This window comes from Protopterus annectens, chromosome 14.part0 (assembly GCF_019279795.1).
Source record: "Protopterus annectens isolate FY-2018-M chromosome 14.part0, PAN1.0, whole genome shotgun sequence".
Taxonomy (NCBI): Eukaryota; Metazoa; Chordata; order Ceratodontiformes; family Protopteridae; genus Protopterus; species Protopterus annectens.
The window spans coordinates 251,592,758-251,736,936 of record NC_056748.1 but is presented as its reverse complement, the minus strand read 5'-3'; the positions used below and the strand labels follow the sequence as shown (position 1 = coordinate 251,736,936).

Sequence of the window (144,179 nt, the reverse complement as noted above, 5' to 3'; positions counted from 1 at the left end):
TTCTCACTTCTAATTCAGTAATATCTAGTCTGTCAATTGTTATAAAGAAATGAGTTTAATCACCATTTGTCTTATTAATCCCACTGTTCTCATTGCTTATTACATTTCAAGCATACAATTCTTACCCAACTTTCTACTTCCACAGCTTGGCCCATATTGTCAACTTCAGTCTGTCTCCTCTTTTTTTTCTTACATAGGTTCACAGGTGGTTACCTGGTTTGTATTTTCTACAACAGTTACTTTTTTCCTACCGGGTGACCTTTGGCTGATTTGGGTATTTTTTCTGGGAGGTTAGTAAGTAAGTAGTGGGATAGCTGCCCTTGAGGGCCACTTTAACCCTAGCCAGTATCAAATTTGATTAGAGATTGACCTTACCCATTCCATGGTTGCTAATTATATATTATCCAAAATGAGAATAACTGGGATCACACTACAGATAAATTGAGGGGATACATGCATGGGATAAAGCATTTAGGAGCTGCATCCAGTGGTGTAGCTAGAGATTCTGCTTCCTGGGGCTGTCTTTGAGTTTGCCACCCCTTCCCCTCACAAAACCATCGTCAAATGGGGCCCCCCACACACATAGCCCTCCCCCTCCCCACAGCCATTCCAGTGTCCCATTACTAGGCTGTTTCTCCCCAATTACCATATACACTATAATGTGCATTCTGCTTTATGCTTTACTTCTACAATGATTATTAAATTTCTTTTAAAACTTTTATTTTAAATTTTACAGCACAAACACTGATAGACATCTGCTAAATAAAGCAATGCAGTGTTACAATGAAAACAGACTTAGCATTAAAACTTCTCTGGCCTTGAAACTCACATTCATTGAAACAGCATTGAAACCCACATTCAAAGAAAATGCATCTGGCCAGTGGATGATAAGGTTTACCTTTGGGCTTTTTCAAATCATAGACCCCTTGCACACTATTTAGGACCATGCTAACATACATGTGTTTCTTGATTCACCTTCCTGATTGCATTAAATTATATTCCTTGTATAATACAGCACACTTGTTAGAGCATGTTTTAAATGTATTGTTTTGAACAATTTTCCAGTAAGCAATGAAACAAAATGTATAAACCAGTAATGACAAAACTGACCATTTCAGAACATTTCCATCATAAAAGTCTACTCAAACTTCTGTTAACAATGCAAACAGACTTGGCATAAGCAGCACTAAACTTCTCTTCCCCTGAAGCTCTCAGCTCCTTGTAAAATCCACTCGACACTCAACTATATCTCTCTCAAGTTTGCAGCACAAGAAATCTGGAAAAAGACAAAGTTTACTGGGGGGGGGGGGCAAAGGCCCAAAACCAGGGACACATTTTAAACATTGCTTGTTTAATCTTAGAAAGTTGCTAGAATAAAATATTTTGTGTTACCATGCGTATCCTGAAAGACAGTAAAACTGAAACACAAATGGCTATAATTATTTAGTGAATTCAGCTCTCACTGATTTGCCAGAGAACCACACATTTTTAAAAGGAGCAGACCAAAAGTATGAGCCTAGCATCAACCCCTTGACTCAAAAGTGGTAGTATGGGTAAAGAGGTCTGGCTGTTGTTTCTTGTACCCAAGGTACAGGGTTTGAGCCTGAGTAACACTAACCATCAGGTATACCTAAGTGGGGAATTTTACACACACACACACACACACACACACACACACACACAGACACACACACACACACACACACACACACACACACACACACACACACACACACACACACACACACACACACACACACACACACACACACACACACACACACACACACACCCTTTTGAATTGCAGCAGCAAGTACACTCCCCCTTGGATGACAGCAGCTACACACACCCCTTTGAATGTCAGCATAAGTCTGACAGCAAAATGCTGTACTGTAAAATCACACACACAAGTGAACAGCAGCTACCTTACATGAGACAAGAATAATTCCAGCAGCCCAGTTGAACAGCAACAATATGAAGCAGACTTACTTGAAGCAGGAATAATTCCAGCAGCAGAATGTTGCACTGTGTTACTGTGAAATTTGAAATTGTGCGGGCAGATAGGAAGGACAGGATGTCTATGTGACAACTCACACACGTGCACAAAAGTATGTACTGTAAGATCACACACGCAACTGAACACTAGAAATAAGAATAATTCCAGCAGCAATAGGAAGCAGCCTTACTTGAAGCAGGAATAATTCTGGCAGCAAAATGCTGTACTGTGTTACTTTGAAATTTGAAATTGCATGGGCAGAGAGAAAGGACAGGACGTCTGTGAGACAATGCATGCACACGCACAGATGTGATGCTATGATGCCCTTAAAAACTTTTTTTATTTAAACTATTAAAGTAGATGTTGACAGTCCCAAAAGTGTTGCCTGGGATAGACCCCCCCCCCAGCTATGTCACTGGCTGCATCTGTCCATTAGTAGTATGGGAGCAGTCCTGGGGAACATTTTCTGTCTCTTTCATAAGTCTAAGTTACTTTTGAATATGGACAGGGATGAACTTTGCTTTATGTGGATGGGGAGTCTGTTCCACAGCAGCGGTATCCTCTACAAACATATACAGTACTGTTCTTCAATCCTTCCATAGGTTCATAGGTTCATAGATTAGTACTAAGCTAACTGCACTTGCAAGCCATTTTAAGCCTAGCCAATTGTCCCTTGTGAGACTCAAACCCTGCACCTTGTGTTTGTAAGGCAAACACCTTAACCATTAGGCCATCCTCCCAAACCCTGTCAGTTTTGATTTCTTCCTTTTCACCTGGCCCTTGTCTCTTTTTTGTACCTTCTCTGTTGGAAAAGTGATATATTTTTTTCTGTTGCCTGAATATTTTATGATTGAACAATGTAGTCATTCCCTGTAATCTGTGTGTTACATATTCCTTTTACATTATAGACAGTAATAAATATATTTTTTGTCCTTATTATTTATTGTGAATTTCCTACTTTCATTTTTATTTTCTTCTACATTCTCAGATTGCTGAATACTTATAGGTTCATTGGAGGTTACTAGTCTACCAGCCCAGGAGCCCTTCCAAGCCTAGCCATATTTACCCAGAGTTGTCCCAATTGTCAGTAGTTAGGAGAGCAAAGTTTGCAGAGGTATGAGTATATTGACTGCCTCTGTCCATGAAGGACATGGGCACCACCCCAGGACTGACTTTATGATCACCCATCCATTGATCTAGGTTGCATTTGAAGAGGGTCAGGGAGGGGGCTCTGCTTCAAGTGAATGGGAAGCTTGTTCTAGAGAAGAGGTCATTTCTGGGAGATGTTTCTATCTTTCCAGCATAATTTGTTCATGTCAGATGCTAGGTTAAGATCCCTATAGTGAGTGACCCCAGTGTAGTTTGATTTTTATTGTTTATTTTATTTATTTATTTAACATTTGTTTACCAGGAAAGTCTGACTTGGAACGAAGACAGTTTTCAAAGGAAGCCTGGGAAGAAACGCTCCAGATGCATGTCTTTGTAACGTGGGAGGAAACTGGAGCACCCAGAGGAACTCCACACAAATGCAGGAAGGACATGCAGACTCCCCACAGAAGGCACCCCAGCCAAGAATCGAACCAGAGAACCTCTTGCTGTGAGGTGACAATGCAACCACTGTGCCACTGTGCCGTCCATCATCCAATTTACAAATGTGTAGCATTTCCATCAGAGCCAAGTCAGAGACTGCCCTATAAGCCAAGCACAGGTCACCCCAAAGCAGCCTTTAAGAGAGAAGATACAGTGACAGGGCTTTCAGTCTTTCCACATAGGACTTGTTTTGTGTTCTTTGTATTTTCTTGGAGAGAAACTTCTGTGGTCTCTCCAGCTGTTGTATGTGTCTGGTGAGATGCATGCAAAAAGGAACATTGTACTCAATTATGCAATTATATAATGGAATTATAACATCCTTAGATCTACATGTGATGCCTTTACTTATGAGGTGTGCCACATAGAAGAAATTCCATAACACTGTGGGTATGTGGTGGTCAAAGTTCAGATTGCTAGCAACCTGAGTACCCATATCACCTACCATTGGGTCTACACTTAGGGAAGTGCTGTCTATAATGTAATCAGCAGATATATAAGCTTTCCCAAAGGGGATAATAATGCATTTTTTTTCATTTAGCTTTAAACCATGACTTTGGCATCAGTCATTTGTCTGCATTAACCCTTTCTGCAGTATACTGGCATCACTGGGGTTCCCAATTCGCAACCATTAGCGATCTTGGTCAACCATAGGTTGCACACATTTGTCTGGACTTCTGAGAAATAGACTCTGAACAGTAAAGGGCCTATCACAGAACCCTGTGGTTTTCCACTGGTGACTGGTCTTTTTCTAGAGGTGAAGTCACCTACTCTGACAGCGTGTGTCCTGTTGATGAGGCAATTGGCTACCCATCTGGTTACATAGGGGTTAATTCCCAATTGCTAGAGTTTTTGTATAATACTTGAGTGGGAGATTGTATCAAATGCCTTGGCATCCCAGTTGATGGTAGGATAATTATAAATACCCATGACCAAGGTGTTGGGCTGTATGGTAAGTGATTCTAGTAGGTCCAGGTATGCAGTATGCTTTTCCTGGTTCATGATGGGAAATCTATCACTAGCTATGATGTGGTAGGAGATTTTGCTGTGGTTTATTGGACATGGAGTATCTTGAGACAGTCACACTGTTTGACCAGTCTTGAGGTGTACTTATCCTTAATGAAAATGAATGCACCTCCTCGTTTGGTTCTTTCATGCACAATTTGTGGCCTGAATGTGTGGAAGGCATTGTAGCCCTGTATGGCTGAGGTGTTTTCTATGCCTTTGAACCATATCTTGGTGACTGCACAGATGTCAGGATCTTCCAAGGTGAGGTGTGTTTTCAGGGAGTGCAGCTTCTTGTTTAGACTGTTAGCATTTAGCAATAGTACCTTGACTTTATCCAGAGAGGATTTTTTATGTTGGGAGGTTGGATATTTTGATGCTACCTAAAAAAGGTACTATAGGGTCCAAAGGCCTAGAGGAGACATTTGCAGACTATCTCTGGCAAAGCAGCATGGCCTGCAGACCATGTTTTCCCAGGCCAACAGATATCAAATCCCTTTGGACTGACACCAGAAGCTAAGCCATTTGTTACAGTCAATCATTTTTTGTTTGCATTGTGGCATTATCCATAGAGAAGGTAGAATGCTGCTTAAGGCTAGACTTGTACCAGCTTGTGACATACAATCTGAGACCTCAGTCATGTTTATCTTCATATAGTCCAGAGAGGTACATCTCAAGTCATTCACCTTGACATGGACTATGGTCATGTCAATTACGTGTGGTTTAGTGACTTGACTGCTTGAGTGACATAATGGATCCTGTCACCTGACAGGCATCTAACAGTAATCCACTCCTTATCCAGCCTGGTGACGGGAACATCTGGGTGTCTCACTATGGAGTCTCCTATGTCAAGTACATTTGGTTTTATGGTGTTACACTTTATGTGCTTATTTGTTAAGACATTGATGTGTGTGTGTTATTATGTGTTGTTTATTTGCATTGTTGTGTGTGTCCTTATGTTGTGTGGGAAGTAATGTGTGTGTGTGTGTGTGTGTGTGTGTGTGTGTGTGTGTGTGTGTGTGTGTGTGTGTGTGTGTGTGTGTGTGTGTCTGTGTGTGTGTGTGTGTGTGTGTGTGTGTGTTGACAACCTGTTTGGCATTCTATTTGTGTGTATGTGAGAGTCTTGCCTCCAATTTCATAGTATAAGTACATCTCTCACAAAAAGTGTTTCTTTCAGGAGTAAGTGGTTTTCAGTATATGTGAGAGAATTGCTACACTGCCTCAGGATGCCCATGTCCACCAGGATGGCCACAGAGATGTTAGGAAACTGCCCATCCATGATCCTTACTGTGGATTTAGTCAGGGAATAGAATGCTTAAATTAGACTGGACTGTGCTTGTGGTACAGAGAATGTAAGTGGAACAATACTTTGTGTAGTCAAAAGCAACCACACAAAGCAGTACTGCTCAATGCGTAACTTATTTGTACCTACAGCAGCAAGAGGCTGGGTATAGTGTTAGTGACAGTTATTCTAGGGCAATTTCAGTTTCAAGGCATTTGTGTCTAAGGAGGGTACTGCTAACCATCACTGAGCGCAGAGTAGCTTAGTGCAAATGTGGGGCTTAAGTACAAGCAAAGCAGAACAAGTTTTAAGCTAACTACCAATCAGAAAAGCACATAGTAAGCCTTCAACCAGCAATCCCTGACTCATATAGGTCAGATCAACACACTTCTGTTGCAAAAGTGAAGAAAAAACCCTCTTGATGTAGAATGATTGGTTTGGTGCCCAAGTGTAAAAAGACAACACACACTAGATACAACAGCCCAGGAACTATCAGATACAATATATTACAGTGTAATTAATTACTTAAACAGCATTAGAGAGTACATTTCTTTAAAGTGCAGCAAACAAAAAGACAGAAAATAACTTACCAAACTGCTAAAATACAGTTGCAATTAATAACAGAAGTGAAACAATACTTGTTTTTGTCTTTTTTGAGTAATGGATTTCTCCAAGTGAAAGCAGATTCTCAGCACTCTTGAATGAAGTTGCCAAATGATGAGCAGTTCTGAGTAATTATACCAAAGCCCATACAAACGTGAGGCTTAAATATGAGCAAAAAGGAACAAGTTTTAAGCTAACTACCAATCAGGAAAACACACAATATGCCTGATGTGATGATAGGAGGTACTGTCAGCCATGCCAGGAAAGGTGGGCAATGGATGTGTAACATATGCCAGCACTGCTAGCTGGAATTTAGTAAAGAGTTATATGTTATTTAAATATCAAACTGATTTGTACATAATGCTTGTGTTTAAAATGTATTTGTAAAGTTGCTTGTGTTAAAATGAATCAACAGTGTGCCTTGCTGGGAAGAAAAGAAATGTATATGTATTATTGTAACTGAATTAAATGTCTGTCTTTAGACAGAGGATACTAGAAGGGAAGAGGTTAATCTTAAACTTCAGAAATAATAAGAAAATTAAACTACTGGGCCTAGGCCATAAATATGTTATCTCACAGTTCTGAATGAAGCCAAAGATGTAATGTTGCTAAGAAGTATGGTTTATTAACTCTTGTAGGAAGAAGGGAAGTATTTTATGGTTTTATGACTTCCATGAGATCTGAGCAAAGCTCCATCTGTGTTTGGTAACACATAGGTTCTAAATCCTGACAGCTTCTAGCAATGGGGGTTGCATGGTAACCAGAAGTCAGATGACCAGATGTACTGTATGTGATGTCATTCTATACAGAAATATTGTTTTAATATTAGAGGAGACTGAAGACTCAGGAGCAGTCTGTTCTTAGAAACCAACTAGAAAGACCCTCACCCACTTCATCTTGCCTCACGGAAGTAAGCAACTTAACTAGGGAACAGTAATTCTTTTAGATTAGTCAGAAAATGTAGTGAGATTGGAAGTACTGTTTTTCTGTAACTGTGTGAATCTGTTCAGCTGTGTTATTTTCAATATTTCCTGTGGCTGAAACTCTGGTGTTTACTGTAAGTATATATTTAGTATTTTCATGTTCTTTTATTATTTATTATTAAATATATTGAAATTGCTCATTGAGGCTGGTCCTTTTAGAAAAATATTTAAATTTTGAGAGTATTTGCATATATTTATTTGGTGATAACTCTGGCCACTCCTGAAAGCCTTTCTGCTGGTCAAACTACCATTTGTATTAATATTGATTTCACTCAGTATAATTGGGTACCCTTTTAAGAGCCTTAGGTAGCGGGCTTTGTAGTGCCTGGTGACAGTGATAACTACCTTATAGTCTGGGCAGAAGGGGGTATAGCTAGTAAATCTGTACCAGCCTTTCTCAGGTATGTTTGTGTGAAAATTAAATCTCAAACAAAGTGTGTGTCAGCTACTTGGGCAGGGACACAAAACACTGGTTTCACAGAGAGAGTGGTGGAGGAATTGGCTCAGGCACTTAGCTGAGGACTTAAGGAGTCACCAGGCTGACTGTGTTCCTGTGTACTCTTAAGGGGAATTGTGCTTGATGCAGAGAGGTCTGCATCTGGAAATACTGAGTGTATCCATTTGTATTCAAAGTGAACATCCCTCTCCAGTGTCAGTGATGAAGATTGAGGCTCCTTAACTATTGGCCCAGAGTGGGGACATCATACCTTCTACCAGCAATCTCTGACTCAGATAGGTCAGATTAGCACAGTTCTGCCACAAGAGTTGTCACTGTTCATGTTTAATAGGTGCTGAGTGACTTTTACTGACAATAGGCACTTCTTTTTCTAAATTTGTTCTAGTTGCACTTTGCTTAATATTATTTATCTCATCAGCCCAGTCAATAGATGTAGCAGCAGTTTTCCAAGTTGTGCCAGCAGCACAAATGCAATCATCAGTATGTCTAGATTTACTACTAATAATGGTAAGCAATTAATCCAACTTTTGACATGATGAACACAGGTCATCAGTGTAATCTTGTGTTCCCTTTAAATAAACATAGCATTTAGTACATTGTAGAAGATACTTGTGCTTTATCAAATTAATGGCATACTCATTTAAGGATTCCATTTTCAGCTACAAATGAACAAAGAATTCTAAAAGAAAATAAAAAAATAAGCAAAATCAGTAAGTATAGAATTCAAATAAATTTTAACTCAACTTCTTTGAGAAAATCACATAAACAATATTCAACTAAATATTAAGTACACTGAGCTAACTTTATACAAAGTAATTGATAAAGTTGCCACTCTGATCTACTGTACCCATTGTGCCAGTCACACAAATCCTGGATTTCCTTCTGACATGCAGTAGTTCTGCTTACTATTGCTTGCAATCGCACCTTGTTATAACAGCAAAGATAAGAGGGAAAAAATAAAATATGAATCAAAATGTATCTCCTATTACTATGTAGTTGGACAATAAACCACAAACCAACACAGAATTGTTTCTAGCAACAGAGAGTAAAAATCAAAGATAGAACAACGACATATATATGAAAATAAATATTCTTATTTATAAGCTAAATTGAAGAAGGGCTAATGTACTCCAAACTGAAAAATTGCAACCTAAAACCACCAGACTGATGCCAGAATAATTCAGCACAAGTACTTAAGCACTTTTTTTTTTTTACTCTTAGAACCTCGTCAGAAAAAAATGTAAAAGTTTAGGTCTAGTTTATTTAGCTATTTGTTGTACTTGCCAATATTTTTACATTGGCAAGACTGTAAGAACACTTAGTTGTATTGGTGAACATATTAGAGCTATTAAAAACAAGGATACAAACAATGCTCTTGCTAGACATAGTTTGAATTGTTCTTTATTTCAAAAGTTTTATTTTTTTGTAATTCAGAAAGTTGATTCAAGTTTATTTGTTGATCAATTGAGTAATTATCTTGAGTTGTTAGAGCTCAAGTGGCACTTTTTTACATGCTGATGTTAGTCCAGGGTTACATGAAACCATTTCAGTATTGCATTTAAGATTTTTTATTTAGATATGTTATTTCAAGTTTGTAGTATATTATACAAGTTTTACACTTGGTTTTAACAGTTGATTGGACATTTTAGGGTTAAACAGATTGTAATTATGTGAATTTGCTTTGATTGGTTGACTAATTAATGATGTCATTTTTTAATAAGTTTAAAAAAGTTATATATAATTTTTTCTGATTAAGTTCTAAGAGTAAAAAAATGAAAGTGCTTAAGTACTTGTTGTGTTGAATTATTTTGGCTTCAGTCTGGTGGTTTTGGGTTGCAGTTTTTAAGTTTTATTTATAAGCTACCCTTGTCTTTCTACAAACAGTGAAAACAAATGTAAAATTAAAATATAAATCAAAATAAATCTTCTCTTACCTAACAGTTGCATAATCAGTCACAAACCAAGACTGGATTGTTCCAGATATGCCCTATAGCTTAAAGGATGTGCAATAAATATACCTGGCACATTGTTTATCTATTTGAAGTTTATCGACAGCCTTGGTTTGAGATCATCAACTTTATGTTAACCCTAATGATAGTCCCCTAAACCGACTTTATTTCTACTATTCACTGAAAGTAAATGGAAAAGTTCACATTTGCATGTGCAAAACATAGGCAAAGCACAACTACAACAAAAGACCTTAAAACCTAAATCTACAGTTATTTTTAAAGAAAAAAAGGTAAAAGAAAAAAATATCATCAAATAGATATCAGAACCTAGAACAGGTACAACAAAGAACTAAAACTGCATATTTTTCAGAAAATAGTAATAAACTGCAAATCAAATCTTTGTTGTATGTGTATATGTTATGTTTTGTAAATCCTGGAGAGTCTTCATCTGGCAAATGGTGCCCCATAATTTTCCCACTTCTAAAGGTTTCACAAGGTTTTTATTCACATACACATTTTCAAAACCTGCATTATTAATATCAAGATCATGGGCATCATTGGTGACATAGAAGGAAAAAGCCCTGACTACAGCCCTGGCTACCAGAGTTCAATATTGGTGGTGTAAAAGGAGAAAGTCCTGACTACAGCCCATATCACCAGTGTTCAAGTAGCATTTCATGCACTGGATGGTACTGACAAGGAAGGATTCTCCTTGCGGAAGGAAGAAGGTCCTTCCTGGGGGTGAAAGAAAAGTACAGCAGATATGATCAATGGAGGGAGCAACCATGCACAAAAAAAGCTTAATGGCTGTAATCTTTCAATTCAAGCTATTGCTTGGTGGTAGCCTTCAATAGCAAGTGTACAGGACAATGCATATACCAGAGGAACAGTGTAGTGTGTTCCTAAAGTGGGTCTACTTTAATTAATCGAAAGCTGATTCCAGCGAATGAAAAACCATCGACACATAAGTATCGAAGTGCTTAACTGTTGAACAACGTAAAGGTCAAAATACCTTCAATCGAATTGTTTTAGTTGGCCCATGTAAAGTTCTAAATTACTGATCACGTAATGCGAACCATTTGTAGCACTGGCGGGTAAATGTAAACCGTATTTGTAAAGTAATACTGCACATCCCTACAAATTAAAACTAATTAAATCAAATGAAGACCTACATTACTAATCTGTACCATATGTGTAACATTTTAAAATGATAGTTACCATACGTAATGTCTACATAGCACATCCTGTTGGACTACTGATGGCTGACAAAATGTTCATGTGTCCTGGTGTGCTAGGTAAAGCGTACCAAACTGTACGAGCACAGCAAAATAGAGAAATGTTAATAGTTGATGGTTATCTGTATAACCTAGAAAAACAATTGAAAACCAGAAAGTATTGGTGTTGTCACCTAAAACATATGGTAAAATGTAAGGGTAGAGCGATAAGCACAACAAGTAGTGCAGAGGAGATGCTATTAAAATCTACACCCCACGACCATGCTTCTGACCCTGCAGACGTGGAAAGGTATCAGTCATGTCAAAAATTAAGGGAGTTAGGTACCCTGTGTAGGAGTACACCAGCTTTGGTAGTAAACGATGTAGTCGCTACTACATCCCTTCAAAGTACTGTGGCTTTACCTACCCATAGATCTATGTTACAAATGGTAAATAGAGTTACAAAGCTACAGCTACATAAGAAAAGGAAGGAAAGTATACCACTAAGTATGGTTTCTATAGATGAATATCCACTAAAACAATCTAGTTTTATACAGGAGAGGAAAGTAGATATACATAGTAATTTACATGTATTGGTTTTCACTACAGAACAGAACTTAACAGACTTGTGCAAGGCAAACATTTGGTTTATGGATGGTGTTTTCCTTACAAAAGGTAGATTTTGTAGACAGTTATATAGTGTTCATGCACTGCTGTCACAGGGTAGTAATCAGAAATGTGTACCTCTGCTATACTGTCTAATGACTAAAACATCGTTCAGAGCATACAACTACATGTGGGAGTGTCTGTTCTCTTTATAGATAAATCACATTTAAAGCCATCAGTAAAGTATATGCTATGTGATTTTGAACAAGCTGCTATTAAGAGTATTGCGTACAATTTTGCAGATGTTTCCAGTAAAGGGAGCCTATTTTATTTCGCCCAAAATATCTGGTGTAAAGTGCAATCTGTTGGTTTGGCACAGCTATATGGTAACTCTGTTCAGTTTCAACAGTCAATGAAAAAGCTTGTAGCGTTAGCCTTTCTGAAAGAATGTGATGTCATTGCAGCATTTCGTGGGTTATCTAAAGAGTTCTCTACCGAGGGCAAGCCATTGTTAGATTACTTTTCAGATGTGTATTTGTTTGGTCATGCGTGACAACAGGTAACTAGGACAATGGCACCTACTCAATTTCCACCTATTTACCCTGTATCGTTCTGGAATATATCTTCACTGAACAAGAAGTCTTTGCCACACACTCAAAACTATGTAGAGGGCTGGCAAAGGAGGATTAGAATCCTCCTTGGGAGACTTATCTGTGATATCCCTACCGTACTTGAAGTGTTAGTCAGGGAGCAAAACAGGGTAGATGAGTTGCGTTTGCAACTACTAACAGTTTGTCCACCCTCACCTAAAATAAGAGACACAGGAAGATTATGATGTACAGCAGTTCCTGACAGCAGTAGCTATGCTACTAAAAGTGTAGGATTTCCAATTATATGGGATACTGCTTAAAGACAGTATTTTCAGTTCGAGTTCCTATCTTATGCGTTTTATGTTGCGTTACATGTCACATTTAAACTGCAATACTTTCTCTATGAACGTATTAATAGTGTACTTTCCTACATGTTTTGTTTTAGTGCACATAGAATACAATTAGTGACAATAATGTCTATATGTAACATAGGAAGTTTTCATGAGTTGAAGTATGCTGAGCAGACAGCTATTTATAATTTAACTTCAGCAGTGCAATAATGATTATGTGTAACACAGTACTATTTAAGGATCTATAGTATGCTCAAGAAAGAGCTATTTTTTCTTTACTTTACGCTCAGGAGTGAGCCATTTCTGCTTTACGTTTGGCACACTAGGAACGATTTGTGGGCCAACTATTGCTTTTCAATGTTTTTGTTTTTGATGGAGCTACATTTCGGTTATTACAGCTTTCGATGCTTATGTGTCGATGGTTTTTCATTTGCTGGAATCAGCTTTCGATTAATTAAAGTAGACCCACCTAAAGTAACATGGGTAGCTCTTCCCCCACTCAGGGGGTGAGGTTATGACTGCATAAAGATGTACTGAGTAGTCAGGATGCTGGTGAGGGTGCAAGTAGCCCTCATGGCTGCTTGTATGATGACATCACCACCTGGCACTCTTCCAGTATGGTACTTGGATACAGTTCCTTTTACAGTGGAGCAAATGGTTTGCCTGATTGTGAATGGCTTGATGGTTGTAAGGTAGGGATAAAAATGTCTTAGGAATAAAAAAAATCAGGGCTGTAAGGATCCAGAATGAATCCTAGAAAGGAATAGGTATATGGCATGAAACAATCTGGAATGAGAAATTGGTCCATCATAAGATAAATGCAAATTTACTGCATAGACGACCTGGGGTAATTTGAATATTGCCAGTTCACCTAATAAAACATTTGTAATGTCAGGGGAAACCAAGCCCCAGTGTAAAACCTATGTGAGCTCAAAGTAGATATACAGTTTTCACACATTAGGCAAGAAGACATGAAACAAAGCAAAGGACTCCAAGAATGAAGTTCTATCACGTAGTAACACTAGCTGTTTTATCCCTGTATCATTTGTTTGCAGATGACATTGTGATCTGTAGTGAGAGTAGGGAACAGGTGGAGGAGATCCCGGAGAGGTGGAGATATGCTCTAGAGAGAAGAGGAATGAAGGTCAGCAGGACTAAGACAGAATATATGTGTGAGAATGAGAGGGAGGATAGAGGAATGGTGAGGATGCAAGGAGTAGAGGTGGTGAAGGTGGATGAGTTTAAATACTTGGGATCAACAGTTCAGAGTAATGGTGAGTGTGGAAGAGAGGTGAAGAAGAGAGTACAAGCAGGATGGAGTGGGTGGAGAAGAGTGTCAGATGTGATTTGTGACAGACGAGTACCAGTAAGAGTGAAAGGGGAAGGTCTACAAGAGGGTAGTGAGACCAGCTATGTTATATGGGTTGGAGACAGTGGCATTGACAAAAAGAGTCAGAGCTTGACTTGGCAGAGTTGAAGATGTTAGGATTTGCACTGGGTGTGACGAGGATGGACAAGATTAGGAATAAGTATATTAGAGGGTCAGCCCAGGTTGGAAGGTTTGGAGACAAAGCCAGAGAGGCAAGATTATGTTGGTTTGGACATGTGCTGAGGAGGGATGCAGTGTATATTGGGAAAAAGATGCTAGGCATGAAGCTGCCAGGTAACAGGAAAAGAGGAAAGCCTAAGATAAGGTTTATGGATGTGGTAAGAGAGGACATGCAGGTGGTTAGTATGACAGAGCAAGCTGCAGAGGACAGGAAGAAATGGAAACAGTTGATGCGCTGTGGCGACCCCTAATGGGAGCAGCCAAAAGAAGAAGAAGAAGGTCATTTGTTTATTTTTTCTAACTACCTAGCCATCTGTCTATCTATCTGACCATCTACCATCTAGCTATTTATCTACCTATATTTGTTTGCATGCATGTATGTCTGTCCTCCTGTCTGTCTATCTATCTACAGATTAATTGGTGGGCTGGGTAAAATCGGGTTTCAGTCATGACTTGGACCATAGGTCCAAGTGAACATTTATCTATTTTTCACAGCTAATTATAATAGGTTATAACTACAGCATAAAACCAGCAAAGTAAAACAGGCATGGTAATGAAATTATATAGCTAGTCCTGGATAAATAAGCATAATATATAACTTTAGTAGCTTTAATTGTAACACTTACATATTGATATCATATTTGCAAATGCTCCTGGGTTTTGAAGACCAACATTTGCAGCTTTCTAATTAAAATCACAAATATACACAAACATAAATAAACACACACAAAGGCACCTTCTTTTATTGTACTACATTTGTAATGTTTTATGCTATTTAAAAAGAGGCTTTAAGGTAGTTTACTGCTTTTAATGAAATATTTTGTCATGGTGTCTTTATGATCTAGTGACTCCAGTGGGGACTAGTGGGTCATGGGATGAGGAAAAGTTTTAAAGTTGATGCATGCAGTTTTGATTTAGATCTGAAGATATCTGGCAGTGTTTAAACAAAAGTGCTCATAATAAAATTGGGGTCTGCATAAGCCGAGTTTTCTGCTCTGCGTTGTTTTTTTGTTATCAACAGTTTTTCATTGGTTTGTTTGTTCAATTTTTTCAGTACATTGTAAAGAATGCCAAATAATATTTTAATAAAGGTGCAGACAAACCTTGTTAAAACATCCTTTTACCTTCCCTTTACTTTGTACCAGATTTGCAGTTCTGCAACGGTCTTACTAAGATCTAAATATTATATTGGTGGTATTCTGTTGTTAATTCAGATTTTTATGTTAGAAACCACCTTCATAGCATTTTTAATCTGTCTGGTCAAGAAGTGTGGATGCCAGTGAAGGCAGTTACTTCAGAGGATCCATGACTGAATTGTATGTTTTGTAATCTCCATTCCCTTGCTTGGACTGACTCATATTTAAAACATAAGCAATGAAAAGCATTTATGTCAATAATACTTGACGGATGCTGACTGTACGTTGATAATTATTTGTACATGGCAGCAAGGTCAAATACTATTAATGTGTTTCCATTCGCAGTGGTACCATCATATTAGTCTGACACTTTGATGCTGAGGTTTAAAACTATGGTTGATAACCCTATGATATACAGCAGTTCTTGGTTTGATTCCCACATCCTGCATTTGCTTAACATGTGACTTTCAGAAAGTCACTTAATCAGACAGTTCTCCCAGGCAGAGTATGAAATGGTAGTCAGTAAAAACAAACTGAAATATTTACCTATGGAGAAATTATATAGATTTATTAGCATAACCACCTGTTATACATATATTTATTCAAAAGGCACTGGAAGTTTGTCTTACCTAAATCAAATAGAATATTTATTTAGCTCTCTATACAAACTCTGGACTAGAGTATACCAATCACATTACTTTTTTTTTCTGATAAAATACAGTGTATTAAAGAAACTTTTTATTTATCTTGCTTTTATAAATGTCTAAATATTTTCTTTACATGAGCATGTTCTTCATGATTATGAATAATATATATAATTTTATAAAAATTCATTATGGATGGAACCTAATATCTGTCAATTATTTGTTTGCAAACATGCTCTCCATACTTGTTTTTCTTTTACGTGGTTAATTTTCCAAGATACACTTTAAGTCCTTTTATTTTTTGATCATGTTTTTTATTTCTGGGTGGATACTGCTTGATGCACCATAGCAATCTACAGCAGTATCCTAAATACAGTATAATTAGAAGAACTGTGGTAATTATTTTTTTTTATCTGGAAAAGGCTTCAATTGAAAAAGCTTTTTATTCATTGAGTTTCACCTGCCTCTTTCCTCTTTAAATTACTTCACTGCCTAGGTCAAAATCACTTGAGGTTAACACTGGGTGTCTGACAAGGCCTCAGACTCTGAGATCATCAAACTAATTAAAGAGAAACACATACATAAATTCTAGTGAATTATTTTACATTTAAAAGCAACCATTCATCATCTTTAAAGTTTTACCTGGCTCAGTGGATTTGATTAATGTAGAGGACAATGACTGTCTTGTAAAGGCAACCTACAATCACTTGGTTCAGGTTCAGCAATCTAGGTGAGAGGAATTCAAGTTTAAATCTAGTCACTCAATTCTACCTGAAAGTCCAGTGCACATTTCTGATTTTATCAGGCTGCTTGTGGTATGGCAAAAGAAAAACATTTTGATCAGAAAGAACTCAGGTAACGTTAGATGTTTGTCTCTGCTAAACACCATATAACAGAACATTACTTGTTAATACACACGCATGCACACACAAACACACCTGCAAATGTTCATCAATAACAATAAAGCATTAACACCAGTGAAGTAATTGTAAACTGCATATCAAGAACTTGAAAGGGGTTAATACCTTTTATAATTTAACTTCCTGTCATTGGATCCAATGCATATAATCACAGTGGCCCTGTTTTCTTAAAGGGATAATTCAAACCAAAATGACTTTCCAAACTAAAAATAAAAATAAAATAAAAAATAAAAAAAGAAGTAATTTGCAACACAACAATTTACATACTAATAAGTAATAATTTGTTACTTATTTTTTTTTTACAAAAGTATAATTATCATATACAAAAAAGGAAAGTAAGAAATGAAATTCACAGTAAATTAATTTTTCACATTTAGTGGTTCCAGGGTCTACATGTATTTTGCGTGTATGTGTGTGTGTGTGTGTGTGTGTGTGTGTGTGTGTGTGTGTGTGTGTGTGTGCGCGCATGTATATGTAAATATGTGTGTGTTTCTGTCTGTCTATGTATTTACATGTCAGTGCCTGCATCTGCATTTGTGTCTGCATATTTCCATTCAGAATTTTGAAGATCCTATAAGAATGTGAAGTGTACTAATTTGTTCTGTGAGAGAGCAGCTGATGCATAGAACATACTACTAAATTGCATTAAAGCAAGTACCAATTTAGATATTTTTTAAGAACAGCCTGGACACATATTTTGGATACAGCTGTTTTGATATATTGCCAGGCTAAAAGAACATTAATGCCCATGCTTGAAATATTTGACTGTATGCATGCATGTATATAATTTCCATCAGAGAAACTGAAAACCTATGTCAGAAAATAAGCCAGGGTTATCATTAGCACTGTCATGGGAAGAAAGCCTTTTAAGCAGATTTCTTTCCCAGTGTTACTGAGAAAGTTCTTGTTTTGGTATGTAGTCAGCTTTAGCAGAGCCCAGAATTACTTTGTTGAAAGAGTGGTGTGTAATTGGGAGACACAAAATGGATGGGTGTGTTATAGTATCACATGCTGACGCTATCCTTCTTAGGTGCAGTGTTGAAAAATAGGAAAAAAAAGAAGCAAAGCAATGCCCTCATAAAGCCACATCCCTCTGCCAGTATATAGATCTATGGCTGGGTCCAATAGCCTGAAACACTGACACGGATATCTTGTGGTTATGATGTGGGTGATCCCTGCTTAGCCTTCCATGTCGTGAGTCATATAGTAATAGTACTCTTTGAATTCTTTCGCCTAAATAGAGCACATTCCCTCTCTAGAGACTTAAGCCTCTACTACCCCATCCGTGCCACTAAATGGTGCAGTAGGTACCTAAGTGAACATATTCCCTATTTTTAGAGTAGACTGCTCTTACATATTAAGCAGAGTACTTCCTTAGCAACCTTTAAAACCAGTCTGGATGAGTGGATGGCTCATCCAAAACCATCACCTGGAATATCTGGTAAAAATGTAATTAATAAGATACGTTGTTAGTCTTTCATTAGAATGTTTTGATGTGGATGAGCTTCTCAGTGGTCTCATTGGCTATAATCTTAGTAAGAACTAAAAAAAAACTATGACCCTATGAACCCAGTATGAGAAGTCCTCTCCTTGGGGGAGGGGTTGAAATCCACAGTGAGTAGCAAGTGGAGATCAAATTACTTTTCTCAGGCCTACAGAATTATTATGAGTGACTACAACCATGGAAGAGAAGCTGTAAGTAAACACTAGTATTGGCACTACTATTCTAAGGGAACAAAGGATAGTGAATTACACAAACACACAAAACAGGGACAGAGATAGATAGATAGATAGATAGATAGATAGATAGATAGATAGATAGATAGATAGATAGATAGATAGATAGATAGATAACACAAAGGGAGAGACCAGTAGTTGATCCAGCATTGGAAAGTATGATCAGGAGTCATAATGGTATGTTAGATAACCAGAAAACTATAACGTTGGAAGGAGGGCAACCAAACCATTAGACATATAGAGATTTATAATAAAACTGGTATGGAAACATGGCTACATGACTACCACTGTACAGTAACAGTTGAGATGGTTGTCATCTGTGGCAAGAATCAGCTGATAGTCTTCGTGGGATGAAATTGTAACATGTGCCAGTTGTCACAGTTCATTGCACTTTGGCAAAGGCTGTATGAGATATATGCATGAAGACAACCTCATGTTTTTATCTTATCTTAATTGTTAAACTTATTGGGACACTGTCTCAGTAGTACTGATCTGGGTTCATGTACATGACATGATTTTTATTTAATTACTGGACATGCAGAAGCTACAAAGTAAAACACAAAGCAATCTTTTCCAAACCCTACCACTTCCTGCAAGGCATTCCCAAAGACTGTTTAGTAAGCAACATGCTATATTCATTATACGTTCACCCAAATGTATCCTACTCTGATGACCTCCATCTTCTTCAATATGCATATGATTCAGATGGCTTGTCCCTAGCCTATGCTTCTTCCAAAGCTAGGACTCCAGGCAGAATTTCTGAAGCTATAGACTTGGTTGCAAGTCTAAGCTTTGTAATTAAATGCATCTAATACCAGAAGCAACATCTTCTGAGGTTAAGTAACAAAAAAATGTCAATATCTCCCAAAGAACTTCTTGTTGAAACTGCAACTGATTTTTTATCAGCCTTTTAAGTGTGATCACAGAACATCAAACTTAACTGTGATCAGCAGTTGGACTTACATATATACTGAAAAAAGTGTGTTTGCATTGGGGAGCGTACCACTATGCTGTCACCCCCTCCCCACTCTCCCTCTTCTTATATATACCAACCCCAAGACTGCTGCTTTTTGGACAAATGAGAAATTCCCAGAAAACCATAATCTTGATCTTTTGATGAAAAACCTAGTTTTTCACACATTAGTGATTGCACATAAGTGCCAGTCACTAGTGTGTTATAAACAAGACTGAAACCCCTCTGTAACTATTTATTGCTTTGCTGAATGGCTTCTTAATTAGGCAAGCCCATTCTGTGAAACATCTCATGTTTTGTGCAAATGTTTCACTACCCATGAATGAATATGTAGCGATATCAGTAAAATGAAATGCAGTCAAACTACTGGGTGCTTGTAAATAATAAAACCTTCTTGCTTCAACCCCGCAAAGTAAACTGGCTTCTACATTAGTACTGAGAAGCTCCTCCAGGCCTTTCCATTTATAACAATAAAAACACTCAACATCTACAGAAAAAGTAGTTTCCAAAAAATGACAAGGGCTGTGATAACAAAGAAGAGCACATTCAGGCAGCACTTGTAGGAACTACTAGATAAATCAGGACAGCGTGAGTTGCTACTAATAATGGGGGACTTGAATGCACATATCAGGACAGTCAGAACAGGATATGAGGGCTGCCTGGGTCCACATGGGTGGGGCAACAAGAATAAAGAAATAGGCCATTCTAGATTTCTGTCCAGCAACACATGATTCAGCAGGAGAGAGAGAGTCACAAGATCACATACAAGAGTGGCCACAATGCAACTCAGGTAGACTTCCTCTTAGTAAAAAAAGGGCATTAGTCTTGAATCAGTGATTACAAAGTCATCCCCAGTGGAGCAGTTGGCCCACATCATAAACCACTTGTTGCCAGAATCATCTGCAAGCAGTGATCAGAGAGAAGACTGTAAGGTCAACAGAGACCAGACTGAAAACCTGGAAGTTGACTGGAGAGAAAGCACAAAATTGCAAGGCATTACTCATGACTCTAGCATCTCAGGAGGAAGAAGAAGAGGAAACAGCTGGAGGTGAAGAAGAATGGCAACACCTCAAAACAGCATGTGCAACGGCTACAGAACACATATAGGGAAGAGCCAAGTATGGGAATAGGTTACGTAAGAAAAGATGGTGGTAGAATGCAGAAGTCCAGGAAGTCATCAAAAGAAAGGAGGAGTGCAGGAAAAGTGGGAAACAGAAAAGACAGACCAGGCTAAGAAGGGATACTGGTTTGCTAATAAAGAGGCTAAAATAGCAGTTGCATAGCAAAGAACAAATCATCAGAGATGCCGTGCCAGCTTCTGGAAAGTCACTCAGGAAATGGTATAAAGAAACTATACCAGGTTACAGGGCAAAGACAGAAAGCTTAAAAAAGAGTCATCAGACACCTGTCATAAAGGATGCAAGAAACAACCTGCTCGCTAGTGTACAGGACATCAAAGGCAAATGGAAGGAATACTTATAAAAGGCACTGAATGAAGAAAACCCACAGAAACTGTACTTGCGCAGGCACAGCTTATGATGAAAAAAGAAGAGGAACCCATCATAGAAGATGTAAGAACAAAACTAATGAAAATGAAGTCAGGGAAAGCAGCAGGCTCAGATGAGGTCACAGCAGACACGATCAAGATGCTGGGTAAGTTGGAGAGAAATGGCTCTAGAGAGAACTGATAAAAATGTGTATTCCACAAGACTGGAGAATAATGATTCTAGTGTCAGCGTGTACAAGAACAAAGGAGACATTCACAAATATGGGGGTATAGAGGTATCAAACTCCTGTTGACTGCATGAAATTGCTGGGAAGAGTGATTGATAAATGAATATGCAGAATAGTTGAATGTAAGATGGCAGATGAGCAGTTTAGCTTCAGGTCAGGATACAGCACAACTGACCCAATTTTTGCAGTGAAAGGGATAGTTGAGAAAAAGTTAGAGAAAAGGAAAGAGTCCAACTGGGCATTCCTAGACTAGGAGTAAGCATATGAAAAAAATCCAAAGTAAGATGATTTGGGCAGTCTTGAGATAGTTTGAAGTCCCAGAAACATTGATAGAATTAGTTCAGGCTATGTACAAAGACTCAGTGACACAAGTAGGAATAGTGTTTGGACTCACAGAGAGGTTCCCAATGGGAATGGATGTGCATCAGGATTCAGCTCTGAATCCACTGTTGTTCATACTATTTATGGACTACATCAGCAAACGGGTCAGAGGGGATAGATCAACAATGTTGCTGTATGCAGGCAATATCGCATTACAGGCAGACTCTGAACAAGAACATCATCAAATGATAATGCAAACCTAAAGGCACACACATTGGAACCAAGTACAGATAAGACAGATGTAATGGCTGCAAATGGGGGAAATCTGAGAGATGATGATACTGCAACCCCCATGTAGAAAAATGGGAAAAAACGGACTGATGATGAAACACATCACCTGAATTCACCCACCTTCTAGTATCCTAAATGCTGAACAGCCTAGCCAAAGCACAAGATGCTGAGAAGCACAGTGCTGATCAGTTTCAACAGGAAGTCACTGCTTGTGTGATGTCTGTATGTGCCAGAAGTCATTCCCTCTTTTTTCATCCTTTGAGTTGAGGTGATTGTGGAGTTGATATCTAGAAATTTAGGGCTAAGTGAGCTTAAACCCCACAGCAGGAGGTGCAGAGAAGTTTGCCTCCTCAAAAAGCACTTGTAGTTAATCTCTTTACCCATCTATATTTTGGGCACTACTTTTCAGCATTTATAACGCTTGGGGTTTTGCCATTCAATGTTTCATAGTGGATTTATACCTAACATCCATCTTTCATTATTTTAATACTGGAGCATTTTTTGATCAATTGTATATTAAGGTCTACAATGTTATGAAAAAAAATCATACAATTAATTCACTTTTGTCCACACTAGTTCAACTAACAACTTTGATTATGGAAAAAAATGTTGTTAAGTATTGTGGGAGACCTTACATTCTGAACTTAAATGCACTAACTTTTACTTGGTACAGCCCCAGAAAAATGGAGAATTATTGGTTTAGCAAATAAACCAAGTCCACTCATTTCCCTAGTACTCTGGCCTCTGCCAAAGAATGTCCATTTGTAGAACTGCTTACTGAATATATTTAGTTTTGCAAGTTATTGGCATAATGGATGAACATTTGCACACCATTTCACCTACTGACTGCAGGCTATTTTTTACTGTAGTCATCTGTAACTTTAGTACAAAAATAAACTTTCTGATCAAAATTTTGATTATGTGGTCACTATTTAGGCTGTATAAGCAAACTGAATATGGTGCTTAAGTGCATAATGAGGTTATTTTACTTGGCGCTGTGTTAACGTTTACTGTAATGTCCACTCCCAATGCATTGTCTTCATTTACCCTTCACTGGACATGACGTTGTATACGGTACTTATTATTCAGCAGTATGTTCTGCTGTGCACCTGCTTCAGCCTGTTTTAGACCAATTCATGTTGCATAAATCAATAGATGAGCTTGTTGCCTGTGACTTACTATTGGTCACTATGTGTTGCTCTTATATGCAGTGTTATTACATGACTTATTGTCTGTTATATATTTTGCCTATTAACAGTAAATATTAACACTATATGCAAGATACAGACTATTATGATGGGTGGGGTTCAGAGAAATTATCATCATAATGATATTGATGCTTTAGTTGCTGTACTCTAGTAGGGATACATTGATAAAAAGGGACAGAGACGTCCATGAGCCACATGAATAAAAAGCACAGTAGCATCTCATTAGCACATCTTTGAAAGTGCTACGTCATTGCTTCTAATCTTAATTTCTGTGCTTTAGGACTACTGTAAACTCTAAGACGTCAGTCATTCTAGAAATGCTGTCTATGAAGTCAGATATCAGATTAAGGGGCCCTTTCCAGATAAAACACATGTCATCTTGGTACCTAGTATACCAAGTGAAGTGTTGTTGATACATTTCATTATTAAACAGCAAATGACGTTCCCAAAATGCCATTACACTGTTTGCAAAACTTCACCCACAGGGTGAACCCATAGCTATCCCGGTATTTTGAAGAAAAAAATGGTTCTTAAACACAATTGGTGTGGAATGACTGTATATAGATCTTTCACATCTACTACTTAGGAAGACATACTCCAAGTTGTATTCAATTTTGTTTATGTTCTCCAAAAAATTCCAGGAATCTTTACAGATCTGGGGTTCATCCTGTATCAAAGGTTTAAGAATCCCATCAACATATTTCTTCCATCCACTATTGGCCTAAGTGGGGATCTATATGGTAGGAATTTTAGGGCTGGCATGGACAAAAATGAAAGATGTTACAATCAATACTACCTTCCAGAAAGAGGTCATCTAATTTTCTTATAGGCTGCATGGACCTCATTCAAGCTAGATTTCAAATAGGTGTCAGACTGTAAATGTTTCAACATCTTGCTTTCATATAGATATTCATTATTTGCGACTTGGAAGAGCAAGAACTGTTTTGGCAGATCAGAACATCTGCACAAATTCCCCCAGGTTTGAATGATTTTGCTTCAATTAAGTGTATTCTTAAGTTAAAAGCTCTACTTAGATGAATGTTTAGTTGGGGAGCCCCTGTGATGTTAAATCTTACCTATATAGTTAGACTTTGTTTTAAAGAGGTAGTGTTAGAAATGCAAGAATTTAAATTCATTTTCAAATTATTAACTTTATGTGTATTTATAAACACATTTATTATTACTTACTTTATTTATAAAGTTGAAGGATGGTTATTTAATTGTGATAAGTTTTTAAATAGGTAATTATCAGTCATAAAAATAAAAAATTGATTCGGTTTTTAATGTATGCTTGGTATTTTAACCTTTGAATGGTAATTATGGTGGGGTTTATATTGGTTTTAATTGAGTTGACATTTTGATTGGGTAATTAGTTTCTAATTTGATGCTTGTTAGAGTGAATATATATGGAGTGTTGTGTTTAATGCATTTTGTCTGATGAAGGCTAAGCATTGTCTTGGCATTTAGCTGGCATAAATATAAATTAATAGTCCGTTATTTTATTACAGTCAGATTCCGCTGTCTTTCTTGTTGTTTTTGAAGTTTTAAGTTTTGTGTATTTTGGTAATTCATACAAATGTATTTACACATATTCATACCATCTTTTATAATCATACTAAATTTTCATCTATATTAGACCTCACTCCTTTTTCCATAATCACCATCTGATTTTACATTTACCATTTCTTCATTTATTCATTCATTCTATATAACCCATAATAACAGAAAATAACTTTTTTTCTACTCTTTCTACATATTCTTTACTTCTATTCTTATAATACCCATTAATTGTATTCATGTTTATTTTATCCACTTCTTTTATATCCTGGAAAAAATCTTCTTCACACAGTTTCCCCAAAACTTTTTTTCACATTTCAAAAACACATGTTGTGTAGTTTCTTCTTCTTCTCGACAATGTAAACATATTCTATCCCTTTTCTTATTATATGGCATATTTCCTTTTACTAGCAATTTATCTATTACCAGTCTCCACAAAAATCTTGACATTCTACTTTCTGATTACACCATTTGCTTCTAATTTTTATAGCTTTAATTTTTTCATCTGTTAGATTTTGCCATGGTTTTACAGAGAAATGTTTTGGCATTGCATCCATATACAATACTTTTACTTTTCTATCTCATCATTTTTTTTTGTTTTCCAGAAAAATATTTTTTTTCTTGCTAACATTTTATTTCTTCATTTGAACCTGTTTTTCTCATTTACTCTTTTTTAACCATATCCCCAAATTTATCATGCTTATAGTTCTACAATTCTACTCCTAATCTCTCATTTTTTTTCTTTATACAAATTTAATGAAGCAGCATATTCTACTGGGTTAATTGCTCCCAAACCTCATTCCTCTTTATTCAAATACAAAACTCCTCTTCTTATTGGGTTTAATCTAGAACCCCATATAAATGAAAAAAATATCTGCAATAATTCCATTACAAATACTTTTGGCAACATAAATTCACTTGATAAGTATGATATTTTTCCTGTCAGTACTGAATTTATCAAATACGCCTTTTTTCTAAATGATAATTTATATGTTCTCTAAAAAAGACAGGTTTGTTTTATTTTGTCTATTGTTTTTCCCATTGATTTCTACTTACATCCTTATACCTAACACAGGCATTTCATTCATTGTAAAACATATATCCCCATCTTTGCTACATCACCTAAACCTTTACTATTCTCCTGATTTCAAGCCTTCTCTATCACCTCCCCATCCATGTGAAGAAACCCAGTTCAAGTGCAACTTGGACAATTGAATGGGAAACTGGAAATGAATTCCTGGTTTGGCACCTATCTCTCTAATGGGCACAGGTAACCGCTTCCACATATCAAGGGTATCAGAACTTGTCAGAGATTTGGAGCGCATGGCTTGGCTAAAAAGGCCCTTGTGGTTGTTAGCCTAGTAAACACCTATGAACCTGTAGACACTCATTTGTGCAAAGTATTATTTCTTTCATCCAGATTTTGTATTTGCAATTATTAGAATGTCATCATCATGGATATGTTAACAGAACTGGAATTCATAATCCTTCAGGTGTTATATACCCTGCCTCCTTCATTTTCTGATTTATTTCACATGCTATCACATTCATAACTAATACAAAGAGTATACATCTTATTGGATATTGCTCTTACACCATTCTTCATATTTACCTCTTGGCTTAACCAGCTGTTTGCAAGTATTTTTACTTTATTATTACTATACACTGATATACATGATTTCCTAACTTTATCACTTATATCATACCCACTCATTATTACACATAAGATTTCATGTCCAGTTACATCAGATGTCTTATTAATGTCTCCTATCATGATTTTTATTTATTTTCATAATATAATATCATCTACAATTTCTCTAGCTAACTTTAACAATTCTTGATAACCCTTCCCCTTTACACTATACATATTATCTTCTATAATATTTTCCATTTTAGTTTCAAATTTCTTTTGTATTATTTTCATAACTATCTTATAATCATTATTATTCAATACTACCAGTCTTCAGTTTTTAATTGTCTTCTATCTTGCTTCTTCCATATGAATTTAAGTATTCTATACATAATTTTTCATGTAACCATTCATTCACAATCTTTTAAAAATATTTTTTTGCCAGTCCCTTAAATTTTTATATGTTTCATAGCCTATTCAGTCTGATCCTGCAGTTGAATTTATATTTACTTGTCCTAATGTTTTATCTTGCTCATTTAAATAAATGTTCTTTTTCAGTACTTTATTCTCTTTTTTTGTTAATGTTTTTACTTTAAACAGCAAAAAATGAAAATGAACTCTGCAAATTCCATATACTTTAAAACTTTAATCACAAGGTTAAAATACAACACAAAGCTTTCAGATCAATAGAGCCTTCCTCAGTTCTAAAACAACACAATTATAACATCCATTAAATAGTCATAGGATCATATGAGGTTGGTAGGCTAATGTCCCTAGGGCCCTTACAAGCCTAGCCAAGAGTTTATCCCCAAAAAGAAACCTAAGTCAACACTTATCACCCCTGTCAGTGAGGGACACAGATGAAATCCCTGGGATGAATTTGTGGTTTCCCATCCACTCATCAAGGTTGCGCTTAAAGAGGGTCAGCGAGGTGCTCTGTTTGACATGTATGGGAAGTTTATTCCAGAAATGGGGCAGCCTCTGGGAGACAAACCTACCTCTCCCCCAGGTTTTGTTAATGTCACTTATTAGGTTCAGGCCTTTTGAGCAGGTAGTGTGTGAGGAGTTAGAATTAAAAATATGGTGCATCTCTAGTAGGGCAGGGTCTAAGATCGCCTTATAGGCGAGACACAGATCACCCCTGAGCAATCTGTATAATACTGAGGAGAGTGATAGTGATTTGAGCCTGTCTGCATAGGACAGGCATCGGAGGCCAGGGATTCTCTTTGAGAGGTAATTCAGTGGCTTTTCCAGTTGGTGCAGATGTTTGGAGAGGTACATCCCAAATGGGGCATTATACTCAATTATTGGTCTAATGAGGGAGGAATATAGAGAGGTAATAACCTCCTTTTTTCTGAATGCAATCCCATTACTTATGAGATGAACAAAGTAAGAGGCTTTTCTGACCCACAGCCACCACATGATTGTCATATGTGAGGTTGTTTTCAACCTGATTGCCAAGGTTTTTCACCACAGGCTGTGTGCTTAAGGGGTTGCCGTTGATGTGGTAATCAGTAGGGGTTGTGTTATTGCCGAATTATATGATGACACATTTTTTTTTGCATTTAGCTTGAGGCCATGACTTTGGAACCAGACATTAGACCCTCTTGCAGTATGTTAAACTTATTTGGGGAGTCAATGACAGCACCCAACTTACAGTCATTGGCAAACTTGGTCAGCCACAGGCCATTTGTCTTTGCCTGCACTTCCAAGAAATAAATGTCAAACAGTAGGCATCCCAGGACAGATCCCTGGGGAATTCCACTAGTGACAGGTCTGCTATCAGAGATGGAGGTGCCTATTTTGACTTTGAGGGTCCTGTCAATGAGCCAGTTGTCCACCCACCTGATGGGATAGGGATTTACAACAAGTTGTGTTAGCTTTTCCATGATGTCTGAGTGGGGGATTGTGTCAAAGTCCTTGGCCAAGTCAAGGTAAGCTGTATGTACTGACTTTCCCTCATCCAGGGCCTTGGTGACAGTCTCAAAGAAGTCAACCAGGTTCAATAGGCAAGATCTACATTTGACAAATCCGAACTGGGTAGGATCAAGTGCTTGGAGATTGCCTATGTCCTTGTTTATGAGATACATAATAATATGCTCCATGGCTTTACAGATCAGACTTGTGAAGCTAATGGGGTGATAGTTTCCAGGGTCAGTATTGGTACCACCTTCATGCAAGGAGATGACAAGGGTGGTTCTCCACTCTGCTGAAATGAAGCCAGTACTTAGGCTGTGGTTGAATAGGGTGCTCAATAACAAAGCCAGTTCTTGGTGGAGATGGTGCAGAATACATCCTGGGATACTCTCAGGTCCTATGGAAGCTGTGTTTTTTGCCTTGGATAGGGCCTGTAACACTTGATCTATGGAGATGTCAGGTGTGGGACAAGTATTGGAGATGTCAAAAGCACCTTTGGGGTGACTACATCAACAGGATCAGTGTAAGTGATACTGTTAAGTACTAATTTGGAACAAACCTGGGCTTTGCCATGCAGGTTCCTGACATAACTGAAGAAGATTTTATGGTTTCCATTTGTTATAGAGGTTAGTTTCGATTCATAATTGGCCTTGGAGGTTTTCACTAATGATCTAATTTGCTTGTTGAGGCTAAGGAGGGATTTTTTCCAATTTGGAATTTGTTCCCTTCTACCCTTGGACAACAGTTTCTTCCTTTTGTTGTAAAACCTGTTGATAGAGGATGTCCACCAAACAAGTTTTGTGTATCCTTGAGGAGCAGGTTTTAGTTCTATTGGGTTTGGCTGAGTCTGTGCAGTAGAGCAGGTGCTTGTAACTGCATAGGCATACTGTTCAGCATAGTTGTCTGCATCCTCTGGGGAAGCGGTGGTGTGAAGCTACAGATACCCTCCCTTAGAGGTTGTAGTCAGCTTTTGACAATTTGTTTAGCTTGGTTTCAGCTGTGGGGGGTTGGGTGGGATAGAAACTACAAATGAGACAGTCCGATGATCTAGTCTAACCAGGGAAGGACATACTCTGGGAGTGGTGCAGCAGTCACCCGTGTTGGTAAGAACCAAGTCCAGAATGCTATGTCCCCTTGTTGGGAATGATACTAGCTGGTCTAGTGCATTAAAATTGATGAAGTCGAGGAATTGTTGAGACAGTGCATTAGTGCATTAATAGTTCACCCAGTCTATGATGGGGTAGTTGAAGTCACCAAGGATTAGGGTGTTAGGGAGTGCCTTGATGGAGTCTAGTAGATCCAGGTAAGAGGAGTGGGTGTCCTGAGTCATGGAAGGAGTCTATAGCTAGCTATAACTTGGATGGGTATCTTGACAACTGTTAGTTGTACCTGTATTAGTTTCAGTGAGTCATGCTGGCACACCAGTCTGGGGGTGTGCCTGTCCTTGATGAAGGTAGAGACTCCACCACCCTTAGTCTTCCTGACCTCATTTTGGGGTTGGACTGTGTGGAATGAGGTATAGCATGGAAAGGCAGGGTTGCTTTCCGCAGTCCTGAACCAAATTTCCTTGACTGCACAGACATCAACATCTTCCAGTGTAAGGAGGGCTTCCAGTGAGTACATTTTCAGGTTTAGGCTTCTAGCATTAAGAAGCATGACTTTCAATTTGCTTTTTGACAAATCTTTTATGTTGGAAGGTTTGTCTTTGGGACATTGGCTAAAAAAAGGCACAATGCGGGGAGGCCAAGAGCCTTGGCTAGGATCTGGAAACCCAGTGATGACATGTGAAGGCCCTCTCTGGCAAAGCATCGAGGCCTGTTGACCATGTCATCCCAAGCAGACAGATACTGGATCCCCTTGGAATGACACCAGAATCTAAGCCAATTGTTAAAGTCAATTATTATCATGCCAGTCACATAATTTAATGGCCCACCTATCAGATACAAATGGATAAATCAAATGAATAAAACAATTAGTTCTTAAAGAAGAAGCTTCACTTTAGACACATCTGTCTGTGCCTTCAAATAGGCTTCAGACTCATACTAGTATTAATACCTGGAGTTCTGTCAGGATGGAGCATAATGATCCATTTATATTTACATCTCTCAAGCTTATTATCTACATCACTCCATCTAGGATTATTAATAAAAACTTGCATAACTCTAAAAACAAAATTGTATTCATTGCCAAATTCTATTAAATGTGTAGCTAAAGCATTAATTTCAGTCAACCTATGCAGTTCAGACTTATGCTCTGTAATACGCTCTATTAACTTTCTTTGTGACTTACTCACATAAAAGGCAGTATATTATTTACACACTGTGAGATAAATAATATTACAAGTATTGCATGTAGTGGAACACTTGAATACAAAGTTTTTTTTCCAGTTAAAGGATGTTTAAAACTATTATCACTACAAATATTGTCACAGCAGCTACAATTAAAACATGGGTATGTACCATACTTTTTAAAAAGTCTACATACTTTTTGTTTGACATCCTTATAACACAAATGATTCTTTAGATTAGAGAAATTTTTGTACATAAAACTCAGTCTATCACCAATAAACAGTCATAACTCAGGAAGAGCCTTCAATATGCCCCAATTATTCGAGATAATACCCTTAACATCTTTCTTCTGAATATTGTAGGTTATCAAATATTCTATTTTATTCTGTTTATAATTTCTTATGGCCTGATTAGTGCCCTCATTTGCTCTCAAAAAATAAGGTTTGTTGATATTATTCCTACCCTCTAAAACTTCAACCTTAATATTATCTAATAATGCAGCACTATATTGTCTATCAGTAAATTCTTGTATCATTTTATTAATTTGAATAGAGCAAACCCTATCATCTGTATTTAATTTGCTTACATGCTGAAGCTGACCCTTAACAATACTTTTAAAAACATGTTGAGCATGCATACTATTATTATGAAGGTAGCAATTAACCTGTACTTCCAACTTATGCATACTCATATGACCAGTACTTTCATCAAGATTAATAAGAACATCTAAAAAATAAATTTCAGATTGAGAGTATTGCATTTTAAAAAACAGAAAGTCAGTAGATGCATTAATATTCTCAAGAAAATCATTCAGTTCAGAAATAGTCTCTCCCCATAACAAAAATATGTCATCCACAAACCTTTTGAAGAAGAAAACTCTACTTTCAGCAAACTCATTATAAATAAACTCTTCCTCCCATTTGCTTAGCACCAAGTTTGCATATGTATTAGTGATGGGAGTACTCACCACAACTCCTGCTGCCTGATAATGTAACTGTTGATTAAAAAACAAAAAAAAAATATTTTACAATACTAATTCCAGTAGTTCAGAAAAAAGTCTCAATTTCCCTGCTAGAAAGGGTGCTCCGTTTCCTTAGTAAATCACAGATTGCTTCTACACCATACTGGTTAGGGATCACCGTAAAGAGTGATGATATATCCAAAGTAAATAAAATTACATTTTCCAAGTTCTTACCCATACACCACTCAGACAAAGATTTCAAAAAGTGACCTGTGTCTCTGATATAACTCTTCACATGTATAAAATATCTGCTTATATCTTCTTGTAGATATACAAAGATTGGTTCTGTTAACCATCCCCTACCTGAGACAATAGGTCTCATCAGGGGTGGGTTACATGTTTATGCACTTTTAGGAGCCCATATAACAATGAAATAACAGGGCAAGGAACTGTAAGCAAATTAAATAACTGTAGAGATATTTCATTCATAATTTGGAGGTCATATATAGACATATTGATGTTACTAATCCATTTAACATCAACAGAAGTAATTCTCTTAAATATTGATTGATCAGATAACTCATTCATTTGCAATACATAATCCTCTTTGTTCATTATAACAATTGAACCTCCCTTATCTGCTTGTTTTATAACTATGTTTTCATCCCTTTGTAATTTTATTAAAGCTTCATATTCATTTTTAGTCAAATCATAACATCTGGATTTAGCATTATGCTCATAGAGTTCATATAACTACTGCTCTCAAATTTCATAAAAAGCTGTCAGCACCAGATTACTAATAGGGATGAAAGTGCTACTTCTTTTACATGCTTGCTCATTCATACATCCCTGTTTTTTCACTACCTTTTTGCTTTAAACATTTCTTGTAAATATTGTGCTACCCTATTTTTAATCTTTTCATGAGTCCTCTCTATTCCTCTTTTTTACATTTTTATTTCTCTCATTACACTACCATCTTTTTTTACTAATCTGCTTACGTAACTCAATATTTCTTCTCTTTTTCCTTGTAAAAAATATCTTTGCTTTTATAGCAATTGTATTTTTTCTTGATTTCTTTCGTACAATTAATTTTTGTTGTCAAAGTACTTTCCATCATTATGTTCTAAATCTTTCAATGCATAATTATATGTTCTTTTATGTTTTTTCTCTACTTTTCTCACATCATATTACCACTGTAAGAAAACATTTTTTTATATTTTTCCTTAAATATCATCCACCATTCAGACCAATTTTGATACCAATTTTTATAAAATATTCTCATAGTAATATGATCTTTCCATAGCTGTATTACTAATCTCTTTCCTTCTTCATTCCATGCTTTCTCATTTATTATTTTTATTCCTTTGCCTATTTTTATATATTCCTTGTTTTCCTTTTTCTCTAGCCATATTGCAAGATGATCACAAAATCCTGTTTCAACTACCTCCCCTTTTCCGACAACTAAATCTTCTGATACTATAAAATAATCTCTTTCAGGTCTTTACATACCCCTTTTGTAAGTTCATGAGTTTTTGTCCCAAGGTTTTCACACATTACATTTCCTTTCTTTTTATGCTTGCCTCTTTAATCATAATTGAAGTCTCCTGTTATTATATTATTCATAAATAATATATAAAATATATAATATATAAAAATAACAAAACAGGACAAATTCCAATACTACCAGTCTGCCCTAGACTCCTCTCAACACAGCCCCAAACAATTCTGGTCCTCCATAAACTCCATCCTCCACCCAGGTAAAGTCAGTACCCCTCCTCCTAACATCCCTCACTCCTCCGAAAATATTGCTAACTTATTCAACACACACTTCACATAAACCATACTATCACTAGCTAAACAATACAACCCGCTCCCCTCCAACCCACACCTTCAACTAGTAATCTCCCCACTGCCTTCTCTTTTTCTCCTGTACCTACCTCCAACATAAAAAAACTCTTAACTAAACTTAAGCCCACCAAATTAGCAGCAGACAACCTCCCAAGTGAATACCTACAAATCGCAGCTGATGCTCTGGCCTACCCAGTATTCATCTTGATTAACCGATCTCTGTCAGAAAATTACGTTCCCATACTGTGGAAAGTATCACATATAATCCCCCTCAACAAAGGCGGCCCCTCCACAGAGCTAACCAAATTACCACCCCATAGCTATTCTCTCTCCTCTCTCCAAAATACTAGAGAGATGCATACACTCTCAGGTCTCAGGCTACCTCCTTACTAACAACCTCCTTTCCAATACTCAGCATGGTTTCTGACCAAACCTTAGCACCACCACTGTCTTACTCTCCTTTACTAACACTATCCTTCAGCATAAAAACAATGGTTATCCCTCCTCTGCTACTTTCCTAGACCTATCTAAAGCATTTGACATGGTCCCACACAAACAACTCATCTCTGTCCTCAATAACCTATCCTTCTCTCAATCAGTCACCAATTGGTTTCAGAGTTACCTGTCTGACCGCCAACAATCTGTTGTATGGCAGAATGACATATCTCTCCAACTACCTGTCTCCATAGGGGTTCCCCAAGGATCCATCCTTGGACCCCTACTCTTCTCTGTTTTCACCAATAATCTAGCCTCTGCCAGCAAACATGGCACACTCATACAATATGCAGATGACTCAACCATCATCTGCTCAGCCCAGTCCCTACCCAAACTGCAAAAAGTCACACAGGAAGCCTTTTCCACTGTTGAAACTTGGTTATCCGATGCCCAATTAATACACAACCCAAACAAAACTAAACTACTCATCTTCTAACCCACCAAACATACTCAAAACAACTCTCACTTTAACATCACAGCAAAAGACAACACCACTATATACCCAACTGAACACACCAAATTGCTAAGAGTGGAAATGGACAATAAACTAAAATTTGACATTCACATATCCATGACCATAAAAAAAGTCCACAAAAAACTAGGAACGCTATAAAGAAATAAGCAACTTCTTACCAAAGCAGCAAAGATTTCAATAGCAAATTCCCACCTTATCTCTACCCTACTTTATGCCTCTCCAATATATACCAACCTAAGGCAATGTGATCTAAACAAGCTAGAGACCTGCTACAACAAAATCGCCAAATTTGCCACAGGGGCATCCTACCATAGTCACTACTTTCTCTCACTTGCTGAACTGGGCTGGCTTGAACCCTCTCACCTCCTCCAATGGTATCAACTCTCACTCACCCACAAACTAGTAAACCATCCACTAAATGTCCCATCCCTCCAGAATCTACTCCAACCCTATCACACCACCAGACCACTAAGATCCAGCAACAAAAATCACTTGCAGATCACTAAAGCCAATAACTCTGCTGGTGAAGCACTATTCTCTTGCATCATAGCCAAATTATGGACCTCCCTCCCACCCACAATTACCTCCGTACCATCATACACCCACTTCAAAACTTTACTAAAAGCGCACCTAAAAACATGCTGGCTATGCCCTTGCAACTCCCACTCTAATATTACCCACCCCATCCGACCACTACCTTTCTTTCCACCCCACTAACTACCTTGATTATAGCAAGCTCAGATGCTCATAAGCCTAATACTTATTATACAGCAGGAACTTCTTATTCTAACATTTGTTAATGTCTGTTATGTATTTCGCAGATAAAGATTCTAGTTGTCTACTGATGTACTATGTTCTTTATCTGTAAATATGTTTGTAATTAATTGCTATGTTAATCAGATTGTTAATCGCTATGTAATCCAATGTAACTACTGTCTGTTTATTTTAACTGTGGAGCTTTTCTCCCCGGGCATCCGCTGAAAATGGACCTACGTCCAGTCGGACACTCCTGGTCAACAAATGTAAATACATAAATAAATAAATTTCTCACTACATAGTCTAAAATCAGATGAAATAAGCTTTTCCTTTCTTTACAATTAGTATAAACATATAATGTTATAATTCTATGTACTTGTTCTTTCTATTTTAAATCTATAATGGTTTATCTTCCCATTTTTGCTAAAATTACATCTGATAGCTTTACTGTATTTCTACAGATCATGGCTATTCCAGAACATCTCTCATTTCTAGTATTTTAGATTATCTTTCTTCCCTGAAGTTTCTCTGTTTGTAATCTTTCTTCATTTGTTAAAAATCTTGTGTCTTCTAATATAATTATATCCTCATCACATGTATTGCACCATTCCAAAATCATTATTCTTCTTAACTGTATTCTCAGTGCTATTCACATTTATAGAAAGCACTCTAAAATATTAATTTTCCATTAGATTCCTAGTTTCATACGTTCATGGCTAATTAGTAGCATAGCTGTCTTAATATGTCATTCTAAGTCTAGACAAATTTCCTCCCAAGGATGAGAATCAAACATTGTATCTTGTGTCTTTGGATCAAACACCTTAACCATTATAGTAACTCCCAGTCATAGGTTCATAGGTTCATACTAGGCTATCTGCCCTAGGGCATTTATAAGCCTAGCCAGAGTGTGTTTGGCTTTCACCACCCATTTTAAATTAATTTTGCTATGCCCTTTTTCGAGGTTAGTATACTGTGCCTCTGTCTAACAGTGGCACAGAAGTGATACCCGGGGTAAACCTACGATCTCCCATCCACTCATCAAGATTCCTCTTGAAGAGAGTCAATGAGGGACTCTGCCTAACCTGGACTGGGATTTTATTCCAGAGTGAAGGGAGCCTCTGGGTTATGAATCTGTCCCTCCAGCATGTCCTATTTATTTCAGTGCTGAGGTTCAAGTCTCTCGAGCACGTAGCTCGATGGGATTTAGATTTTCTGAGGTGCAGCATGTCCATTAATTCCGGATTGGACATGGCTTTATACGTCAGGCACAGATCGCCTCTGAGCAGGCGGTATGCCACTGAGTAGAGCTGGAGTTTCTTTAACCGGGCAGCATATGGCAATCTGTTTGAGCCCTTTGATCCTCTTGGTGAGGTACTTTTGGAGTCTTTCCAGTTGCTGCAGGTGTCTGGTAAGGTACATCCCAAAAGGGGCATTGTACTCAATTATGGGCCTGATGAGGGATGAGTAAAGAGGCACGATGGTCTCCCCTGATCTAGATGTGAATCCCTTCATGATTAGGTGGGCTATATAAAATGTTTTTCTAACCACTTTGGCCACGTGGTTGTCAAATGAGAGATTGCTATCAACTTGGGTCCCCAGGTCCCTAATTACTTCTTCTGTACTTAATGGATTACCACCTATGTGGTAATTTGTGGGCATTTTGTTTTTGCCAAAGGGGATGACTATACACTTTTTGGTGTTTAGCTTGAGGCCATGGCTCTGGCACCAGTTGTCTGTTTCTATGAGACCCTTTTGGAGGATGCTTGTGTCGGCTGGAGAGTCGATTATGGTGCCCAGTTTGCAGTCATCTGAGAACTTGGTCAGCCACAGTCCTTCCATGTTGGCCTGTACCTCCGAGAGATATATACCGAACAAGAGAGGTCCCAGGACTGAGCCTTGTGGGACGCCACTTGTAACTGGTTTGGAGTCTGACATGGCTCCAGCAATTCTAACCATGTGGGTTCTGTCCTTGAGCCAGTTTGCAACCCATCTAGTGACATAGGGGTTTATATTTAAGCTGGTGAGCTTATCTATAATGCCCAAGTGGGGTATTGTATCGAAGGATTTTGCGAGGTCCAGGTAGGCTGTGTGGACCACCTTCCCCTCGTCAATGGCCTTGGTGACTGTTTCAAAGAAATCAACCAGGTTTAAGAGGCAGGATCTGCCCTTAACAAAGCCGAACTGGGTAGGATCCAGTGCCTGTAGGTCCCCAATATCTTTATTTATGAGGTCCATGATGATCCTTTCCATAGCTTTGCAGAACAAGCTAGTCAGGCTTATGGGGCGATAATTTCCAGGATCCGTTGAGGCACCACCTTTGTGGAGAGGGACCACTGTTGCTTTACGCCACTCTTTGGGTACATATCCTGTAGTAAGGCTGAGACTGAACAGTAGTTTTATGTTTGAGCTTAGCTCTTCTTGGAATTCATGTAGGACGCAGCCCAGGACACCGTCTGGTCCCATTAATGCTGTGTTTTTTGCTTTGGAGAGGGCAGCTCTTACCTGAGCATCTGAGATGTCAGGAGGGCAGCACTCTGCTGGGATAGATATTTGCCCTTTTGGTGGGGGGGGGGAGTTTGCGCTGAACCTGTCAGCTAGGATGTTGGCAATGTCTGTGGGTTCTGTGTATTTTTTGTCATTTTGGACTAATTCTGAGCATATCTGGGAATTCCCACCCAGGTTCCTAACATAACTAAAGAAAGCCTTGTGATTATCTTTAGTGTCCTGTGCAATTTTTCTCTTGAAGCTGGCCTTAGATGATTTTATGAGTGCCCGTAGTTTTTTGCTAATACTGATCAGAGATGCCTTCCCTTTTTGGGATTTTGCTCTATCATGTAGTAGCTTCCTCCTTCTATTGTATAGTTTGTTTATGGCTGGGGTCCACCAGACAGGACGTCTGCCTTTGGAGGATTGGGTCCTGGTTTTATTTGGGATTGCATGATCCATGCATTCCTGAAGGTGTTCATAGAATGCGTTTATAAAGGATTCTGCGGTCTGGGCCGTATTTTTCACAGGCCTGGGGGCTTTGAAGGATTCCACATCGGTTTTGAGGAGTGTGAAATTTGCTTTAGAGAAGTTTTTCACTGTGGTTTTAGGGCAGGGGGTGGAGTCGGGATGTGAATATCCAGTGAGATTAGTTTATGGTCTGATCTTACCAGTGAGTCATTAGCTGTATATACTATTTTTCATCCACTTCCTTTCTTTTTTCTTTTACACTTATCCTTCTAAATTTTCTTTTTCTGTCTTTTACTCTTTTGCCAATAAAATTCTTTTTTTCTTTTACTTCATCCCAATTTGTCTATTTAATCACTTAGTTCAGAATATTCTTCTATGTCCTTATTTTTTTTCCTCATTTTATTTTCCTTCTATTTCTACTACTTCTAAAACTATTCTTATTTCATTTTCTTCTTTTTCTTTTTTTTTTTCCATACTCTTCATTTTTACAATCCATCCATAAATGTCTAATTTTGTTACATTTATAACATTTCAGTTCACAGTTTTCACATCAGGTCCAATTTCCCAACACATATAGAATTTTTTTTGTCACAGTCACTTCTGAAATGTCCTTCTTTTCTACAAAAAAGCATGTTTTGGGTTGTCACCATTGTTTTATGGATACCCTTGTTCCCCTCTACATTAATTATGCTGGGTATATTTAGATGTACATACATATGTGTATGTATATACATGTATAATTTTTCTCTTTCTATTTTTAACACAATGTTACAGTCACAGCCACCAGTCTATAATCCCCATTTATCATACACTTTTGCAATGCTGAGTGCTTCTTTACATAAAGTTTTCAAATGTCCTTTTAATGTCTCTTGCTACCTCTGTTCAAAATTGTACATGAATTTTCTTTTTTGTTTCGATTTAATCACATAAAGATTCCATAGGTTATAGTATTTTTTTTTAATACTCTCCAAGAAAATTTTCCATTCAAAAAACCAGTCTCAAATATAATGTCACAAAATGTCTCTTTGTTAATAAGAATACATGCTCTTATCTCATGTGGTTTTACACCCGAAGGAGCTATTAAATTGTCCCACACCTGTCCATTTCTTTGTCTTCTTTACTTTGAATCCTTACAACATACTTCAGTTTTTCATTTTCTTCTGCCCTATTTTCTCCTACTCCCCTTCTGCCTGCTTTTACTTTCTTTGCATCTGTTTTCTTTTTCATCTCACCACTATTCTTCAGGATTGGCTCTGCATCATCCTTTTCTGTTTTCTCCATAGTGCCCCCCTAGGAAACACATCCTTCATTTTCTGGTTCACTTGTCCATCACCATTTCTTTGAGTAAATCATCCTACAACCCTAAAAACTGGAGGGTTGTAATTATGCATCCATCTTTTGCTGACTCTTCTCCATCAAACAGAATTCTATGAAACATCTCCTCAGAATCCTGCATGCATTCTCCAGTCTCAATATTTGCATTCTCTTCCATTTTTCTCACTTCTCAGTCATCTCCTCTCTCCATCTGCCTCTCTGTTTCTCTAGGCTGCCTCTGTGCCTGGAATGGAAGCCGGAAGTGCTCTTTCGAAATGGGTCTCACTCACAACAATGACAAGTAGGGGAAGCTTCCTGATGCTACAGCCAAATTTTGTCTGCTACTGTAAATACTACTTCAGATTTCAACTGAAATATGGTACTAGTCTAGTGTGACTAACCTGGTCATGAATATGTTACATTCAAGAAGTCCAGCGAGAGAGACAAAACTCCATAAGAAAGAAATCTGTGTCAAGTAAATGCTTTCTTTATTAACAGAAAACATGTGCTTAGTTTCAAGCTATTCTTTAATTCTGTCCTGAATACTGACTCAGAAGATGGAGATTATATTGATGATAATTTTATGAATGTCTCAGAGCTGTATTTCCTCCTCATTCTGTGAAGGTCCCCTTACTGCAGTCCCTCTACAGACTATTAATCTTTTTTCTTCTTTCTTAATACTGCTCACACCACTCTAATATCTCAGTACACATTACTAATCAGAAGGAAATGAGTCTGCAAGCCTTATATCACAGCTGTACCTGAGTTAAGTGCTCCAACTCAATATGGTAAGAATGTCTCTTGTCATCTGCTTGATCTTAGTACCTGAATAGCCACCATTAATCACATGCCAGCTTTTGCATGAGATATCTTTGGCAACGATTTGCACTTTATTGTTTGCTTGCACTTTGAATTGTCTCCTTTCTTAGCTAAAACTTTTTATCAGTAAAGGGAACTGTTGAAATGCAGGAAACTTGTAGCACTGATGAATTATTCTTCTGTATGCACTTCCACCATATCTCATAATCTTATCTCGTGTAATCATGAAGACCTAGCATTATTTGGTGGTGTTATTCTATAGACGCTGTGCCATTCTTCTTTATTGATTTGGTTTGCGGTGTTTCATCTGACATAACTGTTCATAGATTCTTAGGTTAATACTAGACAAGCAGTTACTTTGACCATTAACAGCCAAGTGAAATAATCCCATTAAATTGCTATGTAACTCAGTAACAGTTCTCCCTTTTTCTAGACTATACAGGATGACCCAACTCCCTACCCAATTATTGAGATTAACTTTGAAACAGCTGTAGTACTGTTTTGTCTGATGTGTAAGGGTAGGTTGTTTTACAAACATGGAATATGTTTCGTTAAGTACCGTTCCCACCAATGATGTTATTTATTTGGCAATGTAGGTTGAGATCCTTGGCACAGATGCTTCATGAGCCATTAGCTCTGCAGAGGTGAAGGGGTTGACTAGAACAGGAGTCTTTCATGCTTTGAAAAGCAAGAAAATGTCACCATGAATGAAGTTAAAGACTGAGTACAAGGAGGGGATGGACAGTCTATCTGGGTAACTAAGAGACTTGAGAATGGTAATCTTTTAGTTAAGAATTGCTGAGGACTCTTATATTGAAAAATAGGCTTAGAAAGGTGTATCATACTTACTGATAGACATTATGAGACGTGAGAACAGGGGAATTAAGACCTCTTCAGACTTATGGTAGACATCTTTGGAAATGAACTTAGCCAGATAGAAGGGTCTCTGAACTTTTGTGAAGATGTGATGGTTAAATGAAGGTGAGTTGTCAGCACAGATGCTCATGTCCCTCATAGTACTATCAGTTTGGAAGGATGTATCATTTATCTGATGGAAAGTGGGAACATTTTGTTTCCCAAATAGAACCGCACTATGTTTCTTAGCATTTAGCTTATAATAACTGTCTATCAGAAGGTGAGCTGACAGTTGTATCCAGTTTACAGTTATTAGCAAACTTAGATAGCCACAAACCTGCAACAATAGATTGGATACCAAATAAACAGATGCCACAAAAGGGGGCCCAATACTGTGCCACTATTAATAACATTTTTATGTTCAGAGGAAGCTTCTACAGTTTTCAGTAAATGGGTTCTGTCAGCCAACCAATTAGCTTTCCAGTGGAGAATGTGGGGAATTAGTTTAGCATGCTTATAATACTTCCATGGGGGATTTACACCAATGGCTTTGACAAGAAGAGACTGTGTGAGAACATACTGACCATTATCCAGAGATTTATTTTCCTTTCTGAAGAAGTCTTCAAGGTAGAAATACAATAAAAAAATCAGTGAATTGCAGCCAGGAATAAAAAAAATAGAAATAAAATTAAATTCTGGCTTAGCACAGCAGACCATTCTGAGACACTGAAACAAATGAAAAAATAAGTAAAATGTTAAATCTCTAGTAAAGCACTTTCATCTTGGAGACACTTCATTAGAGCTGAAGAAACAGCCTTTAACCACCATTAAATAAGCCATATATACATGATATCAACAAGTTTTTTTTTAAGAAAAGACATGGAAACTTACTACAATATTATATGAATATACAAACCATAACATAATTTCATTTAGATTTAATTGACCTTGTCTTAGAAACGCTTTTGATATTAGTTAAATCTTTAAGACCAGGATTTTTGCCTGCATTTAACCTGGTCTGTCAATTTACTTCAAAAATAAACTGATAGCATGCTGTTTATACTTGCTTGTGACCTCTTGCATAGCATAGTTAATTTAGCATTTTGAGTTTTGGAGGTAAGAATTATGATCTAAGGTAAATTAGAAGTTTAATAAGAAAAAAGTAGGTTCTTGGAAATAAACAAGGTTTTAAGGTTCAGATCATCATTTGCATATTGCACAAATCAGTAAAGTTCTAGAACATTTAAGGAGCTCTCAGGAAATAGCTTGTACTACCATTTCAACATGTAAGGTTCAGCTCACATAAAGATGTTATAAATGCAATACATTTACTTTTGGCAATGTGCTGTTTTTGCATTTGAGACTTCTCAGCACAGATTACATAGCAAACAGAATTAAAATGATTGACAGTTTAATGTTTATTTCACCAGGTACAGCATAATTTATACATCTTAACAACTACTTTTTGTTACAATGGCTGGTAGTACAGCACAGACTTATCCACACCTGCAACCATTTGTATCATTCTCATTTCATCATCCTTCAAATAAATTGTGCACAACTGTTAAAAACTTTGTCTGTGTCACTGGGATTTTAAGCTGACATCTGCAGGTGGCCTATACACGTTTTAGTGTTTATGCTGCCATGAAAACATTCATTATTTAAACTTTAGCTGTCTTTCATTATAACACTATACTGATTCATAGATTGCAAAGTTATAGATCTTTCAGGGCCAGCGACCCTTATGATCATTCGCACCATATCAGAACCCTCAATCAGGTCACACTTCCTTTCTATGGATGTTGACGTGTTTATTTCCAACATTGGTGAGAGTATTCAAACATAAATGTGTCAGGAATATGTGTGTGGATAGTGGATCAGAGCTTCTTAGTAATCTCCATTGTTTACATCTCAGTATTATCCTCAGATTAATTTTATTTGATATTTTTTGCATACTCTGTTCCATGAATTAGCAACAGGAAGCTACGGTATTCATCTTTAGTATTAATTGGTGGGTAAGAAACTGACTGGAATATGAAATTTTCAAAACTGTGTTTTATTTCATGCAGTCAATCCTGGAGTAAGTTTGTAGATACCTATCAAGTTATCTGTGTTATCTTTAAAGGTAGATATTGATTTGCCCTGTTTAAAACACAGGGAATATTTATTTTAGAGTTTAGTGAGGCATTGGGTTATAAACCAGTCCCTCCATCATGCTGTACTAATGTGTTGATGAAGATTTCAGTACCTGATTCTAGTATTGCAGGTGATATTGGAAGTGGATGCCCAGGAGATCCAGGACAATCAGGTCTTTTATGCCGTGGTAAGTGACACAGGGATCCCTCAATAAAAGCTTTTAATATTCTAAATAAGGAGAGAGAGTTTTCAGCTTCTCTTGGTAATTCAGGAACTTTAAGCCTGTGATCTTTTTGGTTCAGAACCCTTGGAACCTTTCTAACTGCTTGATATGTTTAGGGAGATACATCCCAAATGTTGTATTGTACTCGATAATTGGCTTGGCCAGTGCTGAGGATAAGGACATGGTTACCTCCTTAGAACTTGATGATATTCCTTTGGCATTTAAGTGGGATAAATAAGAAGATTTCTGGACACCCACTGTCACATGACGGTTAAAAGAAAGGGAGCTATCAACCCAAGTACCCAAGAACCTGGCCAAACTTTTGCTTTATAGTGGTGTGCTGTTTATACAGTATGATGATGGAGGGTTTGTCTACCAAAAGTGAGGATACTACACTTTTATCACTTAGTTTGAGTCTATTTTTAGCACATCAAGAGTTTACTATGAAGAATTCTTTCTGGAGGGTTTGGGTGTCACAGGGTGACTTAACAAAAACCACCAGCTTTCAGACATCTGCAAACTTTGTTAGCCAAAGGTCTTAGCTCTCTGCTTTGTGATCTGGAAAGTAAATACCAAAATGGAGAGGTCCCAGGATTGAACCCTGAGAGACACAGCTGGTTATGTTCATACTTTCTGATGTAACTCGCATTATGTGGGTTCGGTCTTTCAACCAATTTACTATTCATGTTACCCCATATTGGTTGGTTTTTAAAGCATTTGGGTTTTATAAGATACCTATCATGTGGAATGAAATCAAAGGCCTTGCCCAGGTCAACATATACTACTTGCATTGCATAGCCACAATGTACAACTTCTTGGTTTGTAGATTTTAAAATCAGCAATAATTATAAGTTGTTTCCGAGTGAATCATTTTACAGTATAAATAATAAAGAAAATTTGGACTATGTCTCAAAAACTTCTATGCATTTTAACTTGTGCTGGTTTCCAACATCAGTGAAAGTAATCAAACACAACCATTTCAGGAATGTGTGTGTGTGGATAGTGGATCAGAGCTTCTTAGAAAACTCCTTTGATTACACCTCTGTATTATCTCCAGATTCATTTTATTTGCTAATTTATGCATACCCTGATCCACAAATTAGCAATAGGAAGCTAAGCTATGGATCTTTAATATTAATCAGTGAGTAAGGAACTGACTGGAATATGTAATATTCAAAACTTTTATTTCATACTTCAAGAAGCATGTTTCTGCATTAACAGAATATGATTCACTCTCCCTTAGTGTTAGCAAGAAAGATTAATAAATAAAGGGAAGACATACTTTAATTTTTAGGTGCCAGGATTAGTGGCAGCAGAAATTATTTTCACTATTATAAGCATAATTATCATGTCAGAAAGTTAGCAGAATGAACCATAGACGAAGCCAGAACAGATGTTCAAAGGAAAATGCATATTGCAAGCAAGTGCTACATCTGTTAGCAATACTTTGATGCAGCCTCTGAGACAAAGTATGACATTTTGGAAGACACTCTGAAGCAGTACTGCAATTTCATACACACACAGACACATAAATCTAAAAGAATAGAAATATGTTATAAAGAATACTTATTTGTTGAACCCAGTATTCATCACCTGTGGTAAACCAAATTTTTGTGCCTTATCAAAACAGTACTGACACAGATGGTCCAAAGTGAAAATAATAGAGTCATGCCAGAGCTTACTGCTGGTGTATAGACATGGTTGTACACAGTAAAAGCCTAAGTAACATATGTTATCAACCTATACACATTACACCTTCATATACCGTCCGCCATTTGTATGTGTACTCTGAATTTGTTTTATGAGCCATCACTGAGCTGACATACTAATGCCCAGTAGTTTACGTAGAGCATGTCCTGCTAATACAGGTAACAGGTTTGTAAGTAATAAACATATTTTAATATTAGATAAAACATTGATCCACAGTACCCATCCAGCATTATCAGAAAGTGGTGTTTTTCATACTTGAAGATGACAAAGTTTAATTGATCAACCAAACAGCAATGACTGGAAAGCAAAGGCAAATGTGTACCTACCATCGGTTTGCTTTAATATCAAATAATTTGGCTTCTATTTTTCAAGTTATTCTCCAAACTGCATTTTGGGTTACAGGCACTCATCTATGTAATTATCTAAATATTATTTCTAAAAGAGTATTTATATTCCTGTTAACTAACATCAATAAAATTATAAATTTTAACCAGTGTCCATCACTAAAATCTACACCATGTCTTCTTTCCTGTCCATAACTCTATGCAAAAGTTGCTTAAATACTAGCACTTTTTGGTTAAAAAAGATCTTCCACTTCTTGGCTACAGAAGGTAGAATACAAATCAATAAAAAGAGTCCTGCCTGAGCAACTTAAACATGGTTTGCCCATGATAGCAAATGCCTCAAAGAAAAGCTTAATATCCCTCCAAAGTAAGCCAATAACACCTACAGATTTATCACTCTTTCCCTACAAAACAATCATTGCAAGGTCCTAACTAAAGCAAAATGACTTCCAATAAGCTAAATATGTAGGCTATTAGTAGCCTCACTGAAATATATGTTATATATTTGCAAACCTTAACTTTTTGCAAGAAGACCAAGTAAAAAGAATTACAGGTATATTCTAAAATTCCAGTCTCTCTCTGCCCAGTCTTCGCTTGCCCCAAGAAATAAGCTTCACAGCACAGATCACAAACTTTCCTCTATGGCTCCATATATATGGAAATCCATACCAGTAATACTTCAAACCCTACTTCCAATGATTCCATAATCAGCTCAGAAATGTTCCTTTGCAAAGAGCTATCAGTAAATGCTTCAAAAATAATAAAGCTACTTAAATTGCAGATTCTGTTTTGCGCTATAGTACTTTCTCCCTAAAAGCCTTCTCATGACACACTATGCAGTGTATTTACTGTATAAACTACTTAATTATGTCATCCTTTATACTTCATTCCACTTTAGTTCATCTCCTACTTTAGTCCTATATAATCTTACTAATCCTGTGACCCTGTTTCCTTTCTTTTCTGTAGTCTTTGTCTTCTTCCTCCAGTCAAAATATATGTAATCTTAATAGATCATCAGATGGTTTAATTTCCATGGGTTCTAAACCCAATAAGATAATATGCAGTCAAACATAGAAGAAAAGTCTCAATTGTTTATGTAAACAGTATATGAATTCTTGCATACAGATTGACAGAAAATACAAACACTATACTGCTTAATGTATCATGGTTTCAAATATGTAGTTGTGACACTTAGAATCAACATTGATATATTTGTTTTTGTATCGTCTTTTCAAGGACTGAGTCTGAAAACTATATGTCTTGATAACAAATGAAAATAAAATAAAATAAAAAAGCAAGCAAACAAACAAAACATTCCTCAGGTCCTTCACTACTTACTAGAGTCCATCAACAGGCATTTTCCCTCTGTTGGCCCAATCACATGTAATAGCACCTCCCACTGAATCTGCAACCTGGCAGCCCCTTTTTATTTTTTAAAAAAAGGACAAAATGAACTACATGTAATGACTAATGAGGATCACTTAAATTAATTTCTTCCTCCGCTTTGCTTTTGGTCCTTCTTTGCTTTGCTCATGTACAAACTCTATATGTCTCTTTGAGAACAATTTAGTATCTTGTCTGTCAGTCTACCAGTAATCTCTCAATGCGAACCTCAGTATGAATGATAACATTTTCTAAAACACCTCATCTGTTTTTATAGGTTCATAGGTAGGTACTAAGCTATCTCCCTGAGGGCATATATAAGCCTAGCCAGAGTGTGTCAGCTTTCGCTGCCCCATTGATTAATTAACTGAGCCTCTGTCAAGAAGAGCCAATGAAGTGATCCCAGGGGTGTATTTTCTGTTACCCATCCACTTGTCAAGGTTTCTCTTGAAGAGTGTTAGTGAGGGGCTCTGCCTAATGTAGTTAGGAATTTTGTTCCAAAGCATGGGGGAGTCTCTGTGACAGGAATCTATCCCTCCAGCATGTTCTATTTATTGTTGTGGCAAGGTTTAGCTCACTAGAGGGCGTGGCTCGCAGTGACTTGGATTTCTTTAGGTGGAGCATGTCCATCAATTCTGAGTTGGACATGGCTTTGGAAGTAAGGCAGAGATCACCTCTGAGTAAGCGATATGCCACTGAGTACAGCTGGAGTTTTTCCAGTCGGGCTGCATAGGACATATGTTTGAGATCAGTAATCCACTTGGTGGGATACTTTTGTGGTCTTTCCAGCTGTTGGAAGTGTCTTGTGAGGTACATCCCAAACGGGGCATTGTACTCTATGATGGGTCTGATGAGTGACGAGTAGAGGGGCACTATAACCTCTTTATTTCTAGATGCGAACCCTTTAGTAATTAGATGGGCTACATAGAAGGATTTCCTAACTACTTTGGCAATATGAATGTCAAAGGAGAGATTACTATCTACTTGGGTCCCCAGATCTCTTATTACCTCTTCTGTATTAAGGGGGCTGCCACCTATGTGGTAATTCATGGGTGTTTTGATTTTCCCAAATGGGATGACTATGCATTTTTTGGCATTTAGCTTGAGACCATGACTTTGACACCAGGTGTCCTTCTCAGTAAGGACCTTTTGGAGAATGTCCGTGTCAGACGTCCATTTTTATTAAATTATGACTTGTGACATAGGCACATTTATGTTTATACAAAAGTGATCAAACCGCATTAAATTAACATTAACAAACATTATACTTCACATATATTGCTATATATCATATAAACTCAGCAGCATTACATAAATTATTCAAATTCTGCCCCCCTTTTTAACATGAAACATCTTTATTACACCATCCCTTATGACATAAGCAGTCATACATTTATATAAATGAAAACAAACCACAGTGACACAATCCTAGTCACAAGCATTTTATATCACAAACCATACTGACACACTCCCAGTCACAAACATTATACATCACTTATAATCTATCCAATCATTTTCAGTCAAACATTACATAGCTCATTTAAGTTCTTCCTTCTTTTAAACCATGCATTCTTCTTCATTCTACACTTGAATGATTTCTAGTGTCTGCTTTCACATTATCACAGTGTGAGATTATTTGCAACATAAAGTTTTCCTAATGTTCTGTAATATTACTTACAAAATGTGTTCTAAGATATATAGTACTTCTGGAAGGGTGACACTTTACTCTTGCTTTATGTGAAAAGCCTAGTATGCTGATTGTATACATCTCTGTATTAAGTTGCTTACTGACTTGTTACTATATGGTTTCTCTTACTAGGTTGTTATCTGTTTTAACATTCTGCAGAATTACTTTTTTGTCTTATTTATATTTTTGTGGTATGTGCTGTTAGCACATTTGTTTGTATTAACCTAAGTTCTACATAAAAAGGGCCTATGTGGTCCAAGCAGCTCATCTTCTCAAAAGCAACGGAAGAAAATAAATACACATAATTATCATATGAAATTCTGATTTGCCTCTGTATTAGTGATTTATTCAACATGGATTTGAAAAGATTCCTTCCTGAAAGTAACAGATGTTCATGCTGTGGAGTAAGACACATGGGGAACATTTCTGACAGCCAGATATGAAAAATGAATGCTGAAATATACAAATGTAAGATCATTGGGGCCACCTGGCTATTACACTCATCTGCCACTACCAATTTATACGTTTATTTATTTTCTGCATCTATCTTGCATAGCTTTTTTTTAATGCTGATAAATTTTATTTCTGTTATAACTTTTATGGTTTCATTTCATCTAAAATAGATATAATACTCATCTTTCTCGACTGACATGTTGCTATCAGATTTTGAACTTTTCTCATTTTCAATAAATATTTTCAGATATAAACATATTACTGGTTAACCCTAACTTTGTTCACTCACTTGTTAAACATTCATTTATTTTAAAGTGCAAAGGTGTTTAGAGACATTTATAGTTGAGCCACTTTGAAAAAAATAAACTAAAAGAACATTAATTTATTATTTTGGATGTAACCTACTCAGTATAGTATACTAGGTAAAAATTATGGGCAATTCATTTTCTGGAACCAGAGAACACGTAATATTGTAAATGGCATTGATATGATCCTAATCGCAGTACCAGAACTTTTCTTAATTTGTTCCTTTTTAAAGAAATTCAAAATATTTTATTATTTTTGTTTATTTTTTTCATAAGTAGTTTGGCCATGCTTAGAACTTGCCTATTTTCAGTTGAAACACAAGGGGGATACACCTTAAGAAACAATGTTGTAGGATAGCATAAACATGTCACCAAGTGCTGTATTAGCGGAGGTCAAATATTAGTGTAAATGTCAAATATTAGTGCAATAATTACTTTGTGAATGAGCAAGTTTACACAAACAGAGACAGCAGAAAGAAAAAGAAAAAATCATTAAATGCTTACATTGCATACAAGGAATAGCCATTCTGTGAAAACAATTAAGAACTTTTGTGTAATAAAAAATAAAGCAGGAAATTAGTAGTTAGCAAGTATGGATGATAGTGAATGTAGAGTATTTCTTGTTTTGCTGTGTTTGCCACTGATGTAAAGTGAGGAATAATGAGGCCCAGAGAGGATCTTAAGAGTTTGTATATGATTAGAGTGAATTAATATCACATCTGTTACATTGGGTTGAGGTTTATGGGTGCTCCTTAAAATGTAAGTCTGACTGTTCTTATCTGATATATGAAAATGATTCCACTTAGTTAAGTATAGTCTCTATTTGCCCTACTGTCTTCTTTGTTGGGTTACTGTGACTGAATAGGGTTAGCTATGTTTTCTAATTTAAGATTAAGCATGTGGTTGAAGGCAGTTAAACAGTTTATTGGGTGATATTTGTATACCTGATTGTAATCTGTTTCCTGCACTGTGGACTAGGGTTGTATTACATGTATATGGATGGATGACTGTGATTCCATTTGTATGACAATGCATATAAGAAAATAACAAAATAGTAGGGGATGTAAACATGAAGCCTCTGGGCATTCTCATACTGGTTGCAAAATTGTATGATAGTTTACTTTAGCAACATACTGTTTGACTTCTATTTTTGATATATAAGTTGAATCAAATAATCACTTTGATGCTTCAGCCCAGAAATTATTGCCTTTCTAGGAGTAATTGCTTGTTTATTACATCAAAATCTAGTGAGAAGTCTAAAAGTAAAATGGCTGTGGGGTGGTCTATATTACAGATTGTTGTTATATGGTGTAATTGGTTTAATAGCATTTCTTGTATGATGTGCCCTTCCCTTAAGCTATATTGCATATGTTAGATATATTAAATTATGCACTTTCAAGAACATTGTCAGCAGTTGTTAGCATATAATATGTTGCATAATTTCCAATAGTGGGCTTAATATATTAACTGGGTTGTAATTTTTATGTTCGCTGGCATCACCATCTTTGAAAAGAAGTATACAGTAAGTTTGTATTTTTCCACAATGATGCAAGATAACCTATTTACCTGCTAATGTTTATTATTGAGAAAGGATACTCACTTTAGGTGCTATTTTTAATTAAGCTGGGTTTAGCCTGTCAGTGAATGCAGGGACTTTTTTGTTGTTTTGATAGTAGCTTTTTTGACCTTTAATGTATTAGTTGGCTGAAGCTGGAAGCTTGGGTGTTTTATTGCTGTCTTGGTACTGTAGAACTTGATTACTGTCTCAAAAGTATTTTGCAAAAAATATCTGCTATTTGCTTGTATTTAGTTGCATCAGTTGCTGTTGCACTGATAGCCTTTTAAAAGAAGATGTATGGACTTTTAGAAGGCTCCAGGATTTTATAGGTTATTTTCTTGTAGCTTGTAGTATTATGATTACTTACCCATAAATGTGAGCCCTGGATTTATAAGAAAAAACCCAGAAAAACTAAAGAACTGCAAAAATCAGCAATCGCTGTTCTCCTTTAAAGTTATTTTTCAGGGGAAGTTCCCCTGTACCTCTCCGTACCCTTCCACTAGTGGGGGAGACTCTATCCCCCAACTCTTCTACTTCTTCTAGTAGTTGTATAGACTCATTTACAGATTACTATACCTCTGTAAAAAGAGAATACTCTTTGAGAGACAACAGTTGTGGACCAAGTATATGTTAATTCCAACTTTCACACATTCTTTCTCCTTGTTCTAAGACTTGCACATTCAAAAATCAGAATTTAAAACTGCTACCATAGAAACAATATCTAAGGAATTAGCTCAGTAATGTATGCTAATGGTTTAAGTATCTTACACTGCAAAAAATCTAAGGGAAGCATATAAGGTACAGTTATGTGACTTAAATTACAAATGAAATCATAAGAAAATATATTCTAGAAGGTAATGCAGCTAAAACTGACTTTCAGTGCAAGTACATTTTTGTGGAAATCTTGTACTGTTTAAAGACACACACACACACATTAAAATGGTACGGATATGGTAATTTTAGACTTTGCACACAAAAAAAAAAAAAAAAAACAGAACAGATGATCTGAACCGGTTTATATTAGAACCCTAATCAGCGAAAGCTGAAAATATCAAAGCAACAGAAAACCAAATTTTTTCCTAGGGAAAGAATATGGTTGTCCATTTCTGTTGCTTCAGTATTTTCAGAGCTGTGGTGGAAAGTTACGGGTCGGGTTCAGGTAAGTGTGCGATTGAATGCAGTTACGTATGTGTGCGATTTTGTGGATGTGAGGGTTAGGGTGGGTTAGGTGAGTTAGGGTTAGGGCGTGGGTCAGGTAAGTGTGCGATTGTGTGGACGTGAGGGTTAGGGCGCGGGTGAGGTGAGTGTGTGATAGTGACGGACCTTAGGGTTAGGGTTAAGGCAAGTGGATAGTTAGTGGTGTGTGTATAGTTTAGTGTAGGGTTAGGTATAAGATTTTAGGTGTATGTGTGTGGATTGCTGTTTGTTTGGTGTGCTTGTAATGTGTGTATGTGTTTTGGAACAGCAATTTTTTTCGCTGAATAGGGTTCGATATTAGAACATTTGAAATTTTGAAACTTCGATGTTCTAATATAGACCCGATCTGAACGTACCAGATTTTTCCTGGGATATCAGTGACTAAAGTATCCAAGCATTCAAAAATGTCCCCTGCGCGTAAGGAGCTGCCCGGCTTTACGTAAAACAGCAACAAGGAAATAAGCCAGCAGCAAGTAGACTGTAATGAAACAAAAAGTAGTTTAATAAAAACTACTAAAACAGCATAGTAGCATCCTAACACAAACCGGTTTCGGCCTGGGTTTTGAACCTAGCCTTCTTCAGTGTACAGCAAGGAGGCTTGTAAAAATTGCTGAATTTAAACCAGTAAAGCCATCCTGATTGGTTAAACAATAAACATGTGCTGATAAATAATCAGCAAAAATTAATACATACAAATAATACATTCAAATACATTTAGGACCAAAAATACAAAGAATAACTATATATATATATATATATATATATATATATATATATATATATATATGTATATATATTTTTTGTTATATATATTTTTTATATATATATTTTTTTTGCCCCCATATATGCTGATCTTTTTATGGCGTACATTGAACAAATTATGATCTATGACGACACTCATAATTTGTTTTTGCCTGAAATTGACATCTGGCGAAGATATTTGGATGATTGCTGGATGGTGTGGAAATCGGATGTTTCATATCTCCAGGAATTCATGGAATATCTGAATGATAATAAATGGGGAATACAATTTACAATTACCTATGACCAAAAATCCATTACATTTTTGGATGTTTTGGTAACCAGAAACAATGATAACACTTTAACAACTGAAACTTATAGAAAATTCCCTCAGTATAATACCATTCTCCACGCATCCAGCTTTCATCCAAAACACATCGCAAAGAACATTCCCAAATCACAATTCATCAGAATAAGGCGTAACTGTTCTGACAACAATACTTTTGTCAATCATGCTCAGGATTTGCACAATAGATTTATGGACAGGGGCTATAATTCAGGATATGTGACTATGGCTCAGAATTATGCCTCTGGTCTACACAGATCTAATCTGTTGACATATAAAAAGAAGCCCATCAAGTCAAATACATTACGTTTTATTACCACATTTGGTAGAAATACTAACAACTTCATTAAGACTATCAGGGACAACTGGAACATACTGGAAGCTGATGTTAGAATTAAAACCATTATTCCTAACAAATGTTTATTCTCTTTTCGAAAAGGCAAGAATTTGGCAGGTCATTTCAACCATTACAAACACCATTTTGAATCTACTTTACCCCAGGTGTATCAAACTACTATTTTGGGGGACAAGTTGATTGGTTCCTTTCCATGTGGCCATTGTGTCAATTGTAAGCACATGTTGAAAATCAAAGAGTTCACTAGTAGGAACACCAACACAGTTTTTGATATTACATTTTTTGCCAATTGTAATACGGACTGGGCCATTTATTTGGCATGTTGTACCTGCCACTCATTCTATGTTGGGCAAACATCTCGACCAGTCAGATTACGTGTCTCGGAACACCTTAGTGACATCAGATGCAAAAAAACATCCAATGCACTATATAAACATACTCTTACACATGGCACTGCACAATTTCATTTTACTATCATTGATAAAATTATTGGTGATAGAACCAATAAGAGCGGCTGGCATAAAAAACTTGATTTAAAAGAAAAGAAATGGATAACTAAATTGGGTGCATTATTTAATCCAGGGTTAAATGAATGTTTATAAATAAACATCTTTATATAGGATATATCCTTGTTGTATATTTGAAGTTTAAAAAAATATATATAAAAAATATATATAACAAAAAAATATATATACATATATATATATATATATATATATATATATATATATATATATATATATATATATATAGTTATTCTTTGTATTTTTGGTCCTAAATGTATTTGAATGTATTATTTGTATGTATTAATTTTTGCTGATTATTTATCAGCACATGTTTATTGTTTAACCAATCAGGATGGCTTTACTGGTTTAAATTCAGCAATTTTTACAAGCCTCCTTGCTGTACACTGAAGAAGGCTAGGTTCAAAACCCAGGCCGAAACCGGTTTGTGTTAGGATGCTACTATGCTGTTTTAGTAGTTTTTATTAAACTACTTTTTGTTTCATTACAGTCTACTTGCTGCTGGCTTATTTCCTTGTTAAAGTATCCAAGCCTCAGTGAAATTTATAACATTTTCTATATATAACAAGCTAAGTCATTCTCTTTCCTAGCACACAACAGGACAAATTACATGCAATAGTTCCTGCTTGGAAAAAGTAAAAATCTGTTGATATAAATCTTTGCACATACCACTTAATAATGACCGCTCATTAACATGCAATGTTTGGGTTAACTCATATCAGGGAAAATAAATACAAGTTTGATTAACAACAATTCTGTATGATATAAAGCTCAAAAACTAGGATGTCCTAGTACCAAAATACAAAAGTATAATAATATTGAAAACTGAATATGAGACAACCCCACATTCAGTCAGCAAATAAAGGCTCCACAAGTGGTCTCATGGTATCTTTTGATACACCTGCTCACTGCCACTCGCTTGAAAAGGAAAGTGCTCTAACTTCCACTAGCTCAATTTTACTTAACTATTTAGCCCTGCAAGCACCCAAACCTATTTTATTGTGTAGCACTACCAGAGCCCTATTTCCAACCTTAAAACTCTTAAGCAATTCCTAAACCGATTCCAGGATCCCTAGTCCACTCTTCCTCCAACCTGAACCTAAAATCCTCAAATGCTACCTGACCTAAAACTCTAACCATTCTCAATAAACCTAAATTCCTGATCATTCCCTAATCCTAAATACCCTGATTGCTCCTAAACCCTAAACTCCCTTCCCACTCCATAAACCTAAAACACCACTCCTGCACCATAAGCCTAAAGGTCCCTTCTGGCTCCCTAACCCTAAAACTCTCTTCCTGCCCCCTAAACTTGAAACTGTCTACCTACTCCCTAACTCTAAAATTGCCCTCCTGCTCCATAATCCTAAAATCCCTTCACCCCCTCCCTCCCTCGCTCCTACCTTACTCGAACTTGAAAAAAGTGTTCAGGAAAGGTGGGACAGCTCCTTGCCTGAAGTCATATTTGAGTTTCACGGTGAGCAGCCTTTAAAAGCTACAAGATGCTCGAGTCCCTGGCATCGAGACAGTGGTCTTTATGTGCTCAGGACTTGAGCGTTTGTAGAAGAACTGCATAATAATAGGGTAAATTGGATACTACAGTGAATGCAAAAATATTACAATGTTACAATGTAATGACTGGATCTAAAGTATTATAAGAAACTATCTAAGAGCCCTGCTGTAGCATTTCCTGTTTTGCATTCCTGTCTATAAAAATCTTGGAGAATATGATTTTTAAATTGTTTGAATAGCTTTAATTATTGAATTCCATTTGGGAGCTTATTTCCTGTCCTAGCTAATATCCAATGAAAGAAATTGCCCTTAAGATTAAAATCAGTCAATGACTATATGCAGTTTGTTATTTCTTGTCCCTTTTTCATCCTTTACATATCAGGCATCCGTAAGTGCAGTAAATGCCTCATATTTAAAGCTTTTATAGTTCCATGTAAGATTGCCCCTGAAAAGCCTGTAATAAGCAAAATTTAATTTTAATCCTGTCACCGCACAACAAATTCCTTACTGAAGACATTTGTTTTGGGTAGTATATTTGGGTTCTTTCCAGTTTGTTTACGGTAAGTACAAAACTAGACGTGTACTCAGTTACAGTCCTTACCTCAGACGTCAAATTGGAACTGAAGCATCATTGTGTCTGGTAGTCAGTGTCCTTACGATTAATCTCAAAAATAGCAACACTAGACATGTACTCAGTTACAGTCCTTACCTCAGACTTCAAATTGGAACTGAAGCATCATTGTGTCTGGTAGTCAGTGTCCTTACGATTAATCTCAAAAATAACAACACTAGACATGTACTCAGTTACAGTCCTTACCTCAGACTTCAAATTGGAACTGAAGCATCATTGTGTCTGGTAGTCAGTGTCCTTACGATTAATCTCAAAAATAACAACACTAGACATATACTCAGTTACAGTCCTTACCTCAGACTTCAAATTGGAACTGAAGCATCATTGTGTCTGGTAGTCAGTGTCCTTACGATTAATCTCAAAAATAACAACACTAGACATATACTCAGTTACAGTCCTTACCTCAGACTTCAAATTGGAACTGAAGCATCATTGTGTCTGGTAGTCAGTGTCCTTACGATTAATCTCAAAAATAACAAAACTAGACATATACTCAGTTACAGTCCTTACCTCAGACTTCAAATTGGAACTGAAGCATCATTGTGTCTGGTAGTCAGTGTCCTTACGATTAATCTCAAAAATAACAACACTAGACATATACTCAGTTACAGTCCTTACCTCAGACTTCAAATTGGAACTGAAGCATCATTGTGTCTGGTAGTCAGTGTCCTTACGATTAATCTCAAAAATAACAAAACTAGACATGTACTCAGTTACAGTCCTTACCTCAGACTTCAAATTGGAACTGAAGCATCATTGTGTCTGGTAGTCAGTGTCCTTACGATTAATCTCAAAAATAACAAAACTAGACATGTACTCAGTTACAGTCCTTACCTCAGACTTCAAATTGGAACTGAAGCATCATTGTGTCTGGTAGTCAGTGTCCTTACGATTAATCTCAAAAATAACAACACTAGACATATACTCAGTTACAGTCCTTACCTCAGACTTCAAATTGGAACTGAAGTATCATTGTGTCTGGCAGTCAGTGTCCTTACGATTAATCTCAAAAATAACAACACTAGACATGTACTCAGTTACAGTCCTTACCTCAGACTTCAAATTGGAACTGAAGCATCATTGTGTCTGGTAGTCAGTGTCCCACGATTAATCTCAAAAATAACAAAACTAGACATATACTCAGTTACAGTCCTTACCTCAGACTTCAAATTGGAACTGAAGCATCATTGTGTCTGGTAGTCAGTGTCCTTACGATTAATCTCAAAAATAACAAAACTAGACATGTACTCAGTTACAGTCCTTACCTCAGACTTCAAATTGGAACTGAAGCATCATTGTGTCTGGTAGTCAGTGTCCTTACGATTAATCTCAAAAATAACAAAACTAGACATGTACTCAGTTACAGTCCTTACCTCAGACTTCAAATTGGAACTGAAGCATCATTGTGTCTGGTAGTCAGTGTCCTTACGATTAATCTCAAAAATAACAACACTAGACATATACTCAGTTACAGTCCTTACCTCAGACTTCAAATTGGAACTGAAGCACCATTGTGTCTGGTAGTCAGTGTCCTTACGATTAATCTCAAAAATAACAAAACTAGACATATACTCAGTTACAGTCCTTACCTCAGACTTCAAATTGGAACTGAAGCATCATTGTGTCTGGTAGTCAGTGTCCTTACGATTAATCTCAAAAATAACAACACTAGACATATACTCAGTTACAGTCCTTTCCTCAGACGTCAAATTGGAACTGAAGCACCATTGTGTCTGGTAGTCAGTGTCCTTACGATTAATCTCAAAAATAACAAAACTAGACATATACTCAGTTACAGTCCTTACCTCAGACGTCAAATTGGAACTGAAGCATCATTGTGTCTGGTAGTCAGTGTCCCACGATTAATCTCAAAAATAACAACACTAGACATATACTCAGTTACAGTCCTTACCTCAGACGTCAAATTGGAACTGAAGCATCATTGTGTCTGGTAGTCAGTGTCCTTACGATTAATCTCAAAAATAACAAAACTAGACATATACTCAGTTACAGTCCTTACCTCAGACTTCAAATTGGAACTGAAGCATCATTGTGTCTGGTTGTCAGTGTCCTTACGATTAATCTCAAAAATAACAACACTAGACATATACTCAGTTACAGTCCTTACCTCAGACTTCAAATTGGAACTGAAGCACCATTGTGTCTGGTAGTCAGTGTCCTTACGATTAATCTCAAAAATAACAAAACTAGACATATACTCAGTTACAGTCCTTACCTCAGACGTCAAATTGGAACTGAAGCACCATTGTGTCTGGTAGTCAGTGTCCTTACGATTAATCTCAAAAATAACAAAACTAGACATATACTCAGTTACAGTCCTTACCTCAGACGTCAAATTGGAACTGAAGCATCATTGTGTCTGGTAGTCAGTGTCCTTACGATTAATCTCAAAAATAACAACACTAGACATATACTCAGTTACAGTCCTTACCTCAGACGTCAAATTGGAACTGAAGCATCATTGTGTCTGGTAGTCAGTGTCCTTACGATTAATCTCAAAAATAACAAAACTAGACATATACTCAGTTACAGTCCTTACCTCAGACGTCAAATTGGAACTGAAGCATCATTGTGTCTGGTAGTCAGTGTCCTTCGATTAATCTCAAAAATAACAACACTAGACATATACTCAGTTACAGTCCTTACCTCAGACGTCAAATTGGAACTGAAGCATCATTGTGTCTGGTAGTCAGTGTCCTTACGATTAATCTCAAAAATAACAACACTAGACATATACTCAGTTACAGTCCTTACCTCAGACGTCAAATTGGAACTGAAGCATCATTGTGTCTGGTAGTCAGTGTCCTTACGATTAATCTCAAAAATAACAAAACTAGACATATACTCAGTTACAGTCCTTACCTCAGACTTCAAATTGGAACTGAAGCACCATTGTGTCTGGTAGTCAGTGTCCTTACGATTAATCTCAAAAATAACAACACTAGACATATACTCAGTTACAGTCCTTACCTCAGACGTCAAATTGGAACTGAAGCATCATTGTGTCTGGTAGTCAGTGTCCTTAAGATTAATCTCAAAAATAAAAACACCACTGACTACAACATTTGTATTATTAAAAAACCTCAGTTAGCTATCCATCATTTACATAAGAAAAAGCAAAGAATGGAAACTAGCTGTCTACAAAAGAACTTGTGTAAATGAAGCATACCTGGTCCCTTTCTGAGCCATTTCCTTGTCACTGTGAAGATGTATGTGTATCTGAGTGAAGCTCTTTGCTATGCTGTGTAGGACAGCCAAAGACTGGTAGGTTATAGCAGAGAAATCAGATGTCCATTGAAGAATGTAAACAGCAAGTCATTCCAATGTTTTTGCCAAGAAAAATCTATGGGCAAAAGCAACCAAAGGCATTGTGAAATCACAGCAGAATATGAGACCATGAGGTCTGAAAGCTTCCACCACACCACAGAGGGACAGCAGAGGACCAATACAAGTAGTGCTAGAATTTGGGATGGAAATCAATTAAAGCTGAAAAGATACCTATCTGCTGAGGTGTTCAGAGATAATAGGAAAGTCAAAGTCTGATCTTGCAAAGGGTTTACTGTCAAAATATCGATGTTCAGAACACTGAACATTTGATACAATGGAAATGACATAACACTTCTGGCATACTTATTAGCTTATAATGTCGAATCTGTTGATTGAATTTAACAGATTCGACATTAATGTCGAAATTGGCCATGATAGCAGTGTAGGTGCAAACATAAATGAAACACCTACACTGTCAATCATGTTTTAGCAGGGAGCCAAGCTCCCATGCACCCCCCCCCCCTGTGTGGGGCTGTGCCACCACACCCCCTAAATATTAAATATTCTAACTCTGAGATCGCACTACAGTGAGGAAAGGGATACATTTCCCTTTCTGCACTGTACCGCAACTCTACTCACAACATCAAGTTACTATCATCGAATGCACACTTGCATTTGCTAATATGTAATCTTGATCTCCTAGCATTTAGCAACATGGAAAGTCGACTAACTAACGTTCGACTTTCTGCATTCGCTGAACCAAATTTTAACATTTTGATAGTAAACCCTTGCAAAGATGTATGTACCACTGAATCTTGGAATTGAAGAATTATGACTATGGAAAACTTGAAACAGTTAAGGATGAGAGTATAAGCAGAAACATTGGCATTTTGGGACCTAATGAACTAAAATGGACTGGAATGGATCATTTTATATATGATCATCAGATCTTTTACTATGGTCAATAACCTTGCATAAAAAAATGGATTAAATAAAAGGGGCCAACATCAGTGTTTGACCATAACCAAATAAACAACAGAACAATCTCAGAGAACAAGGTAAGGCATTCATAATTGAAGTGATACAAGATTATGCTTCAACTATAGAAGCTGAAGAGGAGGATGGTGACCAATATTATGTGGATCTGCAACAACTTTTGGAAATAACAGCACAAAGATGATGCAGTCATCATAAATGATTGGAATAATAAAACTGGTAGCTGAAGTGTAATTAGAATAAGATGTTAGTTTAGTCTTGGAGTACAAAATGAAGCACATTATAAACTAATAGATTTCTGCCCAGATAATCACTGGTTATAACAAACACTTTCTCTATCAACAGACTAAAAGATGGTTGAACACATTGCTAACACCAGATGGCCAATATCAAAATCAGACTGACTACGTTATTTGCAGTCAGAGATGGAGGGGTTCTAAACAGTCAGGAGAAAACAAGACCTGAAGCTGACTGTGGTTAGGACTGTCAGCTTATTATTGCAAACTTCAATATTTAATTAAATTACAGAAAATGAGAAAAACTTTCTTGCCATTGAGACATGATTTCAACTAGATTCCAAGTGAATAAATAGTGGAGGTGAAAAATACATTTAAAGTATAAGACATGTAGGAAAAACTCCTGCCAAACTATGTATAGACGGTCATGATATTGTCCTGCAATATACAGACTGAGTACTGCCAGATGTACGAGCAGGCTTTGAAAGGAGAGGCAGTAGAAATCAAATTCTCAACATCTGCTTGATAGTGGAGAAAGTAATAGAGTTCCTGAAAAATATTTATTTCTGCATTATTGACTACTCTAAAGCCTTTGACTGTGTGGACCATAGCAAACTGTAACACATTCTTGTAGAAGTGGGGATACTGTGTCACAATATTTGTCTCCTGAGGAATCTGCACACAGAACAAGAAGAAACAAAACCAAATATTGAATATCTAACTGATTCAAGATTAGCAAAATTTTATGACATGGTTATATAGGTCATCCCACTTATTCAATTTGCATGCTGTTGGAATTAAAATTGATAACAGAAATATTAACAAGGTGAAATATGTAGATGATACTAATTTAATGCCTGAAAATGAGAAAAGTTGAAGAGCCTGTTGATGAAGATGAAAGCAGACAGCATAAAACATGGCTTGCTGATCAACATAAAAAATAAAATTATATCATGTAGCCCTATTAATTCTTTGTAAATATATATAGGGAAGAAGTGGAATCAGTGAATTTTTTTTTTGTGCACAAAGATCTCTGCAAATGGTGATTGTAGCCATGAAATTAATATAATTTTTGGAATGAAATCTGGCAAATCTGCATATGATTTTAAAGATCAAAACCATCACACTGTCAGCAGATGTCTAAATTCAAAGCTCTGGTTTTCTTTGTAGTAATATATGGCTATGAGACATGGACTATAAGTAAGGCTTTGTGAACTTCAAGATGACCAAATCAGTCAATACTTAAAGATCATTTGCAAACATTTTCTTACTGCATCCATTTATTGTAGTTATGATCACATCATCTAAAGTGGTTGTTCTTTTTCTGAAATATGTAGCCTTTACATTAGTTACATCAGTGGAGCTATATTTATTACATTTAAAAAACTCGTGGTGTTATATACTGTAGGATGATCTTCTGCCCAGTTACTCCTGATTCTGTGTCATCTGTTGGCACTTTCTGATGATGTCATGATGTATGTAAACAAAGTATGGCTCAATAACTCAAGGTGTTGAATTGAAGGGAATCTCTTAATGCCAAAAACAGGCAGTAAGATTAGAAAACATTCTATCCCATTGAATCTCATTATGTATTCCAAGCACTTGCAAAATATACTTGAGAACTCAGTGAGACATGTAATTCTAATTAATGTTCTCTAGCACAGCAGTTCTACCTGTTTGTGAGATCCAGTAATGGTGTCAGGGAGCCAGGTCTGACTTACATGTGGAGCTGTATGGCCATGAAGCTGTCTAGCACAAGAGCTCCACCTTTTGGATGGCATGTCTAACATAACTACATTATAACTCTCCAAGATGAGAGAAAGGCTTGCAGAGCCACTAGTATATAAGGGAATTAAATCCATTTTTGAAAATAGGACATTGGGACCCACTCCGAAAGGAGTTTGGGAATGGATCACAATATACCAAACAATACATGTGTACAATCCCAGGTTTCCTGACCAACTCCAGAAGCCTGAAGCACAGCTCCACCTTTATATGGAACTCAGTACTGAACGTAGTCTGGTTTACTACTGGGTAATCTCAACAGTACATAATTTCAAATACAGGTGGTGTTTATGTCCTTCTGTGAAGTTCATTTAGTTCAATGAGCATTTTTCATTCCAACATTAATCCAGTTGATGTATAACACACACACATACACACACACACACACTTTACTGTAGGTTATCATTGTGGTTATTCACATATCCATAGTTTTCATTGTTAAGAGTGATCACCCCATGCTAGAAAACTATTTATTACATTGCTTTTATATATATATATATATATATATATATGTATATGGATCTACTTCAGTAGATTGAACATATTACAAGTTCGAACCACATATGGCCGAGACCCTATATTCAAACTTGTAATAGTTCAAACACACACCCCTTACTTAAATATACCATCTCCGAGATCTCACTACATTGCGGAAAAGGGAAATCTGCCCATTCTGCACTGTATGGAGATCTCCATTCAGTCCGATCGAATATTTACAAGTTCTAACATATGGTCTCAGCCATATGAGGTTCGAACTTGTTATATGTTCGATCTTCTGAAGAGGACGCATATATATATATATATATATATATATATATATCTATATATATATATATATATATATATATATATATATAGTTTACTACTGAAATTCTGAAACTGCATTTGGCGACCGGTTACAATGGTCAACCTTAAGTTAAAACAGCAGTCATGGTGAAAATGAATACACCGACAACTGTAGTTTGATGTATTCAACATAGCAGGAGGTTACGTCATTCACCTATGCTATGCACCTTAATGTATTGTTACACTCTACAGTCAACAGTACGTTAATTGTACTATTTTGCCTCCTTGCACCTTATCCCCCCCACAGCTCCTGCAAATTAAATATACCAACTCTGAGATCGCACTACAATGAGGAAATGAGTTAATTCCCTGTTCCTCACTGAATTGCGATCTCCATTCACAATGCCGAACTCAGATACTTGAACTGCACTACCCATTTGGTCTATATTAAAAGCTCGAAGTCTGACACTATCGAATACGATATTGTCGACACGAAAATACCGAAAGCGCACTACATCGAAGGTTTAAACAGAAAATCTCCATAGGGGACGATTTCCATTTACTTCAATGTAGTGCATTCTTGAAGTTGGTATATTTAAGTAGGGGTGTGGGGGGGGTGCAGGGGGGCTTGCCCCCCTGCCTACACACTACGTAGTTTTTTTTTTTTTGGGTTTTGATGGTTTAAGACTTTGATCACTAAAGTTCGATCTTTAGTTATTCGAAGTTTTAACCTTCGAGATTATTATATAGACCTCTACCCATTCACTGTAGTGTAGGCGATGTATTTTGGTACAACATTCTGCCCATTTGAAAAGTGCCTTTCAACTACATGTCGGATGAGCACAGGCACTTCGGACATTTAAAATTAAACCAGATATATATATATATATATATATATATATATATATATATATATACATATATATATATACATATATATATATATATATATATATATATACATATATATATATATATATATACACACACACACACACACACACACACACACACACACACACACACACACACACACACACACACACACACATACACACACACACATGTATATGCTATTACACTGCATGCCAAGCATTTTGCACTTTACTAGGAATTTTATTCTGTTCCATTTCTCTTTTGTTAGTTTTTATTTGAATATTAATGCATTTAGTTAGTTACTGATTTATTTTCTGTCTGACTGAGTGACTGATAGACTGTACTGCAGTTTGTCACTTTATATGTTGAACTATACTGCAGACTACAGAAAACTTGCTTATCTACGTATCCATTACAAGCTGTTTTCCCCAAATACATAATCAAAATTCAGGACCACATGATTTAGAATCAGGAAGTACCTGGCAGCTGCACAGCATACAGGAAATAGACACAAGCTTATATTAATAGATATAATTTTAGTAAATAAATGAAAATAAAATCTGTATATTTTAGAATTAGAGAGCCCAGCTTACATGATGAGACCATAACAGGGCTGGGGACTCTCTTTTCTCTAATACTGTTGGAAAATCCTGGAACCTTCTTCCTAACGAACTTTCCTCACTTCCTTCTATATCACTCTTTAAAACCAAATTGAAACTTTTCCTTAGAACACACTGGTTGTGCCCCTGTACTAAACTTGACTGATCAACTAGCTCTTCTTACTTGGTTCAACCTACCCTCCTCTTCTCAGTAATCAAGTTCCTTTTCTTAACAACAACTTACCTTCTCCTTCTATACTATTACTTACATCTTCAGAATCTCATTAAGGAGACTACTTTTACTAATATATTGTATAATTTCAGCTCCTACTTTTTCTTTATGACTACTTGTATACTAATATATTGTATAATTCAGCTGCCATCTTTTTCTTTATGATGTATTGCAACTACATTTTGTATTGCACTAATTGTATCTGTATATTTTGCACTATGTTATGAACGAATGACCTCTTTGATTATTCTATGTACTGTACCTGCAATGTTCATTGTATACATTAATTTTTGTATATGTGATTTTCTTTGTTTCCTCGGAGCTTATCTCCCTGGGCCACTACTGAAAATGGACATATATCCAGTTAGACTAGCCCGGTCAACAAATGTAAAATAAAATAAATAAAAAAATAAAATAACTACTACAGTCTACGAAAAAGAACAATAAAAAAAATCCCTTTACACATGATCTTTAAGGAGATAAATCCATACTGTTCACCAGAAGGCCTGATAATAATGTTAAAACTTGAATACTTTGTCCACATAATCTGAAAATAGGATTCACTAGCGAATACACTAATATTGCGAAAGATTAAAGAAGGAGGCAGCAGAAGCTAGGATAGACATGAAGTAATGAATATGACTTTGCAAAAACATGAAACAGATCGTGACAGACAGATCTAGTGATTTAAAATTCTTGAGATCACAAAGAGTGAGATTTGACATGACTAAACAACAACAACAGTTACAGAATTCAACTATCCATATCACTACCAGAGACTAAATAAACCAGAAAATTGTAATAGTCTAGTGTGCTTTAATTCAGAAGGTCAAAAGATACATAGCCATAATTTAAGAGCAATAGACTGGCTGACTTTGAGTATAATACATGTCTGTAATGGTTTAAAATATATATGATGCAGAAAACGTAACTATATTTAATGGGAATTAGAACATTTGAAATTCAGGAGTCTGGCAGGCTAAATGAACTGTGGTTCTTATTTTGAAATGTATTCCCATGTAACCAAAAATGTTTTAGATCATTGCTAATGAAAGTAAAAGAAATCAGCATGCCTTCAGTTATATAAATCTTTTGTGCCAGATTAGTTTCTATTTTCTTGCATGCAGTTTTAATTTTATTTATATGGTAAATATCAATTATTAGCATTTACAAGTTTTCAAGAATCTAGGAAATTTCTATATTCTAGCATGCAGCTTATATGGTAAAAATTAATTCTTAGCATTTTTAGTTCTTCCAGTATCTAAAGTCATTTTTATGTCCAACATGCAGTTTTACCAGTACCATGGTAAATATTTGTTAGCTTTTGCAAGTCTTTCAGAATCTAGGTAATTTCTATGTTCTAACACTCAGTTTTAATTATATGGTATGTTTTAATTATTGGCAATTATACAATGACTGGCCATTAATATTCAAAAAAGAGCACGCTGATTGGTCAGCCCAGTCAGCGTGCCCATTGTAAATCCTAGCATATAGTAATGGAAACAGGTCCAGTCACCCGGACTTTTTTCCATTGGTATATACTGTAACTTTTAATTATTTTTTTAACAAAAATAAATAAAATCTGAAATCCAGTCTCCGGATGAACATACCAGTGAGACAAGACAGAGAAAATACTAGGAAAACCAGGTATGTTATTCAAAATTAAAGACACGTACCTGGTTTTCCTTGTATTTCCTTCATTCTGTCTCTCTACTGCCCCTAAATGTCTGAAACATTTTTTTTAAATTAAAAAAAAAAAAGAAAAGAAAAAAGGAGCAATGGAGACCTTCTTTTTTCATTGCTTCCTTTGCACAGCACTGATGTACTGTCTAAGTGGGGAACACAAGTCCCATATGCATGCGCAGTACACCAGACAAAGTCTGAGGATACCGGAAAAATGCAGAAGGGCACCACGGAGGCATTATACAAAGACATTATTTAAGAAAAGTATTTTTTTTTCTTAAATAATGTCATTTTATAATAGCAGTAACCAACTGCATGGTGTGGTATATTGAAGAGTTACCCACGGTTGGCTTTATTTAATCACTTGGGCCTTGCCCTCATGATTAAACCACACCAACCATGGGTTAATATAGCAATAACCCATGCCTGGGTGTGGGTAATGCTGGATTTACCCACGGTTGGTGTGCTTTGATCACGAGGGCGAAGCCCGAGTGGCCAAACAAAGCCAACCGTGGGTAAATCCAGCATTACCCACACCCAGAAGTGGGTTATTGCTATTATACAATGATATTATTTAAGAAAAAAAATAATTACTTTTCTTAAATAATGGCATTGTATAATGCCTCCTTGCTGCCCTTCCGCAGCTGTCTGGTATTCTGCGGCAGTTCTGATGTAATGCGAAAGCGTATGCCTATGCAGTACATCAGAGCTGTGGGCAAAAGCAATGGAGAAAGCAAGATCTCCGTTGCTTTTTACAAACTGTTTTGCTATGTTAAATGGGTTTAACGTAGCGAGACAGCTTTAAAATAAGCAACGGAATCTCTGTTGCTTATTTTAAAAGCTATGTTAAACCCATTTAACATAGCAAAAAGCAACGGAGAAAGCAAGGTCTCCATTGCTTTTTACAAACTTTTGCTATGTTAAATGCATTTAACATAACGAGACAGCTTTAAAAAAAGCAACGGAGAATCTCCGTTGCTTTTTTTAAAGCTGTCTCACTATGATAAACTCGTTTAACATAGCGAGACAGTGTTGCTGTAAGAGTTATAGTAATGGAAAAAGTCTAGGCGACCGGACCTTTTTCCATTACTATAACTCGGATTTACAACGTGCACGCTGACCAATCAGTGAGCACGTTTTAGAATATTAATGGGGGGTCATTGTATAATCTTCAATATACCATACCAAAGTCATCAGTTATTGCTTAATTACAAGTCTCCCACTCCCTAGGCCATTTCATTCCAAGAGATGAAATATACAGGACAGGAATGTATACTTTAATTTTGCAAAGTAGCAACCTTCAGCTCCTAATCAAAATAAAACAATTCTTATTGAAAATTGATTGTCATAAATGTTGGAGTGCATTGGAATGCTATGATGGCAGTCTTTGTTTTATCCCTACCTCAGCAAAGATCATGCCTCCCAGTTGGTTGTCATCAACATGAGGGATCCACACCCTCCTTAGCTAACTCCTTCTGTACAGTGACTGGTGGCTTTACTTGATGTCACTGCTCAAGGGAGACACCCTACATGTGCCTCCACATACCCTTGGAATAGCTTCCTGGCTTTGAAACAAACACTCTTGTTTGGGTGGTGTTGCAGATCACTGTTTCACTCCTCCTATGATGAGCAAGCTGTCTTCAGCTACAAATTTATCACCATCTGCCAAATGGATCCTCCAGAACCCAAGTTGCTAACTGAACTTACGTCATCTGGGTTGTGGACAGGGCTTCATTCCTCTATGGCATGGAAACAAGCTGATGGGGCACTGTTTTTCATAACCAGCACATAATTCAAATTTTAAGTATATTTTTCTAAATAAATGTATAAAAATATATTGTACAGTTTTTTATGATTTTACTGGATAGTTATAATATACTGCTTTTAATCCCCCTAAATGAAATGGTTGGCTTGGTTTTAAATAGAATTACTGTTATAAATGTTAGGCAATTCTATAACTGAAGATACAGTAGAATTCATACATGTTTTGTTCAAGACTAAAATATAGTATCCTCTGATGCTCACTGCAACCAGTGATCTGCAAAAATCAAACAGAAACCTTACCTGTATTTTATTATATAATCGGACAGCACAGTGCAGTTAGTGTTCAAAACATTTTTGGTTATCCACATATTTTAGCCATTCTATAAAAACAGATTCTGTATAAACAAGATCTATGGAGGATCTTTTCCTAGAGCTCAAAGGCTGATATAGTGGCTATTTGTTGAAATGGTAAGTAGTCTTATAAACGAGAAAGCTTGTTAAAAATATAAGAAAGATTGCTTGCCTAGGTAGATGTTTTTGTCCTTGGGCAGCTACCTGGGGAGCAGAATATTGAAAAATATTAAGATATAGGAAAGGAAAGGGGGGTGGAAGGTTGATTAATTCATTCCCTCCAATGAAGCTCAGGAAGTTTGGACTGTAATTTCCAGTGGGTGGAGCCTAAGCCTTTTGACAGAATCAAATCGTCCTCACATTTCAAACAAATGTTCATATTTCTGGAACCATAGAGGTTATTAAAGAAATATAAATGACACAAGCTGTTTTTATAGTGGTAATATTCTTTAGGTTCTAGGTCTTAAAATGAATTTTATAAGTCGCAGTAAACACAGTAACTATTACATCTGCAATATTTTGTAAACAACTTACAATATCTCAGCAACCATTCAAGTTACACAAATACTTTTTGTTCATCTAGTTGAGAGCTTTCATGTGAGGCTAAGCAGTTCTGTCTGTGTTACTTGGTTGTTGAGATATTTAGGACAATGTGAAAATTATATCCATAGAAATTAATATAATAGAAACAACATTTAATATCTCTTTACCTGCACTAGACAGAGGTCAAATAGTAACGCAGTTGAGTTTGCCATTGTGGAAGCTTTAAGATGAAATCTTTTAAAACCTTGTACATAGCATTGTTTTCGAACTATTGATGCAAATATGAACAAGCAATATTTGATGCCTGGAGGTGTCAGTAGGAGTTAACTGCAGATGTACCTGGAGACGTCACTCAGATGTAATGAGTTAAGCAAGTAAAGCTGTAATAGATATTTTATGAAGCAGTAATAGTGAAACAGGAAGTGGGAGATAGATTGTTGGACAGGTTGAGGCCTTTCTGGAGAGGGGAGAGGAATGGAAGGAGTTAGTATATAAGAGAAGGTTGTTGTAATTTTCAGGGTCATTGTGTGGTCAGTTGTGAAGAGTATGCAGTTGCCAGCTCACAAGTAACCAGTTGACAGTGTCTGACCAGATACAGGATAGTTGGTATATAGAGGAAGGTACATCATTTTTTGCTCTTTGATGGTGGTTAGGTAGATAGGTATTCAGTCTTTGACCCTTATTTAGTTTGGTTCACTTCAGAATTCATTAGCTAAAAGGTTGAATGGTAGTATGCTGTTAGTTAGGGGACACATAGTATTCCTAGCCTGGGAGCCAGACTGTATCCTCTCAATGAGCAGGAAGTCTGTGGAAGGTCCATTTTATTAACACCATGTAGTAGTCTAACCTGTAAAGGCATTTAAGGTTGCCTCTGTCTGGACCGTTTTCCTCTCCCTTTGGTTTGTTTGGTTTGATCTTGCACCAGGGGATAATAAGGCTGGACCAGCTACATGGAGGTTAAAGAATAGGATAGGAGCGTAGAGTACTGTTGAGAGTGGGGGAGACCCTTTCTTTGACACCAGAAGTGTGCGGACACATCATGCAATACCTCTCAGCTGTGCAGAATTGCAAAGCAGGTTTAGATTTTGGCCACATATGTTTGGGATATACCTCAGAAAATGGGGGTTTCTGGTGAGTCATTGTGAAAGTAAGGATCATAGGAAGTTACTAAGCTATTGGCCCTGAGCTCTTATAAGCCTAGCCAAGAGTTTAGCCCATGTTTAGATAAGTCAGCACCTGATGCCCCTGTCCAGCAGGGATACAGGTGGAATCCCAGGGATGTATTTTCTGTTTCCCAGCCAGTTATCCAAGTTGTGCTTAAAAAGCAATAAAGAGGTACTCTACTTGACGTGCAGAGGGAGCCTATTCCACAGATGAGGGAGTCTCTGGGACACAAATCTGTCCCACGAACAAGTCCTATTGATGTCACAGACCAGGTTGAGGCCGTGCGTGCAGGTTACTTGAGTGGAGCTTGACTTGTGGATATGCAGCAGTCCCATCATGGCGGGGACAAGATCACCTTGTATGACAGACAGAGGTCACCTCTGAGGAGTCTGTATGAAAACAGAGATAGAACTTTTAGCCTATCTGTGTATGGTAGATTTTTGAGGCCCTGGATTCTCCTGGTGACGAATCTCTGTAGTCTCTCCAGCTGCTGCATTTGCTTTGGGAGGTACATGCTGAATGGGGCATTGTACTCAACAGTGGGCCTTATGAGAGAAGAATACAGGGATGTTATGACCTCCTTTGTCCCTGGATGAGATACCCTTACTTATGAGGTGGGCTATGTAGAAAGCTTTTTGTACAACTGAAGCAACATGGTGATAAAAAGTCAGGTTGCTATCAACCTGGGTGCCCAAATCCCTCACGACTGGTTGCGAGCTTAGGACGTTGTTATTAATCAAAGCCAAACTGTGTGGTATCAAGTGTTTGGAGATTGCCAATGTCCTTGTTAATGAGGTCCATGATAATCCATTCCATAGTCTTGCAGATCAGGCTAGTTAGGCTGATGGGTCTATAATTTCCTGGATCGGTAGACACTCCACCTTTGTGCAAAGGGATGACAGTGGCTGTCCTCTACTCAGCTGGGACAAAGCCAGTACTCTGGCTTTGGTTGAATAGGGTGCCTAATAGTGCTGCAAGTTCCTGCCCGAGTTTGTGTAGGATGCAACCTGGGATGTTATCGGGTCGCATGGAGGCTTTATATTTTGCCTTTGAGAGAACAGTGATTACCTGTTCCCTAGATATAAGGGGAAGGGGGCAGGTACTGGGAATTTCCTGATTTACTGATGGAGGAGACAGAGGGGTGAAGTTTTTGCTGAATCTGTCAGCCAGCAAGTTTGCTATATCTACGGCATTTGTATATGTGGTGTCCTTCACCACCAGTTCTAAACAGATCTGGGTGCTTCCTTTGAGATTACAGACATATGTGAAAAAGGCCTTAATGATTGTCTCTAGTAGATGTGGCCAGTTTGGACTCGAAGTTTGCTTTGGAGGATTACACTAGTGCTCTTATCTGCTTGTTCAGACTAAGGCGAGATTGCTTCCTATTGGGCACCTGATCCTTCTTTGTCCTGGGCAGTGATTTTTTTCCTTTTGTTATAGACTTAATTTATTGCAGATGTCCACCAGACAGGTTTATTCTTCTTTGTGGAGGATGATTTAGTCCTGTTAGGTATTCTTGATTCCATGCATCTATATAAATGCTTGAGTAGTACTTTGGTATAGTTTTGGATACTGGTGCCAGTTCCAGGAGGGGGGAGGGGGCTGTGAAGCTGTTTATACCATCCCTCAGGAGGTTGTAATCAGCTTTGGAGAAGTTTTTTGTTTAACCCTAGCTGGGGAGGGGGGGGGCAGGGGAGATGGTGACTTTGAAAGTGACCACTTTATGGTTGGATCTTACCAGGAAGTATGATACTGAAGGGATGCAGTGGTTACTCATGTTGGTTAATACCAAGTCCAAGATATTATCACCTCTTGTGGGGGTATCAACCAGCTGTTCCAAAGCATTTGCATTGACAAAATCAAGGAATCTCTGGGCATTTGTATTCTGGCATGAGTAGTTCTTCTAGTCATTGTTTGGCTAGTTAAAGTCACACAGAATCAAGGTAAATGGTTAAATCTTGATAGATTTGAAGAGGTCCAGATGGGTGGATTGGGCATCTTGAGTTACAGTAGATTTGGGAGCTGGTAGCTAGCTGTGATTTGTATAGGGGTTTTGTTAATGGTTAACTGCACCTGGAGGGTCTCCTGTGTGTCATATTGTTTGACCAGCCTGGAGGTGTGTATGTCTTTAATATTTATTGAAACTCCACCTCCTTTGGTTTTACTTCCCACAGTTTGGGGTCTGAATGTATGATAGGATAACTAACCAGGTAAGGCTGGGGTGCTCTCTGCAGCTTTGAACCATGTTTCTGTGACTGCACAGATGTCAGCATTTTCCAGGGATAAGAATGCTTGCAATGAGTGCAGTTTCATGTTTAGACTCCTAGCATTTAGCAGTATGACCTTTAGTTTGCATTTTATTGAAATTTTTATATTGGTAGTTTTAACCTTATCACTTTTCCTAAAAAAAAAAAAAGGCACAACGGGGAGGCAAGAGCCCTTGCCAGAAGCCTGAAGCCCAAGTGAAACAGATGCAGGCCATCTCTGGCAGAGCATCATGGTCTGTTGTTCATAACTTCCCATGCTGTCAGGTACTGGATCCTCCTGGAATGGCACCAGAAACTAAACCAATTGCTAAAATCAATCATTTTCTGTTTGTATTGAGGCATCATTCTGGGTGATGGGTAGAATGCTGCTTAAGGCTAGGGACATACCCACCTGGGACACATATTCAGCAAGTTCAATCATGTATCTCTTCATATAGCCCAAAGAGGTACTTCTCAAGTCATTCACACCAACATGGACGTCATTAAATAATGATTATCATTTGTGTGTTAGTCTACAGAGCCTTCAGTAAGGAACAGACTGACATAACCGTGTCAATGATAAAAAAAAAAAAAAATGTTTGCCTTATTTTTTTTTTTTTTGGTTAGCCAGCCTCCCTCCCCTCTCCTACTCAATATATGGGACACTCAGACATGGTGCACTGTGAGGTTGTGGGAGGAGAATTGAGAAGGAACTTCAGAGGGCATCAAGGATGCAGGTGTTTCATAAGATCAGTCACTGCAGTAAGGTTTTATAGTTAATATGTACACCCCTTGGGTAGGTTAATAGTTGGTTACTGGCAACTACAGCTTAGGTAGTGACAGAACGGTAATTTCAGCTAGTTGCCTAAATTTGCTCACTCTGTTTTTGGGTGCCATCTGAAGTTTTACTTGATGGATTGGTGTGACAGCAGGTATGTGGGGGGATAGGTGGTGATCAGGAGGGTACAGTGGTTGTAAAGTTGGTAGTGTCAAAGGCTAAGAGTTTAGGGGAGAAGTATATATTTTGAAATTACTAATATCTGTTTTTTTACAGGAATTCAAGAGGAAGTCACATGCCATAGTGTCAGAAGCTGAGATGTTTTTCAAGAAGTCCCTAGCAAAGTGCAAGTACCCTTATAGAGATGAGCCAAGCAAGCAGATGGCAGAGAAGTCAAAAAATGCCAAATGAAGGAACAGTGGTCCACGGGACCCAGCATAGGTGGGAAAATGCCTTAGAAGAACCAAGCTGGTGATGGTGAGGGAAATTTAGTGAAGCATCTGCCCACTGCAGTTTATCCTTCTGATCTTTCAAAATCCAGTGAGGTGGGACACAATCAGTTAACAGATAAATATCTGATAGGGTTGCTGAAAGATGTGGATATGGAAGGTAAGCTATATTTACAGTCCTTTAAGGAGGGTCAGCTTCAGCTAGGGCAGACAATTATGTAAGGGTAATTTGAGAGGATCCTTGTATACATGATGATAGGGATGTTGGGGAGATGACAGTCTATTACATTTTCCTTTTGGCCATCTTTGCCATGAAACTGGTGTGGTCCCAACTAGAAGTAAACACTTGGGTGGTTATGCTGTAAGCAATTATTCCTGGCAAGAGGTCATGGTGTGTTTATCACTTTACATAACCCCATGTCAGTCAAGGAGAAATGTTAGTGGAGGAATACAGAGAAACTTTTGACTTAGATGCAGACAGGGCACAGAGGATTGTGGAGGGAGATAGCCCTGGGTAAAAGGATTTGATGTCTGCTTTGACTGGATTAGTTAAGAGGTAGATTCTTAGGTTGAGAGCAAAGGACATGGAATAATTGGTTACTTGGTTTTGTACGTTATGGAAGTCATTACTGAGAAGGAATCTGAGCAGCCATTTCCCTTCTTAGCTTATCTTCTGACAATAGGGAAGCTCACAGACTGAGAGCGGGCAATTCTTGGCTTTGGTACAATATGCCATTTTGGAAGTTGAAAGCAGTAGAAAAATCCTTACTCTGGGAGATGCTGATACTTGGTTGGGAACTATAATTAACAGAACAGAAGTAAGGCTAAAGGCAGTGAAAATGGTGGGACCTAGAAATGTGAAGGCTTGTTAGGCTTTCAGTGTAGGTAAGTGAACCTGGACAGCATGTAGGTTCATGCATATTTTTCATTTTGTGGATGGCCATATATTGGGATCAGATATTGGAGTAAAGAAGGAGGTCAGGATGGTCAAGGTATGGCTGGCTCACAGAAGAGGTTTAAGGGAGGCTTGGTAGGTGAGGTAGGACAGCAATGCAGCGATAATTTTAGGGGGTGCCAGAGACCTGTTGCCCTATTACAAGGCTGGTAAGCCAGCCAATGTAGTCCCCTATTAAAGTACAAGATTTGTAGACATGCTTAAAGCATTACTCCTGATATCAGTTTTTACAATGGGATTTTTTATTTAGTTTTTGGCAAATAGTACTGAATGGATTGCAACTATTTACAGAAAATAAAAGGTAAGGAGGTGATCATGGAAAACTTACTAGACAAAGACGTATAAGCAGGAAGAGTTGGTTTGTACCAGTCTATAGTCAATTTGAGTTAAAGAGGTGATCATGGAAGCACAGACAGGTAGAGTGATGAGTCCCTTGGATTTTTCATCATTTCTAAGTTGTAGGGTTTTATCCTTGAGACTGGTTCCTAAGAAGAAGAAGAAATTGGGAGAGTATCATTTAATTCATTATCCTACCTTTCCAGAAGAAACCTCAATCAATATCCATACTGATAGGAGGGTGGTGAAGGTTCAAATTGTGCCCTTGGATAATACAGTTGAGGTGATTTCATACTTCACTGATCTCTTATAAGAGCTTTAAGGTAGCTGGCAGGAGAGCCTGGTGGCAGTCATAACTACCTCATAGCCTGGGCAGAAGGAGGCATAGCTAGTAAACCTATGCCAGCCTTTCCACCGTGTGTGTCTGTGTGTATGTATGTGTGTGTGTGTGTGTGTGTGTGTGTGTGTGTGTGTGTGTGTGTGTGTGTGTGTGTGTGTGTGTGTGTGTGTGTGTGTGTAAATCAAACCTCAGAGAGTGTGTGTGTGTCAGCTACTTGGGCAGGGACATGAAGCACTGTTTGGACAGAGAGGGTGCTGGAGGTCTTGAAGTGTACACTCGGCTGAGATCTCAGCTCTATAGCTGTGCCAGTAGGGAGACTTACTGGGGATCTGGAGAAAGAGGGGGAAACCAGCCCCAGCCTGGCTGTGTTCCCCATGTGCTCTTAAGGGAAATTGTGCTCAGTTGTGCTTGATGCAGAGATCTGCATCTGGAGATACTGTGTGTGTGTTCCTGTCATCCTCCCAGTCAAGGTCCCCCACTGGTGCCAGTGGTGAGGATTGAGGCTTCTTGATTACTAGCCCAGAGGTGATGGGGCATCACATATTGCTTGGCAGTGGTGGGATATCCACATCACATCACAAATTGTTTGGCAGTGGTGGGATATCAATGTCACATATTGGTGGCAGTGTTGGGATCACCGCATCACATATTGGTAACATTGGTGTGGATATTTAAGTTCTGTAGTCTGTAAGAAATTGTCACTAAAGAAGGTGTTTGTACTGTCAAGCAGCCACACAGTGAACATTCAGAGTTTCATATCACAATCATTTTATTTATTTTCTTTTGTTAGCTTAATTAATCAGGGAGAGCAGACAGTGATATCAGCAGAGGATTATGGCAAGCTGACAAGGAGCCAATTGGCTGAGATGTGACAAACTAAAGGACTGGAGTATGCCAGTCTGACTAAAGGGGAAATGACTGGGGCCTTAATCACAGCTGCATCATAGTCCAGCAACCAGGAAGACAACCAGGCTGGCATTGGGAATGTACAGCTCTCAGAAACAGGACAATTCAACTTTTCCTCAGAGGACTTAAAAATCTATCTGGAGTTAAATAACTTGAACTGGAGTCCAAATGTTTGGAAGTAGAATCAGCAGAGTGAATGTGGCATTTGGAGGCTGAAGAAAAAGAGGGACTGAGACATCTGGAAGTCAAAGAAAATGAGAGACAGAGACAACATGAAAAGGAAATGCTGACTCTTCACAAGGGTCATGGAGGTAATGGGGAAAGGAGTAATCGAACCCAAGAAGCAATAAAGGTCAGTAAATATCTTCCAAAATTTAAAGAAGGTGATAATTTTGATAGTTTTATTCATATGTTTGAAAGGGTATGTAAACAGTAGTTGACCAAGGGCTCTGGGTACGGCTCCTGACCCCCTTACTCTATGGTAAAGCTATAACTGCTGTTTCTAAATTATCTGACACTGATTGCTTAAATTATAATACATTTAAAATTGTTTATTTGGAATGCTTTAAGTTAACAACTGAAGCTTATAGAAAAAAAAGTTTTGTGAGCATAGAAACAAGGCAGTTAAAAGTGTGTGTGATTATATTGCTGAGTTAAGCACTTATTTTCATAGGTGAGTGAGTGGGTGTCAGGTTGCCACTCTTGAAGGCCTGGCAAACCTTTTGGTGAGGGAACAAGCCCTTAGCACTTTGCCTGAAAACCTGAAAATCTGGTTGGCAGATTAGGGAATGTAACACCTTAGAAGAGCTGGGGAAAGAAGAAGATCTGTATTTAGCAAGCTGGGCATCACTTCACAAGAAAGGGATACTCAGTGCTGCAGATAAGTAAAAGGGAACTCATGGTGGGCAGCCTAACCCACCCTAGCAGAGTCTGCCAGTAACAGTGGAAGCCACCCATTGAGGTACACAGCCAGGATCAAGGGTTGAATGTTTTAAATGTAACCAGTGGGGCCATGTAGCATATAGATGTCCATGGAGGCAAGGAGGGGGAAAAGGTGGGGGAGCCAGCATGTGGGAATAACAGAATGCCTGTGATAAGTTGTCTGGAGACAAGAAGGGTACAAAACTACCAAAAAAAGGTTATATCCTATCTTAGTGGATGGGAAACAGGCCACTGCTAAGAGAGACACAGCCTCTGACCTAATCATTGTAAAGCCTGCAATGGTTAAAGAGGAGCACTACTTGCTTGGGCAGTCTATGACAGAACTTTAGGAGGGACCCCATTCCAAGTACCTTTGGCTAGGGTTCACCTTGACTGGGAGGGTGGAAATGGAAACAAGCAAGTAGGTGTGTTTGAGGATATCCCTGCTGATATCCTAATAGGGAATGAGTTTGATAATGCAATCCCTTCTATGCATGCAGTTACATGCAGCCAGGCTTGGAGACAGGCATGTGGATCTGGTAACCTGGGAGGGACCCAGACATGCTGCATACTTGAAGCCAGACCCAGAACCAGTGAGGTGACTACTCCTAGGAGGGAGCTACCCTGTAGCAGTAAGACTGAAGGTGAGACATAGCTACTGGTGGGTACTGATGTTCCCTTGGACAAACTGCAAGGGCAGAGGTGAGTAGTAGTACCCAGGCTGACAGTGAATCACTGCCATCAGAGGATACCAGACTTCCTGTGGAAGGGGAGCTGGGAAGGGTTACAAAGAGATTTGAGACAGGCTTAGCTCTGAGACCCTACATTGCAAGGGTTGAGGGAAGTAACTAGGGGGGTGCCTGATTCTCAATGAAAAGGGGATTCCGCATACTGGACCAAAGGGTTACTGTACAGAGAATGGACCCCTGAGGGAGGGCTAGAGGGTTAGAGAATGCATCAGTTGGTAGTGCCCACAGCCTACCATCTGGCACCTCTAGCCATAGCCCATAACATTCCCTTTGCAGGTCATATAGGCATAAAGCATACCAAGAGACGTATTATGCAGAACACTTACTGGCCTGGGATTACAAGGGATGTAACAGGGCACTGCAGGACCTTTGAGCAGTGCCAAATGCTAGGCAAGGCATGAAACAAGGTCAAAGCTCCTTTGACGCCTTTGCCTGTGATTGCAGAATCATTTCAGAGGGTAGCTATGGATATTGTGGGGACTCTGAGTACCTGAAATTCCACAGGGAAGAAGTATATCCTAGTGGTAGTAGATTATACTACCAGATACCTTGAGGTAGTGGCCCTGTCCTCTATTGAGGTAGAAAAGGTGGAAAATGCTTTGTTAGAAATTTTCAGTAGGTAAGTTTTCCCAAGAGAAATACTGACTGACAGAGGAGCCAATTTTGTTGTCAGACCTGCTGTCTATGGGTGCGCAGTGGGGTGAAGCACTTACAGACCACTCCTACCATCCCCAGACTAATGATGTTATAGAATGGTTAAATTCTACACTAAAGACCATGCTACTGGAATTTGCAGACCAGTTTAAGAGAGAGTGTTACAAACATTTGCTGCATCTGCTGTTTGCTTACAAAGTGGTACCACAGGAATCCACAGGTTTCTCACCTTTTGAGTTGCTGTATGGGCATAGGGTGAGGGGACCTGTAGATTTCATTCACAATGAGTGGGAGGGTGAGTGTGAATCCCGCAAGGATTCTGTTGTGGCATATGTCCTAAACCTCAGGAGAAGGCTCAGGGAACTCATAGGCTTGGCCCAGGAGAACTTGGCAGTAGCCCAACATCAGAAAAAGGTCTAGTATGACAGGAATGTCAAGCCAGAGAGTATACTGTGAGGCAGGAGGTTATCTCATTTCTGTCAGAAACAATAAGCTTCAGGCCGCTTGGGAGGGACCCTTCAAAGTGGTAGGGAAGATCAGTGATATTAACTACATGGTTGAACTTCTTGGCAGGAGGCAAGGGCACAAAGTGTACCATGTAAACATGAAGAAACCTTACATTGATAGAGAGGTCTTTGTGCTGAGTATTTGCAGTGGATGATAAGAGGAATCTGAGGGGGATATGGTACCTGATCTCCTCAGGGAGGCTTGGACTGATACCCCAGTGGAAGGGGTAGCAAAGTCCAAGCAGCTATCCCTTACCCAGGTTCGATAAATCTGAGGTGTGTTACAGAAGTCTGGGGGCATATTCACTGAGAAACAAGGTGTACCCACCTGGTGCAACACCATGTGGATATGGGACCTCACATGCTTATTATCCAGGCCCCTTATAGGGTGCCTGAGAGAGTCAAACAGACTCTGAGGGAGGAGATACAGGAAATGCTGAAACTTGGGGTAATCCAAGAATCCAGCAGTCCCTGGGCCTCACCAGTGGTGCTGATACCAAAGAAGGATGGCAGCACTAGGTTCTGTGTGGACTACAAGAAACTAAATAGTCACACAGAGTCAGATGCTTACCCCATGCCTAGGACAGAAGAAGCCCTAAAGCAGCTGGGTGGGGCTAAGTATCTGACCACTATTGATCCTAACATGGGATACTGGCAGGTGCCCTTGAGTCCCAATGCTAGAGAGAGAGGTCAGCCTTTGTGACTCCTTTTGGCTTGTATGAGTTCACAAAGATGCCCTTTGTGATGCAAAATGCCCCATTGACTTTCCAGAGGCTGTAGATCATATCCTAGCAGGAGCAAGAGATTTTGGCCTTGCTTACCTGGATGATATTGCCATCTACAGCCATTTCTGGCAAGAGATCCTTTGGCATGTCAGAGAGGTACTGGGCAGACTAAGGAGGGCAGGGTTGCCCATTAAGCCCAGTAAGTGTCAAGTGGGTATCTCAGAGGTCTCCTTCCTAGGACATAGAGTTGGGGGTGGTAAGATCAGGCCAGAATGTGCCCAAGGGGAAGCCATTCAAGCATGGCCTGCTCATGTTACCAAAAAGCAGGGGAGGACATTCTTAGGGACAGCAGGGTACTATGGAAAGTTTGTCCCCAATTATAGTACTATAGCTGCTCCCCTCAGAGACCTGAGAAGAAAAACAGACCAGATAAGGTAGTCTGGACCTCAGCATGTGAGCAGGCATTCCAGAAGCTTAAAGAAGCATTGGGAGGATCCCCTGTGTTGGTCAGTCCTGATTCCAGCAAAAAATTTGTTGTGCAGGTGGATGCTTGAAACCATGAGGTGAGGGCTGTACTCAGATAAGCTTCCTCAGAGGAAGAACAGCACCCAGTGATATATCTCTGCCATAGGCTCCAACCCAGGGAGGAATGCTATGCAGCTGTCGAAAAGAAATGTCTAGCCATAGTACAGGCACTCCAGAAACTTCAGCCTACCTGTATGGAAGGAAATTCACTGTAGTTACAGACCTCAATCCCTTAACATGGCTACACTGAGCCAGCCAGCAAAATGCCAAGTTACTAAGGTGGAGCCTAGGTTTGCAGGCATATGATATGACAATGCAGCACTGCAGTGGGGTTACAATGCCAATGCGCACAAGCTCTCAAGCCAGTATATGGGGTAATGTATTCCCAGATAGGCTCATTCCTCTCAAGCAGCTTTGCTCAAGTGGCATTTGAAAAATTATCTCAAGTCTTTGAAGGGGGGGTAGAGGTGTGACAATAGGACGTACTGCCAGCACAGCAAGCTGGAATTTTGTAAATAATTTTATGTCATTTGTGAAAATCAAATTCATTTATACAAGATGCTGGTGTTACAAATGTATTAGAACTTTATGTTATATGTATATCAAACTGATTTGTACAGACAGTGCTTGTCTTTGAACTGTATCTACAGTTTTCCCTACTGGAAAGAACAGAAATGTACATGCACTGTTGTAACTTCAAATGTATGTTTTAAGTGAGGAAATTGGAAGTCAGGAGGTTAACCTCAGTCCATCAAACTTTAAAAAATATTTGAAATTACAGATGCTATCTCACAGGTTTCAATGCAGCCAGAGACAAAAAGTCTGTACTTTGAAGCTTTCTGTATTGTCTTTGGGGTGAACTAATTACTACTCTAGAAGCGTGGCGGTATGCAGTTGTTTAATGACTTCCAGCACATGTAACAGATCTGAGCAAAAGTCCTTGTGTCTGTATTTTTACAGGTAGGTGCTAAGTCCTGCCAGTTTCCAGCAATGGGGAGATTGAACGAGAACTAGAAGTCAGATGACCAGAAGTGATGTCATTCTGCAAATTATCAGAGAGGTAATATTTCAGATATTTTGAGAAGTCTGTTAATGAGACAGAGCATTCTGTATTCTGTCTTGGGCCTGACAACAAGAAGGACCATTCACCGCATCATCTGCCTTGCTCTATTATGTAAGTTATTAAGGATTAGTGACTCTCTTCGATTCAGTCAGGAGTACTGTGATATTGTTTTTCTTTATTTGTATGAGCCTATCCTGCAACGTTATTTTAAATATTTTCAGTGGCTTTGAACTCTGATGTCACTGTGAATTGATACTTAGTATTTTTTTGTTCTTTTATTATTTATTATTAAATACATTTAAACCTTTCATTGTGGCTGATCTTTGAGAGATATTTAAGTTTTGAGAGTATTTGCATATTTATTTGGTGACACTGTGTGGGCCACTCCTAATAGCCTTGCTCTTGGTCAAACTACCATTTGTATTAGTATTAATTTCACTCAGTATACTGGGTACCCTTGTAAGAACCTTAAGGTATCTGGCAGGAGTGTCTGGTGGCAGTCATAACTACCTTATAGTCTGGGCAGAAGGGGCGGTAGCTAGTAAACCTGTGACAGCCTTTCCCAAGTGTGTGTGTGTGTGTGTGTGTGTGTGTGTGTGTGTGTGTGTGTGTGTGTGTGTGTGTGTGTGTGTGTGTGTGTGTGTGTGTGTGTGTGTGTGTGTGTGTGTAAATCAAACCTCAAAGATTGTTTGTGTCAGTTGCTTGGGCAGGGACACAAAGCACTGGTTGGACAGAGAGGGCACTGGTTGTCTTGGCTTGGACATTCAGCTGAGATCTCAACTCTGTAGCTGTACCTGTAGGGAGTCTTAGTGAGGATCTGGAGAAAGAGGGAGAAACCAGCCCCAGACTGACTGTTCCCTGTGTGCTCTTAAGAGAAATTGTGCTTAATGTAGAGAGCTGAATCTGGAGCCTACTGTGTGTGTACCTGTTATCCTCCCAGTGAACATCCCCCACTGGTGCCAGTGGTGAGGATTGAGGCTCCTTGATTACTGGCCCAGAGGTGGTGGGGCATCACATATTGCTTGGCAGTGGTGGGATATCCACATTGTGTCACATATTGGTTAGAAATGGTGGGATATTCACATCACAGGCATTATTGAGTTTTTTCACTTTTTTGTGATTCTATTTTTTTGACCAGATTAAAGGTGGTAAAATGGAGTAGATTGGAAAGTGGTGAAATGGGGGGCAAGCAGGGGGAAGAACAAAGGAAAAACAATATAAGAATGTGCAGGAGGGAATTAGGAAAGAACCATAGCTATGCACTTCTTCAACAGTGTAAAATAAACATATGTACAGAATATTAGCTGAATTTGGACTGTCACTTCAACAAAGATTGGTAACAACAAAGAAATCAAGTTGTTCTATGTATGGGACTCTCTCTCTCTCTCTCTCTCTATAGATATATATATATATATATATATATATTTATATATGGGTTCTGTTCAGAAGTTCGAAATACTGAAATCTCGAAGGGTAGTAGAGTGATTGTGTGTGTGTGTGCGTGTGTGTGTGTGTGTATGTGTGTGTGTGTGTGTGTGTGTGTGTGTGTGTGTGTGTGTAGTAAAACCGCGAAATTCAAAACTTCTCATATTCGAGATTTTGAATTTCGCGGATTTTAGTTTTCGTTGTTTTGTGGATTCGACTTCTTGGGTTCGAGATACTGAAATTTGAGATTTCAGTATTTTGAGCTTCTGAAGTGAATATATATATATATATATATATATATATATATATATATATATATATATATATCTCTATATATATATAGATATATATCTATATATATGGGTTCACTAGACAATCTCGAAATACTGAAATGTCGAATTTCAGTATTTCGAGACTGAATAGTCGAAAGTGCAGTTACACAAAACTGCACTGTCTTGAATGTGGAAATGTTGAATCCGCTGTCGCAGTTTCGCATTCGTGACGTGCGGTGTGTTTTGTGGATTTAGCTGGGAATTCAGGTAAGTGTTTACATAAGGGTATTGGGTAGGGATTTTAGTATGTGTGAGTGTGTGTAGTGGTGGTTTTTGTGTGTTTGTGTGTTTAGTGTTACCTTGGAGTTAGTATATATAAGTAGGAGGTATGTCGGGGGCGTGGGGGGGCTTATAAGTAAGGTAGGTGTGTTTGTGTGTGTTGTTTTGTTTGTTGTAGTGTAGTTAGTTAGGTGTGTGTGTGTGTGTGTGTGTGTGTGTGTGTGTGTGTGTGGTGTGTGCGGTGTGTGTGTGTGTGTGTGTGTGTGTGTGTGTGTGTGTGTGTGTGTGTGGTGTGTGTGTGTGTGTGTGTGTGTGTGTGTGTGTGTGTGTGTGTGTGTGTGTGTGTGTGTGTGTGTGTGTGTGTGTGTGTGTGTGTGTGTGTGTGTGTGTGTGTGGTTGTGATTTTGGTTTTCGCGGTTGTGGGTTTTCGGGTATGTGGAATTTCGACTATACATTCTAAAAATACTGAAATTTGACATTTCAGTATTTCGAGATTGTCTAGTGGCTCTATATATATATATATATATATATATATATATATATATATATATATATATATATATATATACACTTTTTTTTTTGTGGGACAGGTGTGTGTTTTTTTTCTTACTTCTGTAAGAGAGGAATGTGAGGTAAGATACATAGATGCAAACAAACAGGACAAACATGCGAAGAACAGGGACGGTGAGGGACATGACAGGTTGGGGACACCAGCATTGGGGTTAAGCAGGGGACAACAGATGCCCATGCCCACCCAACAGGATGACCGTGAGAATCTAGTCCTCTCCTGCAGGACTGTCATTACTGTCCCTTTACTCCATTGGTTGTTGGAGTGCTTGACATCTTCTCATCTGGACCATAAAAGAGAGCATCCTCTCTATCCAGTGTAGGCATGCACCAAGCCTGGCAACTCCTGGCATTTACTGGTAGTGTTCAAACTGAAAAAATGATGCCAAACATGTTTACACAATATTAAGTGGAGTGGAGGAGTGCCAAACAGAGAAGATAGTAGATTTAGAAATTGGAAAGTTAAGCTGATGCTCGGCATTAGTTTGAGGGTTGCTTGCTACTGTAACTGTTAAGTGATTTACTTTACAGACATGTACTGGGGCATACATTTTATGACCTGACCCATTTTTTGTGTGGCTTTACACACTGATAAAATTAATTTTTACAATGTAGGATTCAAACCTATGCATACGAGACAAAACATTTTCTTCCACAGCTGTGATTTTTCATCTGTGTTACAAAAGAAGTGCTTCTCAGACATAATCATGAATTGTATATAAATACACAACAGACTGAGGGGTTAACCATGGTTGTGTGTGACCTGACAAGGTTCTAGTTTATACATTTATGTGTATATGAGTATTACTGAAGTCTGAAGGCCATCCAAAGTCAGAGAACAGAATTATAATTACAGAAACATAATAGTTAGTATACCCTCAGTCACACAAATACTTCACATGGTCTCTACTGATATACATAGTTATTGTTATTTATAATTATGTTTACATTTTTGTGTGTTTATAAAAAATGCATGTACAACCCTTAATAAAACTGGGAGTGTGTAATAATTTTTTTCATGTGAATTTTAATATAGATTAAACTGGAACAACAGTAAAGATATTTGAAATTTGCTGTATTAGAATCTAGGATCATCTGTATTGCAGCCCTACACATACACCTCTTGCCACAGAAATAAAAAAGAATTAGATATTTTCATATTAATTATTACCTTCTGTGTGTTAACCACTGTGCAATGCTGGTTAGTGTGTTTGGCCAGTGATCAACATGCTTAATAGAATTATGTATGTGTTTTGAAATTATCTGCTGTCTGCTTCCTCTTTGAAGGTGTTCTAGACTTGCAGGTGTTGGGGAAGATTGCTAACCTCAGTGCAACCCCACTTAGTGGGTTTGCCCAATGGAAAGCAAAAGATACAACAATGTATCCTTTCTGAAACTGAGAATGTCTGCAGGTATTCTGTCTGCTTCATTTGTGGGCCATTAGTCCAGGTTTTTGCAAAGTTAAGTGATGCACAAGCATGACAAACAAAGCTCACCTTGTTTTATCTTTGTGAGCAATGTTTATTAGGTTTTATCCTTAAAAGACAAATGTGGGACTTGAACCATGATCAACAGATAGTATATAATGTGAATCACCATGTTTAGCAGATATGCTACACACATGTGATTCACAGGTGCAGTTTATATATTGGTTATCATAGAAGTACATTACCTGACATTTACTGTATGTATCTGTTTCCCATGTTTGCCTTAAGTTGTGCTCCTTGTAAATAGTCGTATTATTAAAAAAAATTAAAAAATAAAATAAACAACATTACAAATAAATTTTAGTACACATGAAAGATTTTTACACAAGTATGGATTTGAACTCACATACCTAAGAACCTTCAAAATACAGTAAGGGTGTCTTATCCCTCTTTGCCACAGAAATAGCTTTGCAGCAGGAATGAAAATTGTCGTGTGTACAAGCAGTCACAAACCATTCACAGTAGTATGACATATGGCACTTGTACACTTCTGAGTTGTTTGTACATGTGTTAATTTCAAATGTTATACAATGAGTGATCACGCAATCATTTATGGCTTTTGTTTGCAGCAATGTAGCTCTGTCTTATCTTTGTGTGGTCTTCATTCTTCTCTTATCTGAGCAGTAATCTGAGGCCATGTAGTCTGTAAGGTAATTTGTATCATTGTCCTTAAAATGTATGAGAATGTGAAATGGTAATAATATACAGTTTTCAGACAGGGAAGTTTGGATATTATGGAACAGAAACTGAGAAATGTGTAATGCTTAGTTGCATTTATAACCTGGCTGACATACTCACTGTCAGTAAGGGAGTCTGAACTGTTATTATGTTTTCCTTCTCCTTACCAGTAATCATTCACAGTTGCACTCCATTAGCAAAAAAAAAAAAAAAATAAAAATTGAAGGAGCGCCTGCAGTGTGTTTACATATGCTACACAGAGCCAAGAGTTTGGAATTCAGCAATTCTAATGAATTCACACCTTATTTGCATCTTCACCATGCTCACAGGTCTAAATCTACACTATAAAAAGGTAAATGTGTAGCTAGGGAACCTGAGGGTGAGGAGAGTTGTGTATGTGGATGACATAGAAGAAGATTGCAATTACTTTGGATTTATCTACACAGAAGACTACTGATCTAGATAATGTATGTTTGGATTTTTCAGTTTCACACGTAACTATGAAAAAACTATGAAAAATATTTTTGTATATATATATATATATATATATATATACATTAGCAAATGCAGCTTTTATTTGTATGCACATCTTAGAGGTTTATTTATGGCATAAGCATTTTTATCAGGGCATTTTACTTTCTCAGATACCTAGCCTTATTAACTTTCATTACAAGTGTAACTGTTACAAATGTTTCTCTTTACACTCTTCCATGTTATTACAGTGAAATGTAAATGCCTGGTATTGTCAGTGATGCAGGGGTATTAGCCTTCTAAGATGACTCATAGACACCTCTAGGCACAGGTAGAGGTGAATGGCAATTGCATACAAATGACTGTTTTGTGGTAAACATGTACACATGTTTTGGGGCAGTTTGTTTCAAAGCACTTGCTGACTGATGTGTTATTCCTTATTTGATACAAAATATCATTTGCTGTTGTTTTCAGGGTGGGCGAGGCAAAGGCAAGTTCCATCTCTGTATTGCCATAATCAACAAATGGTTTACTGTGGTTTACTTTGCTATTATTAGTCTTTGTTTTGGATCAAACATTGGTTTGTGTGTGACTGAGATATGTTACAAACACATAACCCTTTTTTATATTTCAGTGACTGAATTTTTTTGTTTCTCCAGTGGCTAATATTGAAAAACTAATAATATGTGTTATATCTAAGCAGGAGTTTTATTTATGTGATATTTATGTGTAGTATCCTTTTTGTGTTTTATGTTACCGAGGACTTGGGTACCTTCCTGATCCCTGCAACCCCCCATTCAGTGACTCTGAGAATGATATCATTGTCCAAGCCTTTTGTCAACATGGTGCCTTTCTGCTTGAGAGAGAGGATGTGGACATATGTCTGGAAGAATGCAAATTTGGAACCAGAGAGTGAACAATGTTAGTGCTGTCAGGGGGCACAGCAGGACATATGATCAGGTGTATCACATGGCCACTGACATGCTTTCATCAGTCAGGAAGAGAGCAGCTGCAGTGGCCTGTGGACAGTTAGTTATCTGGAGGGGGGCTACTACAGAGCCACCACTGACACCAAATAAAGAGTTCCTGTCCACTGTCAGGGATACAGAGGGCTTAGTGGAAACTGCAGAAAAGCATGTGATTGATGTTGGTGCTGGTGTTTCAGGGAGGTCAGGTATGTCCCAGGAGGAGCTTCCTGGTAGGCTTAAATATGTCATTTTTTAAAGATTGGAATGGGCGGTGTCTGTGATATAATGTCTGGTAGGAGGGGGACAGCATTCATGAGGCTGTAGGTCAGCCACATCATCTGATGTTGCTATGCCTGATCATTTTCCTTTATCCTACACACACACATACAGTACCATTGATGCTAGGCAATGCTCACAACATTTATTTAACGCATGTAATGGCTGTGTACTGCTAGCATCAAAGTCAGCCCTGAACTAAACACTTGCAACTGCCGGATTTCCAAGGTAAGTGTTAAACTTGGAATAGAAAAATAAATGTCTAGGAATACAAATAAATGGCATACCTTTGCATACTTTTATTTGACAATGACATCAAGATATGACAGTAGTGACTTATGTGAATGCATGTTCCCTCTATCAAATAATACGCCTCATGTATCAAAGATTCAGACAATTCATATGTCTGAAATGTACAGATTTTCACAGAATGTCTGCAGCTTGGCCTCATATTTTTGTACTGAGAAGTCATTAAACTGTGAAGTTAGAAAATAATGACACACACATTTCAGTTTCAGACTTCATATCTCCTCACAAAAACATAAAAGTAGTAATGCAACATCTGTTATTCTATCAACTGTCTATGTTTGTAAGACTGCAATTTTTTAAAATTCTACCCATTGTTGGGCCTTTGCCACACTTTCATTCATGGTTTGGTCCAACTTTGAAGGTCTAAGATGTTGGGAGGGATGTACACATTACAAAAACCTTTAAGAAACCAGTACAATTTGCAAGACAGCATCACAAACACAGTTATATAAAGCATTAAGTCAGCTATGCACCCTGAGCATCAGACAAAAGACTTATGTATCCCTGAATCCAAATGATAGAAAACAAAGATATGGCACAGTTGTTATCATTTGCACAGGGTGTTGTGTGTGTGTTGGTGGGGATCAGGAGGCCTAGGCTGACATAAAAGGTAGTGAGTGCCTGTGAGTAAAATCGAGAAACAGGCAGACATTTTGAGGCTGGAATAAAGTGATCAGGATAGTAAGTGAAACATTTGGGCAGAGTGGGCAAGTGGAAAGTTGTTAATGGGAAAGTGGGACTCATAGTGTCTTGACCAAAAGAAAGAAAGACAGAAACCATATGAAAGAACTATTGGTTTGTGGATAATAGTGAACAAATTATTAACAATATATAGTCTTATTTCTTCAAGCATTGTAACCATAAAGACTCAACAAATGCTGCATGCTGTGAGCTACAACTTCTTTTTTAAGTTATGTCTTATAACAGACAAAATGATAAAACTAATTAAAATAAGCTTACATTTACTTGCTAGTACCTAAAGCAACACTTGTTTTATAACTGTCAAATCTGTAAAGTCACTGCATTTAGGAAATAGTGTAAATACAACTACAGTGTGGTTTATATTCAAAATAGACAGGGCTAAGAAGTTGCTTGACATGTTTTCCTATACGTGTAAGTTATACATGTAGAAGTATAACACATTCTGCCTAATTTATCATAAACTATTTATTATAAGTTATGATAAAATTCATTATATTCTGAAATATGCTCATTTATATGATTTTTTATTTGTTTTTTTTTTTCTGAAATCTGAATACACAATGCACAGCAGAATAAAATGTGTCATTTATGGTTTTCTGGTACACCACATTGCTTTCCATTTGAAACCAATAAACGGTTATCTCCCAGAGCATTTAAGTTATGTCTTCATTACTACATTGCTATTTTTCAGGAAAGAAATAATGGCTTCATTTACAGTAGGAGATTAATTTACCTTTGAAAAACAAATCCCAATTATGAAATGAAAATGACAGATTTTGTTGGTTTTATTTTTCAGTGGTGATGTCATGTGAGACGGGATCGCTCTGTAAACCATACACCAGATTCTGAAACCTGTAATTACCGCTGTGAATAAAGACATCAATGTCATGTTTCCAGCAATAATAGCTAATGATATGTCTGCCAAGTAGAGTGGCGTTATTAATTACCTCCTTCTGAACACACAACAACTTTCAGACTGCTTTGAGGGCCATTTGTCCAATTAACTGTGATGACTAAAGACTCGGACCATCTGTACAACTTTCCAAACTAACACGCTCCCAGTCACACAGTCAGTAAAATATGTTCTCATGCTTTGATGCTTTGGATATACAGTGTTACCTAATAGTACTTGCTCAAGTTTAATTTTTTTAAACAGTTCAGTATTTCTTCAGAATTTCATTCCCTAATTATCTGTATATTTGACCGAAGGAATTTGGTTAATTTAAATGGAATTGTGTTGCACTGTGACCTCTTCTTGTCAGTTCTGCTTAACTTCTACATACAGCAGACACTGATATTTTTAATTTCATATAAAATTTACCACTTTAGAAACTAATAGTTTTTGTCATATTTGTCAGCCCTTGCAAGTGGTTACTTCAAAAATAAAATATAGATACTGCCTTATATAACAAATTTGCTGTAAAATATAAATTATATTAATTCAACTAAACCAGGGTTTATGCACCACAGGACATACTTCACACACTTAAAAAGCTTACTAAATCTCTTAGTATTAACTTAAGCTAGGGTCTGCCTACTCTCCCATCACTTTCTCTCTCGTCTCTTCAGTATGGTATTCGCCCATACAACTTTTCCCAGCAATCTGCTCTTGTCTACCAGAGAGCTTTCTTTCACAAATCATTTCCATATATTGCTGATGCATGCAGCAAAAATATAATTCTGAAATTCTCAGTATGACACCTTTCTCGCTGACATTTTTCTTTGAAAATTATCAGCACATTTAAAGTATTTGAAAGCAGGCATTGCACTGTTTATTCATATTATGTAGTGTGCATATTCAACATGCCTCATTTTCTTACTTACAGGGCTTGTGATCCCAATGTTTTAAATCTTTTAGTTACTTTTTAGCAAATTAAATTCAGTTCTTTTTTCCCTCTCACTCTGTGAATGCTTTTCCAAAGACATAGTCAATCAAGTGTGTCAGGTTATTTTAAACATCATCTTAGAAATGGTTTTCCATGCCATATCAGGTTACCTTCATTTTAACTGGTGATATCCACCATGGGTACTCTAGCATTGTGTAGGTTCTCCTTGCTATCTTGAATGACTTGTACAATTATTAAAACAGCCAGGAATACTGCAAATGTCTGTCTATATTTTATTGTCAATAGTACTTACAAATATTACTTTTGCATACAGAATCAGAATGTTCTGTTTATCACCTGGTTGGGCAGGTCCTACTATGTTATCAAGTAGGATTATTGTTGTAGTAAATTTCCTTTATTCATCTCCTACTAGTTACAATTCCAGTTTGACACAGTCACTGCATGTGTCTTTCACATATATTCATTTGTACTGAAACTTAGATATAATCACTTCACCACTTCTAAAGTCCACAGAGATTACTAACAGTGTCCTCTTACATGAGCATCTACATTGTTGCAGATCATCATTTTGCATGCATAAAACACATACCTTTTCCTTTAGATGACCTGTGATACCAGTAGCAAAGACACTCAAGAAAGACACTTTTAATATCAATAAATCCAACACAGTCTTGACCTGTTCTCGAAGTAAACAACTGCCCTCCCCTCAAAGTAAGTGCTACTTGTTGCCTGTGGTCTTACTTGGCTTGAGAACAGTTTTCATAATGTGCAAATTCCATGGAATTCCATTTTAGGGAATAATTTAAAATAACTTAATGTAAACAAGATTTGCCACAGGGATATGATACTTAGAAAAACAGCACTTTCCAGTGAATGCCAATCCAGCAAGCCCATTCAACTTATTCAACTACTTCTGAAATTAAAGCCATGCACCAATGCCACTGATGACCTGCCCTCAGAATTCCTTCGAATAGCAGCAAACTCCATAGCATACCCTGTGAGGCTACTTCTTAATAGGTCCATTCAAGAGTCCTATGTTCTACCATATAGAAAAAAGCTTTTATCCTTCCACTGCATAAAGGTGGAAACAACACTGATATCTCTAACTTCCGACCCATTGCCATTCTATCCCCTATTTCAAAGATCCTCGAAAAATGTATCCACATCCAATTCCTTAACTATCTACAAGACAATAAACTACTATCAGTAACCCAGCATGGCTTCAGACCCAGGCATAGCACCACTACAGCTCTAATATCCTACTGAATCTGTAAATCATGCTCAGGATGCCGGGAAGCTAGTCTCCTCTCTATTTCTAGACCTTTCCAAAGCCTTTGATACTATATCCCACCCACTTCTCCTTAGTAAACTCACCAACTTACAAATGTCCCCCTCCACCTTTCGCTAGTTTTCCAACTACCTCACAGGCAGACAACAAGCTACTAAATGGCTACACTCTCTCTCTCTCCATTCCTCAGTACTGCTACTGGTGTTCCCCAGGGATCCATCCTAGGGCCTCTGTTATTCAGCATTTTCATCAATGATTTCCACTCTACTCTCTCTCAAGGTACAGTCATTTAGTACTCAGATGACTCTACTATCATTTGCAGTGCCAACTCTCCTCCTGAACTCCTGAAACTTTCCCAGTCATCACTCACCTCCGCTGAAATATGGATGACTAACAACCATCTTGCCCTAAATCCTATAAAAAAAACAAACTAATACTATTCATCCCCAAGAAGACCACTACCATAAATAAATACTTTCTCCATACTCTCCCTGGACAACACTACTATTGAGGTTGTCACACATACCAAGCTACTAGGAGTCACCACAGATGAACACCTATCCTTCAACTTGCATAGTCATAACAATATAAAAAAGCTCACCAAAAAATGGGCATGCTATACCGCCACAAAACATTCCTCACCTTCTCCTCAAAACTGTCAGTTGCCGCCTCCTTCCTGCTCCCATCTCTCCTCTAGAGTGCTTTTCTCTTTACTAACATACACGCCAGCCTAAAATCCAAGCTAGATTCTTGCTATAACAAAATTGCTAAATTTGTCACAAACAGGAAAAATTCATCCCACCGCTGTGCCTCACTCCACATACTAGACTGGCTAGAACTTCCCCCATTATCTCACATACATACAACTAACTACAGCCCATAAAATAATATTCAACCCTACCAGCTGCCCTGCCCTTTCCTCTCTATTTTAAAACCTATCACCCAAACAGATCCCTCCGCTCAGAGAATCAAATGCTCTTGCAAATTAACAAACCAACCGTCTCTGCTGGCCAAAATGCTCCACTCCTTCTCCACTGCTAAATTATGGAACTCCCTCCCTCAAACTCTAAGATCCACCAGCAGCACATCTCTCTTCAAAAAATCCTTAAAGCAACACCTGTCCTCACAGTGGCTATGCTCATATGCCAGTTCCACACACTCCATAACTTGACTTTTTCTTTCTTTCACTACCACCTCCACTTCACTCCTTCTCCATCCTACCTACCTCCTTAATCCTTCTTATTCCCTGACTAATAATCCTTTGCTACTATTACTTATACTGGCAGTATCAGTAAGGAGTCTTATTTATGGCTGTATTGCCTCATTGCTTAAGTTTACTGTGTTAATAACCTATTTTATTGTCATCTCTCATTGTACTTAATATATTTGTTGTTGTTTGTATAAATCATTGTGGAGCTTTTCTCCCCAGGCGTCAACTGAAAATGGGCACTTTATGGCCCAGTGGACCATCCCGGTAAACAAATGCAAACAAACAAACAGGGTTGAAAATTACATTTGCAAATAAAGTGAAGGGCAAGCCACTTACTCCTGGATTCTTCATTAATATAACCTACTCTATGGATGCATAGAAGCTTCAGGTTAAGTTGAAAATCTGTGTAATTTCAAAACAGTTTAACTGAACATGTTTACTGGATCAGCATTCATGGAGAAGGGATGTGTTCATGCTTATGAGTACATTGCTACTTTTACTGCTCTTCCATAAGTACCATGTTCAGTCATAGCCTCACCTCAGGCTTTGTGCTCACTAAATGGTGCACAGCGAGGGTTATACCACTCCACAAAGGGAGAGCCACCACGAACCCCAGGAACTACCACCCCATTAGCCTGATGAGCCTGGTCTGCAAGGCTGTGGAATGTACCATCATGGAACTTATAAACAGTGACACTGGTAATCTCCAAACTCTGGACCCCACCCAGTTTGGGTTTGTAAAAGGCAGATCATGTCTCCTAAACCTGACAGACTTCTTTGAAGTGGTCACCAAAGCTGTAGATGTGGGTAAGGTGGTTCACACAACCTATTTAGATCTTGCCAAGGCTTTTGACACCACCCCCACTTTGGAATTATAGATAAACTCACTAAACTAGGTATAAATCCCTATGTCACAAGATGGGCTGCCAAATGGCCACACTGTGAAAGTAGCAGACTCCAAATCCAACTTCAGACCAGTGACAAGTGGAGTACCACAGGGTTCAGTACTGGGTCTTCCCCTGTTTGGTGTCTACACACCTCATCACAAAAGGTTTCTCATCCAGGAAAAAAGAGGTCATTGGTCCCCTCTACTCATCACTCATTAGACCCATTATAGAGTACAACACCCCCTTTGGTATGTACCTCACAAGACATCTATAACAACTGGAAAGGCCACAGAATAACCTCACAAAGAGTATTACTGGCCTCAAACAGATGCCCTACCCAGACCATCTAAAAAAACTCCAGCTTTACTCCATTGCATATCACCTAATCAGAGGTGATCTCTACCTAACATACAAAGCTATGTCAAACCCAGAGCTGTTGGACATGCTCCACTTAAAGAAATCCCAATCCCTCCAAGCTACACGCTCTAGGGACCTAAACCTTGTCACCACAATAAATAGAATATGCTGGAGGGATAGATTCCTATCTCAGAGACTTCCTATACTCTGGAACAAACTACCTATCTATATCAAACAAAGCTCCTCATTAGCACTCTTCAAGAAAAATCTTGATGATTGGATGGGAGATAGGAAATTCACCCCGGGGATCACTTCTGTGGCTCTGCTCGACAGGGGCACAAGAAAATAATTTTCTTGGGTGGCGAACGCCTGGGTATTTTGGCTAGGCTTATATAGGCCCTAGGGCCAATAGCCTAGTACCTACCTATGAACCTAATTCAGGCTTTAAAGTATTTACAGATCTGGTAGGCTGTCAAAAACTTTTAAAAATTACTTATTTACTGTGAAGTCCAATAATGTGTTTTTAAATGTGTTGCCATAAAAGCGGAAATTTGAGCACTCGTTGACCAGGTTAGTCCCCCTGGGCCAATGGTCTATTTTTAGGAGAGACCTAAGGTGGTATTCAGAAACAACAATTCCATCATTCTCAAAATTTATCATATCATTTAATAGTTAGAAGATGGAACAAGTAGCACAAATATGGATATCTGAAAACAAATTAAAGAAATTTACAATTTTCTAGGTGGAAGGGGAGAAGAGACACCAAGGTCTTAGCTAAAGTGCAGACTGCACCCCCACCTGTAGGTGTTTTCTAACAGAACACTGCCCCTTTTAGTAGAAGTACAGGTAGAAAAGGTAAACATATAAATGACTATAATGAGAGATGTAAAAAATGCTGAATTAGACCACTGCTAAAAAAACACATAAATGACTTACCCAACACAAAGAATATATCATGCTAGTAAAAGATCTTTCAAACAGGGAACAAATAGAAGAAGTTACCTCCAGAAAGTCACAAGTCACCAGTGGAGCCCACAGGGCTCTGTGCTGTGACCTGTCCTGTTGGGTGTCAATAACTAAGGGCTTTGGCTGACAAAGTTTTCAGATGACTGTAAGCTAGAAGAAGTCTTTGAATCCCTGAATGACTTAGTCATCCTGCAGGAAGGTTTGTCTCAAATAAATAACTGGTGTCAAAAGCCTGGTCTGAAACTAATTGCCAAAAAGTAAATTTTTGTATCCTTTGAGAAGTCATCTACCACAGGCAACTACCACATTGGCAATACACCCCTAAGATTTGAACCAGTTGTTCAGGATTTGGCAACTTAAGTGGGCAGTGACCTAATGTTTGACCAACATGTGGCTACTGTTGTAAGAAAACCCTTTTATATCACACAACTTAAAAACAAAGGGGTTATGTCTAGATCTAGGGATGTCATTGTCTGTATATAATAATGCTTTTTTTGGCATTTGGCAGATAAAACTATCTTGCATGGGATGAGATGAAATCTCTCTTGTGTACAGCTGAAACTCTTAATGTGAGACATTTCTGAATACAACTATACAGCCTTATATTTTCAGCTGGCACATAGTATGGTCGCTCATAATGCTTTACTCATCTACCTGTTGAACGTGTTATAAAGTGATATGTAATGTTGAACCATTTCTGAATAAAATATTCAGCCTTATATTTTCAGCTGACACATGACAAGGATCCATAATGCTTTATTCACTTACTAATTCAAGGTACCATAAAATTATGTGTAAAATACTTACATTTCTCATTAAAAGAATAGTTAAAATGAAATTATTTCTGAATACAAATATTCAGCCTTATATATATATATATATATATATATATATATATATATATATATATACCTAGCTGACAGCATGGAGTCACATGTCTACATGCCTGACAAGCCCCCTGGACTGAGGGCTTAAAGTATAATTTCTTCTGAATGGTGATTATTAAACTCACAACATAAAGAAATAAAAAAAACAGTTTTATAAAATAAACCCTTTCTTTATTGGGTCTACTTTGAAACATCTAAAACCCATAACATCTAATTTCATAACATTGAGACCAGAACATCTAAAATCCAAAACATTGAATTTCATAATATCTAACACTACAAATCACAAGAAAATATCCCCTCCACATATAATGACACCAAACTACCAAACACACTTTATACTACATTTCTGCAGGGGGGCAAGCCCCCTGCACCCCCCACCCCCCATAAATTAAATATACCAACTCCAAGATCGCATTATAGTGGAAAAAAGTTCATTTCCTAGCCCCACTGTATCAAGCCCCCTTGCAGAAACATAGTAAAAAGTGTGTTTGGTAGTTTGGTGTCATTATATGTGTTTATATGTGAAGAGGATGTTATATTCATGTGATTTGTATTGTTAGATGTTATAAAATTCAATGTTATGGTTTTAGATGTTTTGGGTTTTAGATGTTCTGTTCTCAATGTTATGACATTAGATGTTTTGGGTTTTAGATGTTTTGAATGGGACCCTTCTTTATTACATGTCTTCAAGCCTGATATATTCCTTGGACTAAGGCTGTATAAACTCTCTGGATGGCGATTAATAAGTACACAGTATAAAGAAATTAAAATATTTTAGTTATTCAGACTAGTCTCTGTTTATGGTATAGACCAAAACTTCAAACGAAGTAAAAACTAGTAACAAGAAAATAAAAGTATCCAAGCACAGTTGATAAACATCAATTTAATGGCACAATGATGATAAAAAACAACAGACAATACGGCCCAAAGACTGAGCACTTTCACCATAACCAATGGCTTCATCAGAGTACAATGGGATAAAAGTTCAACGTTTAAATAACAAACCATCCTAAAAACTAACCAATCTACACAGAATAAAATGAAATGACATCATCAGACAATACCTACAAATGTTTAAAGGTACACAGCATAAGTTGAAAACCAGTAATTAAAAAAAATATACATGTATATTTATGTTTTACAGTATGGAATTTAAATCCTTTATACTCAATGGAAATATTTAAAAATACCCTAAATAACTCATGCTTTTTCCTTTAAAATTGGAAGAATGGCAATACTGTCATTCTAACCTGGGGGGTGTGTGGCATTAAGCCTAAGTTGCCACTTTGTCTCTAGATTTTCTACTTTTACTTTCATGTCCACAAACCTGGCATAGTGTTTTATAAATATATGGATTCAAGGTTTCATAAGATATGTAGAATATGCATAGATTCGGAAAGTATTGTTAATATAGCAGTTTAACAGAGTAAAAAATGCAAATTAAACTATACAAATTAAACTTACATTTGTAGAGCTCACCCATAACATATATTGTGTATGTGGATTTTTATTTATATGTCTGTGTGTGTTTGTGAATGGATATGAATTTTGAAGACACACTGTGCAGTCAGCCCCTCAGTGTTTCAAAAAAGCCAGTCCTCATCCTATATACCTGCCAGACAATGTACAATCTTTTGTAGAAGAGATGGTGGAGATATTTTACATTAGGACTCATCTTCTTCGAATCATGCAGGCAGTGGGCTGGCACAACTGATTAACAGCATTATTGCTGCACTGATAGTTGTGATAGTGGTACCCAATGATTTAACCTTTAAATCAAATATCATAAATAAGCAAAAAGTGGAAAGCATCTCAATATAACCATAAAAGAGTTGATATATGTCCTGCATTTTGTTTCCATAGTTAGTAAGCACACCATACAGAAAATGCAGTATTATCAACTTGAGTACAAATCAAGAGGACTCTAAAGGGTTGCAAAATCTTGAAAATGTTGCAGTCAATAACCCAAATCATGACCACAATGCCGCTTTTAAAATGATGTATCCAAAATATAACAACTGCATATTTCTCCACTTCTTAAATGCATGTTAATCCTAATTTGAGCAGTTGTGTCCTGCATAAAACATGAAAAATCACAAATGTCTTGGACTAAAGCACACATATATTTAAGTTTCCTCTATTCATACCTCTCAACTACCACTGATCATGCAGAGCATCTCTCATTTTGACTTTTCCCTCATATATTGTTTTTATTTTTACTATTATATGAATTTATAAGACTTAGAAATGATGGTGCTACATTCATAATACTCTGAAATGAATAGTGGCCCTTTAAGTGGACAGAAACATCACCACATACATGACAGCAGGAGTAATACAAATTATCATAACTCTCCCATGCATAAGGTGAGTCCTAATGTAAAATATCACCAAGATGGTCAGGAGAACCGTCTTCCTCTATTTTTGTACCATGCTACTTAAACATATTCATAGGTTTATAAGATTAAAAGTTCCACTGCTATCTGGTCACCACACTTTCTGGTAAAGCAGATTCTCTTAGTTTATACAGACATTTTCTATCTTCCACATAATCACCTAAATGAAGCTTAATAGAGCATAGGATCTTCTGGTTACTCACTTCATAAGCTGCTGTTACACTCTTATCTGCAGAAGTCTAAACTTTTATAAAAATGCCTGATTCTCTTGATAGACCAAATCAGAGGCATCATTTCCAAAGCAGACTGTAAATCTATAAGGCAAGTGTAATAGGATGAGTATACTTTTCCAATGATTTATGCAACAGTAAGTCATTTTAAAACTTATCTTTTAAAGGAAAAAAATGAGACTGTGCAAACATATATTATATACAGAGCAAGTTTTATATGTGATATAAACTAATGTAATACTTGCAGTTAGGTCTGAGTGTTGGGTGGCATATTGGGTCTATATTATGTGATCGAATGATCACAATAGCGAACACTCATAAGAGCGAAAATGCAGCACACCAAAGTGCTTTTTGTGGGATCGTGGTACACTGAAGAACGGAATATTTGCCCTTTCCTCACTGTAGTGCGATTTCAAATAATGGTTTCGATGTGCTGCATTTTCACTCTTTCAAGCGTTCGCTATTGTGATCATTTGATCATGTAATATAGACGCAGCATATTTTAGATGAATTGCTATGCTGACAGCATATGAATTATTTTTGTGGTAATTAAAATAGAAAGTGACTTAGAATAAATGTTTCAGCATTTTGATGTATATATTGGCTAGTATAGTTTGTGTTTTAGGTTGTCAGGTGAAGTACCTAGGTAAGGGAAAAATGTAAATGTAACCAATATGCCGATGTATGATAATGGGTCTACTTCACATGACTGAAAACTCAATACTGAATTTCATTTGACTGAGACCACAATACCTAATTTTCAAAATACTGAAAACGCATTATACTGAAAGCTTACAATGCTGAATTTCAAAATACTGAATTTTAAGCCATAGATGTGATGTGTTTCCCTTCACCTGTGACTTGCTTTTGATTAAAAAAACAATGTAACTTAGTGCTGACTGTCAGAATACCAACAGTAACATAGAAAGTAGTGTTGTAGTGTTTCTAAATGTGGGTATGTCTCTCTACATTTTTATGGGAAGTATCTAAAGTAATATGGCGGACGTTTTGTGCGCTCCTGGCAGTAGTGGCAGTGTGTACAGTACTGTAAGGTAAGTAAAAGGTATATGCCCTTTTTCCCACTGTAGTGCAATTTTGGAGTTAGTATATATAGTTGGGGGTGTGTGGGGGCATAGCCCCCACCTAGTTTGGTTTTATATCATCCGGTTTCTTTTAAGAGGGTAAGTAAGTAGTTTTTACATTTTAGAAAAAGTTAGTCATTGGTCTTGTAAGTGCGTATGTCTGTGGCTTAAAACTCAGTGTTTTGAAATGCAGCAGTGTAAGCTTTCATTATAATGAGACTCAGTCAAATGATTTTTCAGTATTTTGAAAATTAGGTATTGTGGGCTCAGTCAAATGAAATTCAGTATTTTTGAGTTTTCAATCATGTGAAGTAGATCTATGATAATATATTCTAAGAAAAAAGTTTTAATTTACAGACACAGAGGCCAATTCAAAGAGGTCACTATAAGGTTCAAACCTCGCGACTGACAAACAACCTTACCGCCGTGCTGTATCATGAAGTGGTGCAGCACCACGATGGTCTGTCTCTGTAGCCTACCGCAAATGCTAATTAGGCATTCCGATGGAGCGATATCTGCTAATAAGCCATGTGCTCTCCCCACAGAAATGTCTGTTGTGAGGCATTATACAGCTGAGTCACACAGCAGCATTAGTTACTTTGGTCATTAAAACACCTGTCCAAAAGCTTGCATTCACCCATTGCTTCCAATTGATAAGATTGCTTTAGAGGTAAGTTCTGGTGGGAGGGGTTCAGTGAACATATAATTTTGGGATGTGTGCAGCTTATGTGTGAATGTATGCAGAAGAATGAGTAGCCTCAGGTGTGTGTGTGTGTGTGTGTGTGTGTGTGTGTGTGTGTGTGTGTGTGTGTGTGTGTGTATATGTACGTACATGAATATATGAATGTCCATTTCTGAGGAGGGTTGTCACACCTCCACATTTTCACACACTAATGAGCAGATCCTGCAATATTAGGGCAGGAAAACACTAGACACCTGGAATAACTCTTTATATTGTGCCATAAAGGCACACTTACAATACAATAGAAAAACATTTTGCAGCATAAATGATGTGGGCTGGGGGGACATTGGACACTAGTAATGCTATTTATATCATGCTGTAAAGACACTTGAAATCCAAATTGTTGAAACAGAACAAAAAGCTTCTTCTGGAACCAAATCAAACTGCACAAATTTAAAACCAGTTTAAAATAAGTACGGAAAAAAGACAAGCTGATAAAACTAACAACTTTAATTAGTAGAATTCAAACTATAAAGTTAGCACTTTTATTTTTACAGTTTCTCAAACTGAAATGAGATTTCATCAGACTTCATTCTTCATTATACTGAGAACGCATTATAGACTACAACTATCACATGACTAATCATGTGATACCACATGCACATTTCAGACATTCTACTAAATGTAACAGTTTTAAAGTTTTCATTTGGTGCTTTAAATCATGCACCTGTCCATGAAAGGGGGAAGGGTGAGGGCAAATGATGATTTAAATTATATGGTGCAATTTTCAGACATTTAAGTAAATGTTAATATTTTAAAAATTTTAAAAAAGTTTTTGTTTGGTGTTTTAGATCCTGCACCTGTCCATGGGCAGGGGAGTAGAGATGATGCTTTGAATTATAGGGACTACATATGGCAAATAATGCTCGATTCTTTTGGGAGCAAAGGGTTGGATACTAGTATTAATTACAAATGTGTTTTAAACAGGAAACAAAAAGGAGTATGCATTTTTAACACAAAATTGTTGACACAGGGCCTGACATTTTAACATTATCTTGTTTTAGTGCCTTATTGTCTCCTTCCAAGAATCCATTTCAAGTCATGCTAGACATAAAGAAGTGATGATGCTTTCCTAGTACATTAAGATACTGTGGCAACAGTGTGAGTCACAGGCATCTTAAACACCTTCTGAAGCCAGAGTGCTTGCATTTTATTCCTAAATGGCCATCATACACATTTCTCTCATAGCCCACTACAAGCCATTCAGAGCAATACTGGAGCTTTAGCCAAAGAAAGCAATTAAGTTGGAGACTTTTGTAAGGATTGTCATTTTGTTGTTCTGTGTTATGACCACTGACAGATTCACCCCCATCATACTTCTCCACCACTTCTGGATATAGTCAAAAATAATGGAGGGGGGGGGGGACAAAGGACCAAAATAGGAACACAGTTTAAATACTGATTCTATAAACTTAGAAAGTTGCTACAATAAATGGTGTTGTGTTAGTATGCATTTTTTGAAGGAAGTGAAGTCTGAAACTCAAATGTCTGTCATTATTTAGTGACATCAGTCCTCAATGATTTGCCATAAAACTGCAGTTTTTATGAAGAACAAACTAAAAATATGAAGCAAAAGTTTTGACATTCTGAAAATCTGGACAATTGAGAGGTGTGTTCCCCATATTCCTCCTGAGGTGTCAAATCTATCCCTTTAATCCAATAACTGTTAAGGTTTATTAAACTTCAAAGGACATGTTCTTCTACTCACTAGTGTCTGCAGCAGTAGGAACATTTTGTTGGTGTTGTTATCCTGAAAGCTGGAGAAATGTGCTGCTGTTTCTGTCACTTGTGTGCTCAAAATTATTTTACCAGCGTAGTACAAGAAAGTATAGCTATCTTTAATTGAATTTGTATAAGGATTTTTTTTTTAAACTGATGCACAAATGCCTTCATTCATTACCTATTCCCACCTTTGTAGCACTACCACCCTTGACTTATATTACAGCATGCTAACGACTTCATCAAAACCATAATCCTTGAGCATGGCATCAGTAGGTCTATGTGTAAGTTTAACACGTTCTATAAAACAGTTGCAGTTACAGAAAATACCACTTATAAGTGTATCATTATACAAAATATGTAGTCAGCTGTTAGGGTTGCACTGTTTTTAGATTTCACTGAAACTTAAAATTATTTATGACAAACCATGCTATCATCAATGAAAAATAATTATTTCTTTTAATCTTATTACCAAGATAAAGATTTAGTGATATGCAATGTTGGTTGTATATACTACTTTATATGGCATTAAGATGACTTAAAATATCAAAGATTTCTGAGACATTTAGAGAAGTCAGAAACTATTTTTTTCTTGTAAAATATCAATACATTCAGAATTGTTTATGCATCCCTCTCACAGGACAGAATTGCCCAAATCAGGACTGCTCTGCAAAAAAGAGAGACAGGTGGCAACCCTATCAAATAGGTGCACTGAAATTCCTTCTGCAATAAAGACAGCGGAATCACAGCTCTCGTTATAGCAGCTGCTGAGCTCCTGACTTCAACAAGACTAATTGCCCATCTAAGATTGTCAGCATTACCTGACAGGGTACACTATAGATTTCTATGTGTCTGTGGTATGCAAAGTATGTAAGAAGTTAAGCTTTAAAAAAGTTTTATAAAGTACAAGCAGGTTTCTTTCTACTTACACAATACTGGAACCATATTATAGGGAGAAAAACCACTAAGATTTGAGATAAAGTGTAGGAGAAGATGGATTTTTCCTTTAAAAGGTTACTAAAGCAACAGATCTAGCATCATGATGCACTTTATGATCAAGACAAATAAAAGTATAATGTCTGACATTATTGCCTCACTGTAAGGATCCATGATTTATGACAGCAGGGATAAAAATAAAAGAGACATCAGGGACATTCTGACAAGTCAGAGGCATGTAAGGGACACATTCTTTCACATGCATGTGTGGGTATGGATGTGTGTGTGCATCCGCTCGGGCATGTTTTGAATATATGCAAGTGTGTGGGTCAGTGAATGATGGGGGGGTGGGGGGTGGCTGTGCCAATGTGATGTATAGCCTGTCACAGCTGACTACCACCAGAACATGTTGATTTGCACTCACTGTAGTCATGGATGATTTAGAGACATGCAAATTAGGCAATATAGGCAATAACAAGACCTTCCTCACTTTGGTTAATGTCTTTGAATCCCAATTTCCTGAAGCAGGGAAAAAGTCCCTTTTGGCTTTAGCTCTTACTGCCTATAGTAGGGTTCAATCTGAATGCCCAGACCAGTCTTAAATAATGGAGGGAATCACAGTGGCCACCATATCTCTCAACTGCCCAGATTTTCACAGAATGTCTAGAATTTTGCCTCATACTTTTAGTTTGTCGTCATAAAATTTGTGTTTTTTTGGCAAATCACTGAGGAATAAAGTCACTAAATAATGACATACATTTGAGTTTCAGACTTCAAATCTCGCAGAAAACACATGCTATCACAAATCCTGCTATTCTAGCAAATTTTAAGTTCATAGGAACAATTTTGTAAAATCTGTTCCTATTTTTGGACCTTTGTCCACACATTATTTTAGGCTTTGTCCAGATTTTTAACGCTAAGAGATTAAGAGGTATGAGAGCTGCTGATATTAAACAGAGTATGCAGGGTGCAGCAGAAAGAATTTTTTAAGTATGATAATATATATAAATATATATATATTTATATATATAGAGAGAGAGCAGAGAGGGAGAGACAGTATTTTTCTATTGCTTGGAATATTTTAAAAGTGCTGGTTTTGCTGATGTCTGATCATATAGTCTAAGAAAATGTTTTACTTTACTGAACCATTTTAAATAATAGAGGGATCAGCTCCATATTCTGATTGTGGACAAAAAACAGAGAGATGTCAATGCAGAAGTATTCAACAGGGTAAGCTGGAAGTATGTGAATTGGGCAATGGAAGCATTCGTATTCCCTGATTCAATAATAAGGCTAATTAGGAGGCTATATGAGGGAAGAGAAGCAAAGTGAGAGGGTTCTTCTCTGACAGAAGAATCAGGCAGGGGTGTCCTATTCCCCCTTTCTTATTTGAATTATATTTAGAGCAGTTGGCAAAGAAAATAATGGACTCAAAAATGGAAGGATGTAATTAGTACGGTAATTAAGAAAAGTTGTCTCTATTTGCAGACAGTATTATTTTGTACCTGATAAAACCAGAAAAGGGCACCTCAGTGTTGTAGATCATTCTGTTACGGTCTCATGTTTTTTCAGATATAAAATTAATGCAGACAAAACAAAGGTTATAGCTGTAAACTATGTACCCACACATGAACTGGTTCAGCAACACCCATATTTTATGGGGACATGATAAAATGAAGCATTTAGGGTTATGGGTTAAAAAGGATTCTGTTATTGCATTTAAGGATTTGTGGGAAGAGACTAAACAAATGATAATATAAAAACTGAGAAAATGGAAGCTCTTGTTTATAGATATGGATAGCAAGATACAAGCAATGAAAATGTTGTTAGTCCATTTAGTTTTATGTATGGATCAGACATATTTTTATCAACCAGAGGAGAAGTTGTGGCCAGTAATTAGAAAATAGTTGCAGGGTTTTATTTGGGAGGGGAAAAGGGGGGTCAAGTGGCATACGTTGATCCTTCTGATAGAACAAAACGGTTTAGGGTTACCTGATCTGAAGGGATATTTTAGAATTACACAGTTAAGGCTGATATACATAACACAAACAGAAAGCTATAATTCAAAGTGGAAATAGATGATGATGAAGCAGGGGGTAAATTCAAGAGATAAGGAAAGAGTGGGACTTTGGTGCAGATCCTTGTGGAGAATAACTACAGCCATACAGAATATTATATTCATAAAGTAGCAGAATGTATGCTAAGAACTAAGCCAATGTGAAAATAGAGAAAGGAGAGTCTGTTGACAGGGATGACTGGAATTAGGGGTACAGAGAATAGGCAAGAGGGGACTGAAATTTACTAGAACAAACTGGCAAAAGAAACAAGGTACTGGGAGCAAACAACTAGAGAAGGAAAGGTAATAGAATGGGAAGATGCCAAGAAAACATTTAGCCTGCAGGATAGAAACTGCCTTCTCTATTACTGACTAATACCAGAATCACTAGCATAGCCAGACAGGGTGAGAGGGACAAATGCCCTGGGCAAAAACTGCACAGAGGGTGCGTTCAGCAGATCCTGATCTCTAATGCAGTACCAGCTTTTTGAAGCCATTTTTGCATTTGTAGTTAAACCTGAGATGAGAGCTATAGTGCTCCAAACAGACAGGATATAAACTGTAGCAACTGCTTGCTACAGTTTATAAGAAGGAAAAGTTTGCTGTATTGCTCCATGTGGGCAGGGTATAAACTGTAGCAACTGTTTACTAAAGGTTATGCCCTACCTGATCACAGCATTACAGCACTCAGGTCTTAATTAAAAAAAGAGATATTTTTTTTTACTTTTAAACTATAGCAAACAGCTTGCTACAATTTAGCCCCCACACAATTTGACTACAAATGCAATGCAGGAGAATCAGGGGCATGGCACAGAAATGGGACGTAAATAGCTGGGCAGTGGGGCATGTTGTGCATCTGGCCATCTGGTTGATGTGCCAGTAGAAGGACTGGCCTGCTTATTTTTTCTTTTTTGCAGTTTATTAGAAACCGGGGGGAGGGCTGGTTCATTGTACCAGCACAGAAGATTTGTTTAGACAACTACACTTCTGATTAGAGTATGGGCAAAGAGAAAGGGACTGGGGAATCCTAACTTAAAGGCATGCCTGCTAGAGGTTTTAGATGAATCTAGAACAGAAGCTGCTGTTAAAAAATGGGATAATTAGAAGTGCATGTAAAATATTGCATGATAAATATAGGAATTAATCAGAGTAGTTTAGAAAAGATTGGGAAGAGATATTGGATAAACAATTCACAAGGAAACAGTGGGAAGACATATGTATGGCTACCAGATATGCAGCAAAGTCTATAAGACTTAGGATTTTTGCTTGGAAGTGTCTGCATAGGTATTTCATACCCCAGGCAGACTCCAAAAAGTATGATTGGGAGAGAAGAGGTAACTGGAAACATATGTTTTGGTAATGGAATGAGCTGGCAGACTTTAAAAATTCCCTACAGAATACTCTGTCAGCAGTACTGAATGAGCAAATGTGTGTAATTAAGTCAATGATTTTTTTTTTTTTTGAGCTGGGGTAAAGGATCTGAATTGCCTAAATACAGTAAGGCCTTACTAAGTTTACTTCTGGTGGCTGTCAAAAAGGCAATTACTGGAAAATGGGTATCAAAGTCTAAACCAAATATACATGAAGTAGTGAATATTGTAACAGAGATCAAAGAACTGGAAGTAGGATCTTTAGAAAAAGGATAGGAGCAAACTACATAGAAAACAACGAAGAAGCTGAACTACACTTGTAAAAGGCAAATGCCTTCCTAGACAGGGAAATTGTGTTTAGATTTGATTTTCATTAATATATGCAGTATTGATATGGTAACATTTCTAAAGGCATTTCCTACACACAAACGTTTGCCGTTTGAAATAAGGCACAAGATAGTACAGATGCTATTCAGAACATGATTCTGTAACAACCACAAAAAATTCCTAGATAAAAAATGCATTCCAGCTTTTACATTTATACAGGCCTATGAGTTAGATAGTCTAGATAAACTTAAATGCTCTGTTGATATTTCCATGGAAAATAGCTGTAGTTTTTCACTCAATATTTCAGACAGAAGAGTAGAGAGTAGTGAGTGACACGTCTTTAAGATTAATACATAAGCTGATCAGATTCACAGAAAGAATTGTTATAGACTGACGCACAGGATTCAACTCCTAGGAAATGAGTGTTGTGAATAGTACAGACTATGCAGTAAACATAGTGTTAGGTGAGCTCAAAAAAACTTACTTAATCTGAATCCTTTTTGTCAGGCTGAATGTAAATACTGTAAATAGTTATTGAATGTTATGAATGTATTAAATTATTGTATTTCATTAAAATAAAAATCATTTCAGTAAAAAAAAAAAATTACTTACAAAATCCAAAGTGAGAATCTATACACCATGGGAGACCCCTCAGAGACCTGCCATGCAGGCAACACTAATGTACCCTCCACCTTTCAGAACACAGACTTTCTATCAACAATACAAGGAATGCCTGAACCATCCCTGTGACTGTCCCCCAGACCCTCTTTCTCACAAGAGTAAGAAGAATGTGTGCATAATGATAACGTCTATGACTATAAACACATTCAGCCCATCTCATCCTTCTGAATTTCTACATTGTCAGTGTGTTGTTGGTGTGTGCTCTGAGTCAGACAAATGGGCATGTTTACTGACGACACCAAGGAATTGACTGGCAAGTATACAGATAGGTAAGGGGTACCTAAAATCCTCTGATACTTATGTGTCATTCCAAAACTCTAAAACTTGTAAAGACAGCACCAGTGGGTACTCACAGGCTTCTGATTCTGACATAAGTGATGATCCAACCGCCTGAACCAGATAAAGACAACCCTTAACTTGTCCTAATAAAACAGTAGATTGTCCCACTGTATAATTCTGTTGGAATATAATACCAGCTTGATGCTGTTTTGTAAATTTAGATCATATATCAACAAAGGATGACTAACAGTACTATACTAAAGCTGTTGGATCAAACTATCCATGCCTAGTCTGAGGAATAATGGCTTTCTACAATTACATCTGTATGAAGAGGACTTAAATCTCCTGATGTTCTCATCCTGTCGCAACCAACATGACTTAAATGGTGAAGAATTTTTAGAATATATAGCCAAATCATTAAACAGGAAAATGGAGATTTTAGTCAATTGAAAGCTTATACCTGTGGTAACCATGGGACAAAGTATTCATGGAAGAAGGACTCAGAGACATTCATAGCACACTGTCAAGCTACATCATGAAGCAAAACGAATGTAGTACTAAACAATAGTGCACACAGCAAGTAGAAAACTATTTTATTTTTATCAGCAGTGCAGTCTCTTCATTTTATACTTCTGCTGACAACAGCAGTTTCAGATTTTTAACTCCTTTGCTGCGTTTACGTAGATGCTGAGAAGTTCAGCAAATATCAGTTGGTGTTGCAATTTGGGGCTCCTGCTGCCTCATTTTCTTCTATCATTCTCTTCTTATCTCTGTTCCCCTCTATATGTCGTCTGCCCCGTGTATGAAAAAGCTTTTAGGTCTGCCATGTCTGATCAAACCCCAAGTGCTCTAAATTCAACTGTTGATTTGCAGATGCATGAACTCAGCTTTGTGAGTACATAAAGCAAATAAACATTTATTTTACATTAATTTGCTGTGTACAGGATATTCTTATGCATTTTCATTTCCTATTTTTAAACCTCAGGAGAATACAAATTCAGAGTAGAAAATACTGCGTGACTGTTTCTACAAAATTAGTGACCATTATATGTATTGATTATCCTTCTATGCTGTCATATGGGACTGTTGCTTTTGGTTTATGTCATAGAGTTGCTGTGGATAAGCCTCTTTTGACAATCCCATGCACGGTTTAGCTGTTACCATCCAGCTACAGGACTTTCTTATCCCAGGGACCTCCTGACACCTTACACCCATTTCTTCTGTTAGTTCTATTATGTATCAACTCTCAACCTTCTTGAACTGTAGAGAATTGCAGATATTTATCTGGTCAGGTGTCAGAGGCAGTGTTATGTTTTGTATCCTGATATAAGGAAGCATATCAGGGCAACGCATTGCCCTGGCTGGGGTACTCCATACAAGGTGATGGTACCCCAGGTGTCATATTACCATCAGTTACCCTTGAGCATGAACTTCTCCCCTTCTACCATTACAGAGACTGTGTTGTTTATCACTAGCTCAGTGTGGAACAAGCCAGATGCAGTCTGGCATGTATGCTATATGATCAGTCTGCATTTATTGGTAAGATGTGTGACATCCTTATTTGGTGGCATCTATCCCACTAGGTGTCTGAGGTTTTCTCATCTCTGGCATAGAAATATTAGGGCTGAAGTAGCCATCTGTAATTCTTCTATGCCTGATCAGAGCCAGGTGAATGCTGGTGGCACCATCACCTTTGAATATGTCTTCTAGGCTGAAGTGACTTGTAGATTTCTCTTTAGTATACCTGGAAGGATAACTGCATGCACTCATTCACTGCAACACTAAACCAGGACATGCATCTCCTCACTGATTTGTCTTCTGTAATCTCATTATTTGCTTTAGTGATGAAACTAGTGAAGAGGCTATGGAGATCCTTAATGTTTTTGAGAGATTTGTCTTCAGTCAGGTATACCACTGCCACCCATACACTGGACTTGGTGTTTTAGTTCTTCAGAAGACTGAGACCATAAGATGGAAGTTTTGAAACTTTGAATGTTTCGAATGGAGATCACCATACAGTGCGGATATTTACCATTCTTCTCCCTGTAGTGCAATCTCAAAATTGGTTATATTTAATTAGCAGGGGGTGTAGGAGTGCAGAAGGACTTACCCTCTGCAAAAATGTAAAAACATTTTTTTTTTATTAGGTTTTCGAAATTTCAGAACTTCAGTCTTGTGGTCTCAGTCATTTGAAGTAAGAAGTTTTGAAATTTTGAGCTTCTGAAGTTGATCCATATATGTGTGTGTGTGTGTGTGTGTGTGTGTGTGTGTGTGTGTGTGTGTGTGTGTGTGTGTGTACATATATATATATATATATATGTATGTATATATGTGTGTGTGTGTGTCTACATAGATATCTAGCTATATATCTATATTCATATATAATATCTTGCTCCAACACTCTGAGATCTTGAAGTGCATAAAGATGCAATGCTTTGTGACCCCACAAACATTAATCCAAAACAGAATGCACACATAAAGATGGGTAAACATAAGACTCTTGATTTAACTCTGCTTATCTGTGCAGTGATTTGCCACTGCATAATACATTTTTTTTCTGAACAGCATGCAAATACAGCACTGGCCATGGGTGTGACCTATGTAAAGCAGGCCTTAGAGCATCACATACATCTTCATTATTATGGACATTGTATAGAATGGTAACTGAAAGATAATCATACTATGCAACTTTTATGAAAGCTGTACATAGCTGTTAGCTGTGTTCTACACTTCAACAAAGAATGATGTTTCCCTAATCAAGCAGGTTGTAGCTCACAGATCAGTGCCACACAGCTACTATATGAGTGGGCCTCTTGTTCACAAGTGTTCTCATAGTGTGTGAGGCAATTTCTAGACATTCGCTTGAGCCCTTAATAGGATTCCAAAGCATGCTAAGTACACACATCTCTGAATGTCATTGCAGCCAAGGAGTGCGAGTCTGCTAAACTGATGAGTGAACAACTCAGCTCTGGGGGATGTTTATGAATACCACCCTCTGTCTCAGCAATAAAGTTTGAGGAAATAAAAGATAACCAATGCCGTACTGCATAAGGGAAGGAAATATGTATCTACTATTGTAATTTTAATACTTTTTTCAACAAGAGCTTATACTATCCAGCCTATAATTCATGTTTACCAAAGAATTATTAAAATCAAAAAGTAATACATACATAAAACGTGAAAATTAAACCCATGGGGTCTGTGTTTAAACACTTTTGTTCTAGATTAAAATTATTTTACCTTAAATGTCCAAAAATGAAGCACTTAAGACTACCTGGTGTGTGACGCTAGATATTCAAAGGCCTACCCAGCATACTGCATCCTAGCATTTAACAACACTCAGTTGCCTGGACATTTTGTTCTGAATTCAGCCTTTCCTTGAAGAACATGACTTTAAGTAGTTGCTACTTACATGATTATTAGAATCAGTGTCATTCAGGCAATCTCACATATTAAATTTAGTTTTATTAAATATTATATTGGCATGCGCAGGAATGATACAACTCTAACTGTAGGAAATAGTCAGAGTAGCAGAATTAATATACTTATACAGATGATTTCACTTTCATTGTTGCAACAGGTTAAACATTTGTATTAACCTTAGCTTACCTTACATCTTTCAAAATGATGGCAATTTCAGATGACATGTATTGAACAGATATAGCTTGTCTGTAAATATATTTTGGTCCTAAGACTAACATACATAGTATTGTGCCAATAAACTGTCATTAAAACACGTCAGCAAAGACCAGGGAAGAATGAAGAGGCTACATTTTATGAGAACATAACATCTCCATTGGATATTAACGTATGCCAGAAGGTTTTATGAAAAAGCACATCACAAAGCTTTCTAAGTACAGTATAATAACCACAATTAGGTATTGCGTGTTCCATTATGCATTCTCAAGGGAATAACCCTTAAGAAACATTTTATACATGACACCAAGTAAGAATGAATCCTTGTTAGTGAAAAATTAGGTTAAGGAAAAACAAAGGATTTATTATGTTAACCATTAGCAATAATTGCTCCCACAGGAGAACAATACCAGCTTGTTTACTGCTTTGCAATCAAGAAGATGTGTCCAGTCTATTTCATTGTTATTTAAGCTACCAGACTGTATACCATGCTGTTAACAGTATAGCAGAAACTGGTTATCAAATGTACTGACAGTCATACTAGAGTTGCACAGTAAATTGTGTGCCACTAAACTGCTGGCATTACAAATCAGAAAAGCATTAATACCAGATAATGTTATAATTTATTACTTTCCATGTTAAGCCTTAATCTGTCATGCATTTAAAAGAAAGTGCTTTAGATATGTTATGTATGGTGTGTGCTGTTCATATTTAACATAGACTGTGCAGTTGCAAAGACCATGTGACTAAGAGCATTTGCGCTGTAATAAATTATGAACAACAACTTTATGGGACTGAAATGCACCTCCATCACTGATTTATGTGTATCTAATCCTACTTCACTTCATCATTCTATAAACCTAGGAGAACAGGTATTCAGTATAGTCTAAGTCCAGTAGATAGTATTATTTTCACATTAGGACACTTACATTCTTTTTGTGATTACCATGTTTTGTTAACCAGGTATGTCCCATTGGATCATGGGTTGTTTTCTTTTGCAGGTAAGATTCAGCAATGCACAGCTACAACATAAGAAAAATAAGTGTTTCACAATATATGATTAACACAATGACAAGTGGCGTATGTATTTATAAGAAACAGCACTGAATAAAACAAAGTAATAATTCATTTCATGCCATACAACAGGACTGTGCACTAACAAAGAGTGGGAAATGATATTTACCTACAAGTCAGTGGGTACTGACAAGGGGTTAAGAAATGTAATATAAGCTAAGGGAGACAAGGGTAAACAAGATCATTTATAGCATAATGGGGGAAGAAAGTGATAAGCTGTAGAGAAACAATGAAAGGTATTATTATATAAGAATATCAGAGAGAAGGGGAGTCAAGTACTAATAGTATCAGGGATTTATTCTACTGCTAAAGGAAAAATGGCAGACTATGCACTAATTTATTAATCTGTTTATCTTGGGGTAGTACAGAGGCTTCCATTTTAATGGGTATTGTGGAATCAGTATGGATATGCTAACATAAAATGATAATATGGACCAAGTATTTATGAACCAAATGTTGAAAGTATACTTCCATACAATACCACAGATCAGCAAAAGTGGAAGCCATCTTCTATAAGATCCTACAAAAAGGCAGCAATGACAAATTCTGATATGTTTTATGTAAATTACTTCTAGCTTAAAATGGTGCCCTTACCTCCAGTTAATTTAAGATGTAACATTCTCTAGTGCTTCTCATAAAAAAGATAAATGCAAGCTGTGATGATAGGAGGTACTGCCAGCTATGCCAGGAGAAGTAGGGCAGTGGATGTGTAACATATGCCAGCACAGCTAGCTGGAATTTTGTAAAGAATTATATGCCATTTACACATTATACTGATTTGTGTAGATGCTTGTGTTGAAAATGTATTTGTAAAGTTGCTTGTGTTAAAAATGCACCAACAGTAGGTCCTGTCTATATTGTAACTGAATTAAATGTGTATGTTTTAGAAGAGGATACTGGAAGAGAAGAGGTTAATCTCAGTCCCCGCTACATTTGGAAAATAGTTGAAATTAAATTAGGCCATAAAGATTGTATCTTACAGTTCTGGCTGCAGCCATAGACAAAATGTTTGGGAAACCAAGCATTAGGAAGCATTCTTTATTGTCTCTAGCAGGGAGCTAATTGCTACTCTGGAAGGGTGGTGGTTTGAAATTGTTTTATGACTTCCAGGAGCTGCAGCAGATCTGAGCAAAGCTCTATCTGTGTGTATGGTAACACATAGGTGCTAAAATCCTGGCAGCTTCTAGTGTTGGTGATAGTGTGGCAAATAGATGCAGATGACCAGATGTATATGATGTCATTCTGTAGAGAAATAATGTTTTAATTTTAGAAGAGACTGAAGTCTCAGAGGCAGTCTGTTTCTTGGAACCTGACCTAGAAGGATCCCTCACCTACTTCATCTTGCCCTGCTGTAGTAAGTAGTAAATGAACCAGGGAGTAGTAACTCTATAGATTAGTCAGGAAAATATAGTGAGATTACTTAAGTACTATTTTTCTGTATATGTGTGAATTTGTTCATCTGTGTTATTTTAATATTTCCTGTCTCTGAAACTGTGGTGTTTACTGTAAATAGATATTTAGCATTTTCATGTTATTTTTTATTTATTATTAAATATAGTTAAACCTAACTGCGGTGGTGGTGCTGCGGTAGTGTTGTCGCCTCACAGTAAGACGTTGTCCTGTTCAATTCTCAGCTAGAACATCTTCTGTGCGGAGACGTGTGTGAATGGGCATACCTTCATTGAAGGTTGTGCATCAGAGCCGGCAACTCGGCACGCAAAAATCTACTGCCAATCCTTAGCGGACCAGAGTTTTGCTGTGGCAACCCTTAACCGGGGAAAGCCGAAAGACACAACAACATTAAATATAGTTAAACTTTTCATTGTTGCTGGTCCTTTTAGAAAATTTTTAAGCTTTGAGAGTATTTGCATATATTTATTTGGTAATAACTCTGGCCACTCTTGAAAGTCTGGTTGTTTGGTCAACATTACCATTTGTATTAATATTAACTTCACTTGGTATAATTGGATACTCTTTTAAGCGCCTTATAGTAACTGACTGGTGGCAGTGAGTCTACCATATAGTCTGGGCAAAGTTGGAAGAGTGGGTAATCTATACCAATCTTTCCCAGGTGTGTGTGTGTGTGTGTGTGTGTGTGTGTGTGTGTGTGTGTGTGTGTGTGTGTGTGTGTGTGTGTGTGTAAATCAAATCACAAAGAATATGTTTGTCAGCTGCTTGGGGCAGGGACACGAAACACTGATTTCACAGAGAAGGTACTGGAGGACTTGGCTTGGACATTCAGCTGAGGACTTAACTCAACAGCTGTGCCAGTGGGAAGCCTTACTGGGGACCTGTGGAGAGAGAAACCCAGACCCTGGGCTGTCTGTGTTCCTTGTGTGCTCTTAAGGGAGATTGTGCTTGATGTACAGAGGTCTGCATCTGAAAATACTATGTGTATCCATTTGCATTTCAAGTGAACACCCCTCTGCAGTGTCAGTGGTGAGGATTCAGGCTTCTTGATTACTGGCCAAGAGTGGGGACGTCACACAAGCATAAATGGTAAATCAAAAATTATGATCCATGTAATCAGTATTGTTGACATTGCCTAAAAATACATGAAAAGTGTTAGAGATGGCAAGATGCCTAATCCCAACCCAAATGCAGTATTCTTCTATTTCAGGTCCATAACAGTCATCTCAAGACAGGCAATGAACTGTCACTTCAGCCTTGAATGTATTGATTCAGATCAGACAAGAAGATGGTCAAAACATTAATTGCAATGTACTGGTGGAGTACGGACTTGTGCTGTTAGCTCTGGTTTCTTTAACATCCAAAGGATATGTGCTTAAAGCAGCTGACAGAGCAGAACATTTGAGAAAACATCCTCAAAACCTAACAAATTTAGTATGAAACAGCAGACAAAAAATGCCTTCCCTACCCAGTTTTACTGTTTGTCTGCATGATAATTAGCAACAGATGTCACTTAAGAAACAGTGTATTTCTTACTTACTTTTTTCTACCATTCTTCAGTATTCTGTTAAAGCTGCTTCATGCATTCTTAAATTGTGCTTCTGTTTTTGACCTAATACCTATTCAGGAAATTTTCTCCATTCATCTGCCACACTTACAGTGACATAACATTTTCTCTTATCTCCACTAAGCTGTTCATCTTGTGACTACATGTCATGTTCTTTTTTTCTTAAACACTGCTTCACTATTAACCTGACACCAACTGGGATTCTATATATTTCCATAAAGTATTTAAAAAGTTTTAATGTGTTATGACATCTGCATTTGTTTCTTCCACATTACTGAATTATATATATATGCACATTTCTTCTATAAATTGTTTATATGACAAAGAGGTGTATCACAAAAATCTTAGGATAGCCAAGCCAGTGACTTATTTTTTCTCAGAAGACGGTCCTTACCTTATTGTTGACATGTTCAAAATCATAAATGTATCAGTAGATAAAGAAAGCAATTTCTTAAATATCCATTAGCTTACAACAAAGGGAGACACTGAACTTTGAAATGAAATACCTTATGTTACAGGATCATGGATTTTCACTACGCCAATCACAAAGATTACTTTAAACCCAACTACTGCAGTTCATGTACTATCCCTGTCCATAGGGGACTAAGTGGCCTGACTATGGTAATTTATTTTTATTGTCACCAGGTAAAAAAGTCCATAAAACACTCAATAGATTTCCCAACAGTTATCTAACAATCATAACACAATGTAGTGAATATTGCCCAGTGCTGAAATAGGAATTTCAAGTAGCACTATACTGAATACATAACATTGCAGAAACTAATTTATATGAAAACTAATACTGCATGTATTGCTAGTCTAGACATCAGAACATATAAAAGACATTGCATGAAAACATTCAAAACAGTGCCTTCTGCATATATACTTAAGATTATACTCAGGTTTCATAATGAACATACGTATTCAAGATATCGATGGCAAGAAATCTGTTCATGAGATGAAACTTGGCATCCATGTTGCAAACACTTAACAAGGGGTATGATCAGTGAGATCTGATCACCGTTTTTTTGCAGTATATAGAGCTTTATCTACTCCAAGTACTACCAGGTTCAGAAAAAAGAGAATACAAGAAAACAACTGCATGAACATGAAGTATTCTACACACTTTTCTAAGACTTTGAAAGTTGGTAAAACATTTTGGCACTATCAAACAGATAGCAGGCAGTAAGAAAATGTCCCCCTGATGAATAAAGTGCTTTAAGAGTTGTCAGATACTGTTCTGTTATGCATTTGATTTATAACTGTGGCAGAGTGAAGGCTCTAACAGTCAGTGTGAGATTCAATCTTAATGGTGGATGGGATACTTAACAAGCTTGTCTTCTTTTTCCTTTTTTTTGAAGCATAATCACAACACTCCATGCCCTACATCCATGTTTTATACCAAACAGATTAAACTCCTACAAGAAAATGCTAAACACACTAAGTTAAGAATAGGATGAGCTATGTCTTATACTGTAAGACTGCATGTGTAAATTCCCATTAAGGTAACAACTCAAGTAGGGGGCAATACCATATACCTGCTTGACTCTTAGGTTTTATATCTGACCATGATATGTTGGTATATTTCATCAAGAAAGGCTTTAGTTTACCACCTGTGGCTTAGCATGTAACTTTAGAAAAATGATAAGGCCTTGTCAGGTGTCAGGCCACACAATGAGTGCAGCATGCATTTTAGGAGGCTGTAAAAGCAGATGGAGCTCAGGCAAATGGAAGGAGTCCAGAAGAAAGCCACTTGGTTTAATTTTTTCAAGTCTTTTGGGTTTCTAATACCATGATGGCATTGGGCCCTATTCTTAAGTCAAAGTATGAATAAAGTTTATGAAATTAGTATAATTTCAATCTTCAGTGTCAGCCAAAAGTGCTGTTTACAGCACTCACATTGTGCCCAGAATTGACTCATTCTGCAATTCATGTGGGGTTACATGTATCAGTAGCATATCTAAATAAGATTGCAAATTCTTTTTTATGAGACCCAGTGCATCTACTACTATTGGAACTGTCTGGATATCCTTCTGTCACATTGCTCTTATTTGTGCCTGCAAATCCTGGTATTTTATGACTTTGTATCTCTCTGTACATAAGACACTGTAATCACTTTGTGTAGCAATTTCAATGATCGATGCTACTCTTGTCCTGTCTTCATGGACCACTATAACTGGTTTACTCACATATATTTTTGAATTGTTGGTAATGGGTGATCTCATGGGATATAAACTTCATCATTCTCTATAATGCTCTGTGGCTCATGTTTCCAGTTCTTCTCAGCTACTTCAGTATTGTAATGCTTGCACAATTTCCAGTACAACAGTATTGCCATATTATTATGCCTTTCAGTATACAGACTCTCTACCATTACTGTATCACATCCAACAAGATGTGCAACTGTTTCCAGTACTGTTTTACAGAGCCTGCATTTGTCTGTTTCTCCCATATGCTCAATGGATTCTGTAAACCAATATGTATGTAGTCCACTATCCTGAGCCACTAATATTAACCTTTCATCTTTTGGTTTAAACTCACTTCTTTGTAACCATTCCTGCATCTGATCCTGATTGACGTGGAGTTATTCCAGGAGTTTTTTGTACTTGTAAATATATTTATGCCTTTTCCACATTTCTTGCCTTGTCATCTGATCTTTCACCTTATATTCTTTCTTTTGTTTTTTGGCACATTCAGTTTTGGGCCTGATTTTTATCTACTTCTGGTTTGGTTTCCATTCCCGCTGGACACCGACATGCTTCTGGTAAACTAAGCAGGGAAGTCATTATAGATTGTTCTCTTCATGTTTTAAAACTTTCACTATGTTTAGATCTGATGAGGTCACTATATATAGCTGCTTAAAGGTACAGAAAAGAGGTACACTAGAAGAGAGTTATGAAGAATAGGAGAAAGAATTAGCCAGGTGAAATGCAGAAGCAGAGCCAGTTGATATTGAGATAGTCTTTTAGGCTTTTTTTTAATGAAGAGATGTCGGGATTGTTTTGGATGTGCTGAAGAAGAACATTACAGTCCTTAGCTATTTTATTGGAATAGAGGGAGTTTATTTATTTATTTATTTGCATTTGTTGACCGGGAGTGTCCGACTGGACGTAGGTCCATTTTCAGCAGAGGCGCAGGGAGAAAAGCTCCACAGTTAAAATAAACAGACAGTAGTTACATTGGATTACATAGCGATTAACAATATAACATAGCAATTACTTACAACATATTTACAGATGAAGAACATAGTACATCAGTAGACAACTAGAATCTTTATCTGTGAAGTACATAACAGACATTAACAAATGTTACAATAAGAAGTTCCTGCTGTATAATAAGTACTAGGCTTATGAGCATCTGAGCTTGCTATAATCAAGGTAGTTAGTGGGGTGGAAAGAAAGGTAGTGGTTGGATGGGGTGGGTGATTTTAGAGTGGGAGTTGCAAGGGCATAGCCAGCATGTTTTTAGGTGCGCTTTTAGTAAAGTTTTGAAGTGGGTGCATAATGGTACGGAGGTAATTGTGGGTGGGAGGGAGTTCCATAATTTGGCTATGGTGCAAGAGAATAGTGCTTCACCAGCAGAGTTATTGGCTTTAGTGATCTGCAAGTGATTTTTGTTGCTGGATCTTAGTGGTCTGGTGGTGCGATACGGTTGGAGTAGATTCTGGAGGGATGGGACATTTAGTGGATGGTTTACTAGTTTGTGGGCGAGTGAGAGTTGATACTACTGAAGGAGGTGAGGGAGTTCAAGCCAGCCCAGTTCAGCAAGTGAGAGACAGTGGTGACTTCGGTAGGATGCCCCTGTGACGAATTTGGCGATTTTGTTGTAGCAGGTCTCTAGCTTGTTTAGATCACATTGCCTTAGATTGGTATATATTGGAGATGCATAAAGTAGGGTGGAGATAAGGTGGGAATTTGCTATTGAAATCTTTGCTGCTTTGGTGAGAAGTTGCTTATTTCTGTATAACGCTCCTATTTTTTTGTGGACTTTTTTTAATGGTCATGGATATGTGAATGTCAAATTTTAGTTTATTGTCTATTTCCACTCCTAGCAATTTGGTGTGTTCAGTTGGGTATATAGTGGTGTTGTCTTTTGCTGTGAAGTTAAAGTGAGAGTTGTTTTGAGTATGTTTGGTGGGTTGGAAGATGAGTAGTTTAGTTTTGTTTGGGTTGAGTATTAATTGGGCATCGGATAACCAAGTTTCAACAGAGGAAAAGGCTTCCTGTGTGACTTTTTGCAGTTTGGGTAGGGACTGGGCTGAGCAGATGATGGTTGAGTCATCTGTGTATTATATGAGTGTGCCATGTTTGGTGGCAGAGGCTAGATTATTGGTGAAAACAGAGAAGAGTAGGGGTCCAAGGATAGATCCTTGGGGAACCCCTATGGAGACAGGTAGTTGGGGAGATATGTCATTCTGCCATACAACGGATTGTTGGCAGTCAGACAAGTAACTCTGAAACCAGTTGGTGACTGATTGAGAGAAGGATAGGTTATTGAGGACAGAGATAAGTTGTTTGTGTGGGACCATGTCAAATGCTTTAGACAGGTCTAGAAAAGTAGCAGAGGAGAGATCGCCATTGTTTTTATGCTGAAGGATAGTGTTAGTAAAGGAGACTAAGGCAGTGGTGGTGCTATGGTTTGGTCAGAAACCATGCTGAATATGGAAAGGAGATTGTTAGTAAGGAGGTAGTCTGAGACTTGAGAGTGTTTGCATCTCTCTAGTATTTTGGAGAGTGAAGAGAAAATAGATATGGGGTGGTAACTGGTTAGTTCTGTGGAGGGTCCGCCTTTGTGGAGGGGAATTATATGTGATACTTTCCACAGTGTGGAAACGTAACTTTCTGACAGAGATCGGTTAATCAAGATGGATACTGGGTAGGCCAGAGCATCAGCTGCAATTTGTAGGTATTCACTTGGGAGGCTGTCTGCTGCTAATTTGGTGGGCTTAAGTTTAGTTAAGAGTTTTTTTATGTTGGAGGTAGGTACAAGAGAAAAAGAGAAGGCAGTGGGAAGATTACTAGTTGAAGGCATGGGTTGGAAGGGAGGGGGGTTGTGTTGTTTAGCTAGTGATAGTATGGTTTGTGTGAAGTGTGTGTTGAATGAGGAGTGAGGGATGTTAGGAGGTGGAGTACTGACTTTACTTGGGTGGAGGATGGTGTTTATGGAGGACCAGAATTGTTTGGGGCTGTGTTGGGAGGAGTCTAGGGCAGACTGGTAGTATTGGAATTTGTCGTGTTTTATTAGCTTTTTGACTCTATTGCGTAGTTCTAGGAATTTCTGTCTAGTTGAGGGGGTTTTGGTTTTGTGCCAGTGCTCCCAGGCTTTATCGGTGTTTTTCATTTCTGACTTAGTGGTTTTCTGTAGACATGGGAGGGTTGTGCTTTGGTTCTGGAAAGTGTTATGGGGGCATGGTAATTAAGGATGCTCAAGATGGTAGTATTTCAAAATTCAACTGCGTCATCAAGACTGAGGTACTTTAGAGGATGCCAGTTACATTCTTTGAAATGAATGTGAGTGGGTTAAAGTTTAGTTTTTTACATATTTGATGGTAGATGACAGGTTTAGCTTGGTATAGGTATTTTTTGAGTAGGAATGTTGGGGAGTGATCACTGAGGCTATCTGATAAGCAGCCTGTTATATATGACTGGGGGCTCTTACTGACTAGTATCCAATCCAGGGTAGTGTGCTTGCTGGAGTTTTTATTTATGCTGGTTGGTGACTGGACTAATTGGGTGAAGCCATGAAGGTTTACATGATGGGTTGGATGGTTGCCAAAACAAGATTGACAGTCAGTATTGAAATCACCTAAAATTATAGTTTCTTGGGGGAGATGGTGGGTAGACCAGCTGAGGAGGTTTTCTAGTGGAGGGATGTTTTGGCCAGGTGGGAAGTAGCATCCAATTATGTTGATGGTTTTGTTTTGGTTTATTTTGAGGTTTGTATATATTATTTCTTCATTGCCTATTTGTGGAGCTGATGATTTTAAGATCTGGATGTTTAGATACTGTTTAAATATTATAGCTACACCACCTCCTTTCTTGTTTAACTGGTCTACTCTTAGTATGCCGTAACCTCTAGGGAGTATTTGCTCACTGGTAATGTGAGGTTTTAGTCAGGTTTCTGTCAGGATGACTATATCTGGGGAGTACAAGTCTATGGTGGCATGGAGTTCATGGACTTTGTTGGATATACTTCTAATATTTAGGCTTAGTAGAAGGAAGTCACTTGGCTTTCTATTGGCTGTAATATGGGAGAAGTTGTGGTTTCTAGTCTGATTATGAGGATTGTGGTTGGAGATGGTAGGGCCAGGGTTGGGGTGGATGTCTCCACTTAGGGCTAGTTTTGATATGCATGAGGTTATTAGTTTTCTCAGTTTTTGAATGTGTTTGTTTATAAGGGAAACTTTATGATTGTGCTCTGTGGGTAATAGGTATGGTGGGAGGGTTACTATGTTAAGTTGTAGGGATGCTTTATGTTTGAGTAATATAGTTGGTAGAATATGTGGGGGGTACATAGGGATGGTTCTTGAGTTGGTAGGAGGGGAGCTGAGTGAGGGTGAGACATGAGTGGTGGTGTGAGTAGTAGTACAGTGGTATTGGTTGAGTGGGGGAATGACGGAGCTTTGGTAGGATGTTAGATATGCAAGGAGAGAGCATGCAGTGAGCATAGGTAAGGTTTGCTTGTACATGTTAGTTGAGGAGGTGTGATAGTAGTGGGAAGATGAAGAAGGTAGTGCTTGGTTAGCACTGTGGTTGGCTATTGGAAAGATGGGAGGGGTTTGTGAGTGTAATAAAGGTGGGACCACTGGGGGTGGGGAGAGAAGCAGGTAGAAATCCTGTTAGTTGCTCTTATGAGGGGGCTGGAAACAATCAGGTAACACATTTAACTGATAAATGAACATATGATAGTGACGAGGGTGGTTGTAGTTTTAAAAATGTTGCCTACCACAGGTAATATTTATTAACTTTGGGATTGTCTTAAGGTAATAAACAGGGAAGGGGGAGGGAGAACAAGGGTGTGAGCAGGCTATTCTTTGTACTGCTGCTAATGAGCCAAAGCAAAGACAGGTTTGTGTTTAAGAAACAATCACAATTGACCAAGGACTGCTCTGAAACTGTAAGTCATTTCTTAACCATTTTTCAGGTGGAAAAACAGGATAACCTTGTATCAGTAGGCTACTGTGGTCTCAGTTTAAATTAACAAACACACAGTATTGATCAGTTATGGATATTATTTGGTGTGTGTGTGTGTGTGTGTGTGTGTGTGTGTGTGTGTGTGTGTGTGTGTGTGTGTGTGTGTGTGTGTGTGTGTGTGTGTGTGTGTGTGTGTGTGTGTGTGTGTGTGTGTGTGCGTGCTTACAAGACAAAGAAGAGTGCTCTCCAGGGTAAAATGAATATTGGCTCAAACAGGTAGACACATACTCAAAGTTAACTGTAGCTGTTTGCAGACAGTTCAGACCCGGACTGCACTTTTCTTATAAGAATGATAAAGGTGGTACCGCAGTTGAATACATAAGAGTGGTGTTAGGTCTAGAAAAGAAGAATACAGAGAGGAGTAAGCCCCTTGAGATGGTAATGATATATTATAAAGATTACAAAAAACAACCTGAGCAAATAGCTACTGCATGCAGGAAAATATGTCTTGAACCAACTACTAGTATATGCAGATACTGAGCCAATTGGAAAAACATCTGTTAGAAGAAACCTCAGACAGTTATGCAGTCACAGATAAAAATATAGCGAGCAGCACTCTGTCAAGGTTGTCTAATGTGATTCTATCCACCAGTAACAGCACAATTATATAGAAATAATTAGACACCAGTATGAGCTGTCTACACACAACACAATTACATGAATAACATTAGTGAACAAGGTGCAGCTATGCAAATAGACCATACTATTATACTAAAAACAACTTGGTGCAGACAAAATGCTAGCATGCCATAGTAACTTCCAATAATAAAGCATAAATCATATTAGATGTCCAACACAATTCAACATAAACATATACAGTTGTAAAATGTCTACTACAATTCAACATAAATAGGCATTTACAGTTGTAAAACACTTACTGGAGAGACACTGAGCTCCTCATGAGGCCTGTAGCAGAGTGGATTGTAGTTTTAAAAATGGTGCCTGCCACAGGTAATATTTATTAACTTTGGGATTGTCTTAAGGTAATAAACAGGGAAGGGGAGGGGAGGACAAGGGTGTGAGCAGGCAGTTCTTTGTACTGCTGCTAATGAGCCAAAGCAAAGGCAAGTTTGTGTTTAAGAATCAATCACAATTGACCAAGGACTTACGGTGATAGTTGTGAGATTGGGTAACTTTTAGCATTAATCTGTTGGAAGACCTAAGGGACATGCAGTTAAAGTTGGGTCGGACCAGGCTTGAAAGTGCAGGGCACATACTGGGGTTGTGTATGACTTTGTGGGCAAAGGTAAGTTGGTTTAGTGTTAACAGGTTGGGAAGTTCCAGCCAGTTGAGTTGCTGAAGAGAGGAGTAATGATGAATTTTATGGAGATGACTGGCTGCAAACTTAGCTATTTTATTATTGCAGGACTCTAGATTATTAAGGTCAGTCTTACATAGGCTGGTGAAAATATTTAAGCAGTAGAGGAGGGTAGATAGTAAGTGAGATCACACTGTGGCTAGTCTGGCTTGTTGTGTAAGATATGATTTGGACCTATAGTGAGAGCAAAGCTTGTTATGCACCTTTTTGATATAAGCAGTCCTACAATTGCAGATCTATACATGTAATCAATTTCAAGGGGCCCCATACCTCCCTTCAGAAGAAGGAATATATAATCTTGGTACACACTGACCTTTATATATCATTTGATATTCACAACTGATCTAATACCTTTTGGAGGCAGTCAATCACTCCAAACCTGTAAGTTAGAACAAGGAAGAGCAAATTGCCTTATAGCTTGGAATTTGCTCCTAGACATCAGGTCTGTTTTGAGTATTAATTTTAGTCTTCTAAAATGTTCCTTATTGAGTCTTGTTCATATTTGTTCATGTTTTATTGTCGATCCTTCATCAGTTCCTAAATATGTATACACTCCCTCCTGCTTAGATTCCTTTATATCACATTCCTCTCCCAGACTGATATTTTCTTGGTACTGCAGCTTTCCTGCTTTAAGGGTTGCTTTTGCACATTTATCAAGACTAAATGTCATTCCTAAATCATCTGAGAAAGTTTTGATCACTTACTGTCTTGCTTTCAGCTCCTCATCTGTTGAACTACACAGTTTTAAGTAATTCACAAAAGGAAGATGAGAAGGGCTACGGATATAAATAGTTCTTACTCAGGGCAAAATCTTCCTGTAAAGGTGTTAGTACTTTTAGCCGGAAGTTAGGCACTGCATCTGGTCCTGGGGATTTCCATTTAGGAGCTTTTCTTGATTTTGTTTCAATTAGTCTGGCTGTTACATCATCACATTTCATATCCTGTATGTTTGAACTACTTATATTTCAGTACAGGGTCTTCATAGATATTTCTCCAAAATGTCTATTTCTTCTTTTTTGGTGTGTTTCTATTCCTTTTGCCTTGTTTCCCAATTGTCTATTAAACTTTTTGGTCATCAATTAATTGCTTATTTTGTACTTTTCATTTTTATTTATCTGTATATCTTCTAAGTTTTTCTGCCTGTTCTGATATCTTCAGTTTATTATTTGCAATAGTGTACAAAAGCTACTGGTCTCTTCTAATACTGTGTGCTGCTTTTATCATATTTTTCTTTCTAAGTATGTTTGTTGATCTGTTCCATCCTCTATACTCTTCTAACAGTGATACATCTTGCCTTAATTGCTTTATAGTTTTCTCTATTCGATACTTCCATGATGGCATTTGATTTCTCCCCTTCCTTTCCCTTATTGCCCTGTATTTTTGTGGCAAGACTTTATCTGTTATTAATTTACCTGCACAGTATGCATCTTATTTACCTCTGTTCTATCACATGAATTTTTGTTGATAGTCTTGACTATTGTGTTCATTTATTATATCAGATTTTGTAACATTTGGGGTCTTATTGACTTTCTGTAATCTCTTTCTTTCATTGATCTTATTATGTCTATCCATCTGTATTAAAGCAAGCAACTCTTCCCTTAGATCATTTTCCTCTAACCTGAGGGCACATTTTTTATTCTCCTTTTCCTGCAGGCATTCTAAAGAAAGTTTCAGAATATCTTCCCATGATGTATTCTCTTCAGCTCCATCATGCATCATCAGTTGGTCTTTCATATGGGAACTCACTGGCCTATCATTCCACAACATTGATTGCGTCAAGGTTGCCACTGTTTCCTATCCCCTCACTTGCTGTGCAGCTCCAAATTAAATTTTGTACTGGTTTCTTACCGAAGGCTCCAGAGTATCTTCATGTGGCAAGTGATCAGTTGCTTCCCATTTTACCTTAATTTAGGGACTCATTGTTTCATCATGCTGTGACATTACCAGAGTTAGATTTTCTACACTAAATCCTTCTGTTCACAGGTAATCCATACATTAAGTTTCTGTATCTTTCCCTTCTACAATTAATCCATAAATTAAGTCTCTATTTCTTTAATTTCTCCATTACAAATCTTCTTTTCCACTTTCTACCTTTGTTTTCTTATTTTTTGTATTGTGAAATTTTCCATATATGCGTGCCTTGGTTTACTATTGAAATGTCGAACGGCACTACATCGACTGTACTATAGTCGAACATGGAAGTTCGAAAATAGTAATGTCGACGACAAAAAAACAATCTAGGACTGTGTTTTAACATGGGTCGAGGTAGGGGAGATGTTTGTAGTTCTGAATAATACTGAACACCTACCTCGACCCATGTTAAAACCATTCCTAGATTGTTTTTTTTGTTGTCGACATTACTATTTTCGAACTTCCGTGTTCGACTATAGTACAGTAGATGTAGTGCCGTTCGACATTTCAATAGTAAACCGTGTGCCTTTGCCTGTATTTCTCTTCAAATATCTTTGGTGCTGCTGTCTTGTATAGATTAGCTTTGCTTTTTCCTTTGCTTAAATATTGCACCATATTAAATCTCTTTTTCATTACCATGTCCATACTTCTTCTTCAGATGTCTCCCACTCCACCTGTTTCTCCTTACTTTGGGGACTCATTGTTCCATCATGTTGTCACATAACCTGTGTTAGACCTTCTACACTAAATCCTTCACTTAGCAGGTATTCCATAACTTCAGCTTCTGTTTGTTTAACTTCTGCTTTACTAATCTTCCGTTCTACATCCCCCTATGTTCCGCCTTTGTGATTTTATTTTTTGTATTGTGAAATGTTTCATATCTGGTGCCTTTGCTTGTATTTCTCTTCAAATATCTTTGGAACTGTTTTTGTATTTAATAGTATGGCTTTCTCCTTTACATAAATATTGCACTATATCCGATCTGTCTTTCTTTCCCACTTCTATGTTTCTTTTTTATACCTTTAAAAAATCTCCAGGTTTTGTTATTTATATTTTGCTCATCCTCAGTCACTTCTTTTTCCAAAAAGTCCAAGGTTGGTTTATATAATGTTTTTCATGAATCTGTTGCATTAATGAACAGATTTGCATTTGACATTTTTGACTGATTTTCTTGTGCAAGTGCTGCAGTTTCTCTCTTAATCTTTTTGAATATCTTCTGTTTGGAAATTATGGCCTGCTTGCATAATAGTTACAATGCATCATTTTTTAATTATCCTCAGTAGTCCACTCTGTCATGTTTGTCTTTTTTTTGGCCTGTCAGTTTTTGTGTTTTTTGTGAACTACTACTACTTCCTTCTACAACAGGTGGGCCACCAGAAGGATAAATGAGAAGGTGGAGAAAGTTTCAGAACATCTTCCTGTGATGTATTCTCTTCAGCTCCATCCTGTGTCATCAGTTGGATAAGTGACTTCTGTGAATACTATCCCATGTTTAAAACTGTGCCACATGAAAGGTGGACCTTGCTCACTTTTACCTTGTTTCACCCTTTAGCTTAAATATTCTTACCCTATGAGTGCACGTTTGTCAAACAAAGAAAGAATTGTGTATGTCATTTACTTTTAGGGACATTCAGTTTATTAATTCATTTTTTACTACAGATCAGAGCAGCACAGACAAGGAATGTTTGTTGCTGAGGTAACTAATGGAGATATCCAACATGATAAAAAGCAGTTGGAAAAGGGGTAATAGGGAAAATAGGTATGGAGAAAGCATGGAATGTTGTGTCCACCCAGAGCAAACTGGTTAAGATTATTTTTTTCCTAATGACATCATAATGTAATGTAATAAAATCTAGTGTATGAAAACTATACAACAAAACCACAAACCTTTTCACCTCATGTTGTTAAAGTTAAAATGACTGTGGCTAGGATTGTTGAAAATACAATTCACACCATGCTATGTAAACAAGATCGCCTATGGACAGCAGGATAAGGTGCCTATAGATGGAGTACATTATTAGTTGACCCAGCTAGTTTAGTTGCTATATCACCTCTACATTTTTACTAGTCTTACCTATCAGAACTCATAGAGAGGCTTCACAGGCATGGTGTTGCAAAAGCAATGCACCTTCATTGTAATGCACAACAGTGTTAACGTCTTTGGTCCTGTGCAGGATTCTGTAAATTCAATGCTGTCTAGAGGTACTTCTCCACCATCCAAAGTAATCTGCAGCTTGATTGCATCCAAGGACATACTCCACTTATCATAATGTCCAGACATATTATTGTTTCTCAATGACATTGCCTCTCATCTCCTTTTTACTTTTTGTAATAGCCTTGTCCAAAGACAGAGCCTCCCATAAAGTGCAAAGTTATATTTACTGTCTAAGGAAATCATCTCTCCCACTCTCTCTTCATTACTGGTACTATAGGAAATCATTCTTATGTGACATGCCTACATGTGACATACTTCTGTTACTTAAAACCAATTTACATACTGTCACCTTGCTGTGACATGGTACACCTTGTGTAAGCAGTAAATTCTGGGAGAAGGGTATGTAAGTCAGCCTAAATAGTGCATTTGCATGGGCATGACCGATATATTGAGGAAGCACATGAATGTATTTCCTTGCCCCTCTCTGCAACTTTAGCTGGAAGCAAAATATTTCTATTTTTTACCAAGCTGTAAAAAGATAACCGACACACCAGGGACCATAACATTAAGCTCTCCACAAAAAATTACAATATCCAAACATTGCAGCATTATGCAACCACTTCCATTAATATATAATTTAGTGATAGCGTATCTCTTTCTCTAATTTCCCCATCAGTCCACTCTGCTTCCTCAGTGTCCATTCGGCTGACTATACCTCAATCTCTACCTCTCTAACAACTAATAATCTCTAATAATTGCAAAACTCAAGCAATCTTTCTGCTGTGTACTATCAGTGATTGAGAGAAATACGCATATTAGTAACAGCAATTTCATAATATCTCTTGATGAAGTCCCACTCCCACATTTTCTGCTTATTAAATATGTTATGTTTTTGAAACTAATATCTTATATTATTATCAACTTCTTATTATGTGTACAGTTGGTATAATGGTTGATACAAGGTTTGATCCTGACCTCCATCCAATGCCTGTTTGGAGTTTCACTTTTTCCCTCTGTCCCTGTGGGATTCCTTCCACCTTCAAAAAACATGTTAAGTGTTTCCATCTCAAACTCACCAAAATACAAACAAAAAAAAAAAACAGAAAAAAAAGACTGGAGTTGTGAGCAGGTGGCCTATAGGGAAACAGTTGTATAAACCAACTGCTTTGGGCGTCTACTCTGGCACAGTATATTCATGACAGGAGAACATGGCTTGCATAGTGCATGCTGTGACAGGCCTAGCCACCTGATGTGTAAAATATGTCTCTAGGTAATTCGGTCATTTTGACTAATGTCACTAAATTGGCATGATTATTTGCTGGTGATAATTGGGTTGAGGAAGAGGCCTATATCAGGGGCCTGTGTAACAGTGGAAGGAGTGGATGTGCCCCTATTGGCCAGTGTGTTTCTGCCATAAAGTCCAGCAGCTCTGGATTAATAAGCTACTGGCCAGTCAGTGTACATTTACCCAAGTTGGGTTACCTGGATATCTCTGTTGAGCAAAAGCTGGATGTAAAACCAATCAACGTGCTAAACATAATCTAAGAATTGCTACACTCAACATAGGTTCACTGACAGGATGCAGCTTGGAAATGGATGACATAATGGCAAAGAGGAGGTTGGTCATCCTATGTATCCAGAAGACAAGATGGAAAGGCAGTGCAGCAAAGTCACTTGGCTTGCGATCCCGAATCTACTACTCAGGAGGGCACACAAAAAATGGTGGGGGTTCAGAAGACAGTAAGGGCTGTCACCAGAATTAGTGACAGACTAATGGCAATCAGACTCTAATGTGAGGAAAGGGCAATGTTCATAATCTCAGACTATGCCCCATAGTAGTATTGTGATAGTGAAGATAAGAGTGGATTCAGACAGCCGTTGCAGGACTTGCTAGATAAAGCAGGACAGCATGAATTGGTATTGATAATGGGTGACTTGAATGCACATATTGGAATAGACAGAACAGGATATGAGGACCGCCTTGGTCCATATGGGATGGGCAACAGACAAATGGCTTGATAGCAGCCAACACATGGTCCAGAAAGAGAGACAGTTACAAGATCACATACAGTAGTGGCCAACATGTAACTCAGGTAGACGTCCTCCTACAAAGGAAATGGAGTAGAAACAGCGCTTGCAAAGTCATCCCCAGAAAAACAGTCAGCCCACAGCATAAACCACTGGTTGCCACCATCAGTTACAAGCAGTGGTCAGAGAAGGCTCTAAGGTCAACAGAGACCAGGCTGAAGAGCTGGAAAATGACTGAAGAGAAAACACAGTAGTTTAAGGAATTACTCAGGGCTCTAGAACTTCAAGAAGAAGAGGAAATAGGTGGAACTGAAGAAGAATGGCAGCACCTCGAAACAGCATGTGTGAGGACTACAGAACAGATAAGTGGCTGAGATATGGTACATAAGGAAAGCTGGCGGTGGAATGCAGCAGTCTTGGAAATCATCAAAGGCATGCAGGAAAAAAGAGGGAGATAGAAAAGATGGACCAGACTAGGAAGGAATACTGGTTGGCTAACAAAGAAGCTAAGAAAGGAGTTTCAGTAACTAAAAACAAGGTACTACAGACACTCTATGAGCTATTAGAATGTAGGTCAGTAGATGGCACAAAGAAACAATATCAGGTTACAAGGCAAAGACAGAAAGATAAAGAAGATAGTCAGATACCTTTCATAAGGGATGCCAAAAACAACATGCTCACCGGTCACAGGACATCAAAGGCAGTTGGAAGGAGAACTTCCAGCAGCTTCTGAATGAAGAAACCCCCACAGAAACTGTACTGTTCCAGACACAGCCTACAATGAGAGAAATGGAGGAGCCCACCAGAAGAAGAAAGAAGAGCAGTAAAGAAAATGAAGTCAGGGAAAGCAGCGGTTCTGATAAGGTCACAGCAGATATGATAAAGATGCCTGCTGAGATAGGGGAGAAACGGCACCTGAGGGGTACACAAAGCATTTTGTAAAGAAAGGTGTATCAAAGTTAACTGGAGAATAATCATACTAGTGCCAGTGTTTAAGAAAAATGGGATATTCACAACTGTGGGCAGTACAGAGGCATCAAACTCCTATCATATTGCATGAAAGTTCTGGAGAGGTTGATAGCTAAACAAATACACAGAGTAGTAGAAAGTAAGATGGGAGATGAGCAGTTTAATTCAGATCAGGATGCAGCACAACTGACCAGATGTCTGCAATGAGACAGATAGTTAAGAAGAAGCTAGAAATGAGAAAAGAGTCTGACTGGGCATGCCTAGACTTGGAGAAAGCATATAACAAGGTCCAAGAAAGCTGATTTGGGCAGTACTGTGGTGGTCTGAAGTACCAGAATCATTGGTAGAATTACTGCAGGCTATGTATATGGACCCAGTGACTCAAGTATGAAGTGTGTTTGGTCCCATAGATGGGTTTTCAGTAGGAATGGATGTGTATCAGGGTTCACCTCTGAGACCACTGCTGTTCATAGTGGTGATCAACAGTTGCTATTTACACACAATATGGCATTGCAGGCAGACTCTGAGCAAGAACTTCAGAAAAGGAATGGGGAATGAAATGCAAAACTGAAGACACATGAGATGAAACTAGGTACAGATAAGACAGTCATAATGGCAAGAAATGGTGGAGTTCAGAAGAACATCAGAATTGAGATAGAAGGGAAAATAGTGGAACAGGTTAACAGCTTCAAGTATCTGGGAGTGCCAGTGGAGAAGAAGACAAGTCTAAATGAGATCAAAGCTAGAATCAGACTGGCTGTAGCCAATTGGCACAGAGTGTCAGGGGAAGTATATGACAGAAGAATGCCAAAGAAGATGAAAAATAAAACAGTGGAGAGACCAGTGCTGCTGTATGGTACAGAAACCTAGGATGTAAAGGAAGAGTAGATAAGGAAGCAACAGGTGGTGGAGATGACAGGCCTGAGATGGCTGTGAGGAAATGAAAGCAAAATCCAAAGTAGCTCCAATTGCAGAAAAGATAAACGAGAACAGATTATGCTCAGAAAAGCAGAAGACAATCTGGAGAAGAAGATTTGGAACTGACAGGGAGAAAGCAAGAGGAAACAATGGCATCCAGCAAAATAGGTGGATGGATTATGTGAGAGAAGATCTCTGTGTTAGTCAGGCATGAGTGTTGAAGAATACAGAAGAGTGGCACTGAATAGAGAGACCTAGCGACAGTTGACATGACACCCTGGGCCCATGTAAAAAATGCGAAACAGGGGGCTGATGATGATGAGGATGATCATGTTGACGATTATGATGATGATGCATTTCTGATTTCTTTATTGTGTTACACAGATTGTGTAATGGAGCCTTTCTCCTCAGCCTTCACTAAAAATGGGATCTGTGCCCAGCTGGGCTTTTCAGCTAATCAAAAATAGCAAATAAAAAGTAACAAATAAATAAATTTGGGACCAAGGCAATGCACAACTGCAGAATTATCACTCGTATACTGCTTTGTTTGACATTGCTGGAAAGTACATATCCACGTAGATTTCATACACTACTTTACTCTGTACAACAGTGCTGACATTGAGAATGTATGAAGCTCATTATCCTGCCACAAGTGCTGATATGCAATTCAGTGCAAACTGCTGAACAAACCTGCGGTGCTCTGTTGAACAGATTTCTATGAATCCCATCAGATGCTTAAATCTGTGCCACTTGAAAGGTGGAACAATTCTACTCATACCTTCTGTCACTAAATATTCTTACTCTATGGCTGTACTTCTACCAGACAGAAACAGCAAGACAGACAGACAGATAGACAAGAGACAGAGATAGACAAATGAAACATTGTATGTGGTTTAGGTTTTTGTGACAGTTTGAAAGTGTTTGCAGTTTTAGAGTTTATAGGAAATTGTGACTATTAGCCCATTTTAGCCCTTTTTACTGAAAGAAGATACCCTACCTTAAGTATCTTGCCCATTTTACTGGAAGAAGTTTGAGATTTGAGTGATATCCTACCTTAAGTATCCATGAGCCCACATGTCTTTGGTACATAACTTTCAACTGTCCAGATTTTTGCAGAATGTCCAGACTTTTGCCTCATATTTTTGGTCTATTCTTCATAAAATTTGCAGTTTTCTGGCAAATCACTGGGATGATCTGAGGACTGAAGTCACTAAATAACAACATGCATTTCAGTTTCAGACTTCAAATTCTTCAGAAAATATATGTTAACATAAACCCTGTTACACCAGCAACTTTCTAAGTTTATAAGAGCAATATTTAAAATCTGTCCCTATTTTTGAGCCTTTGTCCCCCCATTTTGTCAGGCTTTTTGCAGATTTCCTGCACTAAGAATTTTCGAGGTACACTTCGGTAGCTTTCATGTACTGGTGTGTGCTCTCTGTTAACCTACAGAGACCGCACCGAATATCATTATAGTGCATGGAGCATTATGATTATGCTCAAAAATGCTAGACTTGTAACAATCTTCTGTAGTGTGAGACCCAACAATAAGAGCACTTTTCAGAGGTCTATAACAATTGTTACATACCTCCTATGTACTGTTATCATCCGGTAGAAGGGAGGGGATATTCCTTCACTCTCAGCTTTCCCTGAATATCTTTCCCCATATGTCTGTTAAGGTTAGCCTGCAAGTAACTTGTTTAAATTAGGACAGCATTTAAAAACTGCCCCTCACATTTTCCTTCCATTATATTTACTTGATATTTTTAAATCCAGTAAAACATTCTGGCCTTTCTTTTTTAATGATGCTACAGTTATAATGTGTTCTCCACATGGATGCCAAGATTCACCTCTCAAGCTTCGCTCTCATGGTCAATTTTTTGCCGTCCATGTCTCTAATCCATTATAACAATTTTATGATCAGAGACCTGACATTAACCTTCTATGATACAGTCTTACCGGCATTAACAACGAGCAGGTGAATGTGAAACTGAGATATGTCTGAGGTATTCTGAGATGATGTGATTCCATTCTGGGTTATTACAACAAATGTTGGAAATGTTTAGAAGGGACTGGGCTTTATGGATTCACAACTTTTATTTGTTACCAGTAATGCGGCACTGCAATGTTGCTGTCAGATATTTTTTTTATGATCTGACCTTATTGCCTTGCAGGACTTTTATGCTGTTCTTTATTTCTAATGTTTCTGCCTCATGTAGTTGCATGCTGTCTATGAGAGTTTTATGATTCGCTTGTTCACTAAAAATAGTCATGACAGCTTGGCCCACAGTAACAAAAAATGATCAGTCTTCACTATCTGAAGGATTTTCTGGTAATAAATTCAGTTATTGAAACATAAAGACAACTTGGTGGGTAAATCTTAAACAGACAACATTGAGGTAAATATAGCCTATGTGTACATTAGGTAAATCAAATTTATTCCAAGCAATAAAAAGTAATTAAAGAAGAACTAAATAAAACGTAGAAATGTAAAATTGATTCTGATGTTCTAATAATTTATTAATAAACTAAACTACAAAAGAACATCACTTCATATCACACCAATCTAATTATATGTAATTCTGAGCATTTAGACTTAATTAGCTTAATTCCACTTGGTGGAGAACAGTACATCAGTCACATTCAGAGTAATACATTCAAATTAATTACACATGAACTGGTTCCAGTGAAATCTGATTTACTCAACAGCATTTCTGTGCTTACAATGACATTTATTTTATTAACCTTAATATATTTATATGTTTTCTGGTGACAAGTCACTACTCCAAGATGAATTTTAATGAAACAAAGCAAATTAAAGACTAAAATTCACGTCTGATTGGTTTTCAGTTTTTAACTAGAAATTTCAGTACAAATAATGTATTTGGATTTAATGACCACCAGAGAAACATGGAACAAAATCATATTAGTAAAGATATGTATGTTCTATCATTGCATACCCCTGTCCTTCCTTACTCATCTGTGCTAACCCTTACCTTCACTCTGCCAAATCTTCAACCCTACACATTACCTGCCCCCCCCAAAAAAAAAAAATGTTCATAATAGTACAACAATTCAGACAATCTAGGGTTTGTATACTGTCAGGGTATGTTTATATTCTTTAGCTCATCAATCCTGAAAGCATTTATTTTCCTTTTGTGATCATGTTTTATTTTCTTATGTTTCAACATGCAGAAATCAATGCATTATATGCTGATGTTTCTGCACATTGACAGATGATAACGGAGTAAAATAAATATAAGTAAATGTATGAATATGTAAAATAATTGGTGCTGAAAATATCACAGCACCAATTATCATCCACAAAACATCAAACACCACAATATTGACAGTGAAAGAGGCATAAGACATAACTATTTTTGTAGGGGACTGAAAAAAAAGCAGTGCTGCATTGCCGCCACACTGTTAACATGAATATAAAACTCCAAGACTGCACAGCAGTGGGATAAAAATATGTTCTCCATACCCCAATATGGCAGCGATTTCACTCCAGCACTGTTGATCCGCTGACCTGTCAACCAAATGGGACAAACAGGAAAGTTGTTGACTAAATGAACATTCAATACATATAACAAAACCTACACACACACACACACACACACACACACACACACACACACACACACACATATAAAATGTTTATATATATATATATATATATATATATATATATATATATATATATATATATATATGTAGTAAATGTGTGTGTGTAATTATGTTTGTTTATGTATGTATGACTGTCTCATGAAACAGTGAACACTCATATGAGCAAACCTCTAAACAGCAACTGGTTTTTGAGTGAATGCTCATATGAGTGAACCTTCAAAAAAGTGAACAATTATTCCTTTCTATTTTCTTGACTGGGGCTGCACCCCTCACACCTCCTGCTAATTTTATATATATCTAGCTTTACATATATATATATATATATATATATATATATATACATATACACACACACACACACACACACACTCTCTAACTCTGGGATTGCACAGTAGCGGGATAAGGAAAATTCCCTTAACCTGCTGCAGTGCCATCCCTTTTAAAAGACTGCCAACAGAAACTGCTTGAGGAAGAAGATTCACTCACATGAACATTTGTTTTTTTTTTGTACAGCAGGAAAAATCATTTATTCAAGTGAGCATTCCCTGTTCCTAATTTTAACTGTTTGTATATCTGTGTATGTGTATCAAAATGCAGAACTACAATACTGATGAAAAGCACTCAGACCACACTTTTAATTAATCAGAAAAAACAGCAGCCTCATTTTGTTATCAGTTTAAATTAAAAATAAAATAAAAACAAATAAACCCCTCAAAATATTATAAGACATAGTTTGTCTGAGCACCTTAACCATGCATGCTAATCTTAACACTGCCCCTACCCCTAATCTTACACCTGCCCCAACCCTGCACCTTACATTAGAAAAGTCCTTGCCATAACACTGCAACTATGCAAGACAGGCTCAGATGCACTCACGCACACAATAGTATATCCCCGTTCCAAACCCTTAATCAAAACTTAGGTGGCAAACAGTCACACAAAGGTATTTCCACAGCTAACACCAACTCACCTACCTCTGTCTACATTAGGAATTGTCAGTCAAATGAACTGCTGGTATAATGAACTCTCTGTATTCTGATGCTACAGTCCACACTTCATTATGAATAGTTAACTTTATGAACTGGACCTAAACACATGCACGCGCACACACACACACACACACACACACACACACATATATATATATATATAAATATATATATATATATATATATATATATATATATATATATATATATATATATATATAAAATTGGGTTACCTTTAGTTTCCCGACACTCATTTCACTGACATACATGTCAAATCACCAACATTCCCAAACCCGATGTTACCCATGAGGTTACTAAACACTTGGCCATCCAGACGGACTAAACTACCCAAAAAAACTGACCCACAGATGTGGGGGGCTTTGCCCCCACACCCCCTTACTAAATATACCAACTCTGAGAATGCACTACTGCGGTGGTAAGGGGCAAAGTTCAAGTAGATGACCAAGTGTTTACTTACTGCTCGGGTAACATCGGGTTGGGGAATGTCGATGATTTGACGTGTCAGTGGAATGAGTGTCAGGGATGTGGTCTGTCGGGAAACTAAAGGTAACCCATATAAATATATATATATATATATATATATATATATATATATACACACACACACACACACACACACACACACACACACACACACACACACACACACACATATATATATTTAATTTATTATTTTAATAATTTATTTATTTAATCCCTTATTATAAGCAAGGCACTAAGCACACACACACTAACCTAGTTTCAAGGATGTGTCTTTCCTGAAACTTTTATGTATCAGACTGAGACAGATTTGGCACTGTGGTAGGCCTTTAATTGTTTCACTGCTGCCTTTTTAGTTACCTTACCTTTACAGCTAGAGTTCAGTCTAAGATTTGTTATGTTCCAAGGCTAACTCTTTTATAACTGTGGTATTACTTCTTTCTGTAGTGTTAATGGAAAAACCTCACTCTCTGAGATGATGCACACTGTACAAACAACTGACAGATCCAGAAATGCCAAGCATGATAAGTGTGAGTCCTTTGTCCTGGACCTTAACTAATATTAAGTTAAAACAAGGAGCTGTCTTACAGACCCTAGTAATATATCAATATGCAGTGTTAGTAATTTGTACTAAGCTGACCTAGTGAAATAAATATACCCAGATATAACTGAAAACTATTAGGTTTCAGTTACTGTCACAATGGAGTCTTTATTATTGTCTCAAAAGATATATATTTCTTTCAAATGAACAGAAAAAAAATTTAATAACCACTTTCATCCTAATATTTCAATGGACTTCATCTGATCTGTTTGTAAAACCACATACCTAGAGTTTAAAAAGGATCCAGAATGGGATGGGGGTGGGGTACAACACATTGAAATTTAACTGTAAAGCATGGTTATGTGTCATAAGCCAATCTGCATTCAAATCAATATTTTTGGTAAATTTTAGAGAAGTAGCACTCAGAAAAAGCCAATGTTCACAGTGTCCAATCCTGCCAGCTCAACACTTGGAATTCCACCAATGGGAAGGAGAATAACTGTAACTAGTGATAGTGTATTAGGGTTTGTGTGTAGATGGCTCTGTGATTGGTTTGCTGCCACAGTCTCATTAGCATATGAGACAACATTGGTCTCCATGAGCTTAATGTATAATGATTGTCGTAAACCAAGAGACTAGAGTTCCAATCAAACTTGGAGTCTTTCAACCAATGTGAAAACAGCCTGGATTCAGCTACTCCCCACAGTATTAAGCAATCAAAGCAAAAGTAAGCAAAAGTAAGATGGAGCATCCCTCCAATCAGAGGTAGACTCACATCTACCAGTGAAGCGACATTCCAGAAATCAGAATATCTAGTATTTAACTAACTAATCAGCTTCAAGATGGTATGTAAGAAAAGTATATATTTAAATCATTGAAAGAGATAACACTTCTGTTTGTGAGTTATCTAGTCTAAAAACCTTCCTTAAGAATATCATCAATGTTGTCCATACCTTTGCCCTATTTTCTTAATAATTTACTTTGTTGTACTGAAAAATGACCCTGTTGTGGCTTCTTCAGATCATAATTGGGTATGAGTTAAAAACCTTTACACACATTGAAACCTGAAAAAATGCTAATTCCAGTGTTGAGAACCTGAACTAAAAAAAATATTTACTTAAAGAGGAGATTATTATGTGTAAATGGGGGGAGGTGTTACCATATTAACTATGTAAAAATGAACAGGTTAACAGTATGTGGAAGACTGTCTAAATGAAAAAAATAAGTTGGGAGGGTAGGCATAATGGTTATGGTGTTTACCTTACAGACTGTGTTTGTTTTGGGGATGGGAGATGGCATAATGGTTAAGGTGTTTACCTCACAGATACAAGTTACAGGTTCGTTTCTCAACTTTGGAAAGGAAATTGGCTAGGCTTAAGATGTCTCAGAAAGGCAGTTAGCCTAGTACTTACTTGACCCTTTCTTATCTAAGAAAAGGCAGGAATTGAATCATTTTGATTGGAGGGGACCTGCTGCACAGACCTGCAGTACATCAGGAAGGGGGGCCTGGCCATTTCAACAAGATCAGGGTAATCAAGAAGATCAGTCCCTTAGGACACCAGATATACAGCCAGCATACATTACAAGAAATTAAAATTTGCTTCAGACATGAAAACATTACCGGCATTAACGATATCTTGCCTGCCTCTACCATTGAATTTATGAGAGATATATATATTATGCAAGACCTCATGGAGATAGACCTGTAAAAACTGTTAGACTCAATAGCTGAGCAATGATTACATCAACAATTTCCTCTACCAGATCCTGCGAGGCCTGAAGAATATCCATTCCATTCTGACAGTGTGCTACACCAGGACCTGAAACCATCCAATTTAGTTATTAACACCACGTTATCTCAAGACTTGTGACTTTGGCTTGGCATGTATCACAGACCCAGAGCATGATCACACTGGCTTTTTAACAGAATATGTTGTTACTTGATGGTACAGAGCCCCAGAAATCATGCTGAACTCCACAGGCTGTACAAAATTGATTGTCATCTGGTCTTTAGGATGCATCCTGGCAGAGATGCTTTCCGATCACCCATTCTTCCCTGGGAAGGATTATTTTGGTCAGTTGAACCATATATTAGGCATTCTTGGATCACTGCCACAAGATGGCCTTAGCTACATTATTAACATGAAGGCTTGGAACTACCTGCAGTCCCTTCTACAGAAAACAAAAGTTCTCTGGAACAGGTTGTTCCCGAAAGTTGATGCTAAAGCACTGGACCTCTTAGATAAGATGCTGACTTTTAATCCCAACAACAAGATTACTGTGGAGGAGGTTCTGCTACACCCCTACCTCGAGCAGTATTATGATCCCAGTGATAAATCAGTGGCAGAGGAACTCCTCACCTTTGATATTGAACTGGATGACCTTCCAAAGGCGAAACTATAAGAACTGATACTTGAGGAGGCAGCACAATTCCAGCCTGGATATCAGGGCTCTTAACATCATGCAGTGTTTTATTGAGCCTGATCCTGATTGTGAAGTGTCCCTGAAGCCTTGATTCTGGAAATGTCTACCAACTTTGTCCTTCATAGCAGAGTTAAGCCAGTCTTCTGCTTGGCAGACAACAACAAATGTCATATATGAAAAACATGCAAAGTTAAAATAAAGATAAACTTGTTTTTCCCAGGCATGGAAAAACAAAGTGAATATGTTGGAGTGCAGAGACAATGATTGTCCTCCTGTAAACAGCTCAGAATCCCTGTAACATAATCTTCTGATCATCCCAAATCCCCCCATTTTCCATTCATCTGTCCAATATCAACTGTGATTTCATGTTGTCTTGCTCCATGGCTGAAAATTTACTTCTGCATATCGCCCTCATAAATATGTAACAAATGCAAAATAAAAGGCTAGTTATTTTTCTTTTAATTTATATATATATATATATATATATATATATATATATATATATATATATATATATTCATTTTTTATTTTTCAACAAACAACATATATTCAAATACAGCATAAATACATTATGCAAGATATAATGAATTCTTATGAAGAATAAACCAAATAAACTATGTACAATATATACAAAGGCCTGAAAACAAAATGTTAAAAATAAAGCTCCAAATTGTTCTTGTTTTCCATTATTATTCTCCATTATTAGTAATAGGATTCTTTTGATATAAATCAATAAGTAAAATCACTTTGATCCAAGGATTCTTAATGAATAAGTTAGGTTGGATTCTTACTTTTTTACTTTACTTTCTTTAATAGCAGTTTCCTTTAAAAATAGAAGAAAGTCTTCAAAAGTTGGAAGAGTAGATATGTTCCATTTCTTGGTAATGCATTTCCTTGCTAACACAAGGATGGACAAAGAAGAATATAGTTAATATTCATCATGCCATTTTTGTCATTTATGTTAAATAATATTAAACACTTTGTTAAAGAAAACATCAGTAAATAAAAAGTGTATACATTATTCTACTTTAGCCCCCCAAAAACTCAAGGATGAACATTCATAGAATACATCAATCCAATGTACTTTGCATTCTTGTAAACAACGCCAACATAAAAGTGTACTATTCCATTCATTTTGGCAATTCTGTTTGGGGTTAAAAAAGCTCTGTGTAAAAAATACCAGGTATGAATAAGTCGATATTGTGACCAGGGAAGTGTGTCTAACAGAAGGTAACAATTGTGACTTGCTATGTGAAGTAAGTTGAAATACATGTCCTAACGTAATGTGATTCCAAATTTTAGACTTATATTTGCTTTATATTCTGTAATAATTTTATAAATTTTTAAAACTAAGTTGTTAATGTTTTCTTATTATGTGTAGTTTCATATATTAATAAGAAAGTTTAGGTTCTTCTTTAAAATATGTATTGGAGATGGCTATATGAAGTTCATTTGTATGGAGTTTTAAATTGTGTAATATAACCTTATTTGTCAATTTAAATTAAATTCTGTAATAAGTTGTAGGATATCTTTACATTTTAAAATGTTACTACATTGATACCAGCAAATAAACCCATTGGTAACCCAAAATTCGAGTGTATGTTTATTCATTTTATCAAAACAGAATTTTGTAATACTGAAAGGGATTAGAGATTCAAACCATATTTTCATGTGAATATTAGAAAAAAAGCATATTCTTAAAAGGTTTTAGTATAATATTTAAGTATTCTGAATCCATAGAATAAGAAATGTTTAATGTATTAGATTACAGAGATAATGCCAGAATAAATTATTTGAATTAGTTGGAATATATTTGCGTAAAGTATTATTCTTATTATCAAGAATAGTTACGTGAAAAGTTTTCCAGTTTGAATTATAATTATGATCAATCCAATTTAGTATTATTTTAAATATTGAAACTTTTACATAAGTATCTATATCTGGAAAATTTATCCCCCCTAAATTCCAGGTGTTTATTTGATACAGGAGAGCTATTCTAGATTTGTGAGGAAACCAATGGAAATTTAAGAAGAGATTATTTATTTCTCTAAGCTGATGTCTAGTACTTGTGTGACAATTATGTGAATTAAATTAGTTGAAGTGTCTTCTTTTATTTTTTATTAAAAATGTTGATTTAGTTTGATTTAAATAAAGTCCAGAAATAGTTTGGAAAGTTTCTATTGTAGATTCTAGTTCAAGAAGAGTTGTTTCTGAATTGGAAAGTGTTAATAGAATATGAGCAACAAATAGCAAGATTTTCCAAGAATATGTATTATATATTTATATACCTTAAATGTTTTGGTTTTGTCTAAATTGGCAAAAAAACTTCAATTGCTAGTGCAAATAAAATTGGAGAAAGAGGGCAGCCTTGCTTGATGCTTTTAGTTAATGAAATATATTCAGAAACAAAAGTACCTACTTTTAGATATGCTAGATTGTTTTTATAAATATTCTTTAAAAGTGGGTTAAAATTTATAGGGAAATCAAATAATTCTAAGATTTTAAATAAATAATAGAATCAAAGGCTTTTTCAATATCAAGACTAACTAGATGAGCTTATTTTTTCTTCATATTCAGAAAAAATCTGTAAGAGTTAAAATCCATCTAATATTATCATGTGTTTGTTTTTGATATATGAAACGTGTCTGATCTAAATTAATTACTTTTGCTATGGGTTCTTGTATTCTTTCAGTAATGACAGACATGAAGATCTTATAATCATTATTTAAAGGTGAAATAGGCTTAAAAGATGAACAAATTTGTGGATTTTTATTATATTTTAATTTAATATTGTGTTTTTAGGGAAAATTTCCATGAAAGAGGAATCTTTTCATTAGACTGAATTTCAATAAGAATTTTGTGAAAAAAGGGTAAGATATGAGAAAGAAATAGTTTATATATTTCCAAAATTATACCATCTATCCCTGGTGCTTTATTAGGTTTTATTTTTTTATTATTTTGTCTACAAGTTCCATGTAAGTAATGGCTTTGTTTAAACTGACTTTTAAATTTGATGGTATTTTCTTAATAATAAGATTGTCAAAATGAAAAGTTGAAGTAGATGTATGATTATCAATATTAGTATTTAAAATAATGCTCTGAAATCTAAAAACATCAAGGATTTCTACTATGTCAGTGGTTTTTCTTTCTTCTTTCATTCCTAATCTCTAAAATATTATTGAATTTTGATTGAATATTGATTCTTCTGGAAAGATTATACATGTAGTTAACAGATAATTAGCAAGAATTAAGTTTTAATCTTTCTAATGCTAGATTTGTTTTATGTGTTAAAATATCAAGATATTTTTTATTTAAAGTTTCTATTTATTGTATATTAGCTTTATTATTTCTAATGTCTTTAGATTTGGCTATAAAAAGTTGATTTTGAATATTTTGAAGTTCTGCATCCCATTCTTTATTTTTATTTTTGTACGATGTTAAACGTTTTCCAAAAATATATGCTTTTAGTGAATCCTAAAATCATAATATCTATGTCTATTTTATTATTAATTTGCAAAAAAGAGTTCAGTTCTGAAATCATCTAAGGTTTAAATTACTTAACCTATCTATATAAACAGGCATTCTGGTTGTTAGGGGTATTGTTTTTGAATTATCTTGACAATTTAGTATGAGAGCATCATGATCAGAAATAGGG

At 37.3% G+C, this 144,179-nt stretch overlaps 1 pseudogene; it reads left to right on the top strand.

Moving 5' to 3' along the window:
* The first annotated feature begins 43,237 nt into the window (after positions 1–43,237).
* On the top strand, positions 43,238–140,557 carry LOC122788648 (annotated as a pseudogene).
* The last annotated feature ends 3,622 nt before the right edge of the window (positions 140,558–144,179 follow it).